This window comes from Sciurus carolinensis, chromosome 5 (genome assembly GCF_902686445.1).
Source record: "Sciurus carolinensis chromosome 5, mSciCar1.2, whole genome shotgun sequence".
Lineage (NCBI taxonomy): Eukaryota > Metazoa > Chordata > Mammalia > Rodentia > Sciuridae > Sciurus > Sciurus carolinensis.
Window position 1 is genome coordinate 1,266,965 of NC_062217.1, and position 141,094 is coordinate 1,408,058.

The following is a 141,094-nucleotide window of genomic DNA, read 5'->3' on the forward strand; positions in this document are numbered from 1 at the left end:
CAAATGGTGGGTCCACTCCAGGTTTTCTGAGGCATCTCCACACTGCTCTCCAGAGCGGCTGCACCAATCTGCAGTCCCACCTGCAGGGTATGAGTGTGCCTTCCCCCACATCCTTGTCATGGCATGTTTCTCTAAGAAGACACGACTTCATGGCTTCAGGGGTTTTCCTTCTGTCAGTCTTTATTTTCACTGGGCGTAGTTGGCTATGTATGTTCTGTGCTTTGCAGATGTTGCTGGGCTCAGATGTGGGCTTGCTGCAGCTCGCCTTTCCTTCAAGGTCCCTTTTATCAATTAACATTTGATTAAGAACTTTGTTAGGCATTTCCCATGGGAAACTGTTTTTTTATTATTGTGGGGGGGATTGAACTGAGGGGTGCTCTACCACTGAGCTACACCCCCAGGCATTTTAAAAATTTTAAATTTTGAGACAGGGTAAGTTGTTGAGGCTGACCTTGAACTTGGGGCTCTCTGCCGCAACCCCTGGGTGCTGGGTGACAGGAGTGGTCATGTACCCACTGCTCCACGCGAGTCTCACTTTGGCTTCCTCCTGTGGTTTACAGTGTCCATCCTCAACACCCGACCTCTAGACAGCACAAGGGGCTGAGAACACTCCTCTGAAGGACACCCTGCCCACACAGGGACCTGGTCCACCTCCCACACTCCACACCACATGCTGGCTCTGTGGTCCCCTGTCCAGGCTCCACAGAGGGATGTGGTCTTCCTGTGTACACCTCCCACACTCCACATGCCATGCTGGCTCTGAGGTCCCCAGTCCAGGCTCCAAAGAGGGACGTGATCTTCCTGTGTCCACCTCCCACATCCACACGCCATGCTGGCTCTGGGTCACATCTGGGCGACATGGTCTCGGGCATGGACGCTGGTGGGACAGGCCTGTGCACCTGGGGCTGGCCGTCGGAGCCTCAGGCAGGGGAGGACCCACGCCTGTCTGGTGGTGTGGGCTCTCAGCAGAGGTGCTGTACATCTGCTGGCCAGGCTTGGCCAGGCGGCTTCCCCAGGCGGGCACACATGGGAGTACATGTGGCGGCCGGGGTGGTGTGCGTCCAGGCAGAGTCTGGGGTCTTGGTGAGAGAAGCCCCTTCTGCTGGCCCACACCTGGCTTTCTCCCTGCTCCGTGGCTGGTGGGTCACACGCCCGTGGACTTGAATGGCTGAGAGGGAGCAGGCTGAGATCCCGGGGGCCCTTCTCTCTTCCTGGCGGTCTCTGTCCATTGTGCTGCCGTAACAAAACCCCCAGGCTGGGTGCGATTCGGGCAGCCGGAGCTGCGAGCCCAGGGCCTGTGTCTGGTGAGGGCCCTTGGCTCCGTGGATGGCGTCTTCTGTGCTCTCAATGGTGGCGCGGGGGCCGGGTGCTCGGGGTCCCGAATCCCAGAGGCTAGCCAGTTCTCAGAGGCCCGGCTCCAAAGCCTCCCCTCTGGGAGCAGGACTGACTTTGGTTCCTCTGCGTGGGCTCTCTGGAGCTTGCTAAGCTGTGGCACAGGCTGGGGCTGTGCCCGCTCCCACAGGCTGGCGCCTCTCTAGCAGGTAGGGAGCTGCGGCCCCGTCTGGGCTGCAGGGGTGGCTGGCACTCGGGCCTCAGGCAGTAATCCTCAGGCCCTTTGCCACGCCTCAGGGCTGGTTCCTCGCGGGAGACCCGAGGCCGAAGTCTGGTTTTCCTTCTTGCTCTGCCTCTGCCTCTGACCCTTGGGCCTGATGTTCTGCGCAGGTGCCCTGCAGGAGGCAAAGTCCTCTAAACCCTGTCCCGGGAGCCTCCTGACTTTCACGGTGGCCTCTGAGTGGAGGTTGGCTGATTTGAACCTGTGGTTTTCTTTTGGGGCTTCTAAAAGTCAGTCAGCTGCTCCCTCTCCATAGTGCCATTTCCGTTCAATGCCACAGTGACCGCAGGAGCTGATGCACTCCTTCATGCCTGCACCTGGCCCGGCGCAGCCCTGGGAGAGCCGCAGGACGTGCTGCAGCTGCCTGCCAGAGGACACGGCCACCTGCCTGGACTGAACCTCCCACACATCCACATGGCCATGTGGGGCTTGGGAGGTGATCAGGGTTAGTGGGGTCATGACAGTGGGCTTGGTGTCCCTGTAAGGAGAGGGAGAGAAACCAGAGTGCTCTCTCTCTTGGCCATGTGAGGACGCAGAGAGAAGGCCACTGTCTACCGGCCGGGAAGGGGCCCCACCATGAAGACCGGTACCTCGATCTTGGACTCCCTGACTCCAGAATAGTGAGAATTAAGTTGAGCCCAGGCTGAGGTGTCTGTTGTGATGGCCTGAGCTGACACCGCTCCACTCAGGGTCACCTGGGCACTCGCCGGGGGCCCACAGCTGTAGGCTGAGCTAAGGGCGGCTGGCAGGTGGCGACCAGGGGACAGAGAGGGGCCTGGGGGACGAAGCAGTGGATCAGCCTGGCCCTGCAGAGCATGGAGCGCTCCTGACCTCTGGCTCCATCCGTCGGCAGTGATGGCGTGAGGAGTGCCGGCCCTCAAGGTCCAGCCCTGCGCCCCATGGCTCTGCGCCGGGAGGGCCTAGAGGAAAGACGGAGATGCCAGGCATCTGGGGTGGTGAGGGGCTCATGACCCTGACTTCAGAGCCAGGGTGAGAAGCCCAGGGAGAGTCAGGGGCGTCTCAGCGCTGACCACCCAGCTCAGGGCGCCCGTCACTCTGGGCACTTTCCTTCCAGCACTCTTCATCACTGGTGACTGAATGTGTCCACCAGAGATGGGCGGAGGCTAGTGTGCAGACAGAGGGCCGCTCCTCACTCCCACACCAGGCCCACCTGCAGCCTGTGGGCCCTGCGCCCTCTTCCGAGAGCTCCTTATTCGTGGCCATCAGGTGCTGTTTTCCTGCCCCACGTGGGGATTGGCTGCTTCCTCCAGCAGAGGTGGTGTGAGGACCAGCCCAGCCCCGGTGTGCTCGCTGACCCATGCGCACACACGCTGACGTGAGCCAGGCGTGAGCTCATGCTGACGCCTGACGTGGTCAGCACCTCGGATCCTTCCGGCCTGTTCCTCCTGGTTCCCGCAGCTCCACACTCCATCAGCAAGGACCCGGCGCCACAGTCCCCGGGTGCTGTGAAGTAGCCCCAGCTCAGAACCATTCGCCCACATCCCGTGAGAAGCGAGGTATTGACCTCGAGGAGCTCTGGCCCCTTCCTCATCTCTGGACTTCTCCCTTTGCCCTCCCCCGCCCCTGCTGCTGGGCAGCCAGGCTCGCTGTGGTGGTCGATCCCGTCAGCTCCTGCATCCTGGCTGGCGTGTTGGGTGCCAGGGCTGCATCTGACCCTCAGCACCACTCCCAGACGGCCGAGGAGCACGGCTCCCTTCCCGCAGGTGTTTGGAAATGTGAGCAGTGTGCTTGCTACAGGAAGGAGCAGCTGCAGCGAGGGTCTGGGTCCGGTTCCTTTGTGCTTCCTGGGTGCTGTCCTGCTGTTCAGAATGGACCACATCAAAGTGAGGAAGACAGGCGCATCGCAGAGCACCTGACTGTGCCCCAGGTAGGAACCCGCTTCCTGGGGAGGCCTGTCCTTGCCCAGCTCCTCCAATGCTGGGATTGAAAATGACCTTTCTATGAGACAGTGATGGTGAAAGCAGATTATAGAGCTTTTAAGTGCGGGTTCTTTCTTTCTTTCTTTTCTTTTCTTTTTCTTTCTTTCTTTTTTTTTTTTTTTTTTGCTAGGTGTTCAACATCCCATGCAAATGATGCAGGTGACCGTTTACATCAACTGTCCACAAAGTCCACCGTTGTGGACACTCGACCCTCTGTGTCCTCATGGCCAGCTGCCCACATGTTGGATTCCTCGGGACACGAGCCCAGAGTGGGCTCTCTCACTGCCTCGTCTCCATCTGTGTGAGGCATGAGTGACCCTCCACGTGAACACCATTGTTAAGTCTTGCCCAGCTTCTTCTGTCCATGGCTACCTTTGGTTCGGGAGAGTTAAAATATTCCTCCCGCCTGACTTGTGTTTATTTACTTCTTCTTCTGCGTTTTGTGCTGGCAGACACCTGTCCTTCCCTGGCACCCAAACTCCTCTATTTTAGAAGCCCTTTCCCAGTGCTTCCTGCTGCCACCCCAGGGTCCCCAACTCACATGTCTCTTGATCTGCACCTGCAGCCCTTGCTCGGGCTCAAGCATCCCACAGCTCGGGCCCAACATCCACAAAGCAAGGCACAGAAGGCTGGGAGAGTGGGCACAGGGGAGGTCACTGTGCCCGCCTGCCTGGCACTGTGATATGCCGCCTTGGGACGCACAGAAGGGTATGCACCCGGCTCGGAGCGAGTCCAGGCAGCTGCTCTGTCCCCGGAGGGCGAGCACCAGCGGTCCTCCCAGCTCAGGCTGCGGCCCCTGGAGCTGCTGCCTTCGGCTCAGGCCTGCGCAGGGCAGATCTGGTTTGGGCTGGTCCTTCCTTTAGAAAGGCTTCCTGCTGGGGTGGTCTCCCGGGCATCCCTGCACACACCCATCTTCCTTCCCTTTCCTTTTCCCACCCTGACCAGGGAAGTGTATTCTTCAGTCTCCATAAAAGAGGCGACTGGTGTTTGGCGGGCAGAGGTGGGCAGTGCAGGGCCAGGGCTAACTCCAGGCCCAGGGGAGGCCTGAGGCCAAAAGGACGGAGGCCCTGCTCCACCTCCACCTCCACTGCGCCGCCAGCCCTGTGCCTGCAGCCAGCAGCCCTCCCCTCCCTTCACCTCTGGGAAGAAGGTCCCAGGCACCTGGGAGTCCGGCCGGTTCCTGCCGCCCTCTCGCAGCTGGGCAGATGCCACCTTCAGCAGGTATGGCCTCTCGACCTGCTCGGTCGCCTGGCTGAGCAGTGCACCTGAGGTGTGTGACACGGTGGCAGATGCTGGCGAGCTCGCTCACCACGGTAGGGTGGGCACAGACCTGCACACCGGCCGCAAAGCCCTGAAAGTTCACCTAGAGCTACGAACACTGGCTGCGACCCATTCTTTTCCCAAACAACCACGTGCAGCTTGGTGCTCCGTCCAGAGGACTGGTCCGTGGCCAGGCTTGTCGGATGCTCAGTAGTAAACAGCTGGCCTCCAGCAGGGCGCCTGGGCCTCTGGATGTGGCTGCAGGGGGCAGGCAGGAGCGTGGGAGGCCGACAGCCTTTCTTTCCACCCTGTGGTTTCACTGCCTCTTTGGTCTTGGGCTCTATTTTCGCCACACAGCAGTTGTGCATCCACTGAGTTGGCTGCTTCCTAGTGCCAGGCGAGTCCCCTGCACACGCCACTTCCCGTACCGAGGCTGCCTCCTCTACAGTTTTCCAGCATCTCTTCCTCCTCCCGGCACGAGGAAGGTGGCCCTTCGTGATTTATCCAGCAGTTCTGCCTGTCTCGCGGTGGCCATTATCTGGTGAGAATACCTGCCAAGTCCCCTCTGGAGCTCTGGGAAGTGTGAGAAGGGCCCCACTGGGATTCCTCGTGATAAATCATCCATTAAATATCAGCAAATGTCCCTCCAGTGGAGGCTGGTAGTAACAGTCCTCTAAACATGAATGTCTACCTCAATACCCAGAAATCCATACGGTGGAAGCTGTTGTTTCATTAATAGTTGGTTTTCAAAAATTATTCAGGAAGTAATCTAATATAAAATTTCATCTTATTAGAGCAGGGTGACCTCTTGCTGAAATACCTTTTCTTCACAAAATGCTCAATTTCACGAATCAACAGCAGCAGCTCAGCTCTGAAGTCCAGCTCCCCTGGGGACACGTCTCAGAGCCAGAGGCGCCGGCTTCGTACAGGTAGCAAAGCGTTCCCCAGGCAGGTGCTTCTTGCCCGGCCGCCTCCCCTCGTGGACGCCGTCAGCAGGACTGGCGGCTGGGGTGGCCGGTGCTCAGATGCCCCTCGTGGCTGTAGACAGCTTGTGCGTTTAGCCTGAGCTGGCGCGTCCTGCCGTGGGAGCGGGTGGCTGGGCCTGGGGTGCATGGCGAGAGCTCCTTCCCTGCAGAGGGTTTGCGTCTCGTTCTGTGCTGACTGAGGGAGCTACAGCCCTGTCACTCCCTGGTCCCTACCTGACACCGTCACTAGATTTGTCAATGTGGCATGGACCGTGGCAGGAAGGACCCCTGTGGTGCCATCTACCCGGGCTCTCCTGGGAGCGGCAGGATGCTGGAGAATGACTTCAGAGCCACGTCCCCACCGTGCTGATGCGGCAGCCTGTGCTCTCTGCCCGGCGGGCCTGGGTTCCATCTCAAACCAGCCACGTGCTCGGGCAGACTCTTCAAGCCTAACCTCTTCGCCCACAAGTGGGAAACGTCGAGTGCACTCGAGATGATGTGAGGGACAGAACGGTGCGCGTGAAGTGTGGGGCAGAGTCTGCGGGACCCGCAGGTGCACTGCTCACGCAGAGGGGGCCAGGCGGCTCCGTGCTGGGGGCAGGTGTGGGGAGCATAGGGAGCAGCTTCGGACTGTGGAAACTCAAAGGCCGTCAGGAATTCTGTCTCCCTGTGAAGCTCTCATGCTCATGTCCCGTACGTTCCCTGGACGGCAGCAGCAGCTGGGCTGCCTGCCCTTCCAGGTCGCAGCAACACACTGGACCCGGGCTCTTCGGTAGACGCGACTCGATCCAGCTGCATCAGGTGAGAGCCGGGGTCCTCTCGGGTTGCAGGTGAGGCGAGTGGGCAGGGTTTCTGACTGTGAGCTTTAATCCTCTCCACTGCTCTCCGCTGAAGATTCCCAACACTCGTCATTAAAAACCCCAGATAGGCATCAACTATTCTGGGAAGGATTCTTTGGACAGGCCAAACAAGGGACCTTCTTAGCACAGTGGGGCAGGCAGAGCACTCAAGGTGGACCTTGTCCAGTACCCAGGAGCTGTTGTCACTGGGCTTAGCTCATGGAGTCCGGAGTCGTGTCTGGGCTCCCTTTGGAGTCCCAGCTCCAGCACAGGGTCTGGTGTATTGCCCATATCAACAGAGAGATCCTTTGAGTGACTGGGCAGATGAACCCAGAGGAAGTAGAAGGAAAGGTGGTTTGGAAGGAGCTCGGAGGGATGGACAGGTAACCTGGCTGACGGCAGCCAGGGGAGGAGTCAAAGGTGACCCAGGATTTCTGGAGTGGTGTGGGAAGGACGGCAGGCGCAGGGGCAGGTGGAGGAGCCGCGGGGCTGGTCCAGACAGGTTGAGCTTGAGGATGACCTCCGGGCGAGCGTTCCAGCTCAGGAAGATGAAACTGGAACCCAGCGTCCTGCTGCGGTCGACAGAACGCCAGCAGAATATTGCTGAGCTTCAGCAGGGAGGACGCTGCAGACAGCAGAAAACATCGTTGGACCGATTTCTGCACCCAGAAATCTATATATTCTTTTGATTGCCAAGCTTGAGAGATAAATAATAAAGCCAGGAAACGTCCAGAAGGCAATTAACTCTCAAGCACACGGACATCGTTCACAAAAAGATTAATGGAGGAAAAATTTGACTTTTCAGCCTGCAAATAGGAAAAAAAAAAGCACAACAAAAAACCCCCAAAACCCTGTCTTGGGAAGACGTGGTGGCTAACAGATCAGACACCGCCCTTCACCTCGTTCTGAGCAGCTGGGTGGCGTGCACCCCGAGGCTGCGGTTAGGTTCCGTGGCTCCTGGAAAGGTCGCCACCTGCCTCCCCCTGCAGAGACGCAGGCCCGGGAGACCCCAGGCACCCCACGCCCACCGCCAGGGGCCGGCGCCTCTGCAGTGTGCCCTTGCTGCCCGCAGTGGCCCACGAGCAGACCTGGAGGGGTCGGCTGCGTCAGTCACCCAGTCAGTGGCAGGCACGTTTTTAAATAAAAGGTGTGTTACATGATACATTCATCAATCAAAATGTGAAGCATTACCCCCAAAGGTAGAGCGGAACCCACATTTCAAACATTCACACACGTGCATAGTTCAAGTTACTTTTCACCAAACACGAACATGGATCCCGCTTACGAGAAAAATATCGTGTCGGCACAGTCTCAGCAAAGTGCGTTCAGACGACTGATACCCTAATGTGCGTGGGGGGTACGTGACGTGCGAACGGCCCTGCTCGTAACAGGTCGAGTAAGACAAGCTGTAGACTAGAGAGGTCCTGGCTGGCGTCCTTCTTCACGTTCCCAGGTGCTCCTGGCTCTGCGGAAGTGGCCATGGGCCTGCACTTTTGAGCTTCGCTGGTCCCATACTTCCTGTGACCCACATGCACCACCACCTCAGTTGTTGTGAAAGGGTCTCTTTTGTCTTCAACAAACTCATTTTAACCATGGATTTGTTATTTAGATGAACTAATCAAATTAATGATATATCATCAAAACACAATGTTGAAAAATAAAAAGAATGGCCTCATGGACTTTAGTACACACTAGGTATCTAATTGAAAACCAAGAAGGAGTTTTTCAAAATGCAGCCTCTCCTGTCTGTCTGTAGCAAGATGACCTGATTCTCTCCTGGAGTTCCGGAGGCTCCTTCCCCAGCGTACGGACCTCCAGCCTGGCTAGTCTCCCACTGGCAGGTTGCTCCTTTCGTCGTCCCTCGAGGTTTAGAGGGATTCTACTCCATCGTGCGACATTGCCTCCGGGGCATCAGTCAGAGTTGGTTGCTGAATGGAGACTGCATGGGATTTCTCCAAGAAAATGTCTTTCAGCAGCAAAAACCAAGTTTTGACTCCACTACTCGTGAGAGATACTCCCTACTGGGACAGTCCCCATCTAAATTAGGATGCCCGACCTGGAGGAGGAAAAGCCCACTTGCTCCAGGGAGGCCAGGCTGACTGTCTGGACCAGGTGGGCAGCATGAGCTCACTTCTAAGGTGGCCACTAAGGGGAACCACAGTGGGCAGAGTCTTTTGGATTAATGTGGAAAAGAAGTGTGCGGCGGAACTCCTGGGCCCCGAGCTGCTGATCTTCCTCTGTGCCTCTTCCGTTGTCCGTACAGAAGCTGCGAACTTGGAGAACCTTTTTAGGGATGGGCCGAGCTCCAGGGAGGACCTACGACTGGGAGGTAGAAAGCACTGAGCACCACCCTGGTCTCGGGCCAGCTCCCCACAATGGCTCCTCCAGCCACCTGAACCTGGACACTCATTCAACCTCTCTGGGCCAGAAGTCCTTGCCCTTACAATGGGTATGGTAACAGCGTCCACCTCACGAGATTACCGTGAGATCAAATAGGTGAAGATGGGCAAACCCGCGGAGTGTGGTGTGTGAGATGCCCACTGAGGTGGTGCGTGCGTTCTCCCAAGGAAGAGAATCACGATTCTTGACTTCTTAGCAATGAAGAATAGAGCATTACTTATGCAAATATAATTCTTAAAATGACTCTCAGAAAAATATGGGCATGGCAGAATGTTATATTTATTATTTTTATGTTATTCAATGAATCTAAGTTATTTTATAAGGCAGCCAGCTCAATAACCATCAGCCTGAAGGTCTAGAAGAACCAGGCAGGGTTGGTTGACTGCAGTGGACGTGGAATGCACACCACCAAGCATCTGACTGCAGGAGTTTGTTCTTTCATTCCATGATGCCCAGGGACCAGAGGCGATCAAGGGCTCTGCCCAAAGGGGTACCACTTGTCTTCCTGTGGCAGAGGCTGGTTTCTAGTCTCTGGGGAGGCAGGGTTGGGTGGGAGTTTGGATGGCTTGCCTGGGTTGCTCATGAGGGGCCGCAGAGCAAACCCTAAGATAAGAAGTTTCCTCCCTGGGCTCTGAGCAAACCAGAGTCCTTACATTGCTCAAGAGGGTGTGGGGCAGGAGCTCTGGCTGATGCGCATCTCAGCAGAGATGTGGCAGGTGGCCCTGCTCTTCCTCATCCTCCAGAGAGGTCACGCAGCAAGGTCACAGTGCTCCAGGACTTTTCCACCTTCGTCTTGTGGCTGCAAGAGGAGCCCAGGTCTGCAGAGGACTCTCCTTACACGTGGCCCTGTCTGCAGCAGGCACAACTCTGGCAAGACAGTCGTGGGGTCCCTCCGAACAGGTGTGGTCTCTGGACTGGATGAAGCCACCTCCCAGAGATGGCAGGAGAGCGTGGTTCCCCACTCAGCTTAGCAAGGAGCCACAGAGTGAACGGGGAGGCCAGACTCCAGCTGGGGAGATTTCCCAGTAGAAGCAGTTCTTTAGGAAGCTTGATGTACGCAGCTCACTCAGAGGAGACCAGTGGGAATTGACTGCGGGGAAGATGTGGAATCACCTCCCCTGAAGGACTCTGAAGGTGGACTTAATTTCTGTCCATGAGAGGTCAGTTCAGTATGTCCTGCTTGAAGGGACGGAAGTACGTGAATGTGACTGTCAAGGTCCCTCCTCATCCTGGACTGTGGTTTTTCTACCCTTGAGAAGAAGTGTCCACTCTGAAGACATCTTGAAAAGCTGGCAAGGATGACTGGGCTTGTCAAGACTCCTCTGTGGTCTGTCTGCATGTGTCAGGGGGATAATCCAGATGACAAAGTGCTCTGCGTTTGGTCTCTTACAGACTGCAGTCTATGAACAAGGCAAGATGCTGTAGGCCATTTGAAAGGACACTAAAGGTCACTGTGACACTGCAGCACACTCCAGCAGAAACCATGCTTGGTGCTTCTGGCATGTCAGGGTCAGCTCTGGACAGCAGTCCCGTAGCCACAGAGGAAATCACGAGAAGACCCTGGAAGTAGCCTCTGTTGAAAGAAAAGAAGGCCAGAAAGATGGAGCTATCAGTTTGCAAATAGAAAGTCCAAGGGCAGGATGGCTGCCTGTAGAGTCATGAAGTCCAGGGGCAAAGTGACCGGCTGCTCAGCTTGGGATCCCGACTCCAGGCCTTGGCTTCGTTTAGAGGAGGCAGACTTATGGCTTCAAAGAAAAGAAAGCATCCACTTTTCCCAGTGATAAAATTCATGGAACTCCTTGCCCTACCATTAGTAACAAGAAGAGTTAAAAGGATTAAGTAAATTGATTGGTGATTGACAGACAAAATACCATCAGGGAAAGCCGGGATTTTGACCCTTGAGATCAGCAGAGCGAGCAGCCATGCCCCACGGTGTATCACTCATGTCCTCATCCAAAGAACAGAGCCCTGAGCTGGCTGACCCTGGGTGCTACAGAGATGACCCGTGGGACCTTGCAGGGAGGCCACCTCCATCCCCATGGAAACAGTGTGCATCTAGATGACTGACAGCCTTTTCAACGTGAAGAAATGGCCATCTGCAAGCTTTTGGTTTTGTGCTAAGCAGATATCACAGATCACTTATGTTATTTTACAAGGCCAAAATTCAGGGTAAAAGGATCCCTCCTTAGCCTTGCAAAGTGCTTGAGCATGCTCCTACTAGGCCTTTCAGACAACTGTATTTATAGTTCCCCCAAGTGCATTTTGAATTACATTCGGTGAGCCTTCATTTATTCACAGCAAACCCTTATTGAACAGCAATCTATCAATCCTGAGATGTTGGTGTTAATAGACTGTGGCCTCTGCCCTCAAGGAGCCCACAGTTGAATGGTAGACTGTACCAAGAGAGATGAGGCTTGCAGTGGAGGGCACACTCGGCCTGCCTCGCTGGGCAGCTGTGTGCTGCTGCAGGCCCCGGGACTCCTTCCAGAGGGCACTGGGCCGCTGCGACCTGCCCAGCCCTGGAGGGAGCCCACAGTCAGTGGATGGTCGCCCCAGGGTCCGCATCACTCCGGTGGGTCAGGGGAATACAGGGGCACAAAGATTTAAGTGATGACCTGGGATGAAACCCCAGGAAGCCCCAGTACTTGGGGAATGGTCAGCAGAAGAAGGAACCACTGGCCACTGGTTCCACAACCAGGAGGCATGGACCCCACACCAAGAGCAGGGAGGTGTAAGTGGCTGCATGTCACCCCACCCCGGGCTGGAGCTCGAGGTGAGTGAGGGCTGAAGGCGGGCTTTCTGCCCAGGCATTGGGCGCTCCTGGTGGCCTCAGGAAGGCCAGCAAGGCAGCTGCTGGAGGGCACAGGAGGAGAGGGGGCTGGGAGAGAGCCCCCATGGCAACGGGGCAGCGAGTCTGTCCACTCCTGCCTGGGCTGTGAACGTCCACTCAGCATGCCAGCACTTACAGTGTGTTTTGCACTTACTATGGCGCACGCTCACCCCAACCCTGGACAGGACAGGATGCTGCCTGGGAGGTGGTCTGCCCAGAAAGGAGCCCGTGTCTGGTTGAAGAGAGTTTCTAGTTACCATGTTTTAAATATCTGTGCTCTTCTGGCACATTTAAGGGTGAAACTGTATGCACTGTGGGACACCTGAGATCTGCCTCTGGGTCACCGTGGGGACCTCAGATGGAGGAAGGCAGGGGGTGAGAGTCAGTGTTCCAAGGGCTGACCTGTGGGGACAGTGCCCAGCAGATGCATGCTGAGAAGCATCAGGTACCTCTTCAATGAAACACAGGCCAGATCAGAGACAGGAAGCACAGGCTGTGGAGAGCAAGCCAGCAAAGAAGCAAGGGGCAGGGACTGGAAGCTTGGCCTCTGGGTGTGGAACAAGGTGGAGGGAGGGTGGACTGTATGCCACCCCAAGAGACGGAGCGGGTGCACACCAAGATCCCTTGGGGCGTCTTCCAGAATGACTCTCCTGGGTCCACTCCCAGAGATCCTGGTGGGGTTTTGAAGAGGCAAAGGTTCCGAGAGGCATGGCCGCCTCAGACCACCTCAGCTGGCCTCGAGCACTGCTGGTCAGTGTGGCTGGCGCCTTCTCCTCAGAGTGTGGGATGTCTGTGAAGTGCCTGGTGCTTAGTAGGCACACGGGAATCCCTCTCCATCTCTTCGCCTCCTTCTACACTGTTTAAATATCTGGTAATGGCTTTTCTTTTTAACTGCCTCCCCCAATTCCACAAGCCTTGCAAGAAATTTGTCCTTGTTTTCCAATGTTGTGTCCTATGAGATCACTGAAAAAGAAAATCATTTTTTAACCATCATTTTATTTATTTTGCCAAAATTGCACTTTTGAGTCTCTTGTTGGCAGGGGCGGCAGCATGGTTTCTGAGCATTATCGCACACTTGACGTTGGCCTTGTGGAAACTTGATATAAACCTCCTTCCACCCTGCTCGGATATTGATTTAATATCAGAGGACCATTTTCTCTTCATCTCAACCAGATGCTAAAAGGAACTTGAGGTGGAGAGCAAGGACATGCCCTGAGCAAGCTACCGCTCCCTACCCTAAAAGGAGACATCTTTTCCTTCCTTTGAAATACCTTGTTGCCAAATATATATGCGTGTAACTGTGTGCTAAGAGACAGCAGGATTCTAAATGATATGAGTAAATCGAGGGCACCTTCAGTCTTTTAATGCACATGTGTCCTTCAAGGATGTGTCCTTCAAGCAGGAGCAGAGTCAGGACCACCACCTGCCAGTGGGCAGAGTCCTGCCAGCCCTGGCCCAGGCGAGACCCCCGTGAACATGAGTAGCTAAACACACATGGGCAGTTCTATTTTCCACTTGGATACTCCGCTGCTTACTGAGTTTCTTTTTCAGGGAGTTTTGGAGGGCCTCCAGCGCACCTGACTCAACAGTAGCGATGAGGGACAGGCCTTGTCTTTACGCCTCTTGGAGGGAGTGCTCACGGAGTGTTGCCTACTCTACGCCAGGGCTCCCTTCGGGAGGGACTGCAGCACGTGCAGGCGATGGCTCTGGAGGTGAGCACATCCACTTTTCTCACTGAGGTACGAGTCGTGCCCTGTGCTGTGCACTGGAACGGCTTCCTCTCCCATGCGTGGACCAACGTGTGTCCCCGGAAACCAGCTCTGAGTCAGATGCAGGCTCGGTCCCCGCAGAGCCCCTCTGCTTGCTCCTGTGAAACCCAGCCTTCCTGCACATCCCCAGTTCCGATTCCACCATCATTGATGAGATTTGTGTCGTGTTCAACTTCAGTGAAAGCAGCCGAGTCTGCTGCTTTGGCTCTGTGTAAAGTGTTTGGGACTCAACCACATTAAAATTTTCTTTTTCAGTTGTAGATGGACACACACCTTGATTTATTTGTTTATATGGGGTGCTGGGGATTGAGCCCAGGGCCTCGTGTGTGCTAGGTGGGTGGTGCGCCCTGGGCCACACCCCGCCTCATCCACATCTGTTTGGCTCTGGTAGTCATTTCTTCTTTTAATCGCTCAGGGGAAGTCCACTATTCGATCACACCACCATGTGTGTATCCGCTGTCCTGCTGGTAGAGCTTGGACGGCTCTGCCTGTGGAGAGGCTGCTCTGAAGGCTGTGCAGTCTCTGTCCTCGCTTCCCAGGTAGAGTAGCAGGCGGGGGGCGGGCGATGGTCTGCTTTATGCAAAATGGACACATTTTTGAGGCACCTGCACCATTTCACACTCCAAGGACAAGACAGGGCTTCAGCTGCTCCACATCCTTTGCCAGCACTGGACACCGTCTGTCTGAAGCCTGGCCATTCTCCTGGGTGTAAGTCACACCACATTTCCACCTTTATCGCCTGACCTCAAGAGGAGAGCCATCAGCCAGGTCCGTGCAGCTGCTGCGTGAGGGTGAGCGGTCTGCAGTGTCTTCACCCTGGCTGGTGGGGTCGGAGTCACGATCAGGTTGGTGCCTTATGCTGGTGGCCGGTGCCCTGTGCTGGCCGGTGCCCTGTGCTGGCTCTGCTCCCCAGCCCACATGTTTTCCTGATGGCTTTTCTGTTCTAGGTGAAGCTGCTGTCTGCTTGGACCTCATGATTTCCTCCCAGCTTTCTGCCTTGTTTCCAGTTCCTTCACTGGGAACCCACGCTGCCACGGGGGCTTCCTCTGATGGCCAAGCACCAGGCTGTGTGTTCCTGGTCCGCGCTGCCAAAGCTGCACCCTGGGGATTTCTCATTGCACTTTCAACTTCAGGTGTTCTGTGTATTCTGAATTTCCTTTGGCAACTGCCCTCGGGTTGTTTAGTTTTTCTACATGGTGGAGACTTTCCTGTTAATTGATTTCTGCTTGAATTCTTTTCGACTGACATCATGAGGGCGGGTTGTGATCCCAGTTGCACCGTGGTGATCAGACGGTGCTTGGGAAGGACGCACCTCCTGTTGATGTGTGACACTTAGGTCTGGGTGCCGGTGGTTCTGCGTCCTTGCTGGTTGTCTGTCCACTAGGTCCGTCTTGCCAGGGAAGAGTACAGAGCTCTCCAACTACAATTCTGCATCTGGCTCTTTCCTTTCCAGCTCTATCGGTTTTCGTCTCAAGTCTTTCGAAGCTGCATTCTGTGGGGCCCGTGTGTTCAGATCACGTCTTCTTGTAAATTCTGTGGTCACGTTCGGTGCCCCCCTTGCCCCTGGCAGTTTCTTTGCTCTTCAGCTCCTGGATCTGATGTGACAGAGCCTGGACCCTGACTCTCTGGGCTGATTCTGTGACATCTTTTTCCATCCTATTCTCTCACTCTACCTGGCCATTATGTGTGAAATGAGTTTCCTACAGTGTGCAGTTGGGCTGTGCTTCTCCCTCCTCTGCCAACCTCTGTCTTTTAGTTGGTGTATTTAGGTCATTGACCTCTAAGGTAACTGCTGACCTATCAGGGCCTCTGTATGTCATTTCCTTATCAGTGTCAGTTCCTTCTCTTTCTTGCCTGGGTCACCTGATCATTTTTAGAAACCCACCTTATTTATTCACAACATCTTTCTAGCACACTGCTGTGTGTGGCTTGCGGGTGGCTGCTTGGGTGTTGGGTCTGTGGATTGCCGTGGTCCGCTGAGCTCCCATCTTGCCACTGTGAGGTGGGTGGGGCTCCAGCGTTCCCTACGCCCTGTGCACTTGTAGGTGCTGTCGTCCAAGTGCTCACGTGTGTGGCACACTCTATCTGATGGAGTTGCAGCTGCTGCTTTCACTGTGAAGTGTGATTGGAGAGACTCCTGTGAAGGGAGGTCTGTGACAGTCTCCTGGCTTCACTGTCCTGCTGCCGAGGCCCCTCCTTCACTCTCCTTCCACTGGCCCCGTTAAGCCTGGGGGTGAGACAGCCCTGGGCACCCTCGCTGAGTGGAGCTTCTCACCCTCACTCCTGGGCTTGCTCTGCCAGGCCTGGGGCTCGGCACCGACGCTTCTTTCTGTTGGAGCTTGTTTCCTCCTGGCCCTGGTCTCTGCCGAGGGCTCCAGGGTTGTCTGAGCCGGCGTTCCTTCCCCAACCATCAGCTCCGGAGCTGCTTCTCGGCTTGTTTCCTTGACTTGTCTGAAGTTCTCCGATGTGTGTTGTTGTGGTTTGGTTACTTATTGCTTCATCCTGATGCGGCTCCCTTGCTTTCTTGAGTCTGTGTGGCTTTATCCTGATGCGGCTCCCTTGCTTTCTTGAGTCTGTGTGGCTTCATCCTGATGTGGTTCCCTTGCTTTCTTGAGTCTGTGTGGCTTTATCCTGATGTGGTTCCCTTGCTTTCTTGAGTCTGTGTGGCTTTATCCTGATGCGGCTCCCTTGCTTTCTTGAGTCTGTGTGTGCATGACTTGGCCAACTTGGGGAGGTCCAGCTGTCATCTGTCCTGCCCTCTCCTTAGGGGAGTCCAGTGATCTAAACTGGAGATCTTCTGCTTTCTTTCCTCATGACCCTGAAGCTCTCTTCAGTTTGCTTGTTTGCTTTGCAGTCCTGAGGACTGAACCCAGGGGCCCTCTACCCCTGGGTCATAACCCCAGTCTTTTTATTTTTATGTTTTGTTTTGAGACAGGGTCTCTGTGAAGTTGCTGAGGCTGGCCCTGATCTCACCTGCTCACCATCTGAGCTGCTGGGCCACAGGTGTGGCCACTGTGCCCGGCTCTTTGTCCTTTTCGGGCCTGTCTTCCCTCTGCTGACCGCACTGAGTAGACCCTGGTGTCTTCGTGCCTGCTGGTTCTACTCTCTCCCTTCTCCATTCTAGAGCTCTCCAGCAAGCTTTCGTTCCTGCCATGATTTATACTTGGTCCTTTTAGAGCAACGTTTTGGCGAAGATGTTCTATTTTTAAAATTTGTATCAACAGAATTTATGATTCTTTGTAGAAGCACAATTTATGATTGCTTTAAGTGCCCTGTCAGTCGGTTCTACCCCAGGGCTCGTTCTGCTGTGTGCTCACTGTCTTCCCTGTTGGAGCTGTGCTTCCTGCTTCTGGCTATGACAAGTGATTTCACTCAGTCCTGTGCATGTCAGAGGATGTGCTTAGATACTCTGGGTCCTAAGTCTCCTATTTTAGCAGGAGGGGTCTGTCTAGACTTTCGTGACTTGGTGGGGGGGACTGAATCGAAGGCCTCAACACGGGCACATGGTAGGCAAGTGCTCCAGAACCAAGTAGCACCTGCAGCCCTCTGTCTGCTGCACACTGCACCACCTGCTTTGAAGGGCTGTATTGCAATGACAGTTTAGTTCTCAGGACCCTTTGTCATGAGCGTGCCATGTCATTAACAGACAAAACACGTTGTGTCCTCACACAATGTCACAATTCATTGAACAGCAATAAATTCACAGGTGGCCCACTTTCATCAGAGGCAGTTCACTGTGCTGGTGGGTCACCTGGGGTCATAAGCTGTCACTCACAAGTTCTTTTATTCCAATCTTAATTTCTAATATCAAAACACTCAGGTCACACGTACTTCACACAAGCCTATAGAAACAGGTCACAGAAAGACTAAGAAAGGGTTAGAGCGGCTGCAGGGTTGCAGGATCCTGGGCCAAGAACACAGGCAGAGGGAGATTTGAGTGCAGAGTCGAAGTCACTGCAGGTGCTTGTGTAAGGATTTTAAGGACCAGCTCCACAGAGGTTCAAGCCGAGGGTCCGGACGGCAGTCGGCTTCAGAGTGTCTGCTGGAGTGGCTCCGTGTGGTCGTCACAGGTCGGGGGACGGCACTGGCTGGAGTCCAATAGGCGCAGGAGATCACGGGCTCATCCAAGTGGTGATTTTCCTGGGAAATGCTCATGGTGAGTGACCAGGCGACAGGGTCAAGGTCCTGCCATGTCCAGTGAGTGAGGGCTTCTCATTTGGTGAGGTTGATAAGTTCCCACGTCTGGTGTTCTCATATGATGTGGGAAGTCCTCATGTCCAGGTGCCCCTGATTTAGTGATAAGTTATTTATCAGCGTGTGCCTCATGGTGCTACCAGGCTGATGGTGGCTATGTACTCGTATAAACAGGGTGTGGAACAATCCCAACTGGGCACTTGCCCTCAAAATGGAGCAGCTCATGGCAAATTACAATTTTATAAAATGCAATCACCCAGGGTTAGGCACAGCTGAGCGTTGCTGATCTACACCATGGTCACTCAGGGCAGGCACAGCCTGAGAGCTGCTGTTCTACACAACATAGAGTCACTCAGGGCAGGCACAGCCTGAGAGCTGCTGTTCTATACACCATGGGGACACCCAGAGCAGGGAAGCCTGAGAACTGTTATCCTGTACTCCATGGAGTCACCAGGGAAGGCACAGCCTGAGAGCTGCTGTCCTACACAACATGGAGTCACTCAGGGCAGGCACAGCCTGAGAGCTGCTGTTCTACACAACATAGAGTCACTCAGGGCAGGCACAGCCTGAGAGCTGCTGTTCTACATACCATGGAGTCACTCAGGGTAGGCACAGCCTGAGAGCTGCTGTTCTACACACCATGGGGACACCCAGAGCAGGGAAGCCTGAGAACTGTTATCCTGTACTCCATGGAATCACTCAGGGCAGGCACAGCCTGAGAGCTGCTGTCCTACACATCATGGAGTCACTCAGGGCAGGCATAGCCTGAGAGCTGCTGTTCCTACATACCATGGAGTCACTCAGGGTAGGCACAGCCTGAGAGCTGCTGTTCTACACACCATGGAGACACCCAGGGCAGGGAAGCCTGAGAACTGTTATCCTGTACTCCATGGAGTCACCAGGGCAGGCACAGCCTGAGAGCTGCTGTTCTGCACACTATGGAGTCACTCAGGGCAGGCACAGCCTGAGAGCTGCTGTCCTACACATCATGGAGTCACTCAGGGCAGGCACAGCCTGAGAGCTGCTGTTCTGTATACCATGGAGTCATTCAGGGCACGCACAGCTGAGAGCTGCTGATCTACACCATGGAGTCACTCAGGGCAGGCACAGCCTGAGAGCTGCTATTCTGTACACCATGGAGTCACTCAGGGCAGGCACAGCCTTAGAGCTGCTGTTCTACACCATGGAGTCACTCAGTGTAGGCACAGCTGAGAGCTGCTTTACACAATGGAGTCACTCAGGGTAGGCACAGACTGAGAACTGCTATTCTACACACCATGGAGTCACTCAGGGCAGGCACAGCCTGAGAGCTGCTTTTCTACACCATGGAGTCACTCTGGGCAGGCACAGCCTGAGAACTGCTGTTGTACACACCATGGAGTCACTCAGGGCAGGCACAGCCTGAGAGCTGCTGTTCTGTACACCACGGAGTCACTGAGGGTAGGCACAGCCTGAGAGCTGCTGTTCTGTACACCATGGAGTCACTCAGGGCAGGCACAGCCTGAGAGCTGCTGTTCTGTACACCATGGAGTCACTCAGGACAGGCTCAGCCTGAGAGCTGCTGTTCTGTACACCATGGAGTCACTCAGGGCAGGCACAGCCTGAGAGCTGCTGTTCTGTACACCATGGAGTCACTCAGGGCAGGCTCAGCCTGAGAGCTGCTGTTCAGTACACCATGGAGTCACTCAGGGCAGGCACAGCCTGAGAGCTGCTGTTCAGTACACCATGGAGTCACTCAGGGCAGGCACAGCCTGAGAGCTGCTGTTCTACACACCATGGAGTCACTCAGGGCAGGCACAGCCTGAGAGCTGCTGTTCTACACCATGGAGACACTCAGTGTAGGCACAGCTGAGAGCTGCTGATCTACTCACCATGGAGTCACTCAGGGTAGGCACAGCCTGAGAGCTGCTGTTCTACATACCATGGAGTCACTCAGGGTAGGCACAGCCTGAGAGCTGCTGTTCTACACACCATGGAGACACCCAGGGCAGGGAAGCCTGAGAACTGTTATCCTGTACTCCATGGAGTCACCAGGGCAGGCACAGCCTGAGAGCTGCTGTTCTGCACACTATGGAGTCACTCAGGGCAGGCACAGCCTGAGAGCTGCTGTTCTGCACACCATGGAGTCACTCAGGGCAGGCACAGCCTGAGAGCTGCTGTTCTGTATACCATGGAGTCATTCAGGGCACGCACAGCTGAGAGCTGCTGATCTACACCATGGAGTCACTCAGGGCAGGCACAGCCTGAGAGCTGCTATTCTGTACACCATGGAGTCACTCAGGGCAGGCACAGCCTTAGAGCTGCTGTTCTACACCATGGAGTCACTCAGTGTAGGCACAGCTGAGAGCTGCTTTACACAATGGAGTCACTCAGGGTAGGCACAGACTGAGAACTGCTATTCTACACACCATGGAGTCACTCAGGGCAGGCACAGCCTGAGAGCTGCTGTTCTGCACACCATGGAGTCACTCAGGACAGGCACAGCCTGAGAGCTGCTTTTCTACACCATGGAGTCACTCAGGGTAGGCACAGCCTGAGAGCTGCTGTTCTACACCATGGAGACACCCAGGGCAGGGAAGCCTGAGAACTGTTATCCTGTACTCCATGGAGTCACCAGGGGAGGCACAGCCTGAGAGCTGCTGTTCTGCACACCATGGAGTCACTCGGGGCAGCCTGGTCTCCTCACCCTGCAGTGCTAATGTGGTCTGCTTAAGGTTTCACCAAGGTTCAGAATTTTAATGTGCATTTATGCATTTGTAGATAGATAAATGAAAACCCAATATCAACATGTATTTGTACATAAGATGTGTCTGTGTGGGAGATATCGATTTCTAAGTGAAAGCCAGACAAGATTCAGACCAAGGTCCATGCCTTGAAAAGAAAAATGGACCCAGTGATTCTGGGAGGTGGGAGGAGTTGGCTAGTTTCTCCAGGTTCTGGGAGGTGGGTGGGGACAGGTAGGTGACTTCCTCTGAGGCTGCAGTTGCTGGCAAGGGCCTCTGTGAGCCCACTGTGCTGTCTCTTCAGCTCAGAGGCATTGTCAATTCCTGAGCGGTGCTTGTCCAGAGCCGGGGCTCCAGAGCCTGTGCTGTCCTTGGAGAAGTGAGTCCCAGCGGGTACATGGCAGTCCCTCCACTAACACCAGCCCTTCAAGCCAGGGTTGCTGGAGCCTGACCTCGCCACGCCACCCTGGTTTTTGGCTCTTTCGCACCCAGCATGGGGCAGGTGGGATCGTTCCTGGGTCAGGGGATCCCCAGACTTTGCTTGTTGGTCACTCCTTTGAAATGGTTCATACATTTAGGCCCTTTGCTACTTTCCAATTTATCTTTAATCCATTTTAATACATGGAATCACACGACATTCAAGTATGTGTAATGCTGTCAGGTATTTTCAAATTAGACTCAGTGTAACAAAGTGAATCTCTCAATCTTCTTTTCTTTTCTTTTCTTTTTTTTTTTCTTAGTCTGTTCCATGTACTCTTGAGAATTTTCACATATTGAAATGTAGTGGAAATTCCTTCACCTCTTACATGGCCATTTTTAAATGCTTGCAGATATTGTTTTGAACATGAACTCCTGAGCACCCTCAGAACTCTGTGAGGGGAATATAGTCATTTCTACTGTAAGGGTTAGAAAACTGAAGTTCAAAGCCGTAACTTACTGGGACTCAACACTGGTGAGCTATACACCACTGCCCCCAGCTGTCCCTGGGGATAGAGTGGAAGGGTCTTGCAGGGCTTTCTGAAAACAAGACAGAGGGTCCCAGCAAGGCAAAACTGGGGGTCGGTTCAGAAGACTCATTTGTAAAATGATGAAAACTCTATTGATGATCTAATTCTTACTGAGTTTAGTCTCTAAACCAGGTGACCTGCTTCAAATTCCAGTTCCCGCCTCTTGGGGTAGCAGGTCAGCCCCGACGGCCGGCAGAGGGCAGCACAGGCCGGCTCACGGATGGGCCGGCTCAGCACCTGGGTCAGCAGCGTCCCTCAGCCACCTGGGTGGAACAGTCCTTTGTGGGGGGCTCCGGAACACCTGCTGGCCTTGCCGGTGGCTGGGCGCCCTGGGGCAAGGACTCAGGTTCAGGCATCAGAAAACAACCCTTCCTCTCCTCCAGCTTCCCCTGGAGAAATAGCTGAGAAAATTCTAAACAAATTGCAGATGGTCTCAAGTACCTGGTTCCACAGTTCCCCGGGAGTGTAGGGTGGTTTCTGTCTGCATCAAACGTACCGAATGCCTTCTTCTGAAATATTTCTGACTGTAGCAAGTATTTCAAATGATTTCCTGGAAGCTAAAGAAAGAATTCTAGGGAACTCTTAATTCACATGGGCCGGGGGCCTTTGGGAAGACCACACCACAGCTTTTCATAGAACATAAGACACAATATAAATAGCAGCATCCCAACATAGTAGAAATTACCTGGCAAGATTTTTTTCATATTCAGTTTGTATTGACTTTTATCTCCTAATTTATTAATGAATGTAAAAATAAGAAGTATTAATGTATTAATGTAGTCCATCCTTATCTAGATAGAGGTTTAGAAATTAATTCCTGTTGGTGATTTTAACTTCCATGAAGATGCAACTGGTGGTTGGGGCCACGGGGACAGCGCCAGTCTGGCAGAGGCAGGATTCCAGCCCCCAGGGCCACTGACTGTCACATGGGCATTGGCAAAGCTCCCCCATCCCTGAGCCCAGCACAGGGGCCTCGAGGTCTGTGTCCTGGTTCGCTGAGGAATCTGCTTGGCTGGAGCCCTTTGTGGAAATAAACACCCCACAGGGGGTGCCTGTTGTTAGTAAGGCTGTGGTCGAGATGGCCTTTCACAGTCTGACGCCTGCCTCTGTGCCACTGGGGTACCCTCTCCGCTGACCAGTTAGCCACACTTTGGGGCACTTGTTCGGCTTTGTGATTGTCACACAGAGGGGCAGCCGCAGAGCAGGGACTAAAACTGACATTCTGGCTCCGAACTCAGCCGCCTCTCTACTTTCAGGGCCAGGTAGTTGGATTTGGGAGTGGTGGCACAGAGGCGGGTAGGCTGAAGGTGCGTCTGAAGCACAGGGCAGGGTGCTCCCCCGTCAACCCGGCTTCTGGACTGGCTGGTGTAGAACTTCATCTTCCTGGAAGCATCCCAACAAGGACCTGGAGTGGGTGGACAGTCGCCCAGACTCATGAGTTGACATGGGCTTCAGCCAGTGGCTTGCATCTGAAGCTGCTGTCAGGGTGGTGTGACGTTATGCGTGACACAGAAGGGCCTGAAGACAGACTGGATGTCCCACAGGGTGAAGAAGGGAACTGGTCACACCACTGATCTTCCATGCAACAGGACATGACGTAACAGTTCACAGGCTCAAGGCTGCTGGATAACCAAAGCATGAGACCTGCTGTTGAGTGAAGGGAGGCTCCTGCATTGTGGGCAGGACCATCTCATGTACAGTGTGTTCACAACCCACCAGAAAGACCGAGTGTGCAGCTGCTGGACTTCAGGAGCACCTGTCTCTGTGGGCGTCAGGCCTGACTTCTATCCTCTGGGCTATTTCGTGGTTCCCTAATTTTTGATGCACATTTATTATCTTGAGAGCAGGATAAATCACTTTTTAAAGAATTGTGTGCATATATTGACAATAAAATGAAAATAAATTAGTAGGTGAATATTTTAAGACATCCAGACTAAAAGATGCTAAAAGAAAATCTTGGAAATATACGAGAATGCATGAATCGAAAATAATAAAAGGCCATAATATTAAAACATTAAAGAAAATGGAGTAGAACCTAATAAGAACCTGGTAGAAAAAATTAGATCAAAGGTTTTAATTTGATTCAGTCATTCTCATGCAGGAAAATGCTGAATCCTATGTTTGTCACGGAGACACTTTCAAAATCCTGGAGACAAAATGGGCATTTTTCCTGGACCAGTTGTGATGTGGCAGGGTGACAGAGAGAGAGAAGGCAGAGGGTCTGCGGTTAGAGCCAGGGCGCCAGGGCAACCAGCACAGAGAAGGTAGAGCACAGCCTCTGCTCCCTCCCTGGTCCTTTGACCACCTTCTCCTGACCACTTGGCTTTCTTTCTTCTGCACATATGAACTTTGGTCCCACCCAATAAGACAAAAGAGTCAAGGGTGGTAAGTCATCTGCATTTTTAATGTCTTCTGAGTTTAAAACACCAAGGAAAGAATCTACCAAGAATTACAGAATTGGTAATTAAATAAAACTGTCAGAAAAGAGAGAGTTTTAGGTGGAATACATTATGTGGAAGAACTCACAGGTAGCACAAAGACGGCCCTGAAAACTGCAGAGTAGACCTAAGAGTGCATGTCCTGCAAACCCAGGATTGCTGGTGGAGGGCCTGGGGCCCAGGGGAGCAGACCGCCGCTGATGGAGGGCTTGCAGTCTGTCAGGGAGGTGCGCTCGCATCTCCTGGAATGGATCCACTTTAGTTTTTCAATAAGAATATGAAATCGACAGAATACCACAGTCCGTTTCCCAGCCGAGAGCAGCTGGAGGGTGTTACGTGACTTGTTCTCATGAGTAGCAGAGACATTGAGGGCTGGCCTTTGGATCAGGGTCCTCTCTGTGCTTTATAAATCTGATGCTTTTAAACTGTGCATTAGTCAGTTTTCCATTCCTGTGACAAAATGCCTGAGCAAAACAAGTTCAAGGAGCCAAGGATTATTTTGGCTCACAGATTCAGAGGTTTCAGTCCACCATCAGTTGGCCCTGTTACTTTGTGTATTTGGTGAGACAGAACATCATGGCAGGGAACAGGTGGTGGACCAGAGCTGCTCACTTCATTGCAGTTGGGAAGAAAAGCGAGAGACAGGAGCAGAGGAGGGATCTGGGGACAAGAACCCTTCCAAGGCACACCCCCCGACCTGCCATTCCAAAGGCATACCCCTGACCCACCAAACAACTAGGCCCCATGTCCCAAAGGCCGCACCAGCTCCCAGTAGCTCCCAGTAGCACCACCAATGGGAACTAATCCTTGACACATGAGACCGAGGTCCATTCCAGATCCCAACTCCACCACGGAAACTCAGGACTACACACAACTCCGGAACGCCAGTCTTGCCGGGGAGTCGCTTCATGGCGGTGTTATGTCTCCATCAGGCATTAAACATTGATGTTAGCCTGGAATCCTGCCGAAACACTACCCGTGCCGTTTTAAAGTGTCACTGCGACACGCATGGTGGGGCATTTTCTGGGTTCTGGTTCTGGGCCCCCTCTCATGCAGACGACTCCCCTGCATAGTTCAACTATATCTTTGAATATACATCCGAGCTAATTTTAAGAACAATGAACAAACAGCAGTGCTTGTGCGTGGTCACTAGCCCACACTGCTGTTTAGTGAGGCACAACAAACATAGAAGCAGGACGGAGCAAATGTTTTTCTCTGCTGTGCAGAGATGAGCTGAAGTCTGCTGCTGCCAAGGTAATTTATAATGTATAATTATAGAAATAAATGGCCTGTCTAGTCATTCGTGTGCTTCGACTCAATCACTGAGTACAATGCCCAGGCAGAGAAGAAAGAGCCTTTTTCAGGAGGCCTCCAAGGAGACCTCGTCTGCCCACTGACTGGGGAGTCTGCAGCTGAAGGGTCTGCAGTGAACGAGCCCCCAACCCTGGCTTTGTTAATTGCCCGAAGTGCTTGTTCAGGCAAAAGGGAGGTAAGCACTCCAATCATCCGGAAAACTAATTAGCTTCTTTCTTTATCAGATTTCTCCTTGGAAGCTTTCCTTGACTCCCAAGGACTAAAGGGCTAAAGACCTTTTAGAATGCTATCAAAACTCACTGAGTAACCACGGAGGCGCGGAGGGGGCAGCGCGACTGAGGGTCTCACCACGGCTCAGTCCTGGGTCCCCCCCGTGAATGTGAGCACGTTCTTCATGACTTCAGATTGCAGCTCCCCTGGGGTAAAATGGGGAGACCTCATGAAGCTGTTGCCAAGATCGGGACATAACTGAAGGACTTGGCTGTGTGTGGCAGTGCTCACAATTTGTGCAGAAAGCAATGGTGTGCAGATGGCTACCAAGGCACAGCCAGGCACGTACCCCTGGCTTCAGGAGGTCATGGCCCTGAGCTGCCAGGGTGGTTTGATCTGGACAGACAATGTCTGGCTCCCAGGGCTCAACAGACCCCTCCACGGGCCACACGGAATACACTGCTGTGAAAGTCTCACGGTGCTGTGGAAAGCCCTGGCCCAGCGACAGGCTTTACAAAGCTTGATGGGCCCCAAGAGGAGTGGACAAGGAAACTCACTGCATGTGCCTGTCGAGGAGGGGGAGGGTCCGGAGGACCTGACAGGACTGCCCGGGTCACCTTGAGCCCGATGTGGAAGGCACTGGGCAGCTTCCGACAGATGAGCCCGTCACCCCACCCCACCTCACCATGCGTGGTGCACCTGGACGTGTGCTGACCACCTCCTGGGACCACACTCCTCGCAGCAGTCCTTGTCACCCAGGAAGCTCCCAGGAGCTGCTGGATCAGCAGGAGAACCAGAGGCCACCATGGGCCTATGACAAACTGCCCTGAGGAAGTGGGAGTGCGAGGAAGAGCGAGGGGAGTTGGAAGGCAGAGGAGAGGCCCGTGGCCTGGTGGAAAGCCACGTGTGCCCTTGCAGGCAGTATTTCCAAATTAAGGCTCCTGCACAACCAGAGAACGCTGGGCCTAAAGAACACGGCGTGCCTGGCGAACTTGGCTCCAGAACGGGCAGGGAGGTGGAAGAGCAGGGGAACGGCCCAGGGAGAGCAGGGCATGGCTCCCGCCTGCCCGCCTGGATACCTGCAGAGGCCCTGTCTGGCCAGCCAACCCCCGGAGGTCAGTTTCAAGATTGTAAAAGAACAAGAGGAAACACTAGGTGCTCATAAAACCAGAGAACAGAAAGGCCGGTGGATCAAAAGACTCCCTGCTCCAGATCTGCTTACAAGAGTTCCACGACCTCCTCCTAAAGATGAGTCTTCCAATACCCAAATGAAGTTTTATCTGTTGATCTGATATCAGAATAATTAATCATTACAATCTCCAAAAAGAATGTTAATATAAATTTGTAAACTAATCGTAATTCGAAAGTTCATGAGTTTTAGTCAGTCCATCCTTAGAAGGTCCTGATGTTGGTCAAGTTGTGTATTGAAAACCGATCAGTCACAGAGCTTCCAGTTTAGCCAATTAAGTGCATGAGGCCAAATGCATTTGTCACCTACAGTGTTCGATGTGACATCAAATACAGGACAAAGGGAACTTTAACAGGAGACAAACCAGGGAGAGGAGGAACAGACCCAGGCAAGGGTGGAAGGAACTGTGAGCACAGTGGGACGCCATCTACCCGAGCTGCCCGGGTGATGGGATCCTCTCTCAGGAGGCGGCACCTGCACATGAGCTTTTTGTACTTCTGTATTTTACTCTTTACTTGTGCCAGAAGCCAGCAGGAGAGGAAGAAGAGAGCAGTCCCTGACCAGCAGTCGACCCTGGACTCAGCCATGGTCATGCACCCCGCTCCCCTGAGTGGGTGGGCAGCTTAGGTAGGCAGGCAGACCCCTTGGCAGCTGAGCCGACCACCAGCTCCCTTTCCCCTTCATTCCCTCGGGGGCTGCCACAGTCCTCCATAGGTTTGTGGGCACACGTCACGTTCCCAAGGCCATTCATGAGCCCACAAGCTGCTTCAAGGCTCAGTCGACCGTTATGTGACCTTCTGCCAGGGGCGCTGGGCCAAAGGGCAAAGTGACCCAAGCACACATGCACAGACCCTGGGCCTGAAGAGCTGTGGCCACCACTCCTCCTCATGGTACCGGAGTCCAAAGCCTAGTCATCTGGGCACACTTCGGTCCCTAGCTGACCTGCCCGTCCCTCTCTCCGGTGGGTGTCCGTACCTTCCCTCTTTTCCCTCCTGTGATAACCTGCTCCAGTCGCTCTCTGCCTCGCTGCCCTCGGGTTTCTGCACCAGGGTAACTGCTCAGCTTAGGCGTCACGCCCAGGGACCAAGGATGGCAGGACTCCCCACCTCCGGGAACGGAGCATTGCCTTGCGCTCCTCCTCTCCCAGCCCACCGGATAATACGAGCTGCAGACGTTGGTTAATCATGCCGCATAAACATTGGTTCGTTAATCGTGACAACTACACTACACTAGCGGGAGCTGGTGTGCTGGGGTGGGAGGACGGGCACAGATCTATGGGCCATCTGCCCCAGTTTTCTGTGAATCTAAAATAGTACCCAAAAAACAAAGGTGAAGAGATGTCAAGGGGAACCAACACAAAGAGTTCGAATGGTCAAACCTGGGGCAATTTGAGCAGTAAAGTAAGGCAGTGTTAGTTACAATCCAAAGAGTAACACGCATACTGACCTGAATAAGTTATTACATAAATAGATAAATGGGAGAGACCAGACAGATGTCCCAAGCAGAGAAAGTCCAAACAGTTGACTGGACACTGTCTTGAAAGGACAGGTGCACACCCACTCTGGCAGGAGCCTGGACTGCCCTGCAAGTGCTTTCCAAGGAGCACAGCACCGACAGGAAGAGAACGGTCCCTCCAGCCCAGCGGTCAATGTCGGATCAACAGTGGGCAGGCCTTGGACCGCACACGCCTGGCCGTGACGTGATGCGGTCCTGTGGTGCCTCAGTGAATTCAGGGCAGCTGGCCTCGGTGTCATTTGCGAGGTATTTTGGTGTACCCATGCTATTTCAATGTTTTTCTCTTATCCGTCCTATGATTTTTTTCCTTTTCTTTTTTGAATTGAAGAAAGCATTTTATACTTCTGTATTTTACTCTTTACTTGTGCCATTATCAATATTTTCACTCTTCATTTTGTGGCTTCCCTGGAAATTACAGCAAATATTTTTATGTATCAAAGTACAGCATAAATTAGAACTTTTCAGGACATTTCCAAGACATCAGAACACTTTCACAGAGTCGAACACTCCCATTCCTAGTGAGTCTGTATGTGTGGTGCTGGGGAATGAGCCCAGGGTCTGGCCCCGCTAGAAACTGCTCCAGGACTGAGCTGCATTCTGAGCCGTGAAATGCTTTTGCCACACATTTTAATTTCATGTATGTGAGACCCAAGCACACGATTGCTCTGCTCATTCACAACCTCCCCCTCTTTACACTTTGCATGCCTTGTTCTTTCTTCTAGCATAATTTACTTCTGCCTGAGGGGTTCACTTTAATATTTGATTGAAAATAGATATGCTGGTGGCAAACCTTTCCATTTCCGTTTTTCTTTTGTGGGGAGATTGAACCCAGGGCTTTGTGCATGCTAAGGACGTGCTCCAACACTGAGTTTCACCCCCCACCCTATTTTTCTTTAAAAAAAAGTCCTTATTTTTCTTACCACTGAGCAGAGTGTTGCGAACCTGTAATCCCAACTCCTCAAGAAGCTGAGGCAGGATGATCTCAAGTTTGAGGCCAGTCTGTGCAATTTAGCAAGAACCTGTATTAAAAAAAAAAAAAAGGACTAGGGATGTAGCTCAGTGGTTGAGCTCTCCTGGGTTCCATCTCCAGTGTACCTGTGTGTGTGTGTGTGTGTGTGTGTGTGTGTGTGTGTGTGTTTTGCTGAATGAGGGGGGAAGCAGGCTATGCTTTTCTCTGAGTGACTCCATGGTGTGTAGGACAGCAGCTCTCAGGCTGTGCCTGCCCTGAGTGACTCCATGGTATACAGAACAGCAGCTCTCAGGCTGTGCCTGCCCTGAGTGACTCCATGGTATACAGAACAGCAGCTCTCAGGCTGAGCCTGCCCTGAGTGACTCCATGGTATACAGAACAGCAGCTCTCAGGCTGAGCCTGCCCTGAGTGACTCCATGGTATACAGAACAGCAGCTCTCAGGCTGAGCCTGCCCTGAGTGACTCCATGGTGTGTAGGACAGCAGCTCTCAGGCTGTGCCTGCCCTGAGTGACTCCATGGTGTAGAACAGCAGCTCTCAGGCTGAGCCTGCCCTGAGTGACTCCATGGTGTGTAGGACAGCAGCTCTCAGGCTGAGCCTGCCCTGAGTGACTCCATGGTGTGTAGGACAGCAGCTCTCAGACTGTCCTGCCCTGAGTGACTCCATGGTGTGTAGGACAGCAGCTCTCAGACTGTCCTGCCCTGAGTGACTCCATGGTGTGTAGGACAGCAGCTCTCAGGCTGTCCTGCCCTGAGTGACTCCATGGTGTGTAGAACAGCAGCTCTCAGGCTGAGCCTGCCCTGAGTGACTCCATGGTATACAGAACAGCAGCTCTCAGGCTGTGCCTGCCCTGAGTGACTCCATGGTATACAGAACAGCAGCTCTCAGGCTGTGCCTGCCCTGAGTGACTCCATGGTATGTAGAATAGCAGCACTTAGGCTGTGCCTGCCCTAGTGACTCCACGGTATTGTAGAATAGTAGCTCTTAGGCTGTCCCTGCCCTGAGTGACTCCAGGTATACAGAACAGCAGTTCTCAGGCTCTGCCTGCCCTAGTGACTCCATGGTGTTTAGGAGAGCAGCTCTCAGGCTGTGCCTGCTCTAGGTTACTCTGTCTTTTAAAGTAGTAGTTTGCCATTTGCCACTGATCGCCCCCTTTGTGTTTTTTTTTTTTTTTTTTTTTTTTTGGTATTAGGGATTGAACCCAGGGGCACCTAACCCTTGAGCCACATCTCCCAGGCTGATGGTGTACTCAGTAGCTCAGAGGTAGGTCATCTCTGAGTTCAATACCCAGTACCCTAAAAAAAAAAAAAAAAAAAAAAAAAAAAAAAAAAAAAGATAGATGTAATATGTTTGCTCAAGGGTCTGTGTCTATTGAGATGATCTAACAGTTTTTCTGTAGGTTTTTAATAATATTAAGTGCATTGAGTTTTGAATGCTTAACTAGCCTTACGTGGTTAAGCACAGGTTGCCCTAGCAAAACACCGTGGATAGAGTGGCTTAAACAACGGAAATTTATTTCTTCTCAGCTGTGGAGGCTGGAAATCCAAGTTCAAGGTGCAAGCAGGGATGGGTCTGGGGAAGCCCCTGTTCTGGCTTGCAGACAGCCATTGTCACCACATCCTTGCATAACCTGTCCTCAGTGTGTGGGGGCAGAGGTCGAGTGAGGGTCTCTTACTCTTCTTATAAGGACACCAGTCCCTTGGTAGAGTCTTATGGGAAACACATGAAGTTTCTCAAGAAATTAAACACAGAGCTCCCCCATGACCCGCTGTCCCTCTTCTGGGTCGATACCCCCAGAAGGCGAAAGCGCCAGCTCTCAAAGAGCCACACTCCCAGGTTCACTGCAGCCCCAGTCACAAGAGCCAGATATGGGAACAACCTAAGCACCCTGACAAACAGAGATATGTTCCATATGGTGGAACAGAGTTCAGCCCGGAAAAGAGCCCTACCTTGTACTTGCCACAATGTGGTTGAGCCTGAAGGGCATTGTACCAAGAAAATAAGGCAGATACAGAAAGAGAATCACTGCATGATCTTCCTTAAATGTGAGTCATAAAAAAAATATTCAAATGTACAGAGGTAGTAAACAGACCTGTGGCTATCAGAGGTGGTGGGTGGGAAGAGATGGGAAAGTGTGGGCCAGAGGACACTAAGCGGCAGGCGTGTAGGTGGCCACGTCTGGAGACCAGGTGCATTTGAGGAGTACAGGTGGTGAAGCAGCACTGTGTGCAGGATGGGACAGAACTCTCTGGCCTTGATCTGAATACACGCCAGGGCAAATAGCATCCTGTACAACAAGAGTGGGACCCTAAATAGAGTGAGTTATACTCTATGTATAATTTGCCAAAATACATTCTACTGTCATATAGTACTAAAAAGAACAAATAAAAAAAAAAAGATTTTAGCAGCTCTTGCCACAAAAGCAACAAAAATGGGTACTACATGAGCAGATGGGGGTGTTGACCTGCTTTACCCAAGTAAGTTCTTTACCATCTACAGGGGTCCCTCCCATAATATCATGTAACCTATCTTAAATATGCTCAATAAACTTTTATTTTAAAAAGCCCCTAGTCCCATAGGATTGGAGCCCCACTCCTATGACATTGTTTAACTTAATCTCATTTTTAAAGGCCCATCTCCTAACACAGCCACATTGGGGGTCAGATTTTAGTGTCTGAAGTGGGTGGACAGAGTTCAAACCCTAACTGTAGCATAGAGCTCACTTGCTCATGTGTTGCTCTTTTTACCAATTACTGAATTTGATTGGTCAAAATTTAGTTTAGAATTTTGGCATTTAGATTGAGGGAGTTGGAGGCTAATTTTTTCTAATGACTTTTGGATTTTGGTGTCAGTAATTCTGCTTTCATGGAATGAGTTAGTGAGCTGCGATAGTCAGCTTTCCATTGCCATGACAAAACACCCAAGAGAACTTAACAGGATGAAAGGCTTCTTTTGGTTCAGGAGTCAAATCTGTGGTCCCCCGGCCCCATGGCTTCGGGCCTGCAGAGGCATAGAACACCAGGAAGCACATGGTGGAGGAGAGTTCTCACCTCGTGGCAGCCAGGAAGCAGAGTGAAAGCAAGGGGCCCTTCAAGGCCATGTTCCCAGTGACCTCCCTTCCTCCCACTAAGTCCAGGCCCTAAAGGTTCCACCACCTCCCAATAATACCAGGGACTGGACACCGAGCCCTCTACACCTGGCCTCCAGGGCACACTGAAGCAAACCAGAGCAGAAAACACTCCTCACCTGGAACCTTCTGGGAGAGCTTGTGCAGACCTGGTGTCTCTGCGGCCGGAGGGGCTCACTGGTGGAAGGGCCACGTGGGCCTGTGGTCAGCTGTTGGACGGGCTCTCCTTTTCATTAAGCCCTGAATCCTTAGTAGATACAGGGTGCTCGGGTATCTATTTAGCCATAATAACCTGTGTCTTGAAGGAACCGTACCACCCAAGGCGTTGCCACGGCTTTGCCGGCACCTTACTTACAAGCTTCTGGGTCTCACTCTGTGGTGACATGGGCTTTTTTATTCAGTGCTTAAACCTGTGCATTTCCCGGATTCATACTGTTTATAAATTTTCATTTTTCTTAGGTCTTGTCCCTGTTTCTGCACAACATATGCATAAGCCGTGATTTGGGCAGAGCCTGAAAATTTTCATCCTATCCTGGATGTGTGTGTGGGCTGGAAATGTAGTCACAGCAGCTCTCACATCTCCTTTGGGTTTGCCGTTTGCTACTGTCTCTCACACAGCTTCCCTTACAGCCAGATATTCATGGGAAGCTCATCTCAGACACTACCCTGTGTGTGTACATGTTATGGTTTAGACGTGAGGTATCCCCCAAAAGCTCACCGTGTGCAACCATGCAAGGTTTGGAGGCGGAATGGTTAGATTATGAAGACTTTAACCCAATCAGTGCACTAATCCCGACAGGGATTAACTGGGTGGTAACTGTAGGCAGGTAGGGTGTGGCTGGAGGAGGTAGGTCCTTGGGGGCGTACCTTTGGGGTTTATATTTTGTCCCTGTCAGAGAAGCCATATTCCCATCTGCTTCCCTCTGCCACACACTTCCACCATGATGTTCTGCCTTACCTCCTGCCCTGAGGAATGGAGTCAGCCATCTACAGTCTGAGACCTCTGAATGCGTGAGCCCCCGTTTTTCTTATTCAAATTGTTGCTTCACAACAAAAAAGCTGACTAAAAGAACATGGAAGACAGGAGACTTATTTAAGGAGCTGTCTGCCCAGTTGTGGGGGCTGGCAAGTGTGGAATCTGCACATGGGCTGTCAGGCTGGCGACAGGGAGTAGCCACCTGCTGCCAAAGCCCTTTTGCTTAGGGGAGGTCAGTCGTTTTGTTCTATTGAGGCTTTCTGTGGACTAGATGAGGCTCTATCCCACCAGGCAGGGCAACGTGCTTCATTCAAAACCTGCTCTTACCCACACATGCCCAGAATAAATCTGAGCCAGTTTCTGGGCACTGTGGCTCAGGCAAGCTGACCCACAGTTAAGTATCCATGAAAAGTCTGGCCTGTCACTGGCACCCAGTGGGCCCCCGACCTTGGGCTAGTGTGGCTGGGGTACTCCCTGTCCACATACTAACAAGCCCTTCTTCTCTGGCAGAGCCACGCGTTTTCATTGCCTGACCTACAGGGAGCTGGCTCACTGAGGAATGGAGTCTCGTGGTTTAGGAATCCCACGGCTCACACTGACCACGTTGTGCACTGGAGTTGGAGCAGCCTGGGTGAGGCCTGCAAGTGCTCTGGTAGACGGGCGGTTTTTCGCAGTGTTACCTGTCTGGTGGATTTCTAGTCCCCGACTTGGCTAACCCTGCGGCCTCCTTTCTTCGTTTTGTACTGTGTGTGTGGAGAGGCGCTGCTTCCCTCTGCACTCACCCCTGGAACTCTCTCTTCGTCATGCATCTTGAAGCTCTGCCATGAGGCACTTCCACATCGATAAACTGACCCTTCTGGTATTACAAAATGTTCTTCTTTACCTCCGGTAAGACTCCTTGTCTTGAAGCCTGTCTCTCCAATGTTAACGGACCTTTTTGGTCTGACTAACCTGGGCTGCTTCCCTCCACCTACTTACGTTCAATATTTGTCTTTATATTACAACATGCCTTACATTTAGCACATGATCAAGGCCAACTTTTCAAAACTCATTCTGACAGTCTCTCTCTCTTTTTTCAGTAGTAGGAATTTAACCAAGGGGTGTTTTACTGAGTCACATCTCCAGCCCCCATTTATTTTGAGGGGGGTACTAGGGATCAAACTCAGGGGCACTCAACCACTGAGCAACATTCCCAGTCTTTTTTTTTTTTTTTTTTTTTAATTTAGAGAGAGGATCTCACTAAGTTGCTTAGTGCCTCGCTGTTGCTGAGGCTGGCTTTGAACACTGAATCCTCCTGGCTGTCTCCCGAGCCGCTGGGATTACAGTCCAGTCCTTTGTATTTATTGTTTTGAGATGGGGCCTCACTAAATTGCTGAGTCTGGCCTTGAATTTGCAATTCTGCTTCTTCAGCCTTCCAGTTGCTGGATTACAGGTGTACCACTCCTGGCCAGTCTATGCTTTAAATTGAAATGCTTCATTCCAGTAATGTTTGTTGTAGTTATCAGTAAGGCTGGATTTAGGTATGCCATTTAAAAAACTGGTTTTCTGCTTGTCTTCTCTGATGTCTTTGGAGAAGAACTCTGCCTACCCTTTCTCTCCTTTGGAATTTCATTTAAACTTACTGATGATGAAAATAGTCATGCTGCTTGAGTCTCTGTGGGTAGAGTGGCTGAACAGACCACTGAAGATGGGTGATTCTGGATTTGTGTTTTACCCGCCATCTACGTTAATCTTCAGGGTCCCACTTTTCAGTTAACGACCTACCTTAAGATGGAATGTGGCAGGACTGTGCTCGGCCTGCTTCACACCTTACTGCCAGCTGGGCTTAGATCTGGCCCTCAGTTCTGACTGTCTAGCAGGTGCAAGGAGAGATCCTACTGGAGGAGCTATGGAGCTCCCTGGCTCTGTGATTGCACCTGGGGTTAGGAATGAAGACCAAGGCTGGAAGGCACTCCTTTCGGTCTGTCCCAACCTGTACAGTCTTTGCAGGTGTGTTGCTACTCACATATCCGGCTGCAGCAGCTATTTAGTTTTTCCAGGTCTTCCTATCAACCAGCAGTCACATATGATAACATAAACCGTGCTGGCACTCCATACGTCATACACTCATTTTCCAGCCTCCCAAAGGCTGTCAACACACTGGAGCTTAGACTTGTGAGCAATCCAGCCCTGGAATGACATCTTGAGGCCTCTGATTGCTCAGAGGTCACTCCTACCACCAAGGACTGTGCTGGATATCAGCACAGAGCAGAAGCCACACGGGATGAAACAGAACTGGTTAGGGAGGGTGATGGAAGCAGGGGGCTGGGGCTGGTGAGATGAGCAGGCAGAAGCGGCTACAGCTCACAGGGCAGGGAAGACAGGGGGAAGAGCTGATGTTAGTCACCACAGTGACATTCTGGAAGCTTCTCATGGGGCCGTATCCCTGTCACGACAAATGGGATGACAGTAGAGATTTTGCCACGGAGAAAACATCTGTCTCACAAAGACAGTGTGTTATGAGCTGTCCCTTCTCCCGGGGTGTTCTACTACTGGCTCCCACGGGTTGAACCCAGCAGGAGGCCGGCGTTCTCTCCTACACAGAGCACAGCAGGGCAGGGCAGCGCCGCCAGTGGATTTGGAGCAAAGCAGACGATAGCAGTCCTCCTTCACTATCCATGAGCGCGCCGGGCAGAGATGACTGGCGTCCCCAGGCTGGGACACCACCCGAGACCTCACGTTGAGAACACGGCTGTTTGCAGACCCCGCCGCCCCTGGGCTGCACTCGGCCGCAGTCTGCGTGCTGCAGACCAGCTCTCCTGCGGTCCGTCTGCCCGTGCTTGGCGGGGACGCGGGCACGGCTGCCCCAGCTCTTCCCATCGGAAGCCTTCCTTGTGCACGCAGCCTGGTCTCCCGACCTTCCTGCAGGTAGCTGGACTTTGAGTGCAGTGACTCCAGACGCCTTCGAGGGCGCCGCGTACGCATCTCTAGCTTCCCAAACGCTCCGTGGTTACTCCCTCTTAGGCGCCTCGTCCTGCTCTGTCCACGTTCGGGCCCGTTCTCCTGGTGACGTCGTCTGCCTGGGGTTGTGGGCTCGCGGCGGGTGCTTCTGCCGCTCGGCTCACGCCCGCGACCCCCGCGCTCTGCTGAGGAGCAGGCTGTGCCTGCGCCGGGCGGAAATGCCAGAGGCCGCGCACGCCCTGGGCAGACGCTCCCTCGGGAGTGAACCAAACCAGTGCCGTTCAGACGCGCTCTTAGGCGGCGGGTACGAGCCCGCGCTCCGCAGGGGACCCCGTTCGCACAGCCCGCGCACAACTCTCTTGGCGCGCGCGGGGCGGCCCGGGACCTGCGGCGGGGCGAGCTGCGCATGCGCGACGCGGCGGGGCATCATGGGAAGCGCGCGCCGCGGGCCGCTTCCGCGAACATGGCGGCGCCGTAGCCGGGGCGCAGGAGCCGGGCGCGGGACGGCCGCCGCGCACAGTCCCGGGCGACTATGGCGACGCCCGACCAGAAGTCGCCCAACGTGCTGCTGCAGAACCTGTGCTGCCGGATCCTGGGCCGGAGCGAAGGTACGCGCGTCCCGAGGCCGCAGCGCGCCGCCCGGAGGCGGCGGGGCGGGTCTGGCGGGGTCGCGGGAGCCGGGCCGAGGGGCGCAGGGCGCGCGGGCGGCGGGAGCCGGGGCCGGGCCGCGGGGCCTCCCGCCCTGGCGCCCAGGGCGGCCGGCTGCGCGGAGGGCGCGCTCCCCTGGCCCTGGTGGCGAACGAGGTGCCAACAAGCAAACCCGAAAGCTCCGCGCGGAGTGCAAGCGCGTCCCGGAGCCCCGGCGCTCTCACGGTGCGCAGGACGCCCTCTCCCCATCCCCGTTCGCAGAGGTGGGGCGCCTTGTGCGGGGGTCTCGTGGGATTGAAGCGACCCTGCCGCTCTCCGTGGGCTCCAGATCGTGGAGCATGGCCGCCCTCGGAGGATGGTTGGAGTGCCTCGAGTACACGCTCCCCTCCATGACTTAGGACCATTAACGTATGTACTTCCTGAACGTCCTCTGGTGACCGAAGCGACCAAGGGGAACGATTTTGTGTGCTCCTCGGTGACCGGCTTCGCCCAGGCCTGGCTGCACTTCGCATCTTCCCTGGCCGAGGACCAGGTGCTGGTGATACCAAGATTCCCACAAGTCCGTCTGGGCGCAGATCCCAGTTCCAATGGGGGAGACTAGGTGTTGATCAGGGATGGTGCCATAGAGGAAAAGTCGGGCGACCCAGGAGAGGGAGGAAAGCAAAGCCCAGCTGGTGTGGAAGAGGAGCGGGACGGTTCCTGCCCGGGGCCTCTGGGTGGAGACTTCACTGCAGAGGCTCAGGGTCATAGGAGAGGTCAGACACTGAGATGGGAGCCGTGACCTCCCACTTGAACGTGTTTCCCTTTCTACCTGTGAGCCCAGCATTTTTTCTTCTAGGGATAAACCACGTTTATACATGGTGGTCATCACAACTGGACTTTGAAGTCATTCCTCATGAGCTAGAATGACATTTCTAAACTTAAAAAATTCTTTATATTGAGACTTTTTGATTGACCTAAAACATTTACAACCCTTCTAGGAGGTGGAAATGCTTCAGCAAAATTCTGCCCTCTTATCTGCTAATGTAGACTTGTGTCTGTGTTAAGAGTCAGAAGGCTCAGCGAGATCCAGAGGGGATCTTTTGAGTAAGATATTTCAGGAAGCCATTAAAGATGATGTCTTCTCTGCTCTGTCTTAAACATTTTTGATATCCATCATTGCACGTTATGCTACTACTTACTGCAACATTTTGTAAATATTTAGTAGCTTATCTTATTCCATCTTTTAAATTTCTCTGTCATTGAGCAAAGAGCAATATTAATTACTTGCTTTTAGAATTGGCATCTAAAAAATTTCTTTAGTGGACATTTTATGTGCCTATTCCCTAGAACATTTAGTTAATTACTTCATTTTCTAATGACATGTTAGAAACACTTGGCTTTATGCTCTTGAATACTTTGCTTTATTTACTTATTATTTAAAAAAATTTTTTTAGATGTTGATAGACCTTTATTTTATTCACTTATTTATATGGTGCTGAGAATCAAACCCAGCGCCTTACATGTGCTAGGCAAGTGCTCTACCACTGAACCACAACCCCCACCCCTAATACGTTGCTTTTTAATACTGTGAAATCAAGACTTAAGAGATACTTGTTACTTTTTTTAAAAAATAATTTTTAGATGTTGATGGACCTTTATTTTATTCATTTATTTATATGCAGTGCTGAGAGTTGAACCCAGTGCCTCACACATTCTAGGCAGGTGCTGCTCTACCACTGAGCCACAATCCCAGCCCTACTTGTTACTTTTAATGTGAATTTCATAATGTTAAATTTTCATAAGGCCTTTTTTTTTTTTTTTTTTTTTTTTTTTTGTACTAGGTATTGAAACAAGGGGCACTCAACCACCGAGACACATTCCCAGCCTGTTTTATTTTTTATTTTGAGACGGAATCTTTCTAAGTTGCTGAGTCTGGCTTTGGACTTGAGATCCTCCTGCCTCAGCCTCCTGAGCCACTGGGATCACGGTCATCTGCCACCACACCCCGCCATAAGGAATCTTTAAAGATATATGTACTTGGCTTCAGTAGACCTTCAGAAGCCAAGCACTTAGTGCATAATGGTGCTTAATGACTTCTTAAAGTTAGTGTAATCATTTCTCACGTGTCAGTCAGCTTCCTGTTACTGTGAGGAATACCTGAGATAATCCACCTATAAAGAGTTTTACTTTGACTTCAGTGTTGAAGGTTCTAGTCCATGATTGGTTGGTTGTGCTGGGCTGTGGTGAGGCTCCTCATCATGGAGCAAACTGCTCTTCTCAAGGCCTTTAACACATGGGCTTTTGGAAACATTCAAAATCCAAACTATAGTATCACTTTTTCCAACATCTAGCACTTGTGAATTTGCTTGAAACAACATATTGCCAGCCAGTGATATGAAAATCCTATTTCCATATCCCTGCCCTGACCTGGAGCACATTTCACTTTTCTCTTTGGATAGATAGTATTTCTCTCATTGGAAACAGTGAGCTTGTGGTAGCACGCTTCAGGTGTGACAGAGGGAGCACCTTTCACAATGCTTGTAAGCCTGTCTTTGTTACTTTGTAATCTTCAGTCTTCCTCACTGGAGCAAACAGAAGTATAGGGAATTTATGTTAGATTAGTATGGGCCACGTGAATGTTCAGGTATGACTATGGTATTCAGAGTGTCAAAATAAGACCCCTGTTAGTGCACTCCCAACCAGAAGAAGTGTTGTCTTGGTGGTCCAGGGTCTGGAACAGTGCTGCTGTTGATTTCATGATTTCCTAAAGTGGTGAATAATGTGTAATGTGTAATCTTTTTTTTTTTTGAGTAATGTATAATCTTTCTTTTGAAGAATATGGCAACTATACTTTTGGGAAAACCAATGAGTGTTAAATGTATGTTGAACTACATATTAAAGGTAAAATATACATCCAATGTGTGCATGTGGTCCTCTGTATCAGTGGGCTTTGGGTCCACAATTCAGGTGATCAAGGATTGTGTACCACTTTGCATTTGTACTGAGTAGGTACAGATCTCTCTCTTTTTTTTAACTGTTTAGTTGTCAATGAACATTTATTTATTTTTTTATATGCGGTGCTGAGCATAGCCAGGCAAGTGCTCTACTGCTGAGCCACAACCCTCACCCAGTATGGATCTTTTTGTAACTTCCCTAAACAATACAGTCTAACAACTGTTTACAGCATGTTCATTGTATTAGGTTATTACACATAACTTATAGATGATTTAAAATATATACATAGAATTAATTAACTATTACATTGTAAGTTATCAAATTATAAAGTAAGTCAGTATTTAAAATTGTCATTGCTTAAGTTCCTAATATGGTAACTATGGATAGGTGTAATAATCTACATAAATGAAAAGTCTTCGGGGTTCTCAGTCTTCAGATTGTAAAGGGACCCCTCAACCAAAAAGTTTGGAACCACAGGTATAGAGCAGTGTTTTTGTTAGAGCGTTGTGTCAGCTAGTGCTTGTATTGGAATTACCTCTGATCCCACAGGAGCCTAAGGAGGTTGGTTGATATGGGCAGGGGAGCTGGCAGCCAGGCATTTGTTGAGGGCAGGAGAGTTTTACTTCATCCTGAGCTCTCTAATGTGGTCCTTATTCAGTTATTACTCTTGGCCCATCTTGGGGACCTGCCTCTGGAGGTCTCTGTTGGAGCTTGGTGTCTGAGCGTTGGGCGTTCACTGCACTGTTTGGATCTGCGTCTGGATGGCGACTTTCTGCCTCCTCTGAGCCACTTTCATCGTCAGTGACTTCATGGCAGTCATTTAGATTGGTGTGTGTGCAGAGCAAAAGCTTTTTAATCTTGAAGTTCAGTTTATCCTTTAAAAAAATCGATCATTACTTTGGTTTATGATCACATAATCTTAATCAAAATTTTGGTAACCTTTGACACATACCAAAGATTTCTTCTTTTGGTTGCTGTTTGTATTTCTGTTTTCCTAAGAGGACTGACCCTTTACTCTTAGGTATGGTACATCTAGGTTGATTTTCATATGTGGTGTGTTATAAGTTGGGGTTCACTTTTTAATTACCAAAGAAACTTAAACAAATGTTTCAATTGTTTTAATCTTGAAGACTAAAGGTGTTAAAATGGAGCTTTAAAAATATTGATAGCATGGACCCACTCTCGAGCAGTGAAGACAGGGTTTGTGAATCAAAACCAAAACCTAAACGAAATAGTGGCAGCAACAGCTCTATTTTAGAGTGTTTTGGAGACAGAGCAGTACTGCACAGGGACAGCCCCACGCCTTGCTGTGCTTCCTCCCCAGTGCTTGGACACTGTGGTGCAGGGTTGCCCGCCACAAAGAGCGCTTCCACGCTGTTTGGGCTGTTTGGGCTGCTTTGTCACTGCCTCCTGCTGCTTGGGCTGTTTGGGCTGCTTTGTCACTGCCTCCTGCCACTTACCTCCAGCACGCCCTCTCACGGAGCCACAGGACTCTCATTCCTCAGGTTTCTCTGCTCCTCTGGACGCCGTGGACTCTGAGGTTTCTCAGAATTCTTCTTTTCTTTTTTAAAAAATAATGATCCTGACAGTTCTGAAGATCAAGGTCGTGCATAGGATGCTGAGTTCTGGTCTGTCTGACATTTTTCTCATGAGCAGACTGGTTATGTGGGAAGGCCCACGGAGGTGAAGTGCCATCCATGGTGCTTGGCCTTGTGGGGAGACTCAGCAGGGCCTGAGCCTGTGAGGTCAGCCTTGGTTGCTGGACTGGGACGTGACCCTCAGGCTTCTCCCGACAGCCCTCCCCTGCCTTCTGTCTTGTGCCCGTTGGGAGAAAGTCACCAGGTGCAGCTCCCACTCCCCCAGTGGAGAACGCTACACTCTGCCTTCCTGAGGGTGGATTATCTTCATAAATCATTTAGCCCTCATTACCTTTTAAGTTTCCGTGGGATCAGTATCAATGCTCCCTCTTTTGTTTTTGATTTCGTATCTTGTTCTTCGTCATTCTGGTAGAGGTTTGTCGATCCTTTTATTATTATTTTTCTTTCTTTTTTATAAAGAACCCAACTTTTGATTTTGTTGATTTTTTTTTTCCCCTCCTATGTTTATTTTTAAATTTGGTTGGTTTTGCTCTTAATTTTAGTATTTCCTAATGATACATTGAGTTTAGTTTGTCATTTTTCTAGATTTTATTGTGTAAACCAAGTTTGTTGATTTGAGGTCTTTCTTTTTATCTTTTAGCATTTTGTGCTGTAAATTTCCTTCTAGGTGCTGTTTTCGTGCCCTCAACAGTATTGTGATACATATTTCCCTCTAGGTATTGTTTTAGTGTACCCTACATATTGTGATACATTGTATTTTCATTTTCATTAATTTTCTAATTTCCTTTGAGACTTTCTTTTTGGCCCATGTGTTGACTGGCCTTCAGATATTTGGAGACTTTTCAGATATCATATTATTGATTTCTAGTTTAATTCTGTTAGTGTCAGAGACCTTGCTTTGAATACTTTCAGTTATTTTGTGTTCTAAATGTGGTTTAGTGACCCCTAATGCGGTCTGTGTGGACAGGTGCTCCCTGTGCACGTGGAAGGAGAGTTGGTGGTGTGGGTTGTTGTCAGGGCACTGCACTGAGTCCCTGCCGGGTCCTCTTCCCTGTTTGCTCCATCCTGAGGCAGGCCGGGCCTCTCCAAGCATATTGAGCATGTGCTTCTCTCTCTCTCCTCTGTCGCTGTTTGCCTCCTGCTTAAGCTCCCTCCCAACTCACTGGTAGGAGGTGCACCTTAGGGCTGTTGTCCTCCTGGTGAATTGGCCTTTTATCGTTGTGAGGTGTCCTTCTTTGTCCTTGTGACTTTCTGGGTCTAGCTTGCTCTGCCTATTGTTTCCTTACTGGTTCATGTTTGTTCTGAACAGAGTGTGCGTGCTCTTTCTTTTCCTGTCCTGTTTTTAGCTGCCTTCACTGTATTCCAGGTGGCTGAGTGACTGTAGATCTGAAGAGTCCCAGGGTCCAGCCCTCTGCTGTGGCCCTTCCTTCACGCAGCTTCTCGGGTGCTTTGTGATGCAGGTCTGGCTCCAGGCAGAGTTTGTCACGGGCTGGAACCTGGTGGGGAGGACCCTGAGGGGTGGAGGTTTGCCAGCCTCTGCCCTGCCAGGCGCTCCTTCTGCCCTCTGGTGGCTGTCTTGGGAGGTGGAGCGCCTGCCTCTCTGAGCCTGGCTGGCACTGCGGAGGGCACTGCTCCCCAGTCCCGGCAGACCTGGTACTGTGACTTCCACTGTCCTGTCAGTCACACACACACACCTGTTTTCCCCTTTTCAAGTTTGTGAACTAATCTCGACTTCATTTCTGCGTCCTTTCTTTGCCTTTGTAGGTTTATGCCTTTATTTAAAAAATTGCTTTATTAGGTTAGTGGTATTTTGAAGGTATTGGAGGCAACACCATCTTTGTCTGGAAGTGCACATACAAATGGACTATCTGACCGCACTTGGGCTTGCCTGGCCTTCTCTGTGTGCTGGCCTGGGCGCTTCTCAGAGACTTTCTCCAGGCCTGCTTCCCAGGTCCTGTATCTGGGTTGTGACTTTCCCTGCTGCTTTTTGGTGCAATGATCAATCCAGTTTATTTTTTATCTTGTGGGATTTTTCCGACTCCCTGGTCTGCTGCTGTCTCTCCCTGTATTTGATGAAACTCTGGTTTCACTCATTCATTCATTTCATTATGATTTAATAGCTTTTCTGTCTTCTCAGTTAAGATCTTGGGATGGTGGAAGGTAGATTTGCTTTCTTGAACCTCAAGGACTGGGTGACTGAAATGTGGCCCGATTGGTAATAACTCGCACCCTTTGACTTACCTTTTCAGCCGATGTAGCCCAACAGTTCCAGTTTGCTGTGCGAGTTATTGGCAGCAACTTTGCCCCAACTGTTGAGAGAGATGAATTTCTAGTAGCTGAGAAAATCAAGAAAGAACGTAAGTATTTTTCTTAAATGTTACAAGTTCGATTCTGACACCAACATGTTGTGGTGAGGTTTGGACCCATAGCTTCTCTCTCTTCAGGGAGCAGAATGTGAGGTGAACTTGTTGCTTGCTGTCACTCCTTTCAGATGATTGTTTTTAATAACACGAAAATTAACAAGCTGTTTTGATTTTTATTTTGAAACAATAATTTACTACTGTATTTTACTCTAAAGATGAAATATTGCTGTGTATCTTAACAAAACTTGTAGAAAGGATAGTTTTTAAGTCAGGAAAACTGTCATAATGTTGTACTTTATTGTCGTTAGAATTTAGGTTTCCAAAGTTATTTTTACTTTCCATCCTTCTTTCCAGGTAGCTATTATTAACTAATTAAGTTGATGATCATTTGCCTCACTGTTAATTAGTATTTGTAAGTAGACTTGAAATGTTCCCATTGTTTCTGTTTAGCAATTTTCACATAAATGCTTTGATCCCAGACTGATATTTCCCATATTTTGCAAGTGTCAGAGAGGTCGGTTGGGGACAGTCTCAGCTAGAAATTCACTCTGTGCTGTCTTAACATAGGTGAAGTAGTATCGTAAGAGTGGTGTGGCGTGTGTGATAAGTGCCTAATTTCTTCCCTCACTTTCTAGTTATTCGACAAAGGAGGGAGGCAGACGCTGCGCTCTTCTCAGAGCTCCACAGGAAACTTCACTCCCAGGTACCGCTGGGGACGCTGGGGACGCTTCGCTGGCAGGGGTGGCAGACGCACTCCTAGTGGACCTTTTTGGAGGTGTCACGTTGAGCTTTTCTGTGATCACTAGGGACTTTGAATTGTAGTAGTGTTCCCTGTTTTTAAGAATTTCAATGGTAGAAGTACGTTTTAGCTGGGTTTCATATGAAATTGCTTATGAAGATGAATGAGCTGCACTGGAGAGGAATCGGGGCTCTGGGTTGTGTTGCAGTCTTCCGACACTCAGACGGCATGCTGGTCCACACGTCACAGAAAAAGCTCACCTCTGCTGTACTTTATTATGTCCTGATTTGTACTCTTAGTGGAATGAATGAAAAGATTTTGAATGTTTTGTGATGGGTACTGATACTTAAAAATTAATGGTTTTTCTAGTCTGATACTTTTATGAAAGACTTTGTCAGTAAGATAATTGAGTGGGGGAATTGGGTGTGGTTTGGTGGTAGAACTCTTGTCTAGTATGCGTAAGGCCCTGGGTTCAGTCTCCAGAACTGCAGGGAAAAATATAGGTGAGATTTCTGATTGTAAAGGAACCAAGTTCACCAGCTTTCTCTGTCCTTTTGTAGAACGGAAAGTGAGTGCAGAGAAGTTTAATGCTTTGCTTAACAGATGTGAAGTTGAAGTTTCAATGATACAAATTATGGAGTTTGGCATAGTGCGACTAGTAACTAAACTCTTATATTTTGAATCTTCAGCTCTCTTCATATATTGTGCCCTGAGACAAGCCTAAGTGTAAGCCTAAGTCCTTTGAGCGTTTTAATTCCAAGAGAGTACCTCAGAGAGGGTGGTTCTGCCCCTAGCAATTGCTGTTTTAGGGATGAACAGAGTAGCAGTAGGGTGAGGGTGTTTTTATTCCTTAATTCAAATCAGGGTACTTAGAGTCACTGTTTTAAGTGTACTTTTTCATCTTTGATAATATTTACAAAGTGGGAAATAGGAAATTTTTTTTTGTAAATGCATTTCTAGGCAGATTGTTTCAAACTGTGATATTATTTGCTTCTCTTAACTCTTTCTCTCTATAAAAACTACTTGCATTGGGTGTTAGAAAGATGTACTATCAGGCATCACATTCCTGAGATGCTTAGCCTTGCTGGGATCCCCACCTGGAGGATCTTATCCAGTGAAACCTGTGTGTCTGTCGATGTAGGCCATTGGATGGAAACATGGTAGGAACTTTGTGATTTAAAATGGTCGTTTCCCAAAATTTTGTTCCGAACTCGATGTTCGTTTCTTTCTAAGCATCAATATTTTGAAATGGTGAGTAGCTTCTTAGGACTAACCCAGAAAGCTAACCTGGGTGATTTTTTTTCACGGTGTGACTGGAGATGGTAGTGTAACACTAGTCATTAGAGTACATCTTTTTTCTAAACTTATCTGGCTCAAAAGCACAAATGTTGTTATTTTTGTTGTCGTCTCTGTGAGGGTCCCTCATCTGCAATTGTGCTGTGCATGCCGTGGGAGGAAAGGTCTGTGGTGCAGCTTGCTGTGATGGTTTTTACTCTAGGGGAAGGGGGTCGAGCTGTGGGGTGGGGGACCCCGAGCTGGGCTTAGGTGAGACTGGCGAGGAAGGGCTGAGGACAGGGGAAGTGACTTGCTTGGGGATAGAAGCACGCTGTAGCTGGGACTGATGAGACAGGGGCCAGGCAGGAAGAGGTCAGGGAGTGTGCCAAGAGGCCTGGTGGGGGTGTCAGGTGCAGCCTCGCGGGATGCTGGCTGAGCTGGGCTGGATCTGCTGGATTAGCTGCTCCATAGGAACACTGGATCTGATATTTCTGGATCTCACGATGTCTGACATGTTTCATTTAGTTTACACACAGTCCTGAAAGCTCAATGTCTGAATCGAAGCCCCTTTGTGTTCAGAGTCCAGTGGCAGGAGTGGGTTAAAATATCCGTGCTGGAGCTGAGATTGTTTTGTTTGCACCAGCAGGTCTCTTGCTTTCTGCCTTCTGGGCTGCAGCTGGAGATGGCTGAGGCACCAGCCAGAGGGTGGGAGGACAGAGGCCACGCCGAGCCGAACTTCCTGGCCCTGTGGCTTGGCCGTCTTCCTGCTCCTGCCTGCTTCTTGTTGTCTCACACAGCATACATCAAGTGCTCATTAAGTGCTCCTCAGCAGCTGACCCTGGCTGTTTAATACCTGCTCTTCTCTGTTAAAGTTGTCGCAGCGTGTGGTGGTGCACGCCAGCGGTTCCAATGACCCGGGAGGCTGAGACAGGAAGATCGCAAGTTAAGGGCCAACCTGGGCAACTTAGTGAGACCTGCCTCAAAATAAAAAGGACTGGGGTGCAGCTTAGTCCCAGAGCACGCTGGGTTCAATCTCAGCACCCCCACCCCCATAAAAAACCTGTTGCCTCCTCCTACGTGTTATGGGTAATTTCTGTGTGCACGGTTTTGTCCCCTTTTGTGATCTCTCTGCTCTGGTCACTCACATGCCCTTTCTGAGTGAGAGCTGGCACCTTGGCCTGCCCTTCGTTGCAGAGGCAGAGCTTCTCCTGCCAGGCCCCACTGGCACCTTCAGCGACCATGTTTCTTGGGAAAGCTCACTGGAACTTGCAGCCGGCGTCCTCGGAACTGAAAGGAGCGCTCTCCTGGTTGTGCCTCTGGGCGTCCCTGTGCTTTCCCTCTGTGTCCCCTTTCTGATGTGTGCTACCTTGAGTTGCCGCCCTCTTGACTCCCTCTTACTTCAGGCTCTTTTGGAGTTAGGCAGACCTTGGTTTGAATCCTGGCATGCAGCATTGTGATTTAGGTAAATTATTTGGCTTGCTCTCTGTGTTTCTCTCATTTGTGGAATGAAGCAGATACATTCTGTTGTGCAGGAAAGGTGTAGGCGAAGCGCCTGGACCCTGTGGACCTTCTCTGAATGGCAGCTGCTGCTACTGACTGACTGCCCCAAAACAGAGAAGTGGGATCTTGGGGAGGAGTGGTCTGTGGGAGGCAGGCAGGTGAAGGTCTGACTGCTGGTCGGCCTGAGCAAGTCCCTGGCCCCAGGCCTAGTACCCCTCAGCGGGTAGTGAGGTCCAAGCCTGTGTTTCCCAGGTGGTTGTGGTCTTCCTGCTGCCTCCAGCACCTCATGTGCCTCTCAGTGGTGACATCAGTGATGTGGGTGTGCTCCCTGCCGGAGGCCTTTGCAGCCCCTTGAACTCTTCACCCCTTCTGTTGGTGCTCTGACTTAGTTCCCTTCTCTCCTGCGTGTCTGCATTTCTGAGAGTCCTTTGTGAGCCCGAAGAGCCCTTTGTTGTGCAGTCTGCCTGCTTGTCTGACACAGGCTGAGGCTCCATCAGGACTGGGCTCTTTCTTTTTCTCGTTGTCTCAGCTGGGGAATTGGTTCAGTTTCTGGAAAATGTCCATGTAAATTAGTTTTATAAGTTAGCAATTTAAATACTTGGGATGAGCTTATTCTTCAGATAAATTTTTGGGAGTGTTTTATATGATGAAGAATCTGCGTGCCACAGGTATTCAGTGACTAGTGATGAAGAGTCTGCGTGCCGCAGGTATTCAGTGACTAGTGATCTGTCTTGTATTTGTAAATGCTAGCCTGTGTGTCCAAGAGGTGAGGCTCTACCAACAGAACAGGGTGCTGTGCAGATGGAGATGGAGCGGGTTGAGGTTTGGCTGCAGACGGAGTTGTGGATCAGGGTGAATGACGCAGGGCTAGAGAAGAGTGGGACCTGTGTGCCAGCTCTTGTGTGACACTGGGCCAGTGATCCTGGCAGACAGGTGCTGCAGTCTTGATGTAGGTCCACATGCCCCTGAGGCTGCTCACACTTCAGACCTAAGTGAGACATTAGTAAAGAAAAAATAGTGCATATGTTTTATAATGGCACTTGTCCCATGATCACTCTGGGAGGTTCTTCAGGAGTTTTTCAGGGGAGACAGTACTGCTATTCAGAAATAGGGTAATGTCAAGATTTGTTCTTATGGGGACTTCAGAGTTTGTTGGCAGGGTGTTACGGTACCCAAGGGTGTTGACTGGAGAACATTACCTCCAGCCTTCTGATGGTAGCTGTATTTATGATACGTGAAATGAGTACAGAGTGATGTCACCAGGGAAATTTTAAAATGCCTTTCTATTTTGGAAATAAATATATTTAGGAGGAGAGAGGAAAATAAAACTGGAGAATTATATGAAATAGTTCTTTTAGTATTAATTTTTTTCTTAACAGGGAGTTTTGAAAAATAAGTGGTCAATACTCTACCTCTTGCTGAACCTTAGTGAAGACCCTCGCAGGCAGGCAAACAAGGTGAGTGGCCCTCGTGTTGGGGGATTTGAAATCAGTATGTCAGATTCGAAAGGGATCAACCTCTGCAGCTGAAAAACTAGCAGCAGAAAGCAGGGAGCTGGCTTGGTCATTGGGATCAGGCAGTTTCTTTTTTAAGGGCATTTTTAGTCAGTGTGCACTTTCCTTAAGCTGTATTTCAGAATTGTGTTATTTTCATATAACAGTGTGCAGTTAAAAAGAGCCCGAGTTGTTGGTTTTAAGTTGGGCTTTGCAGAGTTACCACTCAGCACAGGTGCATAGTTCTTCGTGACTGGAAGGGCCCGGGGAGTTCCTCATGCCTTCTGTTGCTGGGCTCACTGTTTTTGACATCCCAGTGAAGCTTCGTGCTGTCATGTGGCTCCATCATGCCTGTGCTGTATTTGAGAGCGGCCTGACTGCTCTGTGCCCTGGTCCAGTCCAGTAAAACTTGTCCTGCAGACATGCGAGTGCCCAGGCTGAGGAATGTGGCGGGGCAGCTGCATGTCTCTCTAAAGCGTCACCATGCACTTTGACCTTTTCGCTGCGGGTGATGCAGACTCCAGTGTTGCTCAGGTGTCTCTTAGCCTGGATTTGGAATGAAGTGTTCAGTTATCAGACATTGTTGTTGTTGTTCGGGTTCAGAAACTTCTAAAACTTTGTTAGTTCTGGCATATTTCAAAAACATCTCGCCCAGATTACTTAATAAATGTGAAATCTAAATCTAATTCCAGAAATGGAAGAATAGGAACGCAGACTGCCCTTTCAGGATTGGGAAAATGGGTCTGTGATTTCACATTTCTTTATCTTAGTGCATTTCCATTTCAGGTGTCGAACTATGCCACGTTATTTGCACAGGCATTGCCGAGAGATGCTCATTCCACTCCTTACTACTATGCCAGGCCGCAGACCCTGCCTCTGAATTACCAGGACCGGGGCACCCAGGCGGTGCAGAGCTCGGGCAGCCTGGGCAGCAGCGGCATCAGCAGCATCAGCATGTGTGCCCTCGGTGGCCCTGCACCTCCGCCTCAGCCTCTCCTCCCAGGGTAACGCAAGCTCACACAGGCATTTCCTGGCGTAGCAGAGTCAGGTGTCCTGGGGCTTCCACTGAGCCTGCTGTGTGCACTGTAGGCCCTGTCTTCAGGCCGCCTCCCTGGCCGCTCATGTTGGGCTGGTGGTGGGTAATATGCAGTGATAAGTGATAGGGTTGAATTGTCCTCAGGCAGATGATTCTGGCAAGTTAGTGCTTAGGAATGGGGCAGCTGGGCTCCAGGACTACATAGTGGCCGAGTCATCATGCCAGGGTGTAACATGCTGCCACTGGCTATGTTTTGAGGAAGTATGAACTCATGACTGAGAGTGAAAGGTGCCAGAGTCTTTAATGGGCCTTCAGAATGTCTTTAAAATTTAATTTTAAGAATATGTTTCTGTGTGCAGGTCATCAAATCTCAGTAAAGCAGACGGTCAGAAGTGTATAACTTTCCGGAGCTGTGATCAGGAATCAGCATCAAATATGTGGTGCTTCCTGCATAAACACAGTAGAGTCATAAATGGCCTTGTAAGATGAAAAGTTATGTCCAAGGAATTAGAGGATGGAATGTGTGCGGCACGGGTCATGAGTGGGCAGAGTGTTCTGTAGGGGGTGCAGCATGTTTACAAACAGCCCATGACAGGGTGAGTCTGAAGTTGGTGTTCTGGCTCAGCGTGTGCTAACATTCTCATTTATATCTCAGGATTGCAGCGATGATCGTCATGACACAGAAACGTTGCATAGTAACTTTGACCCGAAACAGTACTTTAGAACCAGTCTCCTAAGTCTGCACTGTCTGCAGAGACATGGTTTGAGTGTTGTTGGCTTCCCCCTGTTGAGGACAGAGTCAGGCACTCCTGTTCCAGACTGCCCTCTCCTCTCTGCTGCCTGAAGTCTGCAGTGGGCACTGCCCTGCACAGAGGTTCTGGACCTACAGCAGGTGCAGTGAGCTGCCTGTGTTTGCAGCCCAGGCAGCAACACTTCTGTTGCGATGTCAGAGCACGTGTCCTTAGAAACAGCTGTCAGGACCTCAGACTTCCAGGAGGCAGCTGTGATGTGTTCTCAAGTCACTTTGCTACCTTGACCTTGAATGTGCAGTTGCCTTCCATTTCTGCATCTTTCCGTTTTCCAAGTTGATTGAAATCGTAGTCTCTTCCTAGTGAGTACCCTGAGGGTGGGAGGTGAGTGAGGACAGGCAGATGGTCAGTTCCAGATGTCTGAACCCCTCTGCTCAGGAACTGTTGAGTGACTGAAAGGCAGTGATCTTGAAGTTAAAATTGGTTGAGAATTCCAAAGTGGTAATTTGTGGGTAATGTGTCATGTGTTTTTAAAGAAAAGCAATTGAGGGAGAAAGCTGTGTGTGCAGGGGAAGAAGATGTTCTCAGCACTCTGGGTAGGTCCACATATCCACAGGCCGGGACTGGTTGTCATGATGCATGATTGGGTGAAGTTGTGGGGTCTCCCATCTCAGGTGATGAGTTAATGTGATTCATTGTAGCGACTTAGGGGAATTTCTGGGATGCTTGTGTCTCTTCAGTGAGTAGCCTGGTTACTTCAAGATATTAATGTTACTTTCTTTCTCTAGACAGTCTCATCAGACTCTGGGAGTTGGGGATTGCCTTCGACAGCAGCTGGGGTCTCGTCTTGCGTGGACTTTAACTGCAAACCAGCCTTCTTCGCAAACCCCTCCCTCAAAGGGTACCCCAAATGCCGTTTCTCGCAGCATGACAAGGTCTAGGAGAGAAGGAGAGACGGGTGGTGAGTGAAGCATCCGGCAGCACCCTGGTCCCCCTCATTACCTCCACTCCTAGGGGTCTTTCACTGTGTCAGGAGGGTGCCCGGTGTGGCCTAGCATCTTGGGGTGTCAATTCATGTCCTGTTTTTTGTCCTGTAGCCCTCTGCTTCTTAGCCAGTGGTCATAGTCCCCTCCCACCCTATTGTCCCTCCTGGGAACCTTCCTCAGAGCTCCTCTCATGCCTTATTATGTTCCTTCTGGTCCTCTGGCTACTCAGACCCCCACATCTGAGGGGTACGGAGGCCGTGTCTGTCTCTGACACAGTGCCAGTGCTTAGTGCAGTGCCTACAGTGTGGAAGAAACTCGGTGATGATTTGCTGCTGGTGAAAGGAATATTAGTGTCCTTCTTGAGGCCCTACAAAGAGTGGGCTTTCCCACTGGTCCACAACCTGCTGCCTCTGAGGTTGCATAGAAGGCAGGTTGAGGACTGCGTTGGAGCTGGGAGGGTGTCCAGGAGCCCGTGGCCTTTGCAGCAGGCCCAGCCCCACACAGATCTGCTGTTTCCAATAGCAGCTGGCACGGGCATGTTGCCTGAGGCTTAGTGTGCCCGTGCCTTGGACCAAGTCAGCACTGCTCTCGACTCCTGACCCTGACCAGTGCCTTTCGACCTGTGTTCTTGGCAAAGCCAAGAGCAAAAGTGGATTTGAAAGGTTTCCTTGGCTAATCCACGAAAATTGGGAGATGATCAAAAGAAGAAAGGGCAGGGGGTAGGTGGAGAGGACTACTCTGAACCCGATGTAATGGTAACTGCGTTAAGTGTATAACACTTGTTTGAAAAGACAGTTGTTTTAAAACTAGTTCTGTTCAGACTGTGTGCTGCTTAAAGGGGACTCATTTGAATATAAGGATGGAGAGGATGAAAATGAGCAGATGGGAAGACACTCATCTCGTGGACCCAAGCCACAGAATAGATGTGTGTCTTTGTCGTTGTCCTAGGCAGCTCACCCTGGGTGGTGTTTGCAGCATGCCCAACCCACATTGGCAGCGCACTCTGCGCTCTGTGGCGGGCTGTCTCTGGGAACACAGGTGCCAGACCAGGTCTCTAGGATTCCCTCTCCTGCACTGGCCCTTGGACTTCGGGTTGTCTCTGCCTCCTTATCCTTGTTTTGGTCCAGTCCCCCAGTTTGATTAGCATTTGTTCGGAACACCACGCGCTCCTGGTAAGCAGGGACGCGTTCACACCGCGCGCTCCTGGTAAGCAGGGACGCGTTCACACCGTGCGCTCCTGGTAAGCAGGGACGCGTTCACACCGCGCGCTCCTGGTAAGCAGGGACGTGTTCATACCACGTGCTCCTCTTCAGTGGTGTAGCGGGACCTGGGTGAGAGTGCTTGCTGTGCAGGGAACCAGCTTTTTAGAGGTCACCTCTGGTTGGCTCGTGCTGCTTGCCTCAGTCACACATAGCCTTGTCCTTCAAAGGCCTGTAGGTGGGCACTGCATGGAAGAGGGGCCCTGCTGCCTTTCAGAAGGCCTCTGTTTTTCCCAGACTTACACCTTTTCATCTTAAGCTTGTTTATTGAGTTTGTAAATGTCCTGGTGGCATATATGTAACCTGGAGCTAATCATGTCATGAAATTTATTTCCTTTTAATATGTGTCTTTCAGTGATTACTGTATTTAAAAAATCATTTTACAGGTGCTGTGGAAATTACTGAAGCAGCTCTTGTGAGAGACATTTTATACGTCTTCCAGGGCATAGACGGCAAAAATATCAAAATGAGCAACGCTGAAAATTGTTACAAAGTGGAAGGAAAGGTACAGTAATGAAGACTCTAGTTTAGATATTCACAAAGAAAAAAGCTGTCTCCAGTCCAGACAGTGAGCTGTTCATCTTCCCAGGTGCTCCTGGCTTTGTGGAATGGGTGCCCCGAGCAGGTTGCACCGCGGGCCTGGCCTTTCCCTGTCCGTCTCTGCCTCCTACAGCTTCTGGGCAGTGCTGCTTCCTGTCCTTGGTTTGGCGATGTGGCTGCAGCAGTGCCGTCAGAGGTGCCCGCAGGGCAGGGGGTCAGCTTAGCGCTTTGCCATTGACACAGAATTCCCCATTCTCAGAGGGCAAATATCCCAGCTCTCTGTGCCACCGAGGATCAGTCATGGCCACAGACAGGCTGTGCACATGGTGACATGACAGAGCTCCATGCGCCCTGCGTGACTTCTCCTTATCCACTGGCCCTGTGCTGTCTTCGCCCTCAGTGATGGTACACTAGTACTGCTAGCTTTTGCATGCTGAAGCCTGAGAATTATGCTGTTACGAGTACAAGTGGTTGAGGAGAATAATAATGAAAATTCTAGTATTGATTTCATTTTAACTTCTGATCTATTTACTTTTTAGGCAAACCTAAGTAAATCTTTGAGGGACACGGCAGTCAGACTTGCTGAACTGGGATGGTTACATAATAAAATCAGAAAGTACACTGACCAGAGGAGTCTGGACCGTTCATTTGGACTCGTAGGTCAGGTATGTTCACTATTATTAACTTTGGAAATACTTAAGTCTACTTAAAATCTTACTATGAAGTGACTACTAGGAGAACGCTTTTTGAAGAAAGCCCTTTGGTGGTTGGCGATGGTATCGGTTGGAGTGCACACAACCAGGGAGTGGAAAGCACAGCAGGCATGCACAAAGGCACCTGGTGCAGCAGATGCATAAGATGCTGCTGCAAAGGGTTCAGAAGGTGGGCCCGCGAGCAGGGAAGCTCTGGAGAGGGCCCTACCCTTGCTGCTGCCACTGCTGAGATGTGGTCCCGAGGAAGTGGCTAGATGAGCAGTTGCTCTGGGCAGTACCTTAGTCCGTGTTGGAGTGCTGCAGGTGCTGGGCTGGGAGCCCATCATGCGACCAGGGGGCTGTGGTCCAGCTCTGTAGTGGGACACCAGCTGCCTTCCCTCCTGCAGGAAGCAGCAGGTCAAAGGATGTTTCCGCAGACCCACCTTTATTCAGTGGTGCAGCAACAAAGGATTCTGCCTACAGCGTGATTCGTGGGTAGTAATCATTAGAGTGGTACTTGCAAAACTTTATTAAGAGATTCACAGCAGCTGTGACACCACAACACAGCGGGTGAGCATCAGCGTGGCAGGTGGAGTGGCTGGGGAGCAGCTTGGCAGGGTGGTATGGCTCATGAGCAGCAGTGTGGCAGGGGCTGTGCCCGGTGAGCAGCAGTGTGGAGGGCTGTGCCGGTGAGCAGCAGTGTGGAGGGCTGTGCCCAGTGAGCGGCAGTGTGGAGGGCTGTGCCCGGTGAGCGGCAGTGTGGAGGGCTGTGCCCAGTGAGCGGCAGTGTGGAGGGCTGTGCCCGGTGAACGGCAGTGTGGAGGGCTGTGCCCGGTGAGCAGCAGTGTGGCAGGGGCTGTGCCCGGTGAGCGGCAGTGTGGCAGGGGCTGTGCCCGGTGAGCGGCAGTGTGGAGGGCTGTGCCCGGTGAGCGGCAGTGTGGAGGGCTGTGCCCGGGGAGCGGCAGTGTGGAGGGCTGTGCCCGGGGAGCGGCAGTGTGGAGGGCTGTGCCGGTGAGCGGCAGTGTGGCAGGGGCTGTGCCTGGTGAGCGGCAGTGTGGAGGGCTGTGCCCGGGGAGCTGTAGCATCCTGGCAGGGTGGTGTGGCTGGTGAGCAGCGTGGCAGGTGGCTGGCTGGCACTCAGAAGCTTGACCTTGCCCAAGAAGGAAGGACTTATGTTGTTAGAAGAAGAGCTGATGCTGTGGTTGGGGTGATTCTGTCTCAGTTGGGAGGTCCTTGCTATATGGTTAGTACCCGCTTTGAGTCTAGAAGTGTCTGGCTCTCCTAAGTGGTGATTTAATGGTTTGTGGTCAGCATTTTTTCTCTGTTTTTTGAACTCTTTTTGTGTGTATGTCTGCCTGCCCTGAGGTGCTGGGGCGGGGTTTTTTTGCAAAGTCGTGTTGTGCCTAAATAAATGACATGGTTTTTCCTTTGTGGACATTGCCTAAGGAGATGGACCCTGAGTTCATTAAACACCTGGCACCCACCCTTCATCCAATGCTTCCTTCCCTGACATGATTTACTTGCAAGGAACTGAGCCATCCAGACTTGAGGCAGTGGGGGGTCTGACCTTAATTGGGAGCCAGAACTTCGTGCTAAGGTCTGCGATTCCCTAAACCAGGACGTTTTATCCTGCAGGTCTCTTTTGAAATGTTTCTTTTGTGTTTTCAAAATCATTATTTTTATGTTTATTTTTAGAGCTACAGATATGAAAGGATCCTTAGCAGTCCGAACCAACAAAGCAAAATGAACCCTATAAATATAGCAAAAGAAACCCTATTTTGAATGATTATATATTGCTTTAACATATGCAGAGATGACAGGAACCTGCATGTTCAAGAGAACAGGCTTCATCTGTTGCATACTGTCTATGGTGGGCTGTCCTGGGGGGCAGAATTGCCCTCTGTGTGCTCTGTTTGTAGCCTGCAGCTTGTGCCAGAAAGGCCTTGTCAAGGGCTGTGCAGTGCAGGAAGCCCTGCTTGCAGTGCAGTTTTGCTGTGGTCCCTGTCAGCAGTCAGGAATGGAGATCAGGAGTGTTCAGTGCTGTGGGTGGGAAAGCAAGCAGTGCAGACCAGAGCACAGTAGATCAGTATTGAGTTAGCTTCTCGAAGGCCAGGCTGCATTTTCTTTATTTCCCGCTGCAAAGTCCATGCTTTCTGTGCTTTCAGCACTTTCCTGTAGTCATGGAAAGGCTCACTGTGGGGTCAGAACTGCCCGAGGACTGTTGGTGGCAGCAGCATTGAGGCGTGGACCTTGCGGAGCTGGCTCCTGAGCTCGCTGCCTTGGCTCTTGCTGCAGACGCGTATGGTGTGGGATGGGGCGAGGGTGCTGCGCTCTGACGACTCTCTCCTCTCCACAGAGCTTCTGTGCCGCCCTGCACCAGGAGCTCAAGGAGTACTATCGCTTACTCTCTGTGTTACATTCCCAGGTAAGCTAGAAAATTAAAACTGTAGAGACCGCTTCTTAAGTTACTTCATTCATTACTTTTAAATGGTTGCTTTTAGTTTCATAATAAGATTTGTAAGGTCCATAAAAGTCTCTCTGTGTCCTAGAGCCAATTAATTGTTAATTTTCAGAGGTTTGTCTATCATTTAAAGACCCTCTGTAATTTGAAAGTACTATTATTTTTTCAAAAGAGTCCTTTAGTTTCATCATGAGAATAGTTTTTTTATTTACTTTATATTGTTAAGAAGTGACATGACAGACTTAGTTATTTGTGCTTAAACTTTCCATGTTGTTTTTCAGCTACAGCTAGAGGACGATCAGGGTGTGAATTTGGGACTTGAGAGTAGCCTAACACTGCGGCGCCTCCTGGTTTGGACATATGATCCCAAAATAAGACTGAAGACGCTTGCGGCCCTGGTGGATCATTGCCAAGGTCCATCTGTGTCTGCGTGTGCCCCTAGATGTGCTGTAGTTGAAAACCACCTGTAGGGCAAGCCATCCAGTTTTGCTTTGGTGCCCTGACCTTCTGCATCCTTAACAGCCCAAAGTATGTTCATTGGATACAGATTAATAGACCCGGCACCTACAGAGAGAGTGACTGTGGTCAGCGTGGTCCTTCTTTGTCCTTGTGGAGGCCAGGAGGGGATGTGTCCAGGCTGGCAGTTGCCACTGCATGTGTCGTATCTGCTGGGACCCCTCATGCTCCTCTTTGTCTGGCCTCTTGCTTGGCAGCCTTCCCTGCCGTCTCCCTGGTGCTCTTGTTCCTCTGAGGCAGGCTTCTGCCCCTGGCCTCCACCTGGGTCTAGCCTCTGTATTTTTGGCTGCCTTCTGGACATGTTTTCCTCATAGTCTGTATCATCTTGGACCTTCTCTTTTCTCTTGTGACATTGTCAGGACCCTCTTTTTCTCATTTGTGACATTGGGATCCTGGTAGTTGTTGTGTCTTAGGCTTGTTAGGACTTGATGGGATGCGAAGAGCCAGCCATCTGCCCATGGCAGGAGCTGCACACTCTCGACCATCTTCTGCTGTGTGGTTCTCAGCACCTGAACTTAAGTGTGTCTGAGCCCATGCTGCCTGTGCCTGCCTCCCACCTCTGGCACTTGTCAAAATAGAAGTTTTTGACCACAACAAGTAAACCCCTGCAGTTGGCCCAGTTACTGCACACTTCCATGCCTGGATCTCTGCCACTACCCTTCTTTCTTCAGTCCTCCAGCTCTTCTAGTGTCCAGTCGGTCACCTAAGTCCTGCTGCTGTCCTTTGCCTGTCTGACCTGTCCTCTTCCCATTTTGGTAGCCTGTGCTGCTTTGAGAACCACTAATAGATCCTGGGTCCCAGGCTTACACCCCTGGGCACACGTCAGAGCAGTCTGCTCACAAGCAGTGACGTAGGGCAACCTGAGCTGTTGTGTTGCTTGGGAAGCTTCTTGCACCTGTGCTCCTAGACCTGAGTCTGCCACTCCCCTCCTTCAGACTGCGCTCAGGGCTGCTTTGTCTGTGTGGAGCAGGGTCTCGGATGGCACTGCTGTTGGTTAAAGTTGAAGTCAGTGAATTGAGACTAGTGTAATGTTCTCCCAAAACAGTGTAGGTGTTGTTTCTTAGAACTTTAGTTCTTATGTGTGCTTACATGGATGCCGAATTACAATACAAAGTGTGAATCTTAGTGCATCTCAGTTAAGAAGGCATGGAAAGCCACGTAAGATATAGATTTTTGTTACCAGCCACTTTTTGCTACTTTCTCAGCTGAAACACTGGTAAGTAGTTGTGAAGAGGGAAATCACTGATGTTTAGTGAAGCCCTGGGCAGGGTCTTGATTTCTTGGCCTTGACACATTGCTTGCTGCTGCTGCTGCATCTAAGTCCCAAAGTTGTGTAAAACAAAGAAAGCAGACCTGTTTTATCTCCCTTACTTGGCCATCTTTGGTTAACGCTGAGTGACAGGTTTGTGATGTGAAGTAAACTTGGGTGTTGTGTGTTCTCCCAGGAAGGAAAGGAGGTGAGCTGGCCTCAGCTGTCCATGCCTATACAAGAACGGGAGACCCCTACATGAGATCCCTGGTGCAGCACATTCTGAGCTTGGTGTCTCATCCTGTGCTGAGCTTCCTCTACCGCTGGATCTACGATGGGGAGCTTGAGGACACTTACCACGAAGTAAGACGGGTGTTTGGTGTTGAGGCTGGGGGCTAAGAGGTGCAGGTGCTTGGGGACTCCTTTTGGCTCCCCATGACTTCTGCTCTCTCTTAGTGGGACACACTGCATTTCACTCAAGTGCCACACACATTTCGCACTGTGCTGGAAAGAGGGTCAGTCTTGCTGAGCTGCAGAGCTCTGAGTGGTTAGTGGACAACTGCTCTCCAGCTCCAGGAGTGAGAGACTCAGGGAAGTTGGTCCACTCGCACAGGCGTTCTGTCCTGAGTCTGAGTGGTGCAGCTTCTCATGTTCTCTGTGTCAAGAGGCTGCTGTGTGCACTCACTTTGCCCAGCTGGGGTGCTTGTGGTTTGAAGGAAGCAAGTTAATTGCGTAGTATATTTTTGGAAGTATTGTCAGTTCTGCTATAATATGGTGTATGTGTTCTTAAAATTTACTGCTATGCAGCTGGGCACGCCTGTAGTCCCAGCTGCTTGGAAGGTTGAGGTAGGAGGATCATAGGTTCAAAGCCAGCCTCAGCAACTTAGTGAGACCCTGAGCATCTCAGTGAGACCCTGTTTCTAAATAAAAAATTAAATTAAGGGCTTGGGATGTGGCTTAGTGGTAAAGTGCCCCTGGATTCAACCTCTGGTACCAAAATAAATAAATAAATAAATAAATCACTTATGCAAAGCCACATAATGAAAACCATAGGGCTTTGGGGGAAAGTAGGGTGAGGGGCGTCACACTCAAAAATATTTTCAGAAACAGAAACCCCCCAAAATTTTAGACATTAAGTGGTTTAGAAACACATACTCACTGCAATAAATATGGCATTCTCCTTGAAACAGCTCTGATGCTTGCAGTGCAAGTGGGCACGGGAGGGCTTCGGTTCGTCTGTTCCTGTGGAGTGTCGGGGGCCGCCTGACACACAGCGGCGGCCATGGCTCTGGCTTCCACTGCGTCCTTTGGCTCGTGGTGCCTGTGAGCAGATGTGAGGTTGTGTGCTGCCTGGCTTGCTGGTTGTGCTGCCATAGCTGTTGTTTTTAAAACACATTGTAGCAGCACCGATGGTAGACGGAGCTTTGTGCTTTGGGAGCGCGTGATGGTGGCACGCAGGGGCGTGTGTGGTGCCGTGGTCAGTGCGTCTTGGCTCTGTGACAGTGTGGGGAGTTCTTTTATCACCTTGCATTATTCACCATATGGAAGACCAGCTGGTACTCAGCAGCTCTCCTATTGATGGGAATTCTGCTTTTTGTAGCTTTAATCTTATGAATGTTATTCAAACAAATGTCCGTTTCTGTGTCTCCCATATTTCTCTGAAGTAGGTGCAGAGGTAGAACTGGCTGGTGGGGATCGTGCTTTAGATTTTGATTCGGCCATTCTAAGCCCTCCAGTGGGTATACCGAGGCTCAGCATCCCTAATTTGAACATTCCAAATCTGAGATGCTCTGAACTCAGACTTTCTGAGTGCTAACAGGATGCCACAAGTGAAAAACTCCACCCGGCCCCGTCACAGTCTAAGATACAGGCACGTTGACCTGTGTCTAAAGGGTCTTCGGACTGCCGTGAGGTTCACAGGAAGCAGAAGTGGAGTCATTTACCCTGGAGTCCCATCCCAAGGTCCCTCGTGTTCGCAGGCATTCCAGAATCCAGAGCAGGTCCAGTGTTGTCAGTGCTTCTGTCCAGGCCCTCAGACGAGGCCCCTGGCCCGAGCCAGCGTCTGTCCTGGCTGACTCCACTCCTGGGAGCACTTCCTCTAACCGGCTTACCAGGTGTTCGGGAGTACAGGCAGGCGGGTGGCTGTGTGGCATGTGTCTGGTCACGCCACCTGCAGCGAACTTGTTTTGTGTTTGTAGTGAAGTTTGAATCCTTTTTGGGGTCTGTTCTGGAAAATGTAATGAGTCATTTAGTTAGAGCTTCTAGTGAGACTTACATTTTTAAGATTAAAGGGTGTTTATGTTCAGTTCTTATCCAGTAAGATGGGAGATAGGGAGGAACTTGCAGGTATCTACCTTTGCTTTCCTTTGGAAGGGTTAATGTGTTTGTGTCCTGTTGTTCTCCAATTATAGAGTGTATGCATGTGCTGTTAAAAACCTGTGTAGTGGAGGTGGTGCACACCTGTAATCTCAGCGACTTGGGACGCTCAGGAGGATCGCAAGTTTGAGGCCAGCCTCAGCAATGTACTAAGGTCTTAAGTAACTTGTAAAAAATAAAAAGGGTGAGGATGTGGCTCAGTGGCAAGTGCTCACTCTCACCCCCCAAAAAACCAAACCCCCAAACAAAAAAAAACCCATGTAGTTGATTATTTTAAATGCTATTAAATCTTCTGACCATCATCACAAAACAAATTATCTGTGCTTTAAAAATTTGTCATTTGTGAGTTTAGTGGTCTTAAGTGATCTTGTGGTTAAGAAAATGAAAAAATAAGGATTTCTTTTCAAGGTGTATGCATGTGCAGGGTTCAATCCCCAGCACCAAAGAAAAAAGTTCTGTATGTTTGTTTTGAAGTTTTTTATTACTCGTAAAATTGTACCTTACAGAACCAAAAGGTAATTTTTTAAGGCAACCTTTAAAAACATCGTAAAAAAAGATGAAAATGTGAAGCGCAGGTGCACCTTGCCAGGCTCGCCACAACAGCCCTGCAGGCCCAGGCACCTGCTGCTCGCTGCTCATCTTGCTGCCAGCCACCTCTGCCTGTGGGGCAGGCTGCGCTCCAGGTCTGACTCGGGGCTGCCTTCCTGATGACTCTCTGCTTGGCAAGCGACCTCGCCTCTCCAGCCTCCCTTCTGTCTTCCAGAGGTGCATGGTAGCCACCCTGCTGGTGGGGTTCTGTGTGGGCAAGGCTTGAGCAGACAAGTGGCAGTGTGAGCGTGTAGATGTCATCTGAGGTGATAGAGCCCAAGCAGAACGCTGTGACTCTGAGTCCCTTCTTTCTGTCCCTAAGTCTGTGGCTTTTCGCTTTTCTATGTGTACATCTCCATCACCCTGAATTCCTGAAGACCCTACATTTATACGTGTCTATTTAAACCTCTGATGAGTTTTGGGAAGGTTCTGTTTAGTTGACTCTAATATACTCACTGTATGAATATGGTACGTGTAGAGGGATACATTGTGTGTTTGATGGTTATGTGACTAAAATTTGAGAAGTCTGCCCCTTTTTTCCAACATAGGTTAGTTTTTCCTCAGTCTGGCTACTGTAAAGTTGAATGTCTTCAAGTCTGTAGTTGACTGATTGCTATACGGGAGCTTATAATCTTTTATTTCCTGGTAGATGATTGAATATCTGCAGAAATGCTACCTTCTGTAATCAAAAGGAATAGAAAAATATCAAGAAAGAGAACTTGTAAAAAGGAACCAAATGGAAGCTGGAGCTAAGCAGTGCAGTGGCTGCATGCAGTAAGATCGCTAGCTGCGCTGCAGAGCAGACAGGAGCAGGGAAGTCTAGTGAGGCCTTCCAGCTTGGGGGACTGAATGAAAAAGAAGGAAGGTATTTGAGCAGTGCTCAGGAGACCTGTGGCACACAGATCGGACACTCTGGCTCTGCGTGTCCAGAGTTCAGCACTCACAATAGAATGGGAGGGTTCTTTGGTCATTTTAAGAGGTCGCCGTAAGACAACACAGGAAAACTATATGCCAGTATCTCTTATGAAAATAGATGTAAAAATCTCCCAAGAAAATACTGGAAAATGAATTCACAGCACATCAAAAGGGTGGTACACCATAGCCAAGTGAGATTTACCCCAGGAATGCAAGGGTCATCCAAGCTGGAACCAACTGTGTAACACCACGTTAAGATGATGAGGGGAGAAGACAGAACACCCGCCCTGTTATGCTCAAAGAGCAGTTGAAGAAATCCAGTGTCCTTCACCATAAGAACGCACAGACCAACTGGAAAGGAGCCTAGCTAGCAAAGGGCATCAGTGAGCTGTCACAGACCACGAGCCTTCCCCTGGGATCGGGAGCAAGGGAGGGTCCTCTCCCACCACTCTTGTCAGCACTGTGCTGCACTCAAGGGGAAGAAGCATCCAGGTTGGAAAGGAAGCAGTAGGTGGTCTCTGTGCCTAAGGACAAGGCCTTATAAATGCAAACACACTATACCATAGCTGTACCTAGGCGAAGACACCTGAATGAAGTAAACAGGTTCTCCATGTAGCAGGTACAAGATCGGTAGCAAGAACCAGCTGTACTCCTGGGCACTTGAAACAAGCAGGGATCAGTTTAACCAAGGAAGGGCAAGTCTTGAGCCCGTGCATGCTGTGGTCTGTGAATGTGTCTCCTCCGGGACCTTCGTTCTGTGGGTGTCTGGCACAGTCAGCATGGTGTCTCCTCGAGGTGTCCTGAGGAGCAGTCTCACCCTGGCCAGCGACCTGCATGGTCGGTGAGTATACATAGGGAGTCTTTTGAGGTCTGTGTCAATGGATCCGATTCCTAGAAACCAGTTCCTTACTGAGAAAATCACCGTCTTCCTTTCTGTGTTTAGTAGGAGCCTTGGCATTTCCTCAACAGCAAGCGACACATCATCCTGTGGTTAGCTCTATTTCCCCTCGATTCTGTGTCTGATATAACTGAAAATCCAAGACCTTGAGTGGAAATGCATTGGTAAAGTAGAAGCTTTGCAGCCGTATTCTGGCCGTGTTTTTTCTCCATCATTTCATCTCTCTCAGGATTAATTACATCCTGAAGGGCCCCTGGTCTTTGTGTTCACACTGGCTGTTTGCTGGTAGAGTGACTGCCTGTTCCTTTGCCCCCAGAGGAAGCAGTGTGTTCATGACTTCTGAAGATGACTGGATTGTCTGAGCTTTTTATAGTTGAAATTAAATTTCCTTATTGTTCACACTGATAAAAATCCGGCTGCACTCCAGCTATTAGGATGAATTAGTGTGTTGTCTGTAAAAACTAGCTCTTATGTTCAGGTGAAGAGCAGGGAAATACAATTTATGCAATTAATCTAATCTGTTGAATGGCAAGCTACAGAGCATGCACAGCACAGTGATTGGGTAACCGTGGAGATTATTCATGGTGGTTTTTAATGTTTTTTTTTTTTTTTTTGAAATTTTCAGTGCAGATTATTTAAGCATATGTTAAGGCAATGATAATCCACATTAGAGAACTGTTTATTTCTCAAAGCAGTTGCGTTGTGTTTTAAAGTAGAAAAGTAACGTAAATCAAAAAGTCTGAAATAGAAAGGTCAACGAATACTGTGGTTGTTTAAGTTGTGCTAACGATAGGAAATCTCAGCTGCACTCAGTGGGGTTGCCCCTGCTCTACAGTCTGGTAGCCTGGGTTCAGTCATGCACCTCCATGCAGAGGGGTTGGTGTTTAAGTTGTGCTAACGATAGGAAATCTCAGCTGCACTCAGTGGGGTTGCCCCTGCTCTGCAGTCTGGGGAGCCTGGGTTTGGTCATGCACCTGCATGCAGAGGGGCTGGCTGTGTGCAGCTGGCGCCATCACACCTCTCCTACCAGGACCTGGGCATCACTGGAATTCTGGCCCAAGTCTTTACCCTTCTTGTTTCTGCAAGAGACAGAAAAGCTCTTTTAGCTACTTGCCCTGAGAAAACGATGTTACTAGGAAAAGTACTGGTCGGTGTGTTCAGTATTTGATGGAATTACTTCATTCTTTAATTAAACAATATTTTCTCTGATTTAAAAATGCTTGCAGTTCTAAAAATTCAGATTATATAGAGATAAAATAGATTATACAAATAGATAGAGGTAGTTAAGAATTCACCAGTAATTTATGAATATGCCCATTTTTGCTGTATATTTGTATATCATAATCACCCTTCATATTTTATAACCTGTTATTTTTTCCTTGTGGTAAATAATGTTATTTTATGCCAGTAAATATTGTTTTTCCTTACTGAAGCTGCTTAGAATTTTTTCTGAGGTTCCTGAATTTTTTACCAGCTGTATTATGAAGTGTGCAGTTTTTCCTGGGACAAAGGTCTATACTTTTCCTCAGATTCTTGGAGGGTCAGTGATAGTTAAAACAAACTGTTTCAAATCACTACATGATAGCTTTTTATGATTCCTTTAAATGTTTTGTTTTCACTTGTTTTTAGACACTTAGTGCCATACTGAAACAGTAATAAACTCTGACCAAGAATACTTTATTTCAGTAATACAAGGATGCTATTTTATTCAGAATTTATTCTTCTATATTCAGAGAGGAAACTAGCTTATAATATTAACTTTGGACACTTTTTGTAAGCTGTGCTAGTATTATGCTAATATCATGAAGAAAACTTGGTCATTCTGTATATTTTCTTGAACATTTTAAAAGCATAAAAATGGTAGTTTTTAGTCAGGCACCTAAATAGGTGGTGCACACCTATTATCCTAGCGGCTCGGGAGGCTGAGGCAGGAGGATCTCAAATTTAAAGCCAGCCTCAGCTCAGCGACTTAGCACAAGGCCCTAAGCAACCCAGCAAGACCCTGTCTCTAAATAAAATATATAAAAAAGGCTAGGAATGTGACTCAGTGATTAAGCGCCCCTGGTTCATCCCGGTACCAAAAAAAAAAAAGGTGTTTCTTTTGTTTTTTTGTTTTTGTGAAGTTAAGCAGGCCCTGTGTCTTGCTGACAGACAGCATTTTACATTTCCAGTTTCTTCCAAAGCTGTTGCTCTTTTTGGGTCTCCTCTCTTTTCTTGGGTTAGTTTTGGTCCTTGCATTTTGTTAGGAAATCATTAATTCTGTGTTGCTCTGTGGTTGCTAAGATTCCTTGGGTCCATTTTGTCTGTGGGCTCACTGTCTAGTCAGGGTGTCTTCCACGTGGTGCTGTGGGATGGGCAGACACTTGTGTGCTCCACTTAGGTGGGATTCCAGTCTGCCTCTGTGCAGCTGCAGTGTTGGGTCTCAGTCTGCTGGGTTCCTGTAGTACACCACTGTGGGTGCTGAGGTCCTGTCCTGACTTCTCCCTCAGAGGCAGAGTAGGATGGTGGGGAAGCAGCTGAGCCTAGGGGCCTTTCCATGCCTGGAAGCCAGCAGGATCCCTGGAGCCTGTCCAGTGTTAAGGACCAGGGAGTGGCCCCAGAGGCTCCACATTCCCAAGCATGGAGCACCAGTGGGAATAATAACCATGTAGGTTCAAATTCCAGTGAACCGGTCTCTGGAGGATGGCAGGTGAAGGAGTCTTCAGACGCACCTTATGTCTCCTGCAGTAGCCACTGGCTTCCTCTTGTCTGTTGATGCAGTTCTGTGGTGCGACGGTCCAGCAGTAAAGAATCATGGCACCTGGAGAAAGCAGATCCCTGCAGCATGCTGTCAGTTCAGCGTCCAAAGGTGTAACAGTAAAATGGCACAAAGACTGAAGGAACATGGCGGAGAATATTGCTATGATCTGGAAATGGGAAGATCTTAGGGAGACAGGAAGCCTGGAAGCTATAGGAGGAAGATGTTTAAGTATCAGAAAAATAGAACATAAAAAAAATAGGACATACTGTAATTAGTGACAAACGATTAACTTAGGAAACTAAATTTGTGTTGTGTAATAATTCACAAAAACTATATATTGATAAGAGAAAGGCAAAATCATCAGAAAGATGGGTTAAGGACACAGAAAGTTTTCAGGAGAAAAAAAGGCAAGTAACAAAATTATGAAAATATGTTCAACTTCTTTTGTAGTCAAATAACAGGACAAATAACAATTTCACCAATTGGCAAAACCTAAAAGAACACAGGATGCAGAATATAGGGCATGCTACTGGCAAGAGTGGCAGTAAACAGCCATTTGGAAAGGAAATGCCAGCATTGTCCATAAAAATTAAGTTACTTTGATTCAGGGGTTCTGCTTTTAGAAAACAAGCTTATAGAAACAAAGGCACAGGTATTAGGACATTTGACTGAAGACGAAAGGATCCTCATCGAGGTGGTAGCTAAGCTGGAAATGACTGCAGTGGACTTCCCCTCCGTGCTCAGAGTTCCTTCTGGTGTCAGTGGTCTGGGTGGCAGGAGTGGGTTGGGTGGAGGAGGGGAAATGGAAATGAGCTGTGACTTGGATGGGAGAGGAGATTCTTGGCCCTTTCTACAGTGCCACCAGGCTGGCTGCTTGTGGCCATTTGGACGTGCGCTCCTGTGTCCACGAGGGCTGGCCTGGAGGTAATGGTCTGAACTCTGTCATGAGTTTGTGACCAGAGCATGTGGATTCAGACACCTCTGCTCCACAGTGGGGCTCTGTAAGGTAGAGATGGTAAAGGGCAGGCAAATGGATGGGAAGGGACAGCGGAGTACAGGAAGGTCACAGTTGGTACATGTTGAGTAGAAAGCTCCAGAAGTTTGTGGCGTTACCAAAGTAGAGGAGCTTTGTGCAGATAGGGAAGCCGTCAGATGTGGGTTCTCCATGCTGCACAGCAGAGGCTTCATTGCTCTCCAAGAAGTATAACTTGGTTTTGCTATGCTCTTTCGGTTTTAAAAGTGGAAAACATGTAATTCAACTTGGATTTTTGTCCAAACAAGTTTTATAAAACAAGTTTTATAAAACAACTTGTTTATAAAACAAGTTTTATTGTGTAAATGGATAAGACTCCCTGTTACCTGGAGAATTTGCCCATAGAATACCTTTCTAGAATAACTTATTCTTTGATGTTGCATTTAGTTCATGTTTTGCAATAATACCACTTTTTGAAACCCATTGAACATTTGCTTTCAGTTTTTTGTAGCGTCAGATCCAACAGTTAAAACAGACCGACTGTGGCATGACAAGTATACCTTGAGGAAATCGATGATTCCTTCCTTTATGACGATGGATCAATCTAGGAAGGTAGGAAGAAGACATTTTTGTGATTTTGATATTTTATTGCTGTCTATACTTGGATTACATAACAATTAATTTTCAGTTAAGTAAAATTTTGTTGCATTTTAGGATTGTTAGTATTCTTAAAGTACATGTTGATTGAATGCATCAACATATCAATGTGTTTGTTAGTGTATTGACCTAATGCTCTTGTTATGTAGTTTTTAACCAATAACCGATTTGTAACATGTGACTATTTGTAGTATTGGATGATAATTTAAATTTCATATAAAGGTAATCTTAGGATATTTTCTTTTTTAGGTCCTTTTGATAGGAAAATCAATCAATTTCTTACACCAAGTTTGTCATGATCAGACTCCTACCACAAAGATGATAGCTGTGACCAAGTCTGCAGAGCCACCTCAGGATGGTATGATTATGTTGGTGGTGGTAGTGGTGATGGTGATGGTGATACGATGGTGATGTTGCTTGTGAGGGGTGAAGATGACGTGTAGAGGTGGGTTGCTGTGATGGTGGTGATGTGATGTCAGGACAGCTGGTGGTGGTGGTGATGGGGATGATGGCAACAGTGAGGAAGCTGACGGGTGTTGGTGAGGAGGTGGTAATGGTGCTGGGGTGCTGGATGATGGTGGTGGTGCTAATGGCGATGACGTGTAGGTGACGTGTAGGTGATGGCGATGCTGTGATGGTGGTGGTGGCGTATGTTGCTTAAAATATTCTTTGTTCCATAGAATTCACTGGTTATTTGGATTACTGAAATACCTTCGTACACAGTCTAGAGTGTGTGTGTGTGTGTGTGTGTGTGACCTCTATATCTGTGTGAATGTCTAACTCTCTTTCTGCAGAGTTAAGTAGCAGGTATTAGAGGAGGTGTAGCTATTTTATTCTGCTTAGTAATTTTTGTTACTTTTTTCCTAATGGTAAAGTGACAGGTGACAAAATAAGAAAACAGGGTGAAATGTAACTAATGATAGCCATGCTTTGGGACTCAAAGGCTAGTTCAGAAATCAGCAGGGATTTGGCAAATGTGTATTCTGTTCAAAGCGCTGTGCTAAATTTGTCCGTGCACTTCAGGTGTTATGATGCCCCCTCATTGATCTGACATTCCTTGCATCCATTTTACCTACTTGCTGCCTGCCAAGCTTTAATGATTTTATGATATTGTATGTGTGCCTAACTTATTTTTATAGTTTCCAGCCCTGACTGTATTTGCTATTCATATGTCATCTCCATGTGTTCAAGAAGTTCACTCTGTATAAGACATCGTATTGGAAATGGTGTACCCAAGCTAGATTGGGCTGGGTGTGGAGGTTTGGGAAGCACCTGCCTTGCCATGGTGGCTAGGGGCAAGCCTGATGCCCTGACAGGAGCTCCCAGGGGTGGGGCAGATGGCAGGCCCTCAGGGCTGGGTGTCTCACCCAAGTGCGTTTACACACAGTTTTAGGTATCCCCCAGGTTTACTCCTGGAATAGAAAGGTGCCACTCAGGGCAGATTTTGGGAAATGCCTACATTTAAAAGGTAGAAGCAGGAAGAGCCAGGAGAACGATTGTGCTGGAGTTGTGACCTCTCCATAGTGCCCAGAGAGGACAGCCTGCAGGAGAAGCATGGGTGGCACCTGTGAGGGGCAGTGTCCCAGAGTCCCTGGTATTTGGCTGCCTCTGCTGCTGCTTTATGGCCACTGCAGCTGCTGCTGCTGTTCTGCACTGTGGCTGTGGCTGCACTGCTTTTTCACAGTGAACTGGGCCTCCTGCTGCCCCTTCCTACTGTGCTACAGCTAGTGTCTGTAGAAAATCAGATTTCTGCTGCTCACTTTATGATATAGTGGAAAGATAAGGCACAATCCCAAGAGACTACCAATAATACAAAATGGTGGAAAATGTCATATTCATCTGTGAAAAACTTTCGAGATCAACCCCTAATCATGCAACTAAAGAATAGAGAGGAATCTGAAAAGCTGGAGCTTAAGGAGCCATGGGCTGTGAGGAGCCTGGGTCTCAGCTGTCTGATAGGCGCCTGGGGGAAGACTGGTGATGTTTGCCTTTGTACTGGATGAGAAGTGTCCTAAGTGCCAAACAGTGGTATGGAAAGGCACTCCTGGGCTGCAATGGCAAATGGGGCAGATGGCAGGCCCTCAGAGCCAGTAGGAAACAAGGTGTGACACTGGACTTAGCAGTACCAGAGTCAGCCCTGGTGTTGGAAAGCACAGAGAATCATGAAGCCTTCAAGTTGGTTGACTCAGTAGTGGAGGGAGCCTGAAACCTGGAACAAAAGGCATCGCCTCTCTTACTCTTGCTTGACCTTGAACATGCATTTTATCTTTTCTCAGTCTTGGGTTGTTCCTCAGCTTTGGAATGAGTTACTGTGGATTCTAAATGAAACTGAATGTTCAGATGTTTTTCTCAGCAGACTTGAGCTGCAGGATGTAACTAGCATCACACGAAGCTCTGTGGTGTGCCTGTAGTCTCCTCGTTCTGTGTCTTCTGAAAGCACTTCTCCCTGTTAGGAGTTAGGCTCCGTGGACTGCAGTCTGGTCCTGTCCCTGGGAGTCTCCAGCGGTTCCGTGGGGCCCACTCTGTGGCACTGCGATGCTCTGCTCTCCATTGCTGCTTAGCACATGCCTGTTCACTTGTGGTTCTGCTCTAGGACCCAGTTGTGGAGTGTCCTGTGGGTGTTTGTGGTGACCGTGGAGCTCTAGTGAGACTTCACATGGCAGTGTGGAGAGTGCCCTTGGAATCAGGAGCAGTGCCGTGCCGTTTCCGCCTGTGTGGGTCCCGCGGGTGACGTCAGCGATGGCCGGGTGCAGCGCCCTGGGCTCACTCTGGGTGCTGGCTTGCTTTCGCTGACTGCAGCTCTGGCGGGTGGGCACGGCCGTGCGCATTGTGTGCCTTTGCTGTTCGTGTTCAGATGCACATCATGCGTGTCTGTGTGCTTCCCTTTGTCCTCTACAGCTGCAGATTTATTCACAGATCTAGAAAATGCATTTCAAGGGAAGATTGACGCTGCTTATTTCGAGACCAGCAAATATCTACTGGATGTTCTCAACAAAAAGTACAGCTTGCTGGACCACATGCAGGCAATGAGGCGGTACTTGCTTCTCGGTCAAGGAGACTTTATAAGGCACTTAATGGATTTGCTGAAGTAAGAGATGAACTGCTTCGAGTGTTCTAAGTGTGCAGTACTTACAACGTGAAAGAGTCTGACAGTTCTGGTGGAAGAATCAGTGGCATCACAGGGAAGCAGTTGAGATGTTGTAGGGCACCGTCTCTCAGAACCTACACAGATACAGTGGTGTTAGTTCACAGGCCAGGGTCCCTTTTGGGTTGGCTCTGGTGATCTGTAGGCCATCAGGCTTGTGCCGTGCTGTTCCCGAGGACCCGTGTCATCGTGAGCTCTGAGGCTGTGTCAGCAGCAGTCAGGCAGAGTCACAGTTAACTCTGGCTTCAGCTTGAGCTCCACCTGAAGATGAGTGATCGACGTGAATTGGTGCCGAGTTCCCAGCTCTCGCTTGTGTGAAGAGCCAGACCTTCGTGTTGCCCCTTTGGCCCTCCCTCCCTCCCTCCTGGAGACAGAGGTGACCAGGGGTGCAGTGCAGGGCTCTGGGCAGCACTGGCCATGAGCACACTGTGAGCCCAGGGGTTTTCACTGAGGCGTTTGGAAGAATGGCACTTCTTATGTGGGGACGGGGTGTGGGGTTCCCTTTAGGACATTTTATAAAGATAGATGTTCCCCTTGGGACACGAAGCAGTGAGTTATTGTTGAGCTCCAGCTGTCCTCATCAGGTTTGCAGTGGTCTTGGGCCTGTGGTCTGGACTTCAGTGTGGGCCGGATGGCCCTGGAGTCTCGTCTGGAGGTTTGGGTGGGGCTTGGAAGTGGCCTTCAGTTTGAGAAGTAATGTAGTGGAGGACCTGGCAATAGCTGACCTTCTGTACCCACGAGCTCCTTGTGAAAGTGGGTCAGCTGCTAGGTGGTCCCGCTTACTGAACATTTCCCCCTCAGGCATGGATCTCTAGTGGCTTAGGCATGGGTGGTTTGAAGTGCACGAGGAATCGAGTTGTTAAAGGGAACTTTTCTCTGGGTGCTGGCTGAACCGGGATGGAGCGGGTGTAGGCAGGTCACATGTGACCTAACATTGTAGATTGCCTCCCTCAGCTCACTCCGACATGTGCAGTGTTGCATTCTTGTCCCTAAGTGGCAGGGGTTCTCCTCAGAGGTCTGCTGCAGGGAGTGCCCAGGTGATGTCTGTGCTCAGCATTTGCCCATGTTTCACAGGCACCCTGAGCAGAGAGCTAGGTGCCTGGTAGGTAGAAACTGTAGCCACCTGCACCTGGCAGGTGGTAGGTGTTTCTGAGCCCTTGGGAATCGTGGCCTCCTTGTTTTTAGTAGAATTGACTTCAGGAAGCCCTCCCCTCCCGTCACGTCTCTGTAGGAAATTAGTCTTCTGTGCTGCTCATAGGCCAGGCCTAAGTTTGAAAACTTCATTTGTTAACATCTGAGTACTTTAAGTTTAAACCAAATGAAAATCAATATTTTGAAAATTTTTAATGAATGTTTCGGTCTCAAATAATTGACAGATCCTATTTGCAATTTAATGCCATGTAGCTTTCATTACCGTATTGTATTGGTCCCATTTATCTTTTCAGTTTTTATAATTCAAATTCTTAACTTTTCTTTTAGATTATTTAGAAGTTCCTTAGAAATCCAAGTAACATTCTCTTAAATTTCTGCCCAATTTGTTAAGACCAGAACTTGTCCGTCCAGCAACAACATTGTATCAACATAACTTGACTGGAATCCTCGAGACCGCTGTCAGAGCCACCAATGCACAGTTTGACAGCCCCGAGATCCTCAGAAGGCTGGACGTGAGGCTGCTGGAGGTGAGCCGTGTGTGTGTGCCGTGCGTCCTCGTGGGTGTGTCCATGTGGTTCATCTGGACTCTCCTGGAAGCTGCACCTGTTTCCTGGGAGCCGTGACCCCACCTGACCCTTGATCCTGGTGGTTACAGGCAAGCACCTTCCCTGCAAGCCCAGCGTCCCACCTTGGGAGGGGCAGCTCACAGGCTGGGGGCCCAGACACTGTCTGCTCAGCAGCAGACTGGCTTTCACATAGGTGTGGGGCGTGGCCCTGGCTGGGGATGGGTGTGAACACAAGCACGTTTGCTGAGCGTGATGAGGGTCCTGGCAAGACTCCGTTGGTTTTCTTAAAACACGACTTTTGGAGATCTGGAGTCTGCGAGCCCCGGACTTGGAGCACGTCCTCACTACCTTCATCCTGAAGGCCTGTAGAGCGGCTGCGGCGTGCCTCGCCCGCCCTCGCTGCGGAGGTGCAGAGGCTGACCCCGCGGCTCCCTGCTCTCCGGCAGCCAGGCAGCGAGCACTTGCTGCAAGCGGCTGGGTCACGGCCGACCCTGTGACGCTGGGCAGTTCTGCAGCAGGCGCTCCTGGGCTTTCAGTTGTCTGTCTTTCTGTCGACAGGTCTCTCCGGGTGACACGGGCTGGGACGTCTTCAGCCTGGATTATCACGTCGATGGACCCATTGCGACTGTGAGCGCATTCTGTGTGCTTGTCTGACAGCCACGCCTGTTTTGAATGCTAAACATCTAATTGTTTAGAATTGACTTTCTTCTCCATGAACTTGACCGAAGTGATTGTGACGTGTAGGATTGGGCCCAAATCGTGTGTGAACCATTAGTAATGAGTGCTGAAACGCTATCGTATTTTAAGATTCCTTGAAAATATCATTTGTTCTATCATAGATTTCAGCAAGTATTTAATAAAGGGCTTGTTCATTTTGTTCCATTATTCTTAGATTATAGCAACTAATTTAGGATAATTTGAAAGGAACTATAAAGTGTATTTTAGGGGAATTGTATTTTCACTACTTAGATAAAGTTTGATATTGAGTATTCATTTAAACTGATGAGAAAATAGCTGTGCTATTGTTCGTAGTGCTTTTACCGCACGTGAGGTTCTCTTTTCTTTTTGGTTATCCCATCGTAAAAGGTTGGCCAGGAGAGTTGTTGTCTTCATGTCTGCAATTAAAGTGTCTCTTTCTGGTGCTCATTTTTCTTTATTTGGTCTTGAATAAATCCTCTTTGACCATGATATCTCTTTAAACTTAGTTCAGTCATTTTTATAGCTGAAATATTGAAAAGAAGGACATTGCATTTCTTTCAACTATTGGGACAAATATTTTGCTAAGAAGTAATATAGTTGTCTAAGTAGTTAGATTCTGAGGCTTCTTCATTAGTTCCTGTAGAACTGGACTCCATGACTTGTCCCCTTCTCTCTTGGTAAGTCACACCCTCTGCCAGGATAGTGTCTCTGAAGCTTCGCTGACAGACTTGGCACCAACCAGGTGTGTGGTGCTGTCCATTAGCTGGAACTCCTGGCACAGTAGTCTTGCTCCTGCCTCCCTTGTCTGTCCTTCACCAGAGAGAGCTACCCCAGTTTGAACGCACAGCTGCTCTTAGGTTTGCTCTCTCGTCAGGTTCGTTTTTTCCTTTGACCTATATCCTAAACAGGGACTCTTCATATTATCTGCTTTGCTGGTTCATGTACATTTCCTGTTATTTCCACAGGGGGCCTGGGGTGGGGCTCAGTGATAGAGTGCTTTGCCTAGCCTGCATCAGGCTGCAGGATGCCCAGGAGGGGTGATCACATTTTCACAGAGTGTAAGTGCCTTCACAAATAGGTAAACTGAGCACAGTTCAGATCCGTGATGCCTTAGTTATTTTGTGATATTGCACACCTTGGAGTCTGTTGTGTGCGTACACCGTTACTCATGCAGTGGTGTGTTGTAAAAATCAGGTGTTAGTACAAGGACAGAAGAAAAGCACTTTACGCCATAGCGTCATTTTAAAAAACACATCTAGGACATTCCTGTTACAAACAGGTGTCGATTTGTAGGTGGTGGTGGCAGCAGCCTAGGCTGCCTCATGGAGAAAGGAGAAAGGAAGGTCCTGTGGTTGGTGGCAGCTCTGCCAGGGACCCAGTGGGGAGTGTGCTCCTGCTTGCCATGTGGTCAGATGTCTTTAGCTAACTTGCCATAGCTGTAGCCACACTGGACCATTGTAAGTATTCAGACTTTTACTAGAAATTGAAATGATTTTTTTCAGAGCGTGAACTGTATGCAGTTGTATATAAAGGGAACTAGACGACCGTCATATTAAATAAATCTTTCGAGTCAAGGTTTTGAAGAGAATGGTTTTCTGTTTTCTTCTGTTATATTTACTATTATTCTATTTTCTGTTCTCAGTTCTAGTTGGCATTTTTATACAGAATTTATGGGTACACGTCTTATAATAATCATGTAATTACATTTCATATAATAGCTTCATACTAATTCTGTGATATAAAATATCACTGAAATTTTCTGATAGGTTTTATTTGGGAAATTAATCTGAAATTAATCTATGAAATTCAGGATTCAGGTTATCTTCCCTCCAAATTAGCCTAATAAAATGTTTTTGGCTCACCTTGTTTTGAGCGAGCCCTAAGCTCTTTGTGTGAACTCGGGCTGAGGCGTCTGACTGCCGCACGGCTGAGGGGACTTAGGCTCCATGATGAGGCAGGGGCAGTGCAGGCCTGGTGTTGGCAAGGGCAGGTATGCACGGGGCTCTCAGTGCCCCCTTCTGCCAGGGGCAGCAGAGGCCTGGGATCTCCGTCCCCTCCCATTGGTGAGGTTCAGAGCTCGTTTAGTTTTCTCTGACGTTGATTCTGCAGGAGGAGATGAATTGAAAGGCAGCATTGATAGCAAAACTGCAGTGTCGTGGTACTTTCTTCCACGTAAGTTCAGTGGAATGTGAGCGCCTTTTTCTTAGTTAATATCCCAAGGTGGTGGTGATAAACTGCACTTTTACAATGCAGTTTAAGACGTGTTAAAGGGCCCCTACCCTGTAATGTGTCATTTGCATGGTGAAGAATCCTTTATTTATTACAGTACTTAAACTGGTCACCCTTAATTTCTGTAATTGCTAGACTGTTAATGGGAAGCACAGCAAAGCAGATAGTTTGGTTTTGTAGTACCTTCAATGCAAATTTAATCACTTCTGCTTCGACATCTGGTCCTCCATCAGTATGGAGCACCTACCAGATACTGGCACAAGGAAGCATACAGAAGGATCATAGGTAGTCGAACTTACATGCTAAAACCGTGGACATCAAGCAGAATGTTTTAAGTGTCTGAGGGGGAGGGGCATGGGTGCCACTGGGGAACAATGTGTGCCTTTGTCCTGGAGGATGGGTAGTTTGGGCAGGTGAGATGGGTAAAATAGGGCCACATATGTCACATTTAGAGTAAGGAAGAGGAGGTGTACAAGGCCAGGTCCCAGGGGTGCAAGAGCTCCCTTTAGAGCAAAGGCAGGTCTTGTCCCTGTGTAAGAATTGGCCTTTCGGGCAGGGCGTGTCCAGGTGGCTATGGTGCAGAGTGGACACTGAGGCAGGTGGTGCCTCCTTTGCCTGCCCTCTGGGTTGGGGTGGGCTCGGGCTTCACCTCTGCAACACTCATGCTTGTGTCAGAGACTTGTTGGTTTGCAGAAAACCCTTTACCGGAAAAACCTTTTCCCACCCCTTTCCATTAAGGCACATCCTTAATGGAAGAATGACTTGTGGTTTACCTGGCTGCCCTGAGGGGCAGCAGGGAATGCCTTGCACTGTCCCCACCACAGGGCTGGTCACCTGCTTGGGAAGTCACATTCATGAGCACCAGAGGTGTTATTCAGAAGTGATGAGTAGACGCACGAAGACGGCCGAGGGGCCCTTCAGAGTGGACATTCTGCCAGGCCTTGGAGCTGCTCTTAGGGAAGCAGGTGCTCCAGCTGGGTGTCCCTCCAGAAGCTGGGAGTCCTAGCTGGGCATCCACACTTGGCCTGGGTCTGGCCTGGGTCCATGGTACTGATGAGCCATTTGCTAGCTGTATCACCTTGAGCCCAGTTTTCCCAGCTGCGGGATGGGTCTAAAAATGCCTGCCTGGTACTGTCAGGAGTGTGCCTGGCCTGTGAATCATCAGTATGATGGTGACTGTGGTGCTTTCCTTGAAATACGCTGCTGTGGTTACTCACGCACCTCCTAGAATTTGCTGGTGTTGGTTGAGTGTTTGCTGGATCTTCTTTGGAGCCCGGGACCTGGGTTGGTTCAAGTCTGTGCCGAGTTCCGAGTGCCGTGACCCTGTCTTCTGCTATCTCCCAGGTGTTCACACGGGAGTGCATGAGCCACTACCTGAGAGTGTTTAACTTCCTCTGGAGGGCCAAGCGCATGGAGTACATCCTCACTGACATCCGGAAGGGACACATGTGCAACGCCAAGCTCCTAAGGAACATGCCAGGTAGGCCTGACGGGGTGGCTGTGTGGGCACGTGCTTGCCCACAGCTGCCACTCTCTGGTTTCTAGTAAGTCTGTGGAATCTGAAGTCCATTTAAAATGATCCAGCTGAAGGGACTCACTGTTTTGCCTTTGAACTTGGTTTTTGTGAAAGGGCTTACTTGTAATATTGCTTATCTAGACATCGGTATATGGGGAGCGGTGACAGAGATTGGGGGTCTCTGATGACCTCATGGCTGTGGCATGCCCGGTGCCTAGGAACATTCCTGTGCAGGGTGCCCTGCATGAGGAGGCTGTGCAAGCGTCCTGTCAGCTCTGACCTTGATCTCAGGCACACGGCTCCTGGGAATAGAAGACTTATGCTCGACCACCCCAGTGTTTCGCCAACAGCGTCTCTGGTCCCTGTCTGCCTTACAGTGACTTTAAACAATGGGCTTTCTTGAGAGTTAACATTGCACTTTGCAACTGTGGATTGCAACTTTGGAAAAGCTACATAGATGGCCTGGTTTCTGTAACTTTCCTGAATACAAAGAACAATGGTTGCATAGACTTTAACCTGATAACCAACCTGATAACGAGACATATATAAATAAAGATTGCTGGTGTGACTCTTTAGACCTGCATCTCCAGCAGAGAGCAGGCTGCACCTGATCCCAGCTTCATCTTCAAGTCTGTGTTGGCGCATCTTTATATTCTAACCCCTTCGCCCCTCCCTGAACTGAGAGTTTGACCATGCTGGTCATGGCATCAGCACAACTAAGGAAAGTGATTCAGATCATGAAGTTTCTTTTAAAATCACACTTGTTTTTCACTGGTGTTCAACTGTTAACCATTTAACCATGGTTAACCATTTAACTGTTAAACAATTTAACCATTTTAATGGCCAATTTTGCAGGAGCGGGTGGTGGTGGTGGTGGTACTGAACCCAGGGACTCTACCCCTGAGCCACAGTCCCAGCCCTTTTTTATTTTGAGACAGAGTCTTTAAGTTGTTAACGCTGGCCTGGAACTTCAGATGTCCCTGCCCCAGCCTCCGGAGAAGCTGGGATTACAGGTGTGTGTCACTGTGCCCGTTTTTAATCACCAATTTTAAGAAGGAAGGAAAACCATTTAATAAGTCATTGACTCATTTAAAATTCACTTAGTGTCTTCTATTCTCTTGTGGAATGTATTTAGTGCATTATTTCCCCATAAACTAGGACATGGAAATGTTTTGAGAGGAGCGAGCGGTGTGGAGGTGTCGAGGTGAACGGGCGCTGCGCTTGCAGAGGGAGGAGCAGCAGTGGCCCCCTGAGCTCACCAGGCAGCGGCCGCTACAGAGAGTGGCCAGAGTCCTCCTGAACTCGCCAGGCAGCAGCCGCTACAGAGAGTGGCCAGAGTCCCCCTGAGCTCTCCAGGCAGCGGCCGCTACAGAGAGTGGCCAGAGTCCCCCTGAGCTCTCCAGGCAGCGGCCGCTACAGAGAGTGGCCAGAGTCCTCCTGAACTCGCCAGGCAGCGGCCGCTACAGAGAGTGGCCAGAGTCCCCCTGAGCTCTCCAGGCAGCGGCCGCTACAGAGAGTGGCCAGAGTCCCCCTGAGCTCGCCAGGCAGCGGCCACTGCAGAGAGTGGCCAGAGTCCCCCTGAGCTTGCCAGGCAGTCTGGGTCTCAGGAGTCTCCTGAGAATTCTGCTTGTGGGGCAGGGGAGCCAACCCTCCACACGCCCTGCTGCCGCCAGCAGCCCTCCCAGGCTCAGTCCCGGGGAGCATTCACACCTGCATGTTCAGACTCCTGGCCGTGTGGCCTCAGCTGGTCATGTGGCCAGACTCAGAGGACAAGGGAGTTGGGCCCTGCCTCTCTTTTCCACCCTGAATCCCCCTGTGCCTGTCTCACTTGTGTTCTGTGAGGTATCCAGCCACAGGGCGGGTGCTGGCGGGGACAGTGTGGCGGTGTGGCCTCCAGGCTGCACAGCAGTAGTCAGAGCGTGGCCGCCTCAGGATGACTCCACTCAGCCTCTGCAGCCAGCTGGGAAACTGCACTTTCAAACCCCAGTTCAGGGTCCAGCCTCTGGATCAGCCTAGGCCAGACTGCTTTCCGATCTCAGGTTTCCCGTAGCAAACCTTGCCTTGGGTCGCCGTGTTCTCCCTCTGCTGAACCAGCTCGCTGCCACAACCGACTGGGCTGCAGTGGGCTCTCTCTTCTTCGTTTAGTGCGCCCACGTTTCTGAGTCCCTCCCACACTCTGTCTAACCCCGCGCTTTAGTGAAATCCCTGCTGAGGAGCAGAGCTCCTGCTGCCTGCATCCCGAGCCCTGGAGCAAGTAGGAATCACAGACAAGCACTGATGTCAGAACCCCGTGACTTTTCCATTTCCAAATGCAGTGGCATTCAGGAATCTAGAACGTAATTAGTAGTAAAGAAATCATGCACTCAAGAAATTCGGAGATTGTAATATAGGATTAATGATTTAATCTCTATGTATCTACTTTCAGAAGGACTTGAAAACCAGAAAAAATTCCTGACTGAAAAGTGAAGTGTATAAATGTTAGCAGAAATGTATAACTGTACTAAAAACGACATGTTACACAAATACTGTTGGATTGGAGGGCAGTTGGACTCCTTGAGAGCAGCTCTGGAAGTCTTTCCGTCAATGCAGACTGAAATGAACAGTGCAAACATGAGTTTTCCTGCAATTGCACTTCTTCCACTGTGTGTGGAAAATTAACTTAGAACTAGAAAATGGACTGGCTACAAAGAATGTTTATGTTTCTAGAACTGAGACAGAGGGTCTTGAGACAGTGGCAGGTGTGGCCTGCTTGATCACAAGGGCCCAGAGGGGAAGAGCAGCCCCTCAGTAACACAGGGTCTCCTAGATGGGGGGAGAGGGGCCTGCTCAGTAACACAGGGTCTCCTGGGGGGGGGGGGGGCGCTCAGTGACACAGGGTCTCCTAGACTGGGGGAGGGGCTCAGTAACACAGGGTCTCCTAGATGGGGGAGGGGGGGCTCAGTAACACAGGGTCTCCTAGACGGGGGGGGGGGGGGCTCAGTAACACAGGGTCTCTCCTAGACAGGGGGAAGGGGAGGAGCGGGGGGGCTCAGTAACACAGGGTCTCCTGGATGGGGGGAGAGGGGCCTACTCAGTAACACAGGGTCTCCTAGACGGGGGGAGAGGGGCCTGCTCAGTAACACAGGGTCTCCTGGATGGGGGGAGAGGGGCCTGCTCAGTAACACAGGGTCTCCTAGACGGGGGGAGGGACCTACCTGTTCAGTAACACAGGGTCTCCTGGATGGGGGGAGAGGGGCCTACTCAGTAACACAGGGTCTCCTGGATGGGGGGAGAGGGGCCTGCTCAGTAACACAGGGTCTCCTAGACGGGGGGAGAGGGGCCTGCTCAGTAACACAGGGTCTCCTGGATGGGGGGAGAGGGGCCTGCTCAGTAACACAGGGTCTCCTAGACGGGGGGAGGGACCTACCTGTTCAGTAACACAGGGTCTCCTGGATGGGGGGAGAGGGGCCTGCTCAGTAACACAGGGTCTCCTGGATGGGGGGAGAGGGGCCTGCTCAGTAACACAGGGTCTCCTAGACGGGGGGAGGGACCTACCTGTTCAGTAACACAGGGTCTCCTGGATGGGGGGAGAGGGCCTGCTCAGTAACACAGGGTCTCCTGGATGGGGGGAGAGGGGCCTGCTCAGTAACACAGGGTCTCCTAGACGGGGGGAGAGGGGCCTGCTCAGTAACACAGGGTCTCCTGGATGGGGGGAGAGGGGCCTGCTCAGTAACACAGGGTCTCCTAGACGGGGGGAGGGACCTACCTGTTCAGTAACACAGGGTCTCCTGGATGGGGGGAGAGGGGCCTACTCAGTAACACAGGGTCTCCTAGACGGGGGGAGAGGGGCCTGCTCAGTAACACAGGGTCTCCTAGACGGGGGGAGAGGGGCCTGCTCAGTAACACAGGGTCTCCTAGACGGGGGGAGGGACCTACCTGCTCAGTAACACAGGGCCTCTGAGCAGGAGATGAGTGACCTCTGTGCGTCTGCATGGTGGCACGTGATTTTGTCTGTTTCTGTTGGTCCTGTGAAGCTGGACCGGCTTCCCTGGACAGCTGTCAGGAGAGGTGAGTCGACTGCATAGCTGCCTCAGGAGGGCGGAGAGCAAGGGTGGAGCTCACTGTGACTGCGTCAGGGCACTGCTCGGAGGTGTGTTCCGCTGCAGCGGGAGAGGCGGTTCAGGCGTAGATGCCATAGGCAGACCTGAGGAAGGACCCCAGGCCGTTTAGTAATGGAAAACTCTACCAGGCTTCTGTGACGGAATCCAGAATGCAAGAAAACCTTCCATAAATAGTACCTCAGCTATTTCATGTGACTTTGCTGCACTCGGAGCAGTCAAACATAGTCAGCAGGCTACACATCTTGGACAGGTGGAGTGTTCGAACAGGCACAGGTGGTCGACCACCACCAGTTCAGCCAGGGATGATATATTAATCTAAAGATTTTAAACAACTAAATTTTAAACAATTAAACCACCAAGGATTAAGCATCTTCAAGTACATTCAAAAGGAAGAATGGTAACACTGCTATTCAGCAGTTATTCTGTTTTTTAAAGGTTCTATAACTTTTATTATATATAATAATCTATAACTTTTATTATATCCCTCTCCCTCTCACACATCATGGTCAGTAACTCGGGAAGATGAGGCTCTGGCTGAAACCCAATCTGGAGTTGCAGATGATGGTCATTTCCTGTAGGAGCTCACTAAGCCGTAATACAGCTGCCCACCATTCGGAGTACCTTTTACTATGCTTTTAAAAGTTGGAGACTAAGTTTAGCAGAATTGGAGCTTATTTTCTTGGGGAAAAGCATGCTCTGCACTCTGGGCCCTTAGCTGGGCTGGGAACTGAACCTGGGCTGTGGATGTCCATCTGAGCAGTGGGAGGACGGTGTGGTGGCCCGCCCTCGGAGGGAAGCAGCCTGGTGCTGGGCAGGGACTGTGGTCTCCGCAGGTGTGTGCAGAGGTGAGTCTGTGCTCTGGTGCTGGACCCCAGCTGCTGTGTTCAGCTGTCCAGGGTGTGGTGGGAGCACCAAGCAGTGTGTGAGGAGTCGTGGCTGTGTGTCTTAACAAGCGTGAAACCGCTCTGGAGGGGATGAGGTGGGCTGGCATGTACCTGCAGGAAAAACCCAGGCGTCCACCCCCGACCCCGCCTGCGACCTGAGGGTCCGGGCCCCAGTGCTTTCGTTTTAGACTGAGCCCTGGGAAGGTGTGTGGCGAGTCGTGCATCGTTTATTTCCACGTGGAATTCTCCTGCCTCCCTGCATGGGGGTTCTCCTTGTCGTCGAAGTCTAGCTTTTCAGGCACCTCCTTACTTCCAGATGCCTTCTGGCTCACGAGAAGAGTGCACGCGAGCCATGTTGTGGCAGGACTCCTCTGCTCCACTCGTGGCTCACCTGACCCTCCAGGGTCGTAGACTCCAGGTTCCTGGAGCTGGGTGACATCTGCTTCTGCATTTTCTCTTGACATTTTCCATGCACGTGGCTGGCTCATCTCAGGCTGCACTGTTACCATCTAGGGGTCTTGGGTTTATTGTTTCTTCTCAGCAAAAAACTGAGGAGCAGAACATAGACAGCAAGTAAGCAGCAGTTTATCACAAAAGCGACAGAGACAGACTTCTCCGGGAGAAGGGGCCCCGGAGCTGGGAGTCTGGTGGGGAGCTTTGGCCTGTTCTTTTTACGGTCCCTGGAGTTTCCTCCTCCTCTCCTCTCCTCCCTGTCCACGCTCTCCTCACTGTGATAAACTGGTGCCCCCCACCCTACCCACACGTCTGTTTTAGTTTTTCCGTTGGATCCCCCTTAGGAGCACGAGTTCAGAAGTGCCTGATCAGGTCCCCTGCTGGTGTCCACAAGTGCTTTTGTCAAGCAGGAGACCCCTCCATGCTCCTCTGTTCTGGTCCTGCCTGACCTTGTCACCTGCCATCCTGCCCTGGCTGCCTAAGCCCTCTACTTCCCCTCAGCACCATGCCAGGATCAGATTGTGTTACGACTTGTTGATAGAATCTGTTTGCATAGCATTCTTACAGTTTATGTATAACGCTTGTTTTTTGTTGAAGAGTTTGTATTCTGTACAACTTGGGGTCATTTCTCTCCCTTTTCTCCCCTGACCACGTGGTGCAGTTAAAGCAGGACCCCAGCATCCCCACAGGGCCCTAACCCTTGGCTTGTGGAAAGGAGTGTTCTTTCCTTAGGCATTAGTGCTTCACTGGGAGGTGCCACCACATTGCTGGTCACTGTATGTTTGTGTCCTGGAGCTGCTGGGATAAAGTATCACAAACTGGGTCACAGTTCTGGATGCCAGAAGCCCAGAAGCAAGGTGCAGCCAGGCCGGGCCGCTGGGAGGCTGCCGGAAGGGCCCTCCCAGGCCTCTGCAGCTGTGTGTGTTGGCAGGGCCTTCATTGCAGTCTCTGCCTCTGCGCTCACATGGATATCTTCTCCCTGGGTGTCTCTGTCTTCTTTTCTTAAGGGAAATCAAACTGGATTGTGACCCACCCTCAGGCCCTCAGCTTGCGTGACAGAGGGGAGCGGTTCTGAGGTGTGCGTGGCCTCCATCACTTCACCCTCTCCTCTGTCTGTTCCCTCCTGTGTTGCTTTTGTGGGGAGGCGCACTGCTGCTTCCTTGCACAGCTGCCTGCGTGACAAATCTGCATCTGGTGGCTCAGCGAGGGCCTGTGGAGAGGCAGCAGAGGCATGTGTAGGCTGGCCTCTGCAGCGTCTGCTCACGGTCTCTCTGCTGATGGCTCGGCCTGATTAGATGCCACATATATGAGTGTGACAAAGTTCTGGCATGACTGTGAGCACAACAAGCAGAGAACTGCACTCCATGGGGACCTTTCAGCCTTGTGACAGTGTCTTCAGTTTCACGGGGAACGCACAGTCTGTTGCACCTCGACACCTTCACAGGCTGTCTTCCTTGCAGGTGACAAGGTCCTGCAGTCTTTAAAGCAGTACCTTTTTTTGGTCTCCAAATAGCTGAGGAGTCGCTAATGCTCTATGCACGGCAGACAGGTTGCTGTGAAGAAGCCGTGAACTAGAACTTATGTTCAATCATGGTACTGCAGTTTTATAAAGCCGAACGTGTTCGACCTTCAAATATGACTCCGCTGTTGGGTGCCATTCCTCCTCAGTCCCTGGTGGAGTGACGCACTGCTCGAGTAGGTCCCCCAGCCTGTTGAGGCCCATCAGCCTGCTGGTGGAGGGTTTCCTGCTGCAGCCCGGGAGCTCAGCTGGGCCCCGTCCACATGGTGCGCTGCTGTCCTCAGTGCCCTCACGAGGACGCCGTCTTTTCTTGCAGAGCTCTCCGGGGTGCTGCATCAGTGTCACATTCTGGCCTCGGAGATGGTTCACTTCATTCATCAAATGCAGTATTACATCACGTTTGAGGTACGCCGACCATCCTGCTGAGCGTAGCCTGATCGGTGCAGAATTCTGCAGGAGGTAGGACCTGGCCCTTCCAGAAGCCTCGACTTGTCATTTGCAGGTGCTGGAGTGCTCCTGGGACGAGCTTTGGAACCGAGTCCAGCAGGCACAGGACTTGGACCACATCATCGCAGCGCACGAGGCATTCCTGGACACCATCACCTCCCGCTGCCTGCTGGACAGTGGCTCCAGGGTAAGGCTGACAGACCGCGGGAGGAATGCCAGCTGCTGGACAGAGCACCTTAGACTCCCCTGAGACCCCTCCTGGGCAGCAGTTCAGTGATGGGTGCTGAACAGAGTAGGAACAGAGGGGCTGGGAGAAGGCCATGACGTGCCCGAGGCGGTAGGAACATGGTGGGCCGTGGTAATACCCTTTGTGTTCCAAAGGGAGGCGTGATCGCGAGCCGTTCTCGCTGCAGGAGGACAGTAGACCAAGCAGAGCACTGCAGGGTCGAGGTGGCCAGTGGCACGTGCGGAGGTCCCAGAGGAGGTGCCACGAAAGGTGGAGCCTTCAGGTTAGGGTCCTCTCTCGCCTGTTCGGTGGAGCCTTCAGGTTAGGGTCCTCTTGCCTGTTCGGTGGAGCCTTCAGGTTAGGGTCCTCTTGCCTGTTCGGTGGAGCCTTCAGGTTAGGGTCCTCTTGCCTGTTCGGTGGAGCCTTCAGGTTAGGGTCCTCTTGCCTGTTCGGTGGAGCCTTCAGGTTAGGGTCCTCTCTTGCCTGTTCGGTGCTGGTTGGACCCAGTGCCTGCTGCGTGCGAGAGGAGCGTGGCACCGCTGAGCCACACCCCAGTGCTGTCACTCTCAGTCCGGGGACGGTGGTCTCTGCAGCTGACCTCCCTGGGGCAGCGTCTGGCTCCGCGCCTTTGAGCAGTCTGCCCAGACGCGTGCAGAACACTTCCATGACCTCAAGCGTCTGCGAGCTCTTCCCTCCGGGCCCCTGTGCCGGGTGCTGTGTGTCCCTGTCGTTGGTCTCTGGAGCTGGTCTCACTCGGGACTGGGTGAGGAAGAGCACGCTGCTTACCTGCGGCAGATGGACTGCGCAGGCACAGAACCTCGGATGCCTCTCTTAGGCTAAGAGGTCTCGGTAGAGCCAGGGTGGTGGCTGAGGGTCGCTCCAGGGCGCTCGTTGCGGCCACCTCAGGGCCTGCCATGGAAGATGTCTGCCTTGGCAGCTTTGATTCTGCCTGAACGTCAGTGTGTCTGTTAGACAGCCATGGCTGAGAAACAGGGGCTTGAGAACACTGAATTTCACTATTAAAGAACTACTGATCATAACTTAAAATATGCCGTGATCAAAGATGCTTCTATGAACAGTGTTTTTAGAAACATATTGAAATAACTACAAAGATAGCTTAAAATACTTGGAAAATACTTAGTAATTTAAAAGGTGTTTGTTTGAAGGGTTTACTGGCTTTGTAATCTCTTACCCTCACCAAACCTGGTTTTGTTGGCCTGAGACTGTAATGGGTTTCAGTGTGTTAGTGGTGTGTGTATTCGTCCAGGGGATGTCTGGGCGTATCCTCAGCACGTAGCTGGCGTGTGGGTGTGGCTGGGGAGCACACAGTCCCCCTGGGAGGCCTCCGCTGTGTGCTCTAGGCATGCGCACTGTTAGCGGGACAGATCGCCACAGTTAGAAAGGTGAGGGCTTTGCCATTGGTAGACCAGGGTTCGAATCCCACTCGATAGCTTTACTCAGTATTCTCCTGATTTAAATGAGGGATCCTAGTTTCTCTTGGGTAGATGTGTGAGAGTTAAGTATGTGGTTTATGTAGAATGTTCATTATAGTGACTGGCATGCAGGTGTTAGCTGCTACTTTTTAAAAGTAATCAAAAACCATCTTGTGTGCGTGTGTGCAAGCATGTTTTTAAAAGGTATTTATCATTACTATGTTTACACTTTTGTTGTGTTGGCATGAGAATTTGAGAGAATTTGCATGGAGAGCTTGATACCTTGTCAGATTAGTACTTAGCACTATTACAGTTGCTGTGACTGAATACCTGAGAGGGGACGATTTTAAAGAAAAGAGGTTCATTCAGCTTAGGGTTCTGGGAGTCTAAGAGCATGGCACCCACTTGGGCATGGCTTCTGGTGAGGGCCACATGCAGCTTCAGTTCATGGCAGGAACCTCAAGGGCAAGTGGCTATGCGTGGCAGAAAGGGACGCAAGAGCTAGCCTGCTCCTGTGAGGACGAGTCTGGTCAGGGAGACGTAGCCTCTGATGGTCTGGTCATCTCATAAAGGCCCCCAGCTCCACACTGACAGGTTGGGGACCAGGTCTCTCGCACTTGTGCTTTGTGGGGTAGGCCATCTCAAACAGTGGAAATTCTAAATGCAGAAGTACAGTGTTTCGCCAGCACCTCACGCAGAGCTCTTTCGTAGTAGACACTTGGTAAGTGAACCCTTGGAGAATGTGGGCTGACGACTTATTGGGTAGTGCTGTCTTGCCCTGTTTTCTATTGCTGAACAATACCTGAAACGGGATGATTCATCAAGAATGAGGTCTGTTTGTGCTCATGCTTCTGGAGGCTGCACGTCTAATGGCGTGGTGCTGACCTCTTCTCTTCTGGGCTCGTGCTGCAGGGTGACTGGTGGAAAAGCAGCATGGTGGGTGGGGGGTGGACAGAACATGAGGGGTGCCCTTGGTCAGGACAACCCAGCCTGGGAGAGTGAGCTCATTCCCTAAGCCACCTCCAGCCCTGCAGAGTGATGATGGTCCTCTGCTCAGTGTGACCATAGTCCCTCCACCTGCAGCACTGTGAGGCTGGGACAGATGTCCACGTGAGTTTTGGAGGGGACAGGCCACATCCAAACCAAGAGTCTTTCTATCCAATTAGAAGTCTTTCATTCAAGAAGCTTAGTAAGCACTTTAATTTTGTAATAAAAAAAAATGGGTTATATCTTTTCAGGTACTTTTAAACCAACTCAGAGCTGTGTTTGATCAAATTATTGAACTTCAGAATGCTCAGGATGCAATATACAGAGCTGCTCTAGAAGAATTGCAGAGAAGATTACAATTTGAAGAGAAAAAGAAGCAGCATGAAATTGAGGTATGGTTTTTTTAGTCCAGCAATGAGCTAGCTTCTTGCCATATTATTCCCAAATGGCAGCAAGTACTTTTCCTGTTGTTAACATGGATGTAAGAACCCAAAGTATTAACCAACCTGTGACGTATGAAAAGGAAAACGGGTTCCACCATGTCTAGGCACAATCTCAGAATACAAAGCTGTTTGCATCATTCTAATAAAAATATTATGGTTCACATTTACAAATTAATGAGAAAAATCATTTAATGCCAAGTAAAATCTGGCAAAGGATTTGCATGGAACATCTGCAGCACAACCTTGTGCTCAATAGTGAGGTACTGGGGACCTTTCCCAGAGACATTGGGTCCAGTGCTGTTGCTGTGTTGTCCTGAGGGTCCTGCCAGTGTTGAGCTGAGGAAAGGAATGCAGAGAGGGAGAAAAGCCATCTTCTTTTTGCAGAAGCTTGTTTGGGGGCCCAGGAAGTCAGAAAAGATCTTCAGGTTTTTTTTTTTTTTTAAGATTCAAAATATTAACAGCTACTACAGAGAGTAAGATAGCTCAGTTAGATTACCAAATACAAAGTCACAATACAAAAATCAGTAGTTTATGTATATTCAAACAATCTTTTGGAAGATTTAACGGAAGAGAATATTTCATGTATAACAGTAACAAAAATATATTAATAATGTTTGTCAATAAAAATGTGAGACATTAAAAATTAAAATTAAAATACCACTGAAGCCAAAAAAATAGCCTTTCTACAAATGGAAGGACCATATTATTGTATAAATTAATTTGTGAATTTGACAAAAATCTCAAAACAGTTTTAGGCCATATCACATGATACTAATCTAGTGAAAAAAATAAACATCAAAGGGGGATCAGCACTAAAACACATTAAGACTTTTTTAAAAGCCTAAATAATGTAAGAGTATCATACTGGTCTATTAGCAAACAGAATGCCCAGATGTAAGTACACTCAGATACATGTAGAAACTGAATGTATAAAGAGGACATCATCTCAAATCCCTAGGAAAAAGAAGTAGACAGTAAATGTTACAGGGATAAGTAATGTCCCTGCCTTACGTCCTATACCATGATAAATTCCATGTGTACCAAAGACATTTTTTTAAATAACACAACCATTAAATAAGAAGAAGAAAACTCTTTCTTTACAAATCTGAGTTAGCAAGAACTATCTAACCTTTCGTGACTCAAAATCCCTAAGTCATAAATTATTTCACTGGTACTTTTTCTTACATAAAAATCAGTTTTTTATGGAAAGAAGCATCATAAACTTTAAAAAAAAAAAGACAACTAAGGGAGATATTTACAGCTTATATTAAAAAGAGCTATCCTTGCTAACATGTAAACTGACAAAATCATAACCCTTTTGAAACACAGAAAAAGGAAATAAAATTTGCTATTAATAAACAACAAGATAGTTAACTTCACTCTTAAAAGAGAGAAATGTAAACTAAACTGTGGATGAAAGACTGTTTTCTCTCTCCATTAGCAAAAATCCAAAGTTAACTAACGTACTGTATCAATAGGACTCTGGAGTGGGGAAAGCATTTTCTCATGCATTCTGACAGCAGTGTGATTAAACTCACCCAGAATTATTGTGTTGTGGTCTATTTGATTCCTGAAATTGAGAAGGATTTGTTTGATGGACATGGATGCACCATTGTTTGGGGCATAAATATTTACTATCATTATGTCTTCCTGATTTATGGTTCCCTTGAGCAGTATGAAATGTCCTTCTTTATCCCTTCTGACTAACTTTGGCTTGAAGTCCACTTTATCTGAAATAAGGATGGAAACACCTGCTTTTTTACTGAGTCTGTGTGTGTGGTAGGTTTTTTTCCCATCCTTTCACCTTCTGTGAATGTCTGTGGATGTCTTTTTCTGAGACAAGTTCTTGAAGGCAGCATATTGTTGGGTCTTGCTTTTTTTTAATCCAACCTGCCAGTTGATGTCTTTTGATGAGTTTAGGCTATTAACGTTTAGGGTTGTTATTGAGATACAATTTGTATTCCCAGTCATTTGGGCTTATTTTTGGTGTTTAACTTGACTTGGTTTCTACTTTAATTGACTTTTTCTTTAGGTTAGTTCTTCCTTTTGCTGACCTACATTGTTGTTTTTCATTTCTTTCTCATGGAATGTTCTGTAGTTGAGAATGTTCTGGGCTATGGATATTGATGGAAAAATCTTAGATAAGATGGTAGTGAAAAACTAGCAGAAATTTCAAGAGTGAACAGGACTAGGGTTTATTTTGGGAATGTCAAGATCAGGAAATCTAGTCATATAATTCATGTTAATTACTAAAAAGAGATGACTTCAATATTTCCTGTACATGCTGGTTGAAAGGTATTCAGTCACCATCGATTGGAAATTATCTTTTAAAAAACAGAAGTAGGTGACATGTCCCTAGCAAAGAATTCCCAGTCCCAGGAAGGAATTGAGCCTGTCTCAAGGTCCGCGGCAGTGCCTGCTGGCGTCCACCCTCACCCCTGTTGTCAGAAAGATGTCAGGTCGTTTATTTGTAGTAGGAAAAGACTGGCTAGCTTGGAATGAATCACACGAATTGTTGCCTGTTGTGTAGTGTAATACCGTAGTTATTAGAAGCAAGTAAACATCAGAAAATTAAATTCGGTGCTTTTATCCTTCAGGGTCAGTGGGGCGTGACGGCAGCAGAGGAAGAGGAGGAAAATAGGAGGATTCGAGAATTTCAAGAATCTATTCCAAAAATGTGTTCACAGTTGCAGATATTGACACACTTCTACCAGGTAGGTAGATAAGATCCGGTTCTATCCAGTTGACTCTGATTTGGGTAGATGTGAGTAGTGGCCAGGATGGAGCCCCAGGGGGTCCCTGGGCTCCTGGGAGACAGGTTTGCAGGGGCCGCTGTGGGGTAACAGGACAAGAACCGCAGCAGGGAGGTTGGCACTTGGGACCTGTGGGATGTGCCAGCGTGGAGGGGGCGCGGTTTCCACTGCTGACACCGTGCCAGAGCTGGGTAGGGCTTGAGGTTCCTTCTCCACTTGTGCACGTAGAGAGGCTGCCTGCCTTCTAAGCGCGGACACCTGGTTAGCTCTGTGCTACTAAAATTAGATGTCGTGTAGCTACAAAGTAGTAATGTGTAATTTAAAATGACCAGTTGCCATTTCAGAGACAGTGTTCTAGTGTGTGGTTATACACGTTTCCCTGATGGAGTTGAGACATGTTTTAAAGAGTAATCTTAATTAGTATAATCCCAATTTTGTTCAAATTGCAGTCTTAAACTTTGTGAATCATTACCATTCAGATTCCTTGATGACGCAAGCCGGTCTCCGCTCTGGCATGCTGAGGCGGCTGGGTGTTGGGCTTCGAGTCACAGGAAGCAGTCTCTGTCACTCCTGGTGGCTTTCCTGTCACTAGGCAGGCACTGGGCACATGGGCATGCTGCAGCCTGTGCCTGCTCCAGGGGTTCCTGTGTAGGTCTGTGTGCCTGCGCCTGCCACGGCAGCCCGGCAGAGGGGAGGGACGCAGGGAAGACTGCGAGGACGAGCGGGTGTGGTGCCTTGTGCCTCTTTCTCTGAGGAGAGCCTCTCAAGGCAGCTGAAGCCACAGAGGTGAACGGCAGTCCCCTTACAGAGGAGCGTGTGCTGAGCAGACAGCTTCTTGTGTCAAATTCTGAGTCTGCTCTGTCCTGGTGTGGCCTCTTTAGGAAGCCCTTGAGGGAGGGGCGTGAGTGGGCTGCCTGGTGCCCCTCGTGGAGCCTGCTCTCTGGCCTGGCCAGGTCAGTGTGTGTTCTTGGCCCGCTCTCCCCTCAGCTCTGTGGTGGACGTGCTTGCAGCACCAGGTAAGCAACGAAGAGCATTGCTTTGAATCCGGTTTGGATTCAAAACAGGACAGATCGAATGTTTCTTTAGGATTCTGTTTATTTTTGTATGAATTAAGGACTAAAAGGAAAAATCTGTGGGTTGTTTTAAATAAAATTCATGCACTCTAATCGCGTTTGTAAACCATAACTCCTGGTGCTACAGCACTGGTGGAGCCAGCTCCAGGTTCCGGCCCACGTCCTTGACAGCTGCTGTAGGGGTCTGTCACAGTGCTCAGCAGAAGAAAGAGCAAGCACAGGAGCCTGGAGGGCGGGGTGGCTCAGGTCCTCTTCTGAAACGCAGGCCTGTGCTCTTGTCTCTCCAGGGCATTGTGCAGCAGTTTCTGGTGTTACTGACCACCAGCTCCGACGAAAGCCTCCGGTTTCTTAGCTTCAGGTTGGACTTCAATGAACATTATAAAGCCAGAGAGCCCAGACTCCGCGTGTCTCTGGGCACCAGAGGGCGGCGCAGTGCCCACATGTGAGGAGGGCCTTCATCCCCAGGAGCCGGGCCGCTGCTGACGTCAGCACTGAGATTCCGCTCACGTCCAGGGCCCTCCGAGCAGTGGCATGCCGCTGGGGGCCCCGTGTGCTGGACGCCCGTCTGCTGGGAGGTGCGCGTGCCTGTGGCAGGGCAGCCGGCCGAGTCCGTCCTGTGCTGGAGTCGAGTGCGAGATGGCTGGGTTGAACAGCTGGCTGGCACGGTCTTCCCGCTCAGAAGACGCCAGCGTGTTTGGGGCTGCTTACGCTCTCTGTGTCATTTATATTTGTCACTTTTTAGAAACTTGCATTTCTTTTAGCACAAGGACAGTGCTGTATTCATGAGTTGAAATGGTAATGTCAAGGCTATTTTTTTAACATCCTCTTTAGAGGCAGTTTTTGTTACCATAATGTAATTAAATTGAAAAAAATGTCCCTACTAAAACAATACACAGAGCATTTTATTTTGGTTTTAGTGTTGTGAAATCCTGACCTCTGAGAGCATTTGTATCTTAATGCGTTGCCTTCACACACGTCTGTTCTGACTTTTTCTTCCAAAGTTTACATTTTTATATTTAGTTTACTATTTCAGATAACTTCTTAAACAGTATAGAAACAAGTAGGCGCAATATAGAACAGAAACCTTAAAACAGTGCAGCCCAGATTTCTCAGAACCGTCAGCTGAAGCAGTGTGTAGATACAAATAACTTCAAAGTGAGTATTTTATTTTCAGAATCCTGACAAGCATTGGAAAGAAATCGACTTGGATAATGAGGTTTCCTTTTTCCTTGCCTATTTTTTTCATTGTAAATATTTATATACCACTGACCAGATGTTGGGGGAAACTGTTTTTTGTAAAAATGTCATATCAGGTCACATAAATCTGCCTTTTTAATGTTGCATAAATGAAAACTTAGAAATTAAAGGCGACTATCTTCAGATGCATTGCTTATTTCTTGAATAGTCTGTGAAGAGATGGTTCACTTGTCGGGTCTCGGGTGGGGGTGAGCTGCATTTAATGTGATGCAGCATAGGAATTTGTGACACCAAGAAATCAGACTGCGTGTGACTTCCAGTGCAGAACCTAAGGGAGCCCCACTCCCTGCTGGTGTGGGAGTCGCGGGGAGTCCTGGCCACGCAGAGAGGAATCCTGGAAGGCCAGGAAGTCTTAGGACGCAACCTAACCATAGTCACGGGGTTCATAAAACCGGAATCTGAGCGATCCCTCCACGGCAAGGCTTCCCAGAGGCATGCAGTGCTGGGTCCCCTCTGCTGGTGTTGACCGCGGAGCCTGCACCGCTCCAGGGGTTCATCCTCAGGAGAAGCCACTCCAGAAGACGCCTCCCAGCCCTCGGGATTGAAGCTCCACTTGAGCCTCGGGTCGTTGGTCATCAGGTTAGACCTGCGGGTCGCAGTGGGCCCCCCGAGCAGGGGCCTCCTCGTCCTGAGGGACTGGCCAGGCAGGGTCAGCTGCGGGAGACTGTTGGCGGAAGCCCCGCACGCCCTGGAGCATTGCTTTCTGGGAGTGTCAATCGCATTCCTGTTCTAGGTGTGTGGTGTGGTGGGGGGATCTCTACCCGGGACCTGGCTCAGGGCAGGCGCTTTGTAGATGGTGCCTGGACCCTCTGGTGGAGCGAGGCCTGTGGCCCTGACTGCCTGTGAGCCCCAGCTTGCCATCCGTCGTCGGGGCACCTCGCGCCCCCACCGGGAAGGTCCCAGCCTCCTTCCTGTCTGCTTGTCCCCGCAGGACTCGGCATGCGAGTCTCGGGTCCCTGTGGAAGGTGTGTCCTGCAGACATTTAAGTGCTTGGCAGGAGGGCAGAGCCGCGCCCCGCTCAGGAGGTGCAGGGCTCAGCTCTGTGTGGAGTGGTGAGTGCGTGGAAGCGCCTGGCCTGCCTGTGTCCACGGGGACTGTCTGCTCCAGTTAGCTCTGAGCTGCTCCAGTTTGGTCCAAATGTGGTTATGATGATCTGCTCTTCCTGTCCAGCGCAAGCTGTGGCTGCCTCTCGTGCTCACATGCTCCAGTGGACATGTGGGCATTAGGAGGACACGCGGAAGCGCGGGGTATGTGCAGGCTGGAGGGGAGCTGGAGCAGACGGTGCACTGGGGTGTGTGTGGTCAGCAGGGCTGGCCCTGCCGGAGTAGGCAGGGCCTGTGGGTCCAGCTCAGTGGAAGGGGAGGAGGAGCAGCCGACCAGATGAGCACCCTGCTCAGCCGTAGCAGGGTGAGAGCTGCTCGGCCCGTTTTAAGGGTGGACCAGATGGCCTTCTGACGGCACTGGGCTTCTGAGCAGTCGCGTGGCCTTCCTCCAGTGCCATTCTGCTTCGGGCCTGAGGTGTGCTGGTGTGCTTTTCACATAGGTGCCTTTCTGGTCTTCCCAGCGTTCACGTCTGAGCTGTGCTCCTTTCATTCTTGGTGTTCTTCTCTGTACTTGTTCTTTTTCTTTCTGTCCTAAGATGGTCCTGTTCCTCCAGGGGCACAGCTGACTTGCTGCTGCTCTATCTGTAAGGTGCTGCTTGGCGTGGTAGCTGCCCCGTGGTGGGTGCTGTGAGTGGGTGCTGCAGAGTCTGTGCTGCTTCCCTTGGTAGCTGCCCCGTGGTGGTGGGTGCTGGTGAGTGGGTGCTGCTTGGCATGGTAGCTGCCCTGTGGTGGGTGCTGGTGAGTGGGTGCTACAGAGTCTGTGCTGCTTCTCTTGGTAGCTGCCCCGTGGTGGTGGGTGCTGGTGAGTGGGTGCTGCAGTGTCTGTGCTGCTTCCCTTGGTAGCTGCCCCGTGGTGGGTGCTGGTGAATGGGTGCTGCTTCCCTTGGTAGCTGCCCTGTGGTGGGTGCTGGTGAGTGGGTGCTACAGAGTCTGTGCCGCTTCCCTTGGTAGCTGCCCCGTGGTGGGTGCTGGTGAGTGGGTGCTACAGAGTCTGTGCTGCTTCTCTTGGTAGCTGCCCCGTGGTGGTGGGTGCTGGTGAGTGGGTGCTGCAGTGTCTGTGCTGCTTTCCCTTGGTAGCTGCCCCGTGGTGGGTGCTGGTGAATGGGTGCTGCTTCCCTTGGTAGCTGCCCCGTGGTGGGTGCTGGTGAGTGGGTGCTACAGAGTCTGTGCCGCTTCCCTTGGTAGCTGCCCCGTGGTGGGTGCTGGTGAGTGGGTGCTACAGAGTCTGTGCCGCTTCCCTTGGTAGCTGCCCCGTGGTGGGTGCTGGTGAGTGGGTGCTACAGAGTCTGTGCCGCTTCCCTTGGTAGCTACCCTGTGGTGGGTGCTGGTGAGTGGGTGCTACAGAGTCTGTGCCGCTAACCTTGGTAGCTGCCCCTGGTGGGTGCTGGTGAGTGGGTGCTACAGAGTCTGTGCCGCTTCCCTTGGTTGCTGCCCCGTGGTGGGTGCTGGTGAGTGGGTGCTACAGAGTCTGTGCTGCTTCCCTTGGTAACTGCCCCGTGGTGGGTGCTGGTGAGTGGGTGCTGCAGAGTCTGTGCTGCTTCCCTTGGTAGCTGCCCCGTGGTGGGTGCTGGTGAGTGGGTGCTGCTTCCCTTGGTAGCTGCCCCATGGTGGGTGCTGGTGAGTGGGTGCTACAGAGTCTGTGCTGCTTCCCTTGGTAACTGCCCGTGGTGGGTGCTGGTGAGTGGGTGCTACAGAGTCTGTGCTGCTTCCCTTGATAACTGCCCCGTGGTGGGTGCTGGTGAGTGGGTGCTGCTTCCCTTGGTAACTGCCCTGTGGTGGGTGCTGGTGAGTGGGTGCTGCAGAGTCTGTGCTGCTTCCCTTGGTAGCTGCCCTGTGGTGGGTGCTTGCAGATCTGTGCTCTCCTGTCAGAGTGTGTTCCTGACTGCATCTGCCTGTTTGCTGTGACCCCAGCCACATCATGCATTGTCATTAGGGCACTTTCAGGGTCTTTAACTCATGTGGTTTCTTTATTTTCTCCTATCAATCTTATTTCAGCTTCAGAATTTCCAGGAGGTTTGCTTTTTTCTTCTACTTTTTTTTCTTTTTGAAAAAGAGTAAAAGAAAAAAAAAAAAAGGGAAATTTGCTACACCGTATAGCAGAATGTTCAAACTGCTGTATATAAAGCAGTGCTGGACAAGAACGTAAAGAACCCACAGTGGATGGAGTAGTGTCCATAGTGCCAGTGGTCCCAGATACAGTGTCTGATGAAGACCCACCATGGAGGTGTGAGATGTTTGGTTCCAAACTCAAGTGCTTTGGAGTACGTGGTTTTGGGCAAACCATTTGGAAATAAAGTTTAAGAGCTTTAATTCATATCACAAGAGAAATCCAGATGGCTTCAATGGTTAAATGTGAAAACAAGACATTTGGTTACTAGGACAATGCAGTTGCTTGTAATCCTAGGGTGTCTAGCACTTGAGTAGCGTCCTCTAACTGAGCTGAAGGGACGGGACGGAGTTGACCAGGGAGAAGCAGCAGTACCGCGGTTGAGACACCACGGACCAAGAGCCTGGTTGCTGATAGCACAGTCTGTGTCCTAGTGATGGCTGGCCTTAGGGATGAGTGTAGAGTGAACAGTGAGTCCCAGCTGCCACTCCACCGTCAGAGGAGGGGCACAGGACTCGTGCACACGGGAAACACCAGCACCGGTGGGGTGCTGGCCACCTATGGTGTCACCCACCTGTGTCACCCTGCACCAGTGCCAGATTCAGTGAGGGCACATCCGTCACCCAGGCATCTTGGAGATGCCCTGCCCTCCCCTGCCCGTGGCATCCCAGCTCCAGGCAGCCTCTCTGGTCTCCTGAGTTCTAGAATTCCACCAGTGCGTGTGTGTGGCCTCTAGCCACAGGTGATCTTGAGATTCACTCATGCTGCTGCCTGTGGAGACTGTTCTGCTCTTACCTGAGGTGCCCCCGGGGTCACCCCAGCTTGCTGTCCATTTGCCTGTTGACCATTTGAATGTTCCAGTGTTCTGATATTACAGTAAAGGTGCTGTGTGCGAGGCCGCCCAGGCTGCAGGTGTGGCGTCTGTCCCTGGGCATGGTGGGTAGGTCTCGGGTGTGACTGGTGCTTGTCACTGTGGGCATTCTCATCTGCACCTGGCAGCGGTTCTCATTGCCTGGCGCATGCTGCCTGAACGCCACGAGCAACATCTGTCAGGACACTTTGCCCATTTTTGTTTGGTTTTCTGAGTTTTCAGAATTTGTTACGCGTCTGGATAAGTCTTTCCTCAGATAATTGCTTACAGATCTTTCCTCCCAGTTGTGGTGTGTGTACTCATATGTGCACACACACACACACACACACACACACACACATATGAGTGCACCTTTGTGTGTCATGTTGAATATTCATGAGCCTGTCCTCGCCCCCTTCGAGGTTTGTTTGAGTCCTTGTCAAGCACGCATCTCTCAGGCTGCCGCGTGCAGGATCAGAGTGGGCTGTCGAGCACGCATCTCTCAGGCTGCAGCGTGCAGGATCAGAGTGGGCTGTCGAGCACGCATCTCTCAGGCTGCAGCGTGCAGGATCAGAGTGGGCTGTCGAGCACGCATCTCTCAGGCTGCAGCGTGCAGGATCAGAGTGGGCTGTCGAGCACGCATCTCTCAGCTGCAGCGTGCAGGATCAGCGTGGGCTGTCGAGCACGCATCTCTCAGGCTGCAGCGTGCAGGATCAGAGTGGGCTGTCGAGCACGCATCTCTCAGGCTGCAGCGTGCCAGGATCAGAGTGGGCTGTCGAGCACGCATCTCTCAGGCTGCAGCGTGCAGGATCAGAGTGGGCTGTCGAGCACGCATCTCTCAGGCTGCAGCGTGCAGGATCAGAGTGGGCTGTCGAGCACGCATCTCTCAGGCTGCAGCGTGCAGGATCAGAGTGGGCTGTCGAGCACGCATCTCTCAGGCTGCAGCATGCAGGATCAGCGTGGCGAATGTGCCACAGGCGCCACCTTGTGCAGAGGTTCTCTGCTTGCTCATGCTCGGCTCGCAAGGCCTCCCAGGGCAGCAAGTGCAGCTCTGCAGGGGTGCAGAGGCCTGGCCATGCTCAGTGGTCACTGCTGTCAGCCTCTGGGTCTGTGTCCATCGGGAGCACTTGAAATGTGCCCCATCTGGGCAGTGAATATGAAGAAAGAATGTGAAGTGTTTACTCATGCTTACTCGTGTGGACCACATGTTGAAGACAGCAGTTGTACATATTTGGCTAAATAAAATATGCTGTTGGAATTGCGCCTCTTCCCCTCCTTTTCCTGATGTGTGTGTAGGCGATCTGACAGCTGTGGCGCACACTCTGTTTCTGCTGGACATTGCCTTTCACAGGGCCTGCTTTCCTCCTGGAACCTTCTGGGCCCCACTTCACGTGGGGCGTGGGGTCTCCCTGGGTGCTGCTATCCCTCTGCTCCTGCAGGCTCGGGCAGTGACGATGGACGGTCAGGTGTGTCATGGAACGCCCCGACTGGGTCTTGCGTGGTGCTTTCCCATGGTGGAGGAGACTGGTGCTGGGAGGGGCGCGTGCGTCTGGCCCTCGCTGACCACGGTTGTCTTGAGGCTAGGTGAGGTGCAGACACGGTGGGTGCAGGGCGTGCAGTTGGGCACAGCGCTGTTGGTCTCCTGCTCTGCCTGGACTGCTCCTGAGGAGGGGTCCCTGCACAGCACAGCAGGCTGAGGCTGCATGGAGGGTGCAGTGCCCACACCAGCTGCTTGGCTTTGCCTTTGTGGGAGATGGGTGTCCGCTCTCTGCACACCTGGTTCTTGGAACTGCTCTTATCAGAGCGAATGTGTGGATGTTTATTTTATACGCTGTTCTAGGCCACGTCCACATGCTTTTGCTATATAGATTGTTCCTGGGTGATGTTCTTGACCGAGTTTTGGTCATCTGTCTTTCAGGGAGTTGGTCCATTTCATCTGAGTTGTTGAATTTATGGCATTGTGTTCATAGTATTTTCTTGTCTTCTCCATGACTCTGGAATCTGTAATGATGTTATTGCTTTCATTTTTTTTATCCACATTTTTTTAATTTTAATTTTACAGACTGCATTTTGATTCATTGTACACAAATGGGGTACAACTTCTCATTTCTGTGGTTGTGCACGCTGGAGATTCACACCATTCATGTAATCATACATGTAATAGTGTAATGATATTTGTCTCATCCCACCATCTCTCCTTCCCCTGCCCCCTCCCCCCTCCCTCTTTTCCCTGCCCCACATTTTTTATTGGTGCAATCTGGTTGTACAGGCTGAGGAGGATGTGTTCCGTGCCTGTGCATACACACAGTACACAGTGTAGCCATGTGATCCAGCCGCTCCCCAGCGTGTACCACTCTCCCCGCCTCCTTCCACCTGGTCCCGTTCTTTCTTCACATTCCTAATTGTTTTCTTTGCTGCACAGAAGTTTTTAAATTTGATGCTGTCCCGTGTATTAACTCGTGGTATTATTTCCTGAGCTCTAGGGGTCCGATTGAGAAAGTTGTTGGCTACAAGGCTCCAACCTAAAACTGGTGTGTTGACCCTGCATTTTCTTATAGAAGTTGCATAATTTCTGGTCTAATTCCTAGGTCTTTGATCCATTTTGAGTTGATTTTGTGCAGAGTGAGAGATAAGGATCTACTTTCATTCTTCTACACATGGAAAACCAATTTTCCAGCCCCTTGGTTAAAAAGGATGTCTTTTCTCCAGTGTATGGTTTTGGCACCATTGTCAAGGATGAGAAGACTGCATCTGTGTGGGCTTGTGTCTGTGTCTTCTATCTGTACCACTGGTCTGTGTCTGTTTCATGCCAGTGCCATGCAGTTTTGTTACTATAGCTCTGTAGCATAATTTCAAGTCAGGTACTGTGATGCTTCTGACATTGCTTTTTTGGCCTAGCCTTGCTTTGTCTATTCTTGGTCTTTTGTTCTTCCAAATGAATGTTAGTACTGTTTTTCTAGTTCCATGAAGAGTCATATGGTATTTGAACGGGGATAACATTGAGTCTGGATATTGCTTTTGGTAGTATGACCATTTTAACTATTGATTCTGCCTATCCATGAACACGGGATGGGAGGTCTTTCCGTCTTCTTGTGTCTTCTTCAGTTTCTTTCTTCAGTGTTCTATAGTTTTACCTCCTTGCTTAGATTTATTTCTAGATATTTTAATTTTTTTTTTGAGGCAATTGTGAATGGAATTGTTTTTGTGATTTCTTTCTCAGCAGATTCAATGTTGGTATGTAGGAAAGCTTTTAATATTTGTATGTTTATTTTTATAGCTTGCTATTTTGCCAGATTTGTTTATTAGGTCTAGCAGGTCCTTTGGTGGAGTCTTTTAGATAGTCCATGTATATGAACATATCTGCAAACAGTGATGATTTGACTTATTCCTTTCCTACTTTTATCGCTTATTTCCTTTTCTTACCTAATTGCTCTGGCTAGAATTTCTAGCATATATTAAATAGGAATGGTGATAGTGGACATCCTTGTCTTGTCTCAGATTTTAAAGGAAATGCTTTCAGGTTTCCCCCCCATTTAATGTGAGATTGACTTTCAGTTTTTCATATGTAATCTTCATGATGTTGAGATAGGTTCTCTCTATCCCTAGTTTCTTTAGTACTTTTATCACAATGGGTACTGAATTTTGTTGGAGGCTTTCTCTGCATCTTTTGAGATGACTAAGTGATTTTTGTGCTTAAATTCTGTTTATAAGTTGAATTACATTTGTTGATTTGCATATGTTAAATTATTCTTGCATCTCTGGAATAAAACCAACTTGGTTGTGATGCATAATCTTACATTGTTCAACTTGATTTTCTAATATTAAGTATTTTTGCATCTAAGTTAATCAGGGATATTGGTCTATAGTTTTCTTTTTTCAGTGTGTCCTCATTGGTTTGGGTATCAGTGTGATATTGCCTTCACAGAATGAATTTGAACATGTTCCATCCCTTTCTATTTCATGGAATAATTTAAGGAGTATTGGCATTAGTTCTGGTAGAATTCAGCTGAGAATCCATCTGGTCCTGGCCTTTTCTTTGTTGGAAGACTTTTTATTACTGCTTGTATCTTTTTGCTAGTTATTGGTCTGTTTAGGTTTTCTTTGTCCTCTGGATTCAATTTTGCCTGGTTGTGTGTGTCTAGAAATGTATTTATTTATTCTAGGTTTTCCAATTTATTGAAGTATAAGTTTTCAAAATAGTCCCTGATGATCTGCTGGATTTCTGAGATGTCTTTGGTCATTTCTAGTTTTTCATCTCTACTTTATTAATTTGGTTTTTTCTCCCCTTTTCTTTTGGTCAGTTTGGCTAAGGGCTTGTTTATCTGCTAAAAGAACCACTCTTTGGTTCATCAATCCTTTTTTTTTTTTTTTTTTATTCTCAAGTTCATTGTTTTGGATCTGATCTTAGTTATTTCCTTCCTTCTGGTTTTGGAATTGTTTTTTTCTTTTTTCAAGAATCTTGAGATGTATCATTAGGTTGTTTAGTTGGGATCATTCTGATTTTCTTATGTAGGTCTGTGGAGCTATAAGCTTTCTTTTAGAACTTCATAGTGTTCCAGAGGTTCTGGTGTGTCACTATTCTCATTTGAGTCCAAGAATTTTATATTTCTCTCCCAATTTCTTCTATCACTCATTCATTATTCAAAAGTATATTGTTCAATATCGATGTGTGTATGTAGACTTTGTAGCATTTTCTTGTGCTGATTTCTAATTTTATTCCATTATGTCCACTTGAATGCAAGGAATTATATCTTTTTTTTTTTTTTTTTCATTTGCTTAGTGGCCTAAAATATGTTCTCTTTTGGCGAAGGTTTCATGAGCTGCTGAGAAGAAAATTTATCTAGCTGCTGTTGGATGAAATATTCTGTAGAGGTCTGTTTAGTATTTTAATTTATAATATTTGTCAGGTTTGAAGAGTGTTTACTGAGTTTATGTCTGGATGTCCTATCTAATTGTTAAAGGTGTATTGGAATCACATGTATTATTGTACTAGGGTCTATCTGTGGCTTAAATTTGAGTAGTGTCTTTTTATGTAATTAGTTGCATGCACTTGGGGGTATAAATACTTATTGTTATGTCTTCTTGTTGGATTGTTCCCTTTACCAGTATGAAGTGATCTTCTTTGTCTCTTATGATTCATTTTAGTGTGAAGTCTGCTTTTTCAGATATGAGAGTAACTACTCCTGCTTGTTTTCAGACTCCATTAAAATGATGTGTATGATATGTCAGTTTCCATCCTTTTACTTTTAGCCTGTGGCTCTCTTTGCCTGTCACTATATTGTCTCTTTCAAAGAACATATAGTTGTGTCTTTTTTTTTTTTAATCCATTCTTCCAGCCTATGTCTTTTAGTTGGAGAGTTGATACCATTTGCATTTGTTGTTATTACAGAGAGATGTTATTAGTTCTTGCCATTTTGAATTATATTGTTTAATTTGGTCATGTTTCTCATTTGCTTAGTTATTCTTTAAATGAGATTTGTTCATTTGTGAGCTCTGAGTTTGTTTTGATTTCTTAAAGTTCTCCAGTGCCAGTTGGTTTTCATGAATTCTTTTAGATTCTGCTTATATTAGGTCTTAATTCCCCTTTGATTTTAAGTGATAGATTTGCTGGATATAGCAGTCTTGGTGGACAGATTATTTTCTTTCAGGACTTGGAACACATCATTCCAAGCCTTCTGACTTTTGGAGTTTGTGCTGAAGAAATTGGAAGTGATTCTGGTTGGCTTGCCTCTAAATATGACCTGATATTTGCCTTTTGAGGCTTTAACATTCTATCCTTATTCTGTACATTAGGTATTTTAATTATAAAGTGTCATAGAGAGCTTATTTTTGATCTTGTCTATTTGGGGTTCTGAATGCCTTCTGTAACTGAATGTCCATCTCATTCTCAAGACTTGTAAAACTTCCTGTATTATTTCCTTGAAAGGGTTATCTATTCCCTTAGCGTGTATCTCCTAACCTTCCTTAATTCTAGTGATTTTTAAATTGGTCTCTTAATGTTGTCACAGAGTTCTTGTGTATTCTGGTCACAGTTATTTTTTCTACTTTAATGGTGTCCTGAATGTTTAAGGTTGGCCACTTTGGTCTCAGTTCTGAGATGCTGTTTTCAGTATGGTCTACTCTATTAGATTTCCAACTGAACATTTATTTTAATTTGTTGTGTCTTTTATTTCCAAGATATTTTGTTCCTTTTTAATATTTCTATCTCCTTGTTGAATTCTCATTCATATCCTGTAATGACTTCCTTAATTCATTCAATTGTTTTCTGTGTTTTCTTGGAATTTATTGATCACTTTTAGAATGATTTTTTTGAATTATGACATGTCATCCATTCAGTATCTTTTGGGTCAGTTGCTGCTGAATCATGAACTTTAGGAGATGTCTCGGTCCCTTGTTTTGTCATTGGTCTTGTCTTGCTGTGTTGAGTTGTGTGCATGTGTTGGGAGAGAGTTGTCTTCCACTTGTATGTGTGGCCTTTCCAGGGCATAGTCCTCACTGGCCAAAGTGTCCTAGTGTGATCTATAGCGAGATCCCCCTTGCAGGTGGGGCACCACAATCTGTTCTCTCTCTCCTTTTTTATGATAGCAGTAGATGTCTGTAGGTGGGACCCGGGGCCCACTCCTGTGTTTCTATTTGAGGCCTGGTTGTTTGTCTCGTTTTTTGTCTCCTCCGTTCTTTATGTTAAAGTGTAACTGAAGGTTGTCGTTAATCTGTGTGTGAAGCAGGATGCACTGTCTTGTTGAGTTTAGTTCCGCAGCAGAGTCTCTACCCTGTGAACTTGCCGTGTCTCTGTAGGTTCCCAGCACTTCACAGAGTGAGAGCAACAAACAGTTGCAAACAACATCCAGCATTGAAGTGAAAACCCATTTCCTACTATGACTGCTGCAGCGTTAATTAATGGTGGCATCAGCTAGTGTGGACATTAAAAACTGTAACCGTGAACTGGATCTGGTTCTAAAGCAGTCAGTGGGTTTCAGCTGTGTCATCCTCAGCAGTAATAATTGCATCAGCATTAATGGTGGGGGCAGGGGTTATATAAACCAATTAATTCTAAAAGTCATAAAAACAGTGCATTTAATTAAGGGGAAAGAAAATGTGCTAGGATGGTAGAAAGAATTTGCAATTTCAAAAAGTGAACAGAGAAAAAGAAGAGATGTAGAATGTGATGGTTACAGGGAATGAGGAGAAAAAACAGGAGCACCTGTACAGAGGAAGAGCAAGAGTTTGCTGTTAGCTGGAGCAGATAAGGAAGAAAGAGAAAAAGAGAAACAAATGAAAATAAATAAAGAAACCAAAATACACAAACCAAACCCCTAACCCTCAAAAGACAAGGCAAGGAAAATAACTACTTAAGAAATGCTAAACATGAGAGCATGAAACAAACATGTAAATATGTCCCTGAACCGATGGGCACGGCAAGGACACACACACACACACACACACACGTAAATATGTCCCTGAACCGATGGGCACGGAAAAGGACACACACACACACACCACACACACGTAAATATGTCCCTGAACCGATGGGCACGGAAAGGACACACACACACACACACACACACACACACACACAGGTAAATATGTCTCTGAACTGATGGGCACGGAAAGGACACACACACACACACACACACACACACACACGTAAATATGTCCCTGAACCGATGGGCACAGAAAGGACACACACACACACACACACACACACACACACACAGGTAAATATGTCCCTGAACTGATGGGCACGGAAAGGACAAACACACACACACACAGAGGAAGAGAACAAGGAGCAGCGTGGTGGGTTTGCTGTGATATGCGTCGCAACCTTAGGTGCTTGTGGCCAGCTGAGTTGGTTGCCCTCTCAGCTCTCCGTGGCCTCTTGGGAACAGGCCACTTTTCAAGCACTGGCGCCCAGTGCAGCCTCGGCAATCAGCTGGATTCAGGCTGCTCTGCTGGTCCGGGTCTTTGTCCCGGATCTGTGTTTCTGTCTCTTCCTCCTCTGTGGTGGACCAGCACTGCAGCTGCTGCTGCACAACCAGCCCGGCTCCAAAGGTCTCCCCTTCCTTGGCTCAGCACAACCAGCCCGGCTCCAAAGGACTCTCCTTCCTTGGTTCAGCACAACCAGCCTGGCTCCAAAGGACTCCCCTTCCTTGGCTCAGCACAACCAGCCTGGCTCCAAAGGACTCTCCTTCCTTGGCTCAGCACAACCAGCCTGGCTCCAAAGGACTCTCCTTCCTTGGCTCAGCGTCCCTGATTTCTTAGTCTCTGAGATACTCTACCCAGTGCTGCATTTCAGTGAGATTCCTCTTTCATCAGCTCTCTGAGGAGCAGCACTCCTGCTGCATGAATCCAAGCCCTGGAGCAAGTAGGAATGCAGCCTTGCCCTAGCCCGCCATATTGAATCCCTGCTCTCCTCATACTGGAGAATTTGTGTCTTTCCTTAACTGGACTGGACAGACTGGTCATTTGCATTGATTTTAGAGAGACAATTTCTATTGTCATCAAGTCCCTTTTAGTTCATGCTCTGTATTTCATTGACATCCACTTGATCTTTAGTATTCCCTTTCTTTGCCTACTCTGAATTTTTCTCTTTTTCTTGCAATGGAAGATGGGATAATTGATTTAAATCTTTCTGTTGCATCCTAGAAAGTTCTATATGTAATGCTTTAATTTTTACTCATTTCAGAATGCTTTCTTCTTTGAACCCTGGGGTATTTAGTTTGTTGTTTGGTTTCCAAATATGTGTGTATTTTTCAGATGTCCATTACTGATTTCTGATGTATCCCCCTTGTGGTCAGAGAACACACTTGGTATGAAATTAAAACTTGTTGGTGCTTGCTTTATGCCGTGGGTAGGCTTACCTGGGCAAACGCTCTGCGAGCCCAGGAGCAAGGAGTGCCTCCTCTGCTGTGTTCTGAGGTGAGCACTGCCTGAGGCTGCTGCCCCTTACCCAGGGCTTTGGCCACTGACTGATTCTGGACTTCGTCTTTCTCTGTGCATTTCCCTCAGTTTGGACTCCATGTGATTGGAGTCTCTATTAGATTAGTAAGCATTAGGATCATTGTCCTCTTAGGAATTGACCTCTTTGCCATTACAGAGAGACCAAGGTGATATTCTTCACTTTGAAACATTTTTTTTCTATTTTTTTACTTTTAACCTATTTTTTGATTTGTGTTTAAAGTGAGCATTGTGTAGATAGCACAAGGTTGACTTGTGTGTGTGTGTGTGTGTGTGTGTGTGTGTGTTAATCGTTTAGATGTGAGGCATCCCCCAAAATCTCATGTGTGAGTACAAGAAAGTTCAGAGGTGAAATGACTGGGCTGTGAGAATTTTAACCTAATCAGTGAATTAATCCACTTGAATGGATTAGCTGGTGAGTCTGGTAGTGTGTGGCTGGAGAAGGTGGGTCATTATGGGTGTGCTTCTGTCCATGGCGAGGGGAGTCTCTCTCTGCCCCCTGTGCCCTCCACCATGCACTTCTGCCATGATGTCCTGCTCACCTGAATCCCCAAGGAATGGAGCCAGCTGTCTGTGGACTGAGACCTCTGAAATCACGGACCCTAAGATAAACTTTTCCTCCTTTAATTGTTCTTGTTGTGTCTTTTGTCACAGTAGCAAAAAGGCTGACTAAAAGTCTGTGTTATCCAACTCAACCGCCTCTACCTTTTAATTGAGGTTTCTAGATGATTTACTTCTATTTGTGATTATGCGTTTGGTTGAGTTTAAATTTGCCATCTTGCTACTTGTCTTTCCTAATGAATGACACAAGACCTTTCTTGGGGGGCAGTGGTTTTACAATGGGAAACCCAGGCAGCAGATGTGAAGTGTTTGTGGTGGGCCAGTGTGAATCGGCACTCTGCTGTTACCAGAGAGGACTTCTCTTCTGGCTAAGGTGGAGAAGAGACCAGGCTTACTCTTGCTGATTTGAATACCTACCCCTGGGGCCCACATGCCCTGGTCATGGGGGACAGTGCTCCCAAGAGGCAGGTTGTTGAGGTGAGACCTGGAGGAAGCTGGAGTCTGCAGCCAGGGCAGAAGGGCCCTGCAGAGCAGGCTGCTTGTCCACGAAGCCCAGGTAGCTGGAGTTTGTAGGACAGCATGTCAGAGGTGTTGACTAGGCCACTGGTTTGTGAATTTGGGGCTCAGAGGAGAGGTCAGGACTGATAGAGATTCGATTGTTGTGTTTGATGAGGTGTTTTACGCGAGTGCTGGTGTTTCATTTTTCGGTTGTTTTTATTGGATTTTTCTTCATAGTTCTGCACGCATCCAGATGTAGATGTATACTTGGAAGTCTGATTAGCATGCCAGAGCCCGCGTACTCACCCTCTGTTCACAGTGCAGACTCCTCTAGTGACCTGCGGCCGTATTTGGCTTCTGGGTGCCCCTTTGGGTAGGTATCATCGTGGTAAGACTTTTCATTATCAGCAGAAGTACCTGAGGCCAGGCTGTTTTCTCAAAGAAAAGAGGCTTTCCCAGCTCAGTTCTTGAGCCTTGGGCCTGGTGCGTCCTGAGCTCCGCTCCACTCAGCTCTGGTGAGGGCCTTCTGGCCCCGCAGCTCCTGAGCTCGGGCGGAGGGGAAGAGAGCTGCAGTCACGGGATATCTGCAGCTCTGCCACACAGCTCGGCAAGGGCACGGCACCCACCACCCACGTAGATCTGTGCCGCTCAGCTTCCTGGAGCACTGGCCTTGCCCGACTATGAAGGTCTTCCTGTTGTGGCTTTACTTCATGTTTTCTACGTGGTAGTGACATGTTTTCATTTCTAGACCACTTCAGTTTTCCCATTTTTCGATTAGTGACTCAGTCTCTTCCAGTGTTTGCAGAGCTCACTGATTTATGGGATTCCTGTCCATGGTCATACACCGGTCTTCTCTCGGTTGTGTGTATGGGACATCTTTTCTCATTTTCTAGCTTGCTCTTCACTTTCTTTGTGTTGTCCTTTCTGGAGTAGACATGTAAATTTCAACATGCACCCATCTGTTTTTTAAAACCTTTTGGTCAACAATACTTTATTGTATTGTAGATACAGAGGTTAGCCCGATGTTTTGTAAGTTCATTCTAAGAATTATCAGTTTTGCCTTTACATTCCATCTTCAGCCACCTGTACTCAAACTCAGCGTGCCTTATATGGCAGAAGTCCAACTTCATTTATATTTTCCAAGCGTGATGTTCTCAAAAGCTAGGTCTGAATTACTGTCTGTGCCGTAAAGAAGAATCTTCGTGCATATGGTTTTGTCTCGCTCAGACTCTCTCCCTGAATCCTTGCAGGACGGCTTCCTCTCTGTGGTTTTGTAATAGATACTGGTAACTCTTAGGGATTGTGCTTCAGGCCCATCCAAGAATGTGCTGGCCAGGCCAGGGACATAGCGGAGTGGTGTGAGGCCCTGGGTACAAGCCTCAGGACCAGGGAAGGGACTGGACGGGACGAAGAAGGAAGCACAGATCAGATTAGGATCAGAAAGGAAAGGGGGAAGGAAGGCAGAGAGGGCAGGCAAGGCGAGGAGGAGGGAAGGAGGACTGGTTAGTTCTCACCTTTTTTCTTTCAGATCAATTTTTGTTTAGAATCCAGTTCCATCCAAAAACAATAGACTAGTATGGTCTCCCCTCCGGGAGCCCCTGGGTCCGTGCTGTGGAGACCCAGACCCTCCTCTGGGTTGCGGGGGTCTGTCTCTGGTCATCACGTCCCTCTCAGACCTGGGTCGTGAGGGGAAATGGAAGCAGGAAGCCTGAGGAGGTGTGGTGGCCTGGTGCAGTCCCAGAGGGCCCTGCCCTGTCCCAGCACGTGGAAAGCAGCCCTCCGCCTCCGTCCCATAAGACAGGCCTCGCGTCTGCTGCCTCCGGGGCGGGGTCTGGGGCACAGGAGTCTGAACTGCCTGGCAGCAGCGCTTGCCTGTACTGCTGCCACTGCCGAAGGAGGGGCAGGGGTCAGCACTGCCGTGGCCCTGAGGAGGGGGCTTTGGGACCTGAGGGCGGGTGGTTGTGGTGCCACTTACCTCAAGCCGAACCGCGGGACTCGCACACTCTTAAGCGTGCGGTCTGACCCGTGTTGACCCGTGTTGACCCGTGCGGGTACCCTGTGACCCACCTTGTGAAGGTGCAGAACAGTTCTGTCATCCGCAAGTTCTTTCTGCCCCTGGAGTGACTGCGAGCTGGAGTCTGGCCTGAGTTCCTTTTGCCCGTCCTGGGGCCTCTGAGCAGGGTGCCCTGTTGCACACGCCTGCAGCGGCCAGCGTGGCTCAGCCTTCCCTCCTGGAGGTGCAGTCGGGCAGATGGTGCTTCCCCATCGCCCCACCTGCTCAGGACGGTTGCCCACACCAAGGCGTTGGCAGGCCGGGCATCTAGGGTGGCTCACAGCACTCGGTGCCACGGTGAGCAGCAGAGCCGTGTGTGGGTGAGCTGCCCCCAGGGGCAGGGACCTTCAGAACCTCCATTTTCACGAGTTTTACATCTGCCTTTAAACTTGAGCATTTAGTCCATTTATAGACAATGTATCGTCAACCTTGGGTTTAGTTCCACTGTGTTTCTGTTTCTCTGTATTCTATACATGGATCACCTTTTCTGCTCTTTATGTTTCTTTCTCTGCCTTTGGGGTGGTGGATTGTGTAATTGATTGGTATTTTACTTCCTCTGCTGACTTACCAGTTATTTTTTTGCGTGTTTTCAGTGGTTGCTGCAGACGTGAACATGGACTCTGCCTTGCGAGCAGACTGAGAACCTTCCGGAGGCGTGGTTCCCCTGGCGCTTTTGTGCTTGATTGCTTTGTGCTCTGTAAACAGGGCATGATGCCGTTTTTTCTGCTAGAACCCACAGTCAGTGCTCATGTGTCGGTGGAAAGCCGCGTGTAAGCGTGCACACACGGAGCCGGGCCCTCCTCCATCAGGGAACGTCAGCCTTCGCCACGTCCAGTCTCGCAGCCTGTCTGAGGTGCGGTGACCCCGCCTCCTGCTGGACGGGGTGGCCTCCCCGGCGCACGGCGGTTCAGATCGCCTTTGATCTGGTCTCCCTCGTTTCCGGGAGAAGCAGTGGTGGTCTTCAGCTCTGCTCTCGAAGCTCTTTCTGGCTCTTGTCAGGGCCTCCCTTCTGCCTGCGGCTCCTGCAGTCGACTGTCCTGTGCTGGGAGCCGCTGCCTTGCACTTCTCCGGCTGGGTTTGCCCAGGGCTTTGGTCTGAGTGCTCGTCCCCAGCTCCAGCTGGAACTTACTGCCACTGTCGCAGGTTAGGAGGTGGGACCTTAGTGGGGGCCCAGGCCATGAGGACCATGCCCTCTCGAGTGGACAATGCCGGCCGAGTGGGCTCCCTAGTGCAGCGGTGGACGTGCCCCTCTTACCCTCTGCCCTTCCAACATGGGTGGTACCCCAAGGCCCTCGCAGCCCTTGATTGTGAACTCACCTCAGAAGGGTCATCGTCAGTGACTGGGTCTCAGGCGCTCTGCTGTGGCCCGCAGGGCGAGACGCGGCTGCTTGGATTCCGCTCTGGACGATGTCGGGGGTCCATGCCGCTGCTCTCACGGGTGTGGTGCGTCTGGATTCCCCTCTGCGCTCTGCCCGGCTTCCTGCAGGGCACCCCGGCTCTGGGCTGCTGCTCGCCCACCCATGCTTCCTTAGCTTTGGATGCTTTCTGCTCGTGTCTGCTTCCAGACAGCAGATGAGTCCATAAAGAGAATTCTGTCATATTTTCTGTTTCTAGAATCTCCATTTGGTTTTGTCCCCAAACATTGCCCACCGTTTTTCCTGAAGTCTCCGACGTCTGTCCCAGTTACCGTAAGGTCTCTGTCTGAGATCAGAGTGTCTGCGTCTTTTCTGGGTCTCCTCTCGTGGTGGTGGGTCATGTTTTCTGGGTGTCTCTGACTCTCTCACCAACCGTGGGAACCGCTTTTCACCCATCAGAACAGCAAGAATGGAAGCAGACATGGCCGGAGCAGGGCCTCTCCGGACGCCCACACCGCCACGCCAGCTGCGGGTGGACTTTGTGGCCCTGCGTTTGGGTTCCCTGCCACGTCCCCGGCCGTGGCTGCACAGGGCCAGGCGACCAGGCTGCCTGTCCTGGGTTGTGGGCGCCCCCTCAGGCCTCCCTGTGCTCTGCCCACCGCCTCTGTGTGCTGCCGTCCTTGGGCACAGCCTTTCCTCGCTGGGAGACGGGGGCGCCTTGGCCTTCGGGATGGTCCTGGCGCCTTGTGGCCCTGCTTCTCCAGCAGGCCGCCCATGTCCCAGCTTTCCTGCTGCACTCGGCACTCTTGCGCACAGTACTGCGAAGGCCAGAAGATGGCCTGTGGGCGCAGACCCCACAGCAAATCCTGCCCCTACACTCTGCATCCACTCCGAACAGTTCCCCCCTCCCCCACAGCCAAGCCACGGCTGGCGGCTGCTTTGGCCCCGGGACCCCTTCCCGGCCTCCATGCCAAGGGGCTGAGCTTCCACTTGTGGGTTATGTTGGCTGCTCTCATGCTGACAGCACGGTGGCCTTCGGTGACGCCTGCAGCTGGAGCAGGGCTCGGAGCGGCCTGTCCTGGAGGAGTAGGACCGAGGAGCAGGGTGCAGCCGGCCTCGCTGCAGCCTCTGCGCGGAGGCCACGCGGGTCCTTGGTGCCTCGGGCTCACCGTCTTCTCTGAGCAACAGGGCTGCCAAGAGCGCCCTGCCGAGCCGGTGCCTCACGAGCCGTGGGCCTCCAGCCCCTTGGAGCAGCGCGCCCGGCGGTGTTCTGACAACGAGAAGTCGCTGCTTCCCAAAAGAAGCGCGTCCGGGGAGACACATTCTGAAAATGAGTGTTCAGCAGAGCTGTGATTGCATGGCTTTGTCAGTGAGAATGACGTGTGTCACATCTTGAAAAAAGTCTGTCTTGAACACTCGAGAGAAATGCAGAAACACGGTTTTGAGATTGTTTAGAAATAGTCCAAGCAAAGCATTTTGGTTGCACCTATTCGTCAGACTTGAAGTCTGGCACATTCTTCCTGGAACAGAGGCTTCCGCCTGCCCGGCTCGGCGAGACGCGGCACAGCCGGGAGGAGAGCCAGTGACACCGGTCTCTGTCCCGCCGCCCTCCTTGGGCAGCTGTTTGGAGCAGTTGCTTTTTCGATGTCACTGTTGTTAAAACCAAGTGTCACTTAACTGAGCTAAACCCTGCTCCACAGGCGCTCCTGCAGAAGGCCAGCCAATGCCAGAGGTCAGCAGAGCCAGCTCAGAGGCCAGCGCGTGCCGCGTACCTGTGGTGCAGGCAGGAGCGTGCTGGCCACGAGGCGCCCTGTCAGGCTCTGTCCTTGTTACGGGGTGTGCACGACTGCACCCCTCCTGGCCCCGGACCCAGGCCTGCCTCCTCAGCCTGGGTGGAAGCGCCCTGTTCCAGGCTGGTGTGAGGTGCATTTTCATCTTTTAAAGATATTTTATGAAATACTGAATATTTTCTGGCTGACGATGGACCGTATTTATTTCTATATGGTGCCGAGATTTGAACCCACTTCCTGGCCCAGGCCGGCCAAGCGCCCACCTGAGACACAGCCCCCAGCCGGGGTGGTGCTTGCGTGGGTGGGAGCACAGGTGTGCAGACGCATGGTGGTCCGGCCCTCGTCCCCAGCAGCCACGCTGCCGTGTCTGCAGACCACAGTGGTCCCTGCGGCTACCCCTCTCCCCACAGTAGAGCAGCCACTGGCCGCACAGGCCCTGAGCACACAGAAAGGGGCCAGTCCAGGGGGAGATGTGGCATGAGCGGGAGGCCCTGGATTTCATTAACTCAGTGAAAGAGTCCCGGCTATGCTCTATGTTGATTTCTTGTTAAAGTGATGATACTTAGATATGTTGCTTTAAATAGAATATTAAAATAGAATTCCTGCTTCTTTTTACTTCTTAAAATTGCTGATACTAGAAAACTGGAAGTGACAGGCGTGGCCTGCATCTGTGACTTGTCCTGCCCTGCTCGCCTGGTGCTTGAGGCAGAGCGGATGGACGGGCACTCAGGAGCACCCACCCTGTCCTCTCTGCATTTATGTGGGGCGGCAAAGGGCCTGTAACAAAGGACTGTCTCCTGACCCCAGGTCTAGATGCTGCAGAACCGCTGGCCAGGAATGGTGACTTGGAACTTCGTAGGCCTCTCCTGAGAGGGTGGGGCTTGCCCCCCCTGCATCCTGCCTCCTGCTTGGAGTGCGCATGAGTGTGTGTGCAGCCTTTTTAGCCACAGGAGACTACTTTGGAAGCAGTGGTAGAGTCTGACCATGGAGCCACCGTGCCAGTGTGGCCGACTGCCCTCTGGCCCCCTGGGCTTCCCTGCTGTACACAAGTGGCTTCATCCTTGTCACTCCTCTCTCCTGGCCTGCCGTTTGCAGGGGAGGCCCCACAGTTGCTCAGCACAGTGATTCCTGGGGCCATAGCAGCTGTAGCTGACCACATCTGAGCGGTGCTCACTGTGTGTGTGTGTGTGTGAGACTTGATACACATCCTTTCACACTGGACTGAGCCCTCTGGGCGGAGTTGCAGGCTGCCATTGCTGCACCAGCCGTGCACAGGCAGGTCTCTACCTGGCCTGTGCAGTAACGCCGTGGTAGCCCAAGCCTTGGTCTCCCTGGGGCACAGCCTGGAAGGTGTGGAGTCCAGAGAGAGTTTGTGCCTGGACCTCAGCGGGTGTTGCAGCCCTGGCTTTGGGCCCCATGCTGGAGGTATGCAGCTGGCACCTCCCGGAGTGCAGGCCCCGGGCAGGCCTCTGCCCAAGCCCAAGCTCCCCCTGGCAGAGCAGCTGACTGCAGGCTGCTCACCTCCTGGCCGGCAGCTCTCTGGACTCATGTCTGCCCAGGTGGCTGGGATGCTTGTCCAGGGGGCTCGCCTCTCTGTGTCTTGTCCTCCATGTGGTCTCCGAGCAGCTTCATTTTCCTGACGTGGCAAGGCCGCTCATTCTGAATGCTGCCACCCTTAGATCTGCAGGGAGGACCCTTCTATTAACGGCAGGGTCTGGAGGGGGCACGGGAGGGGCATCACTCACAGTATGGGGGCTGCTTTGTGCCTCGGTCCGTTCTGTATGATCGTGTTTCTGGAAGTCAGGCTGGAGAGAGGGCCACGGCTTGGGTAGGGCCCGGGCGATCCCTGCACAGCAAGGCCACAACCCTTGGACATCCCTGAGGATGGGCAGGACTGTCCTGGGTGCTGTTGTGTCCAGCAACTGCCACAGCACAGGCCAAGAGCACCCCCAGGCAAACCAGGCCACACCAGGGGCAGTTCTCTCTAGGGAGGAAGCAGGTAGCTGGCGTGGCACATGGGTCTGAGCACCGGGATGAGATCGGGGTGCGTCTGCGTGAAGCAGGCGGAGCTGCAGTGGGTGGAGCACCGAGCTCCCGGGCTGGGGTCTGGGTTCCTGCCGCGGGCTCCCTGGTGGCACTCTGAGTCCTGCCCTCCAGCACACCTGAGCACACCTGGTGATCCTCGCTGGGACCCAGCAACTTGGGCACAAACTGTAGGCAAAATTCTAGCCCCAGGGACTGTTCTTGGTCTTAGGTTTTTAAGCATTACAAAATCAGGTATTAGGATGTGGGCAGTTCAGTGCTCAAAGTTAAGTTTCTTTCACTTGCTATTTAACCTCCCGTTTGGGACAGTCGGGGGTTGGTGGCCTCAGTGTGTCCTCAGCTGGCCTTGGCCCTCCTGCTTGCCCCGTGCTGTGTCAGCAGGGCTCTGGCACGGCTGGGGCGTGGCTGCAGCAGCTCTGCTCTCTTGATGATCCTTAGGTATTTCTATCTGTCCCTGAGGAGGGGACAGGTGGCCTGTCCAGGAGAGGATGTGGCCCGGGCCTTGCCCAGGCTGGCTTTCACCTGTGGTCGCTGGTGCTGCTGTCTCTGTGCCCTGGTGCTGCTCTGCAGCCTCTCTTGCCTTGGTCTCCAGGCTCAGAAAGGCACTCAAGATGTCCCCACAAGCTCACTGTGGAAGCCAGGGCCGAGGGCAGGCCCGTCTGCTTGTGAGCCGGCCTCCTGGTGGGGCAGACCAGACTGGGGTCTGGCTCCTGCCTCTCTTGCTGCATCAAGGCCGTCCACAGGGCCTCTGCCCAGCACTGCACGTGGGAGCACCCTGTGTTCTGGTGCCCAAGGCCCACAGGCTGGATCCCCTGGAGGCTGTGAGACAGTTGGCAGCCATCTGCAGGGAGACCCAGAGAGGCCGGGTTGGACGGGGGCGTGGACGGCAGCGTGGGCTTGACGTTTCTGCTGGTGAGCCTGGGTTGGGCCAGTCCCGTGGGCAGAAATAGCCAGACCCTGCCCCTCAGCCGGGTGGGCCGTCTCAGCTGGAGGGATCCTGGAGGACGCTGACGTGCTGGCCGGGCCCTCAGCCTTGCTCCAGGTGCGCGGCCCAGACAGGGGTGTCTGTCGGGGGCCTTCTTCCCGGGTCAGGCTCACCGTGGGGAGTGGGAAGTGCCCCCAGCCATGGTTCTCACCGTTCCCTTCCCGCAGGCTGAGCTGACACCCCTGTTCACAGACGCCTCTGCCGGGCTGGGGTCCCCTCGGTGGTATGATCCAAACCCTCAGTCCTGAGCGGCTAGAGGTCCAGGCAGCCTCGCCTTCAGGCCAGTGGCCAGCCGGGCTGCAGGTGTGCTCTTCCTAGGCCGGTAGGGTCCATGGAAGGCCTGCTTCCTGCGCTCCCCTGAAGACCAAGTCCCTTCTCCCTGGTGCAAGGTGGCCTCTCTTGCCCGCTCTTCCTCACACCAGGTACTCAGAGGAGGCAGCAGCTGCTTGGTCCCGAGCGCAGTTCAAGGAGTTTAGGCTGACGTGCCTGCAAGGGCGCACTGACCGGGAGCTTGTCCATCTTTCAGGTTGGGAGTGGGTGTGGAACAGCCCACACTGCCTCCTGGGACCTGTCAGTGGCCGTTTGCAGCTGTAGCTGGATTGCCAAGGACACTGTGGGTGATCCGAGGCCCTGAGTCCAGTGACGGAATGGGAGGAGGCCATGTGAAGAGAGACTGGAGGAAGCTCGGCCCCAGTCGGCTGCCGTGCTGGGAGAGAGCAGGGCCCAGCCCCAAGGTCAGGGGTGCTGGGAGGCAGGGCCGGAGTGACCAGGAGGAGACGTGCAGAGCCGGGGCTTTTGGGCTGAGCGGAGCTGTTGGGAGTGGTGCCTGTGGAGGGCCGGGTGGACACCATGGTGGGCAGATGCCACCCACTGGACAAGCAGGCTTCTCTTCAGACTGGGTCCTGCAGGGCAGGGAGGGGAGCCCCACGGGGCCTGGCGAGACGGGACCCTGGAGCCTGACTGGAGTTGGTAAAGCAGTGTCCACGGGTCCACTCTCTGGTCGCTCAGCCAGGCCTTCCCGTTACTGCTCTTGTCAGCCACCGTCCAGCCCCGTCTGCAGGCCGTGAGCCCTGGGGGAGCGCACTTCCCTGGGCCCCTGCCCCAGCCCCAGGCTGCCCTGGCTGGGCACTGGCCAGGCCTCGGCCTTGCTGCTCCAGGGGGCAGCCTCCCCCACAGGCTGGAGAGCTGGTCTCCCTCAAGTGGCTGTGTGTTGGGCTGGACGCGCAGGCCCAGGGAAGCGCCACCCTGCCTGCCTTGCTCCGCCAGGCCGGGCTGCTCCCGACCCGCGTCCTCTGCTTTGCCAGGACTTGGCTGGTGCCGGTCGGGGTCTGAAGTGGCTGGACAGTTGCTTGGTAATGGAGCAGCTCTCCTGTCCATGTTGTCTTCAGGTCTGACTGCCCGTCTCTTCCCACGGGGAGTTCTTACTGTTACCTCTGCGGCTCAGCCAAGGACAGCCTGCCGCCCTGTCCATTGGTCATGGTGCTCTCCGTGGACACACCTCTCCATCTGAGAGACCCACCCCGTTTCCGTGAACACACAGTACCAACTGAAGGGCCAATGGCAAGGCAGCGTGAGGACTGTAGACGCCGTGCCAGCCTGGGGCGGGAGGACCGCACTCCCGTCGGGGAGCCAGGACCACGTGGGGCGGGAGGACCGCACTCCCGTCGGGGAACCAGGACCACGTGGGGCGGGAGGACCGCACTCCCGTCGGGGAACCAGGACCACGTGGGGTGGGAGGACCGCGCTCCCGTCGGGGAGCCAGGACGTCCTGGGGCAGAGTCGAGAGCCCTCCCGACACCTGCGGCCGCCGGGGGCAGGGTGTCTGCTGGCAGGTGGAGACGGGCCCTGGGGCAGCCAGCAGGGTGAGAGCTGCGCAGAGCAGGGGCCACAGGCCAGCCTCAGGTGGGTCTCCCGCCGCACGTGTGGAGATTGGCGAACGGCTGTTCTAACTTAGAGATTTTCGTTCTGAAAAGTCACTTGAAGGTTGGCAGGTCTTTAGGAAGAAAGGTCACAGAACCCCCACCTCAACCCGGTCCTGCCCTGGGACCCTGGGGGAGGAAGGGTGAGAGGGACCCCAGGCGGAGACCGGAAGCCTGAGGAAGCGGCGCAGGGCGTGGGGGAGGAGGAGTGTGGGGATGGGCTCCAGGAGGGCGAGTGTGGGTGGGAAGGGGCCGGGGTTGCCCCCAGCCCGCCCCAGGCTGGGCGGTGTGCAGAGTCTGGACTCGTTCACGAGTTAGCAGCAGTCGAGGTCCGAGTTGCTCGCGGCTTCAGTGCATCCTCCACCAAGGGCTTCTGACTGGGAAGGCCCAGCGCTGCCCTGAACGTCTGTGGAGCAGGGTGGACCCTGGAGCCTGCCCGGAGGCCCAGCTGACCCGGCCTCGTGGGCAGCCTGGAGGCTGGGGACTGGTTGGGAGGGTTGGGCTTTCCTGGTCTCCTGCTCACCCAGGACCGGGGTGCCTTCCAGTGCCCCGAGTGGGTGTCCAGACGGAGGTGGCTCTGACAGCCCTCCTGGGAAGCTGGCCATTCTGCTGGGGAGGAGGACCAAGGCTCCTGTCCTGGCCTCGGCGACGGGAGAGCAGCCCTGACGAGCAGCAGTCTCTGCGTCACTTCACGAGGTGCGGAGAGCATGGGGCAGGTGAGGCGGACCGTGGCCGACAGGCGCAGCTGTCCTGGACGGGGTTGGAGGGCGGGGATGGCCCCCAGGCCGCCCTCCCGCCCGCCTGGCCGGCCGCTCCGTGCGCCGACTCCTGCCCCTCTCTCCGTCTCGAGAGCGTGCTGGAGAGCATTGCCAGCACAGCCCCGGCCGCCGGCTCCTCGGAGCCCCGCTCTGTGGTGGGCAGCCTGGTGGCCCCTTGACCTTCCTCTCGCCTTCCCGGAGGAGTGGGCAGCACTCACACCTGGGATCTCCTGGCCGAGGGCTTCAGGGTGCAGGTCGCGTGCAGTGGACGCCCCGGTGCGACTTGCAGAAGAGCTTGTGCGGGAAGGCCGTGTGGGATGGCCACTCCTGCCCCTCCTGCCCCGGCTTCCCTTCTGCACACCCAGCGGCAGCGGGGGCAGCAGCCGCGCCCGGGGCCTCGTGGTTCTGCTCCCTGACCCCTGGGTGGCTGGGGCCGTTTCCGGGAGTGACCGGAGCGTGCCTCACCCGCCCGGGGGTTTCCGCGCACCTGCGTGGAGTACTGACCTGCTGGACGCCGGGCAGGGCTTCTCGCGCCCGCCCGGCTGCAGCTCTTCCTTGGTGCCTTGTTCTTGGGGAGGATCAGGCTGCTCCCAGGGCAGCGTGGAGGTGTGCACCAGCTCTCCTGGGTGGGCAGGTCGGGCCCGGAGCGCAGCCGTGAGGATTTCCCGGGGCCCCGCGTTTCCGTCTGACCACTGTCCTCACCCTCTGGCTTCCCGCTCCTCCCCTCAGCCCCCAGGCCACCTTCCCCTTCAAGGCCACTTCGATTGACCACTGTCCTCACCCTCTGGCCTCCCGCTCCTCCCCTCAGCCCCCAGGCCACCTTCCCCTTCAAGGCCACTTTGATGTTCATTGAACTTGATCTCAACCGGCAGCCATGTCCACAGCAAGGTTAAGACCAGGGAGCAGCTTCAGTGACCCGTCCTGCTGCCCAATGCTTGGTCGCGCCCATGCTGAGCCAGAGGCGGGCTGCTGCTCCATCGGCGCCCTCCTGAGAGCAGCTCTGCGGGGCCCCAGGGAAGCCCCCCTGCCCTGGGTCTGTCTGTGCGACATGATCTCCGGGGGTCACAACCTGAAATCGGCTTTGGCTGTGCACCATTTCTGCAGCTCAGTAGTCCGTGCCTCCCGTCCTCCACGTATTGTCCCCATGAGGGCACCGTGGGCCTCAGCTGGAGGAGGTCTGCTCCCAGGCGCCGCTCGACTGTTGGCCAGGTGCCTCGGTTCCTCTCCTGTGACGCCTCCAGGGGGGCAGTCACGGGAGCTGCCTTCCCTCAGGCGAGCTGGCGCGGGACAGGGTGCGGGGCCCTGGGGCAGACGCGCCCTCTCTGTGACCCAGTGTCCCCTGGCCTTGGCCACGACTGCCCTGGGAGCAGGCCCTCAGGGTAGGGCTTGCACTGGGGGCTGACCCAGCAGCTGGGCACTGCTGCAGTGACGGGAGGCTCACCACCCGCAGGAGCTGGCAGACCACGCGGCTCGTTTCCAGGTTAACAGTGTGCTGGAGACCCCAGAGACCCCTCCCGGTCAGGGTGGAGTGGGCAGGAAGCAGCAGCAGGGCCCTCCTGGTGGTGGTGAACTGGCTGAAGGCTGACGTGAAGGAACGGCTGTGGTCTGTCCCTCCGGATCCTGTGGGGGGGCGGGGCCTTTAGGAGGTGGCTGGGCCCCAGGGCTCCACCCTCTGGGTGAAGGAAAGGGCCTTCTCGGGGCTGGGGCTCCGCCTGGGGCCTATAGGAACGGAGAGCAGCCCCCACCAGCCACCCACCCTGCCCGCCTTGCGCTTGCATGTCCAGCCTCCGGGTCAGCAGTCAGTGCTGTTCATTACAAGTCACCTGGTCCGGGGACCTCGGTCACAGCAGCACAGGCGCTAAGATGCAGGCGAGGGCTGGGTGTCCGCCTGCCCTTCCCACCCTGCCCAGCCTGCAGGGGCTGCTCTGCTTGTGGCCACCTCACACCCAGCGGGCTGTGGGGTGTGCGGGAACGTCTGTCCACCCCTCCTGCTCCAAACCAGGCCCCTGAGGCAGCTGTGGAGACGTCCGCACCCCTCCCCGGCCCGACCTTCGGCCGGTCCCTCTGGGCGTGATTCTGAGTCCATAAGCCACATCTCTTAAGCCATTCAGTCGGTGGACGGCTCCCTTACCTGTGACCGCCAAGCCTGAGAGCGAGTCACAGGCCCCGTGTGGCCGCCCAGGTCGCTGCTGGGCACAGAGCCTCCTGTAACTCACGCCAGCCCCGCCCAAGGCCCGTCCTGGGCCCGCCCGCCCGTCCTGCCCTGGCTTCCTTCCCCCTCATTCCAGGCTGCGTTCAGTTGACGAGAAGCAGTCGCTTCTCTCAGAGGGAGGTGCCGTTGGCGCCCCGGGTGTGGGAGAGCCGCGGCGGGGCTGCCCCCTGACTGAGTGGCCCTGGGGGCCGCGGGAGGTGCGTCTCAGTGCCGGGCCCAGCCTCACCGGCTCGCAGGTGCCACCTTCACTCTGGCTGCTCACCGGTTGTCCCTGGCCCTGTGTGACCTGGCCAGGTGCTTGAATGTCCGCAGCTGCTCCTGCCTGCTCACCAGCTCCAGGGACCAGCCCTGGGTGTGCTCCATGGAGGCCTGGAATGGGCTTGGTTCTGTTCACCAGAAGACATGCCGGGACCTTGTCGGGCAGGGCCCTGGACCTGCCGTGAGCTGGAGCGGCCTGCTGGCCGTGTGGCACTGTTTCCCAGCACAGACGCTCTCGAGGCTGCCCGAGGGCTGCTGCGGAGTCACTCTGGCCCTGAAATGCTCCCCTGATGGCCACGTGGCTGGCAAAGGGGGACCAGGCGGGAGGAGCACTGGAGGGGGCAGGCAAGGGATGCGGTGGCCGCCCACACAGGCTACCAGCCCTTCACTGACCTGAGCCTCTGGCCCTCCCTGTGTAGAGACAGAGGGGCAACTGCCAGGCAGGGCCCTCAGTGCTGCAGCGACCGGCCAGGGCCAGGCCATGTCTGTGGCGCCGTGCACTGTATGTCACAGGGAGGCAGAAGCCGCCCTTGTGAGAGGCAGGACGGTGGCCCTCCCCTTCTCTTGTCGGAGCATCTCTGCTGCCCTTGAGAGGGACAGAGTGGTCAGGGCAGCAGGCCATCTCCCTCCCTCCAGGCTGCCTGCTGCCTGCCTGGGGTGGGCAGGGTGCGCAGTGCCGCCTGCCATGGTCTCCCTGACCCGGCCCTATCAGCATGGAGCCTGGTCCACGGGGCAGGGCAAAGACCTGCACTGTTCAGACCCCGTGCCAGGAGGTGAGGTCTCCAGCCTGTCCACACCCAAGGTCCTTGTCACCTCACAAAACCGAGTCTCCAGGGCCCTGGGCAATCAGCTCTGCCTGCTGCCCTGCACCCCTCACAGCTGCTGGTGCAGACGCGGTGACTTGGGACCCTCTGTGGATCTGCCAGCCTCAGGCAGCCCAGATGTGGTGTGGCCTCTCTGGGTGAAGGACTTTGCCTCGGGCACTCAGGACTGGGCAGAGCTCTGGACTACCCGAGCATGTGGACGGCGGCCTTCTCAGGGCCCTCCGTCAGTCAGGTGTGAGTCTGAACTTCCTGGATGGCAGGGGGTGTCATCCTCAGACGAGCCACAGGGAGGCAGTGCAGGACAGCGATTGTGGTCGGGACCGGGCGCTGCTTCTGTTAGATGCCACAGGTTGCAGCTCCTGCCCAGGAGCCTGGCAAGGGGAGGCCCAGGAGGGGGAGGAGCCCAACAGGGGGAGGGGTCTCGACCGCCACCGTGGGACTTCTGCACCCCGTGCTCCTCAACACACAGGCCATCCAGACAAGCCTCAGCAGCGAGGGGCAGCTAAACCCACAGCAGGCCACCTGGCCCGAGGGGCGTCCAGAACGCTGGGCGTCAGCAGCAGGACCACCCTTCCCAGAGCACACGGCTTTCTCTGGGCCACGAAATGGGAGCAACCACTCCTAAACCGCACTGTGTGTTCTCTGCTCCCCATGGCGCCACCCTGCGAGCAGCTAGAGGAGGTCAGGGCACGCAGGACGCCACCTGCTCTCCAGCCACCAACGTGTCGACAGTGAAGTGCAGGCAAGTCTGAGCGCCCTGGAGCAAAGGAAGCGGGAGCAGAGCGTCCCAAGGTCCACGAGAGGGACACCCGCTGTCCTCAGGTAGCTTAGGGCCACAGCCACCACGTCAAAGGTAAAAGCCTCCAATAAGCAACCTCGTGATGCGACATAGGAGCAGGAACGAACCAACCCGAAGTTAGGAAAGGAGCGAAAAGCAGAGCAGAAACAAACCAGAGAGACTTGGAAAGCAAAACCAAAGACTCATGAGATAGAGATGTTTAGAAAAGACGGACAAGATGGCGGCCCTGGCTAAGTGAACCAGAGAAGAGCCAGAAAAGCCCAACCGTAAAATCGGAGGTGCCGGCAGCGCGGCACCTGAGGGCTGGTGGCCAGTTCCTCGCGACCATGCGGACAACCAGCAGACTGCTAGGCGTACAGGCTCTGCACCTGGGGGCCTGCCAAGGCAGCCAGTGCAGACACGGACCTCGGACTGAGTGAGGGACGGCCGTGTTGGTGCCAGCCCGCCCGCGAGCAGCAGCCCAGGACCAGGCTCCGCCGCTGTGTTTTCACCGACATCCTCCAACTATTCTAAAGAGTGGAAAGCGAGGGAGCCTCCCACTCCTGCTGGGGCCCGGATCACCCGCAGACACAAACCAGACCAGGGCACAGCAAGAAAAAGCTACAGATCTGCAGCCCTGGTGAGCACCGTGCAAACATTCTCAAGAAACCAGCGAACTGGATACAACGGCTCACCAAAAGGACCGTCCACCACAGCTGAGTGGGGTTTGTCCCAGCGAGGCACAGGCGGCTCAGTACTTGGACCAGCCCACGTGATGGGGACATCAGAGTGCAGAGTGACCACTGTGTCACTCCACGGGTGCAGAGAAGTCGCCTGAGGAATCAGAGCCCGTCTTGACAAGAGCAGCCAAGTGTGAAAGGAAGATGCCCCGGACAGCAGAGGCATGCTGGACAACTACAGCCCAGGCAGGGCAGCAGAGGCGTGCTGGACAACTACAGCCCAGGCAGGGCAGCAGAGGTGTGCTGGACAACCATGGCCCAGGGCAGCAGGGGCATGCTGGACAACCACAGCCCAGGGAAGCAGAGGCGTGCTGGACAACTACAGCCCAGGCAGGGCAGCAGAGGCGTGCTGGACAACCATGGCCCAGGCAGGGCAGCAGAGGTGTGCTGGACAACCATGGCCCAGGGCAGCAGAGATGTGCTGGACAACCATGACCCAGGCAGGGCAGCAGAGGAGTGCTGGACAACCATGGCCCAGGGCAGCAGAGGAATGCTGGACAACCATGGCCCAGGGCAGCAGAGGAATGCTGGACAACCATGGCCCAGGCAGGGCAGCAGAGGAATGCTGGACAACCATGGCCCAGGCAGGGCAGCAGAGGAGTGCTGGACAACCATGGCCCAGGGCAGCAGAGGAATGCTGGACAACCATGGCCCAGGCAGCAGAGGTGTGCTGGACAACCATGACCCAGGCAGGGCAGCAGAGGTATGCTGGACAACCATGGCCCAGGGCAGCAGAGGTGTGCTGGACAACCATGGCCCAGGGCAGCAGAGGTGTGCTGGACAACCATGACCCAGGGCAGCAGAGGTATGCTGGACAATCATGGCCCAGGCAGAAGAGGTGTAACTGGGGAGCCCTGCCTCCAAGACCAAGGTGAGAGCCGCTGCAAGGCAGGCCTGCTGGATCCCTGGGTGGCCTGCTGGGACCTTCATGTAAGGCAGGAGGAGACGTACAGGCCCTCCGAACAGGAAAGCAGGAGTCAGAGGGCCCTGTTTGCTGTGGAAGGATTTCACGTATAGATCAGCAGAAAAGCTGTTAGAACAGGTAGAGGAACTCAGGAGTGTTGCACGACATACCAGTCAGCACCCTGAAGCCAGCAATGCCTCCATGTGCCAGAGACGCACCTGCGAACACACACACACAAAGAGGAAAACAATCCCTCACAAGATAAGATACCTAGGAATGAGTCCAACCAAGAAAGTGAGTGATTGCTACAAGAGAAGCCATAAACACCGAAACCACAGAGAACACACAGACGGAAACACCTGTGTGCGTGGATTAAAATAAGATACCTAGGAATGAGTCTAACCAAGAACAACGCAAGCCAGTGCCTGCTTCCATCCACACGGCAAAAGCACACCCAGGAGGGAAGCCTCCTCCACACAAGGCGCTGGAGGCCCGGACGTCCACGTGCAGGAAGAGGAGGGCCCACGTCTCCCAGCACGCTCAGAAAGCAGATCAGTGGGTCAGAAACCTAAGCGAGACAGGACACCCGTAAAGTACTGGAAGAAAATGAACGGGAGACACTAGAAGACACCCGCAGAGGCCACGGGTTTTCTGCATAAAACCCCAAAGCACAGACAGCAGAAGCAGAAAGAGACAAGTGGGATGATCTCAGACCAAGAAGCTGGTGTCCAGCAAGGGGAACCAGCGAACCGAGCGGAGGGAGTGTTGCAGACTGTCCCACCAGGCCCAGCTTCCACAACATACCAGGAACTCAGGGCAGCAAGACAAAGGCCCCCAAACCAAAACCCCAGGTGATCCAGTTAGAAGATGGGCGACCGAGCTGAGTGGACATTTCTCCAACCAGCCAGACGGCCAGAAGGATGTGGGAAAGGCCCAGCACTGCTAGTCACCAGGAAGTTCAATCCCAGTGGCGATGTCACCTCCTCATCCCCGTTGGGATGGCTGTACGGGAAAGAAATCCTGGCAAGGGAGCACAGAAAGGGGCCGCAGTGGGGTGGGCATGTGCAGTGGGGGTGTGCGTTGGGGGTGGGCGTGTGCATTGGGGTGGGCGTGTGCTGCGGGTGTAGGTGTGTGTAGTGGGTGTAGGTGTGTGCAGCAGGGGTGTGCATTGGGGGTGGGCGTGTGTATTGGGGTGGGCATGTGCAGTGGGTATAGGCATGTGCAGCGGGGGTGTGCATTGGGGGTGGGCGTGTGCATTGAGGTGGGCATGTGCAGTGGGTATAGGTGTGTACAGCAGGGGTGTATATTGGGGGTGGGCGTGTGCAGCAGGGGTGCGCATTGGGGGTGGGTGTGTGCATTGGGGTGGGCGTGTGCATTGGGGGTGGGTGTGTGCAGCGGGTGTAGGCGTGTGCAGCGGGTGAAGGTGTGTGCAGCAGTTGTAGGCGTGTGCAGCGGGGGTGTGCATTGGGGGTGGGCGTGTGCATTGGGGTGGGCGTGTGCCGCGGGTGTAGGTGTGTGCAGTGGGTGTAGGTGTGTGCAGCAGGGGTGTGCATTGGGGGTGGGCGTGTGTATTGGGGTGGGCATGTGCAGTGGGTATAGGCATGTGCAGCGGGGGTGTGCATTGGGGGTGGGCGTGTGCATTGGGGGGGGCATGTGCCCCGGGTGGGCATGTGCACATGTGAGCAGCATGGAGGCTTCTCAAGGCCCATGGGGCCATGCAGGCCGAGGAGGGAAGCTGGAACCAGGTTCCTGCTGGTTGTGGCAGCCCTGTTCACCGTGGTCAGGGCCAGGATTCGTGGAGGTCCTGTCCAACCATCTCCGAAGGCAGCAACAGTTTGATCTTGAATGTCCCGAGGCTCCTGTGTTGAAGGCTGGGTCCCCAGGGAGGTGCGTGGGAGGGTGGGGTGCGGTTAGGATGCGGTGGGCAGTTCTCCAGTCACTGGGGGTGTGCCCCTTCCTCCTCCTCTCTTGCCTCCTGGTCTTGAGCTGAGCAGTTGGCTCTGCCCTGTGTGCCTGTCTTGTGGACTGGCACCTACCACGGGCTTAAAGGCAACGGTCTGCCTGGGACCGCTAGAACTTGAGCCAAAATAAGTCAGCCTCTTCTCTTTGTAGCTGAGCTGTCTCAGGTGTTTTGTGATAGTAACGGACGCTGGCTGACAATGGGTGGAGCAAGTGTGGCACAGATGCAGCTGAGCATCATCCAGCCACAGGAAAGCGTGGAACCCATCCTCAGAGGCAAGGAATGGGTCTGCAGGACCCGTGTTACCAGGTGAAAAGCCAGGCACAGAGAGAGGCCACAGTTCCCGCCCCTGTGGGAGCTGAGTAGCTCATTCAGGGATGTCGAGAGGAGGACAGAGGTCCCCAGAGCCTGGGAAGGGGCGCGGGGGGCGGGGTGGGCGGCGGGCTCTGACATGCAGTGAGGCGCGGGGACCTGTCTGGAGCCCGGCGCTGCTGCGAGTGACTCTAGTTCACGGGAGGAGAGGAGCCCTGAGCTCCCCACAGGTGAAACGGCAGCGGAGGAGTTGGGGGCGCTGACCTGATGCTCCCTCATGCGCTAAGGGACCGAACGACTACACTGTCGCCGCTGTTTACAGTCACTATGTGTCAATTTCAAACATTCAGTCACTGGGAAGAAAAGAGAGGCGGGTGCCCGGGGTCGGGGCGGAAGAGGTGGAGCCAGGGTCCTCCGGACGCTTGTGCTGTGGGGCTGGGCTGGGTCCACATGGTGCTGTGGAGGGTTCGTTTGGGCCACTGGGCGGCTGGGGCTCAGCTGTCCCATGAGTCAAGGTGCCAGACAAGTCAGCGATGAGGAGAGCGGTGCCTCCAAGCCCACCCTGTGTGAGAGCCGCGGTGGGCGGTGGGAAGCGTGACCGCGGCCTGCGAGTCTCACGTGCAGACCGTCCTGGAGCAGCACGTCTCGAAAGGCGGCAGAACTCCTGAGTGTTTCACCTGCGGAGCGCACGCTCTGCAGCCCTGTGTGTGCCCGCCCGCCCCAGCAGAGGTGCGTGAGGTGTCGCCTCGGCAGGTGATTTGGGTGCTCTCAGTCACACATTTCCAGGCTTTAGAAATAGGAAACTCTGAGGCCAGGGCTCTCGACTCCGGGTAGGCACCAGGACCACCCAGAGGACTGCCGAGGATCGGGCCCGCTGCAGGGGCCTGCAATCCAGTGGGCGTAGAATCTCCCTTTGAGGGTTGGCAGTCTGAGAGTCGGGAACCAGCCACCTCCTGATATCTGCGTGTCGGGCAGAGTTTCCCCACGAACAGGCAGGAGCAGAGCTTCTGCACTTGGTGTTGGGCGGGTGGGTGGGGGCACAGACTGGAACCACCCAGAGGATTGTGTTTGCCACCGGCAGGGAGCGTACACTGGGCCGATCCAGTGGGATCAGAACCACAGGCGTGGTCAGCCGTCCCTGGAGCTCTGGTCCAGGACGGAGAGCTGTTTTGAAGCCTGGGGCCGGGAGGTCTCTGGGCCTTGCTCAGTAGCACGTCTCATTCAGGGGCAGGAGCACGTGCACCAGGAGCAGAGGCCACAGGGTGAAGGAGCCCGGCCGGCCGGCCACGGCCTTGGCAAGACTGGGACCCGCCCCGCCTGGACATGCAGAGTGAGTGCACGCATCCAGGGCCGCCAGGAAGCAAGAGCTCTGGGACTTGGCATTGGCATCTCCGGGAACTTGTCTCCCATATTCACCAAGGAAATGCATGCGGTCAGCCTTGACCTACCATGGTTTGACTCAGTCTTTTTGACTTTACAGTGGTACAAAAAGAGTGTGCATTTAGCAGAATCTGTGCTTTGATTTTTGAATTCTGATCTTGTCCTGGGCTAGCGACGTGTAACATAGTACCCTTGGTGGCACTGGGCACAGGGCCGTCAGCCAGTGTGCTGTGTGACCCAGCTTCAAAGTTAGTAGGTGAAATGCATTTTTGACTCGGGGTCTTTTGAACTCAGGGTGGTTGGGGGAGCAGCACAGAGATGCACCTGCAGTTCACTTGGCACCAGGCATTCTTCACCAGGTGTTTGTGTCCTCATAAAGGGTTGGTCAGAACCCTCTCCCGGGGTTAGAGGAGACCCCTGAATAAGAATAAAGCAGATTGGAGTTTTGACGAGCTGTTCCTGGGGAATCACTTGTGTCTGCACCTGAGCAGAGAGAAAGCCTTGTCTGCTTCCAACGTTCCTTCGCTGGTCACAGGGGGTGCTGCCAGTTAATGACAGACTCCCTGCACTTCAAGCTGAGCTGGGTTCCCTCTGCCCTTAATCTGCCACTTTCCCCTCCCTCTTCCTCAGCCCTCCCTCTGCAGCCTGGCACACGTGAGGGCCAGTGTCCCTGACTTGAGATGTGACATGATGCCACCTGGTCTGGAGGGAGATGACAGAGGACAGTGTGTGGTTCAGGGAAGTCCCTCCCCACTCCTTGGACCTAACTCATAGCCATCCCTTGTGTGAGCCCGTAGCGCCATTTTCAGATCCAAAGAGTACAAGGCACAGAAGGAATTGTTCTCTGCCTTTCCCTCTAGTCGTGAAAGCAGTCAAGCCTTGTAGACCTTTCTGCATATTTTTTCCTTCATTGTCTATTCTTACTGCCTGGGGTAGATCAATGTTTCCCAGAATTCTGTTTCTGAAAGTGGCAAACTAGTTTGTAGCAGCTAATTCTTTCACTGAAGTTAAGTAGAAAACCTTGATAAACTGAGATGTGTATTGGAATGCTACAAAGACAGAACTCAAGGGCTCAAGACCCAGAAGAAATCATGGAGGGAGCTTTACCCTCTGCACCCTCCACCTGCTTGAGGCCTCTGCCATTCTTTTACATCACATTTACAGAGGTTTACAGGGAGGCCCAGCAGAAAGCAGAGGCTAACAGGCTTTCAGCAACTGCCCAGGTGGGAGGAGCAATGGGAGTGAAGAGCTTCTTAAAAGCCCAGGCTCAAGGTGCCAAGATCCTAGAAAGAAGTCATGTGCAGCGTGGGACCCTAACCCTGACCTCTCTGCCCCTTGGAATCCTTGTCTTAGTGCTTCATTGTCAGCCTGAGAGAAGGGGAGCAGAGGATGGCAGCCCAAGGACTGAGGGAGCTGGGAGAGCTTTCCAGAAGCCTCGGAGTATAAAGTATAAAAATCAGATTTCAAGTGAGGTCATCCAGAGTCTGCAGGTTTCCATTACCCAGTGTTTGCCTTCAGCAAATGTATAAATCCTACCAGGGTCCAGGCAACAAAAACAGACTTCTTATAATCCATATATTCTTGAGTTATTGAATGCAGATTAAAAACAATGGATTAATGTATCTTGATAAAACAGATGTGAGCTTCACAGAGAAATGGAATTCATAAAACAATAAAATGGAAATTCTTATGATTCTATGACTAAAAACAATATTTGAAATTTAGTACTAAAGCGATGACTGACAACTGCTGAAGAGAGAATTGGTGAACTGGATGTAGATCAGTAGGAAATATTCAAGCTAAAGCCAAAGAGAACAAAGAATGGAAAATAAAGAGAAGAAACATATGGGATAAAGTAGAAACACCTTTTGTGTGTAACTGGAGAAGAGAGAAGGGAGTCACTGCAGACTCAGCATTTGAACCCACAGCCTAGGATTCTTCCAAGCTTGCAGGAGAAATCAAGCTATGGCTTCAGGTATCACCATGTGCCCCAAGCAGGACAAGGACAGTGGAGACACACAGGCATGTCATGGCTGAAATGAAAAGCCAAGGGAAATTCCTTTTACTGCCAGAGGCAAAACCAACCAACCAACAAACAAAATAAACCCCACAGACATTCAAGGCTGACCACCTGGAACTCTGAAGGGACAGCAGACTTCTTGAGAAAGATGATGGGATTCAGAGAGAATGGAAACCGTCTTTAAAGCAGGACAGAAGACAACTGCTGACCCACAGGTCCATATCTAATGAAAGCATGCCTCAGAAAATGAATAGAGAACCAACATTTTGTTTTACAAATAAAAACCTGACAATTTTCCCAGTAGAACCACCGAAAAGTACTAAAAGGAGTGCTTCGGTCGGCTAGCATATGCGGACAGAAGCATTAGAAGTGCACCATGCGGGGAAGAAGAATGGAGTGTGTGGATAGGTGGATAAGTCTAGATGCATGTTAATCGCACAAGCTGACTGTGATATTTTATGGCACTTAAAATATATGTAGAACTAAAAATTGTGACAAAAATTGTGTAAAAAAATGATTTTTAAATGGACTAGGTGTTTTTAAACCTGTCCTTACATGATTCAGAAAATGATTGCCTAAAAAGATGCACTAAGTATGACGCTGCATTAAAGTATCAGGATGGAAAGTGATAAGCAAACCTAACCGAAGGAAATGAAGGTGCTGTGTTCATAGCCAACCAAGTAGGTTCAGGGAAAGAAGGAACGCCATGGGCCAAGGGGACGTTCTGCAGCAATAGAAGCTCAGATCCACCAGGGAGGCGTAACTGGTCTTCATGGACCTGGTAACACTGCTCGAAGAACAGGAAGCAGAACCGCTGAGCTCAGGAGTGGGTCCCCTGCATTGTCAGGGTGGGACCTGAGCGTGCCTTCCTGGGGTCGACAGATGGAGGAGCGACCAGCAGGGGCTGCCTAGACCCCAGGGTCAGCACACATTACCTGATGGGCTCTGTGGGACGCTGCAGAATGATCTTCCTCCCAAGTTCCAGGTGGATTATTTGCCAAATGTGGCCATATGCAAGGCCATACAGCAAGTCTCAAAAAATTTCTAAAGGCCGAGGTCATCAGCATAAATCAGTACCTCTCAACATTTCCCCACAGGTTGTGTAACAGAGCCGCCCGGCTCGGGGTCCGCCCCACCTGCTCCACGCCCTGGGGCCTCTCCTCTCTTCTCGTGGGAGGCCCTCCTGCAGGCAGCCGCTCGCCGCCCATCTTTGGCCACCGGTGCTGATGCATGTTTCCTGGGCACTTGGGCCTGACCACCCTGTAAGCCCCTGGGAGCAGAGCCATCCGTCCCCGCAGCACCCGGAGAGCTGCACACAGCTGGCTCTCAGGGACACCGTGGCCCCCACTGCCCTCCCTGGTTTTGGCGCTGTCTCCAGAAAGACGTCTGTGGTGGTCTGACTAGAAAATCCTGGCTCTCTCACCTGAACTGCTGTGACCAGGGCTCCTGGACTCTTGGGGGAGAGGGACAGGTGGCAGTCAATCCACGAGGTTTCCATAACGAAATGAGGAAGCCCCTGCAGCCCGCACGCCTCCGTCTTAACGAACAGACCGACGGCCGTGGGACTGCACGACAGAACAACTTGCTTTATGGAGGGTTAAGAGCACAGAGGGGGCACGTGTCGCCCGGCAGGCGCGGGTCCCCGGCTCACAGTGCTGCTGCCCGCCACCCGAGTGTGTCCTCTTCCCGCTACTGGAAGTTGATTTCTGTTTGGAGGAAGGAGATTTTCCTGATCAGCCCAGGTGTCCTGCTGGTCACTGGAGGAGAAGCCTGGGGCAGCCATGTTGCTCCTGGCCAGCGGCAACACCGGCAGGCAGCACTTCCACTGCGAGCTGCGCCTGCTTTGGCCTCTCACGGGGTCACCAGGGTGCTTGGGACGGCCAGCAGTCAGATGGACAACCTCCCCTCCCTGGGCAGTCATGTGGTGCTCTTGGCCCCTGCGGTGGAAGAAGACCCTACCCTGGACACAAGCTGTTTATTTGGGGCAGTTGGCACCCTTTCTCCATGTTCTGGAGTGGGGCTGCGGGGCCTGGGCACAGGAGGGGAGGCTGGTGAGGCCTCACTGAAGCCCTTGTGGTCACCCGCACCTCAGCCCCTCGTGGCCCAGCCGTTCATTCCAAATCGGCAGATGCAGACCCAACCCCCAGGAACGGAGAGCCAGCCTCAGAAGAGACGCAGGGCACAAGACTCGTGCGCTGTCCCTCCCGCAGGCCTGGGCCTCTCGTCCACGGTCCCAGTTACCTGAAGGTCTTCCGATATTTTGAAGGATTCTGTCTAGAACCGACAGCTTGCCGTATCGATCATTGGCCGAGTGCTTCTTTTCTGTGGGGAAAACCAGTGCAGCCGTTAAGCTCGGAGGAATCGCGAAGGTGTGACTCCGTGTCCTTTAACGTCGGGACACCTCTGAGGAAAGACGCTGGTGGTGAAGAGAAGTGGGGCCAGGCCGCCTCCTCAGTGTCCCTCGGGGAGGTCGTGCCAGAGCCCAGAAGCAGTGGCCCGTGGCCCTGTGTTCTGTGTCCCAAGAGTCCAGTGACTCTGCTCTCCACACTCGGGGACTGTGGCAGAGGACTGTGGTCTACTGCGCACAGGGCAGCACTGTCCACGCTACCTGGGCCGGGACCTGCTTCCCTCGAGCTTGGGCCCTCACCGCGCCTGCAGGACGCCTGTCCCTACCTTCCTGCACTCTTCCTGCTGTCAGAACATGCAAGGAGGACCAGCTCTCTCGCAAGGAGGACCAGCTCTCTCGCAAGGAGGACCAGCTCTCTCGAACCCTCCCCAAACACTGTAGGAGGACAACTGGGAACAGGAACATATGCTCAGGTGGGACACTTGTCTTTCTGGGTCACGTGAATGATAATATCTGTGGGCTGGTCTGACTCCCCCAGGCTCCGACTTTTCGGGAAACAAGAGCCTCTTGTTCATCTATCCAGCACCTGGCCAGCGGCATAGAGCGAAGTCAACCTTCTATTGACGTGAATGTCAGCAGGAAGTTAATGACTGTGACATAATCGACGGTCGTCCCATGGGGTACTGTGACTTTAACAGAGCCAGAGTCTTAAACAAACTCAGGCGCAGTGGCTACATAAGGGACCACGTCCTGGGCCACGGGACTTAGCAACACCGGAGGTCACGGTCACAGAGGGGAGCTGGCTATGTGGCAATGAGGAAGAGCAGGCGCTGCAGGTCCCATCTTCAGACATTCGCCTGGCTTATCTCAGGGGCTGTGTGTGCATCTGGGATAAACACTGCGGCCTGGGCACAGGTTTCAGAGTTTGGAACGAGCTCTTTTCCAATGGCTGACCCTCACTGCTGGCTTTTCCCAGAGGAAAGTCCTCACCACACAGATTGTTGCCAATTTCATGCTCTCTGAGTTTTTAAAAAGTCACTTTCAATATTTTTTAGAGGAAGTTGCTTAGAAAATTTGGGTAGATAATTCAGGTAAACCAGTTTGTGGAAACTCATGTAATCCATCATAAAACGTTTTTGCCTTAAGTTTGCTTGTTTGAAGAGTACAAGCTTTAGGGTACCATGATTTACACACCCGTATGCGCAGCTTCTTGCTCCTGCCAATGACGAGGCCTGGGGTGTTTCTGGTCCTTATAGATGAGGCCGGTGAGCCAGAGCGGCTGCCCCAGGCACCGAGGCAGCATGTCAGAGCTGGGAAGAGCCCTCAGGCCACTGTCTGTGACCCTTGCTCCTTGGAGACCACCTGAAGCTTCTCCCAGTTGAGATGCAGAGCTTTCCATGGTGATGGGATTTTCAAAGGAACCACATGAGAAAAATGTAGTATTTGAACTTGAAAGTCCAAACAAGGTGAACTATGAGAATCAGACTTACCCTTCCAATTTAACTAAGCACAAGAAAAGCTGAATGAACACTGCTTCCCACACCTCTGGCATGGGGCAGTGATGCTGGTGGCCCCTGGGAGCCGGGCGGAGCCCAGAGTCGCCCCAGAGCCTGCCTGGAGGGTGCGCAGGCCAGTGTGGAGACAGAAGAGACTAGAGCCCATGCTCTCATCAGGGAGAGAGTGAGACAGAGGGCTGCAGGAGACCCCGAGTCTACAGCTGGGGTACCTGTGGACGTGCGGCTCTGAGAAAGTCATCCAAGGACAAGAAGAACACCTTGCAGCAGGCGGGCTCCAAGCTCACACAGGCCATCAGTGAGTCCTGTCCCTGCAGGAAACGGGGAACCGTGACACGCAGGAAGCACAGAGTGATGAACTTTGGCAGTGGGGACAGTGGACCTGGTGCTGCTTGTCCCATAAAACAGCTCAAAAGCCTCAAAGGATCAGACTGTCTCAAAGTAACTAAACTGGGTAACACATATTTAAAATATGTAGTATTCAACACACAATGAAATAAAAGTTCACAGTCTGGCATCCAAAAAAATTACCAACCTGTGAATGATCAATAAAACAGCACCTATAATGAGAAACAAAATGCATTGACATTAACCCAGAAATGGCACAGGTGGTAGGACCATAAAGCAAACATAGTAGACATTTTTATAGAACTGTAGGCCGGATGTTCAAAAGGCATAAGTTGTCAGATCAGATTAAAAAAAAATAAAAGCAAGACCCAACTGCACGCTGCCTGCAAGAAACTCACTTGAAGTGTAAAGACAGAAGTGTGGAAAGGGAGATGCTGGAGAAAGATACGCTGTGCTAACCCTAACCAACAGGAAGTGAGGTGGCAATTCAAACTTCCAACAAAACACGTTGGGAGCAAGGGATAAAAATCCGTTTCTCCATGTTGAACTGGAAGCTCATCACGGCGGCACAGCGACCCTCCATGTCAGGCCATTGAAAGAGCGTCCAGGTGCAGGGAGCCGGCCCTGCTGGAACTACGGTGGTGGGTAGCCAGCGCGACTGGAGATGGCAACACTGCTGCTCAGTCCAGCGGAGCAAGCAGTCAGCATGCATTCAGGGTGTGGGAGACTTGGGCAGGGCAGCCGAGCCCTGGACCTGCAGGGCAGCAGAGCCCTCACCACCAGCAGTCGGACGTGCGGGCTTTCAAGGGCATGCGGAATGTTCCTAGAGAGGACTATATTCTGGGCCATAAAGTTTTAAATGCATTTGAAAAGATTCAAGTCATGTAACATTCTCTGACTAAAGTGGAAGTAAATTATAAATCAATAAAATAATGGCATCTGGAAAATCTCCAAATATTTGAAAACTAAATAGCACACTTCTGAACAACGCTTAGGTCAAGGCAAAAATTTAAAGGTGAATTGCAAAGTATCTTGAACTGAATGAAAATAAAAGTACAACATGCTGGGATTCATGGGATGTGATTAAAGTGGTACTTAAGGACATTTTTAGGACTAACCCTTTGTGTTAGGAAAGATGAAGTTCCAGACCCATGACCTCAGTGTTCACATTAGGAAATTAGAAAAGGGAGAACAAAATGCGTAAGCAGCATGGGAAAGAAAGTAAACAGGTAAAATGCAGAAATCACTACGAGAAAAGAAAGACAAGCAAAGCAACAGAACAACAAAAACAAAACCCTGGTTCTCTGAGAAGATTAATAACATTGATAAATTTCTACTCAGACTGATAAGGATTTTTTTTTAAGGAAGACACAAAATAAAAAAATGAGAGAATTGACATAATAATTACAGTTCCTACAGAAATTGAAATGGATAATAAGAGGCTGTTATGAACATTTTTTCAATAATTTTGCCAACTTAGATGAAATAACTAAGCTCCTCTAAAGATACCTATTTAGTTAGTGTTTGTGTCACTGTGACCAAAACACCTGACAAGAATAGCACAGGGAGGAAGTTTATCTTGGTTCATGGTTTCAGAGTTTCAGTTGATGGTTGGCCACCTCCAGATGAGTAGAACATCATGGCGGAAGGGCATGGTGGGAGAAAGCTGCTCAGGACCAGGGAGAAAATATAAACCCCAAACACACGCACCCAGTAACCTACTTCCTCCAGCCACCCCACCTGCCTACCTGCAGTTACCACCCAGTTAATCCATATGAGTGGATTATCCACTGAATAGGTTGCAGTTCTCCTAACCCAATCATTTCACCTCTGAACGTTCCTGCATCGTCTCACACATGAGCTTTAGGGGGATGCCTCCCATCCACACCATGACACACACAAGCAATCAAAGCTCACTAAAGACAGATGGACACACCGAATGGCTCTGGGGCTGTAAAGAAATCCTGTTAGCTTTAAGGTGGTTAAAGCCTTTCCAAGTAGAAATACAGGCCCAGGTATCTTCACTGACAAGTCTCTCCAACCTGTTAGGTAGACATGATATCCACTCACACAGCACATCCAGAAAACCCAAGAAGAGAGTGCATCTGAAGACATTCTGGCAGGACATCACTAGCTTGAAGCCAAAGCCAGACAAAAGCCACAGACCAGTGTCCTCAGGGACACAGATGCAGAACTGCTTACCTGGAGGTAGCAGACAAGAGTCCAGTGACAGGTGGAAAGAACAGGGGGCCATGATCGGTGGGTTCACACTGCGTTGGTCCAACACTCAGAGCAGCCGCATATGATTCCCTCCAGGGACAGAATGGAGAAAACCCAGCTCATGTCCCCAGCAGGTGGGGATTGGCCCTCTACGGCTCGTGGGTTACATGGCCATTCGGGCGAGTTTGTCTTTACATACAGAATTAGGAAAAGTTAATGTCTAAAAAATTCTGCTGGGATTTGAATGGTGTTGCTATGGACCCACAGATGGATTTGGAACCTGTTTTAGGAAATGGATGCTATGAGCTCACAGCCACCCGCAGGTTTTCTGGCCCGTCTGCGATGCGGTGGGATTATAGAGTGGGCAGCAGGGGCATTTTCCCTCAAAGGCCAAGAATTCGTACCCACCGTTACTGAAAGGCCTGCTATGCTACATGGATTCTGAAAAAGGCTTTGCAACATTTAACATCACTTGTGGGCAAAACTCAGCAAAGTAGGACAGAAGGTAACTTCTCCAATCCACAACGCTCCAGCCAGTGCCATCCCACAGGGACACACGGACCCCTCCACCCCAGCTGTGAGCGAGGCCTGTGCCTTCCTGCTCAACGCCACCACAGTGCTGGGGTCCCAGTCAGTGGGAAAAGGCAAGAACAGTAAGTGAAAGCCGTATGTGTCAGAAGGTGAGAGCAATAGTATTCATGGATGATATGATTCTCTGTGCAGAAAATTCCAAAGGACATGCAAGAAAGTTGCTGTAGCTAAAGAGTGAGTTTAGCAAGCTTGTAGGATACGATGCCAACATACAAAACCACCCATACTTCTGCATACAACAGAATATTTGGAAATCAAATTGAAAAACATCCATCATAATACAAATAAGTATAAAATACTTCTTATAATTTTACGAAAATATATAAGATTTTTATACAGATACAAGAGACTAATGAAGGAAGTCAGAGGAGATCTAAGTAATGGAGTGTCCATAGATTGGAAGACTGAATATTGTCAGTTTTTGCTAAATTATCTATAGAGCCATAGCGATTCAAATCAAAATCTCAGAAGAATTTTGTGTAGAAATGTACAGTTCTTCAATTTATATGCAAAGAAAAAAAACGAGAACAGCCCATTCAATTTTGAAGATCAGGAACAAAGTTGGAGAATTCAAACCTTGTTATCACTACGTGGGGTCACAAGACAGTGACGCCACATCTGAGGAAGAGCAGACCCGAAATCAGCAAAGCGGCGAGAGCCCAGAGACAGCTGCACACCCACCCCAGCCAACTCTGGACGGATGTCAGACACGATTCAAGAGAAAAACTGAGTCGTCTTTTTAAAACAGTATCGTGTGTTGACATCAATATACAAGAAAAAGCCAAACTGAAACAAACACCTCACAGCACATGCGCAGATTAACTCAGAATGGATCATAGTCCCAGATGTAAAAGGTGTCACTTTAAAACTTCTAGAGAAGAACATGGAATATTTGGGACGTGAACCAGGCAGATCCGTCTGTGTGACTGCCAAGCACTGTCCATGCCATCAAGATGGCAGGTCAGTCTTGACCAAATCTAGGGAAAGACACCGTCAGGCAAGTGAAAAGCAGTCCTCGGCGGGCATAAACAGTTTCAGATCACATTATCTGATCCTGGGTCTGTGTGCCGAGTGTATAAAGGCCCTCAAGACTCAGTAAAAACACAGTGGAAATGACCGGAACACCTGAGCCGACACACGTGTGAAGAGGACGCTGATGGAACTAAGCTGTGAAGAGACACACGGCCTCAGCCGTCCTGGGAAGTTCAGGTCCTCAGCCAGACCCTCATCTCTGCCGATGGCCAGTGGTCATTAGGGGAGTTATCTGGGGTGGACGGGTCCAGAGCGCCTGGGACCCCGGAGTGGGAACGATCTGGTGACAGCTCCTCAGAGTGAGAGACAGGTCCCCAGGCCCCGGGGTTGCCCGGATGAGCGGAAATCCGCCTCCACCGTAAGGCGTGTTGAACGTGGAGTTTCTGGAAGCGAGGCGGATGCTGCGCAGCTGCTGAAGGAACGAGTCAAACCAGCAACCCGCCGTCTCTGGAAGAGCGAGCGGCCCCGCTGCAGGACAGGACGCGGAGAGTCTCGGGCTGGGGGCCCCAGGTCACCGGTGCTGGACCTGCACCTGTTGAGGTGACACTCAGTGCTTGCAGGGCTGCAGAGCCGTATGCCAGCCAGGGTGCCCTTGCCGCACGCAGCCCCACGGCGGCAGGAGAGCTTCGGGCGCCCGCCTCGTCAACCAAGCTCTGCCAGCCCTTAGCACCCCATCGACTGCAGCAGCGGCCCTGTGGGACAGGTGACCGAACAGAGGGGACCTCCGACCCGCCAGCACTCCGCCTCTGCCTTCAGTCTCCACCGCCCTGTGTCCCACGACCAGTTTTCCATTTCCACCTTCATCGGCCTGGATTCCTCGGGCACCCGACAAGCAGCATTGTGGAGCTGGTGGATTCCGCCCAAGTGACGGAGCCAGAGAGGCAGCGTGGCTCCCTCGGCAAGGCGAGGCCGAGTCGCCCGGTCGCTTGACTGACAGGGGGCTGCACAGACCACATCCTCCGCTTGGCCCAGCAGGGAGCTCCCCAGGTTTCCGCTGCCGAGGTGGCCGAGCCTTCCCTGCTCATTCCTGGGAGCTCCACATTGGCACTCCTTTGCTTCAAAACTCCAAAGTGTGGCTCCCGAGGACCCTGCTGTGGAGCCCACACTTCTGTGTGCCTGGGGTGTCAGTGGTGAGGCTCAGCTGGTCCTGAACAGTGAGGACCAAGAACCTTGGGGCTGCTCTGTTTGTGGAGTAAATGATACAGAGCTGACAGCTGGGAGCTGGGCTTTGTGTGGGCATCTGAGTGTCCCCTGGAAGGAGGAGGAGGAGGAGAGGGACTCTGAGGGACGGTCCAGCAGGAAGCACTCTGGCCGTGAGCATCTGCTCTGGTCCTTCCTGGAGCCCTGCAGACAGGAAGCTGAGAAATGGAGGCTTCCTGGAGGACTCAGTCCTCAAGGGGAAGGTGGCGACTGTCTTGAGGCAGGTTCCCAGAAAGTACCCATGGGTTTGGGGCCTGGGTCACTCCCACCTCAGCACACTTCCTGTGGTCTGAACTGCTGCCCAGGCCGCACAGGAAGTATAGCCTATAATGTACTCATTCCTTCTACTTGCGAAGGTCCCCAAACCTCAAATCAGTGCTAGTCAGTTTCACATTCTACAATGAAATGCCTGAGGCAATTAACTTACAAAGAAGAAAGGTTGGTTTAGCTCATGGTTCTGGAGGTTCCAGGCTGAGGCCAGGTGGCGCCACGGCAGTGGGCCTCTGAGGGTGCTGGATGACAGTTGCCTTTGAGGGCACGCCTCTGACCTGCTTCCTCCCACCAGGCCTGGCTTCCCGAGGCTCCGCCCCTCCCTGGGACAGTCAGCATCCAGACCGCAGATGGCGACCAGGGACAGACGTGCTGGCTGCTTCAGGAGACCCGTTTGTTTCCAGAGCTCCTGGGCTTGACGCCACCTGGTTGGACCACTCCTGCAGCCGGGGGTGGAGGAGCAGGAAGCCTGCTGTGCTCCACGACTGGACATGGAGCGGCCCCGCTGTCCTTATGACTGGACACCAGCGAAGCCCGCTGTCCTTCACAACTGGACACGGAGCGGAGCCCGAGAGGGGAGAGGGCACGTGAGCCCCAGGAGGCGTGGGGAGCCGTGCAGGGGCTGCTGCTCAGGCCGAGGGGAGTCCCGCCTGCCGCGGGAGCCTGGCTTCGGGGCCGTGTCGCACGGGGCGGGGGCAGCAAGTGCCCCTGCTGGCTCCCAGCTGGTCATCTGGCACAGTGAAGCTGGAGGAAGAGCCTCCTCCTCGTTCTCTGTGGCCATGTTCCAAGGGCACTGGCAGCACCGGAGCCCCCTGAGCCCTGGATGGTGGTGGTGCAGGGCCTGCCCACATCTGGCAGCCGCCACGGTGGGAGAGCCAAGAACTGGTCACAGCTGGTGGACAGTCCCTGGGGAAGGGCTTCCGCCTCGCCTGTCCGTGACAGGAGGGGGATCCAGGGCCTGTCCCTGGCTCAGGCCGGCCTGCCACCTGCTCCCTAGGGAGAGTCACGCGGCCTTCCTGGCCTCAGATGCAAACATGGGGTAGGAATGACGGGGACCGCAGGGTTGCCTGAGGTCCACAGGGTGACCGAGGGCATGGGCTGCAGGCTGGGCACCCAGAGCTGCCAGGCAGCGTGGTTGCTGTGACGGTCTCGTGCTGTGGTCATGCTTTATCTGTGGTAATCAGGCATCACCCACAATCAGGCAGTGATCATCTGCGCAGTTGTTTGGCAAGCATCGTGCAGCTGTGTCCGGGGCTCGGAACAGGAGTAGTGCCGCTGGGCGCCTGCCTGGGGGCTTACTGTCTGGAGGTGCAGGGGACAGTGCGTAAAGGCACCGTCCCCTCGGTGTGAGGAGGAGGGCTGCGGGCAGATCCAGGAGGGATGCAGAGTCAGCACAAGAAGGAGGAGGAATCTGGTTCCTCCTGAAGGAAACGGAACTCAGTCAACAGCAGAAACGGCCTGTCAGGTGGAAGCCTTGTCCCGCGCCGTGGGTCCCCTCTGCAGCGCTGCCACCCACCTGGACGCTGGTGCAGGGGGCCAGCAGGGACTCCCAGCACCGCCGGCAGCCCTCCGAGGTCTGCCCTCGCTCCCTCTTGGCCTGCAGGTACTGCGAGCGCCTGCCCAGCCGCAGCTCCTGGGCAGACGGGCCCCGGGAGTGAAGCGCCTCAGGGGGCCTCGGGGGTGCGGCCCTCCCTGGGGTCCCGGGCGTTGAGCCCCACCAGCAGCTGCTCTGGGCGCTCCCTGGGAACACGGCGGGCACCTGCTGCCTTGTAGACCACCTCGCCCTGGCTGCACAGGTCTCAGACTCCTGGCTCCAGAGCCGTGAGGGAGCAAATGTCTGCCGTTGGAGCCTCCAGGCAGCAGTGGGCAACGCAGATGCTGCTGGAGGCGAGGGTCCGTTTTCTCCAGGAGGGCAGGCTGGACGCGCCCTTCCCTGGGAATCCACGTGTCCCTCGCACGCGCAGCTCTGGAGTCCTGCTGTCTCCAACTAGGGGCCTGCGGGAGGCTGTCACAGCACGCGGTGGCTCTGTCAGATGGCCGCCTGGCCTACGCACACAAATGGGATCTCTCCGACGTCAGGGAAGTGAGAGGCGAAGGCCGAGATCCGAGCGCGGCTCTGTTCCTCAGCCCCGACCGTGAGAAGTCCTGTGTGCTCGGTCGAGGTCTCCCTGAGACAAAGCCTCATCAGCGCCGGCTCCGTGTCTTCCTGTCCTTCCGCTTTCAATGTGGAACCAGTCTAACAGCAGGGCTTTGACCTGCGCGGGTAGAAGCCCGGAGTGAACTTCGTGTGGACCAGTACCCTCACTGGAGGGCCAGTGGCCAGGAGGCTGAGGGAGGCTGGGGGAGGCTGAGGGAGGCTCAGGGAGGGAAGCTCAGGAGGGTTCAGGGAAGGAGGCTCAGGGAGGGAGGCTCAGGGAGGGAGGCTCAGGGAGGCTCAGGGAGGTTTAGGGAGGCTCAGGGAGGCTCAGGGAGGCTCAGGGAGCCTGGGCCTGGTGAAGACCAGCCTCCTCTGGCTGTGGCCTTCTGGAGCTGGGCGGTTCCCCTTTGCCTCCTGCCCTCGCGCCCAGGGACAGGCTCTCGCCTCCCTCTTGGCAGCTCACTCTCTGACGGTCCGTGCTTCCTACTGCAGTCGGCCCGGCCGCTCCTGAACAGACCGCACTGCTTCGGGCCCCCTCGCCTCGGGTGCAGAGTCAGCCTCTGAAAGGCCTTGGAGCCGCCCAAGGGCGTGGGGTGCCCTAGGGCTCTGCCTTCCCTCCACATGGCCACCCAGGGCCTTTCCCTTTCCTTCCTGCCAGTCCTCGCTCATCCACTTGGCCTGTCAGCAAGCACTGTCCTGCGGGAGGGCGGGCTGGACGGGAGCAGAGAGCTTTCCCAAGGCCGGCGGCCGGGCACCACCAGCCCTGCCTCACGTCTCTCCCGA

General features: G+C 51.7%; 1 protein-coding gene and 1 long non-coding RNA gene across 2 annotated transcripts; one reads left to right on the plus strand and one right to left on the minus strand.

The window, feature by feature from the left end:
- Positions 1 to 26,741: 26,741 nt before the first annotated feature.
- Positions 26,742 to 34,466, minus strand: LOC124985157 (uncharacterized). The gene is made up of 3 exons (XR_007108813.1): positions 34,060 to 34,466; positions 29,126 to 29,224; positions 26,742 to 28,610 (listed from the first exon to the last, which is right to left on the minus strand). It is a non-coding gene; the product is annotated as an uncharacterized LOC124985157 (long non-coding RNA).
- A 2,195-nt stretch (positions 34,467 to 36,661) lies between these two features.
- Positions 36,662 to 92,410, plus strand: Tubgcp3 (tubulin gamma complex associated protein 3). The gene is made up of 22 exons (XM_047552823.1): positions 36,662 to 36,825; positions 43,650 to 43,757; positions 44,399 to 44,466; positions 48,657 to 48,734; positions 49,557 to 49,774; positions 51,344 to 51,516; positions 53,187 to 53,305; positions 53,880 to 54,005; positions 56,389 to 56,457; positions 56,775 to 56,907; positions 58,455 to 58,621; positions 67,250 to 67,360; positions 67,655 to 67,763; positions 70,304 to 70,493; positions 72,094 to 72,229; positions 72,827 to 72,895; positions 76,541 to 76,676; positions 83,985 to 84,073; positions 84,171 to 84,302; positions 87,013 to 87,153; positions 89,802 to 89,918; positions 91,318 to 92,410. The coding sequence occupies exons 1-22, from the start codon at positions 36,750 to 36,752 to the stop codon at positions 91,474 to 91,476; spliced, it is 2,724 nt and encodes a 907-aa protein (XP_047408779.1). The 5' UTR covers positions 36,662 to 36,749; the 3' UTR covers positions 91,477 to 92,410.
- The last annotated feature ends 48,684 nt before the right edge of the window (positions 92,411 to 141,094 follow it).

What these genes read in the sequence shown, in the direction of transcription:
- Tubgcp3 (XM_047552823.1), top strand. Translation starts at nt 36,750, where the DNA reads ATGGCGACGCCCGACCAGAAGTCGCCCAACGTGCTGCTGCAGAACCTG. An exon ending in TGAGAAAATCAAGAAAGAAC is followed by an intron (nt 43,758 to 44,398) that starts GTAAGTATTTTT and finishes CTCACTTTCTAG; the next exon opens with TTATTCGACAAAGGAGGGAG. An exon ending in TCGATGGACCCATTGCGACT is followed by an intron (nt 72,896 to 76,540) that starts GTGAGCGCATTC and finishes GCTATCTCCCAG; the next exon opens with GTGTTCACACGGGAGTGCAT.